Source organism: Onychostoma macrolepis, chromosome 06 (genome assembly GCF_012432095.1).
Source record: "Onychostoma macrolepis isolate SWU-2019 chromosome 06, ASM1243209v1, whole genome shotgun sequence".
Lineage (NCBI taxonomy): Eukaryota > Metazoa > Chordata > Actinopteri > Cypriniformes > Cyprinidae > Onychostoma > Onychostoma macrolepis.
In genome coordinates, this window is record NC_081160.1 from 24,226,767 (window position 1) to 24,361,382 (window position 134,616).

The window sequence follows — 134,616 nt, forward strand, 5'->3', positions numbered from 1 at the left end:
AGCTCATAATTGTGATGATGACTAGTAAAAATATAGTTGAAAATAAATCATACGTCTAATTTGAAATATGGTGATGTAATACGGCAAGTCCCTGCCCTGTAAGTGAAGCCCAGAGGTCAAATGAAATAACAGCACATTCTCGGTGTCAACTACCCTCACAATTTTTGCGACCGAAATGACCCGCTCTCTCATCCAGCACCGCGGACAGCGCCTGCGTCTCACGCGAGACTCAGCAGGAAGTGGCCATCATTCGCTCTTTTCATTGCGCGCGCCCCTCCCATCCCCGTTCCTCCCGAATCCCTCGCAATGACTGGCGAACGGAGGCACAGCACGGAACACGTATGCAGCAGCAGCAGCAGCATCTTTGCTCTGGCCGTGTGAAGAGATTGCAGTGACTGCTTCAGCACCCGAAGTGTTTCAGGAGATTAAAAATTCACCGCCAGTCGACCAGCCCTCTGAATGCCGAACGCTAGGTCAACAAACTGATACGTTTCCACGCCGTAAACATCCCATCGTGCGTTTAATTCGCTTGTACGGTTAGGCGAGCGCCGTCCGAGAGCAAACATGTTGGATCCATCCTCCAGCGAAGAGGAATCGGACGGGATAGTGGAGGAGGAAAGCCGAGAGGTGATGGCTCCTCAGTCCGGATCCTCTCGCATCTCCCCCAGCAGGACCAGCGAGAGCACCGATAGGCTCCAGCCCGCCAGCCGAGGCTCCAGTGCGCGACCATCCAGCCCGAGCCCGTCGGCCGCCAGCGAGCAGGAAAAGGAGGACGTGGAGAAACTGCAGCGGGAAGAAGAGGAACGAAAGAAGAAGCTGCAGCTCTATGTCTTTGTGATGCGATGCGTCGCCTATCCTTTCAACGCCAAGCAGCCGACCGACATGGCAAGGCGACAGCTGAAGGTAAGAGCGCGAGGTGTCCGGATCTCACCTTGAGAAAAACGTTATGCATCATAATGCACCTTTTATGTCATGCAATCACCTGCAAACATTGCACTGAAACCCCATGCGTATGTCAGGTGATATTACTCTTAAAGTGAGGGAGCATCTCTAAAATCACCATATCCTGCATGGGACACCTATAAAATCACAGCCTTTATTTTAGGCTGCTTTTAAGCTCGAGAGCTCCTGTTGCGAGAGCCCAAACCCGAAGGAATTCGTACACGTTCGGTCAAAATCGGCCACACGAGACGAGCTCTAATTATAGATATTCTTCAAGAGTCTGATGGACCAAAATAAAGCGGTGTCATTGCCGTAGTACGGTCATGTGACTCGTTCGCATTGGAAGTCAGTGGTTGTGTGCAGTCTTGCGGCCATAGGATATTCAGTTCCATTTGCGCCATCTCTCGCGCCACTCATTCATCTTCCAAGGTGACTTTTGGTGTAACAGATGCGAACGCGGGATGCACTGTTCAGAAGGTCGAAAAAGCACAACGAACGTATTTATCATGTCACCTGATTGTGGAAATAGCCTACTTCATCTTATTTTATCATAGTAAATTCAAACGCGATTAAGTAAAAACGACTTCATCGTAGTTCACCATCTTTTGGTTTCGTTGCGCTCTTTTATTATGTTGATAAACAAGTCTAAGTGAAATGCAACAAATCTGACTCCTGTTCAGAAATAGGCTACCTTGAGAGTTTTAATTGCATACAATTAACTTAAGACTGGAAGAAACAAAAGAAACCTGTTATAGCCATCCTACCATAAAAATGTTTCCTTGTTCAGAAAGGTATCTTTCAGAGGTCCCATCCAATTTCCCTCAGTTATTGATCCAAGCTGATCCCTGACTATTTACAACATGCTCTGTTAACAGCTAGAGTTACTGCTATAGTAAGTGACAAAAGGAAAAAAACATCTGTTCTTTTGTCCATTTTTATTCTGATAATCACATTTGCTATTGCATGCTTTTAAATAAATAAGAAAAAGCTTAAAGCTTTAGAAAATCAAACAAAGATTGTTGTCTGTATGGATTTGACCTTATTAGTGTTATTTTCACAGTACACAAGAAAAGAGAGAAAAAAATATAGTGAACATGCATTTTGGGACATGCATGATGTGTTAAATAAAAGCCATCTGACATTGTCAATGTAGCAGCATATAGTCCAAGATTTGGTTATGCAATATGGCTTAGTCAGATGTGAACACAATAGACCTCATTTAAAAACTGAATGCATTTGTCGCACAGTATTGTTATTCAATGCTAGGCAGCCTCGCGTGAGGTCAAACAGGCCATTATACATGTAAAAGCTTTGATCAATAACATTGCATTGGAGTACCTGCTGTTTGCTCTGATCTTCAGAATGCATGCTGGGTGAGTCAGGGCTGGTGGAATTTGGGTCATTACAACGGATCTCAGAGTTGAGTCACTGTTCAGGTCTTTTAGGTTCAAAAGAGTCATTGCAGTCAATCATTTCAGTGACTCAGAATTAGTCTTGTGATTCATCGACATGAAGGACATCTATAAAGAGCAGGGTCGAAGGAAGGGTGTAATTCTGTTTTTGTTGACTGAATTTAAGACGGCACTATCATCTTTGAGAGGTGTGGTGAATGGTAAAAGACTGAATTACTAGAGGCTTTAAAAAAGGCTACTCTACTACATAGATTCATGCATCACGTTGTGCTATAATATGAACTTTTCCAATGTAATTCATACAGTAAGTTAATAAGATTCATTTATTTCTATATGACAGCATGACACTTTTCTGTTTACTCACTGAATATAAATTTGAACATAAAATCATTGCATATAGGCCTATATAGATAATGGATGGAAAATGAACCCACATATGTACACATTAGTGCTCATTTTATACAAAATAACATACTAATGTTGAAAACAATAATTTAAAACAATCAAAAAGACTAAAAATGGCTGTTTTTCTGGAGTGTTAGGTGAAAAAGATAATTTAATAAAAAATAAAAAAAAAAAAAAAATTGGATTCTCACAAATTAATTTTGGGTTATCATCACTAAGATTCATTAAATGTTTTTTTTTTTTTTAAATCTCTTCGGGTTGTGCTACTTTATTTGCAGAAAGATTGACTACTAGTTTTATTGGTACTTATTCAGCTAATGATAGTTTTTCTATCATGAAGAAAATCAAATCTCCTTCATGCATTATTTCTAATGTGTATGGAGTAGCTTTCAGTCTCTGCTGTATGACTGTGAAAGCAGGGACATAGTATATGTCCTTTATTAGGTTCATGTACAAATGTTAATTATAATGTTATCCAAAACATTATGCAAGGTCATTCTGAATGTCCTTAAAGGCTAACCAAAGCCATATCAATGGACATAATAATCTATTGTATTAATATAATGCATTCTGTCTCAGCAGAATTCCACATTTTTCTCCTTCACTCATAAATCAAAACCATACGTTGGGTATATTATTATTAAATTTGCTGTCAATTTTACATCTGTTTCTATTCCTGGGTTTCACTGAGATATTTATAAAAACTTATTAAATTTTTGTTTATTCACAAAATACCTTAAAGCGTCCAAGTATGCAGTGTTTATAGCAGCAAGCATTCAAATCCAGAAAGTCTTTGCTCTTCTAAAAGGCTACCTTCCTAGTTTTTCATCTAAGTTTGGTGCATCTAAAGGACTTATCGTGGCGCACCTCTTCAGCAAACTGCTCGTTACTCAGCGTTCCAATGCTCAGCCAGTTCATTATAAAATTCAATAATGTTAAATGACAGCCTCAATGTTTCTATATGAATCATATTTCATTTTCTTTCCTAGTTTAAGTCCAGAAGGTCACTTGTACAGTGTGTGTTTTGCCTTGGACTAATTTGTATGCTGTCAGCAGCGTCTCCTGTACTCACCCTGTATCTGCTCTCACGAGCCTCTGGTCTGGGCCGGGAGCCCTTGCTTGAACCCCAGATGATACAGGCACATGATAGAGATCTCTCAGCAGTTTTGTTCACAGGCCTTGGGGGAGGATAGAATTTCAATTATCTGTATCCTTCCCGTGTTTGATTTCATCACTGATAAATGGTAGATGTCCCCCCATTTCAGCGGATAAGGTGGTCTCGTAACAAGGGCACATCAGAGGCCCTTACACACTCCAGACCTTCTAGCTTTATGATGAACTTTATAAACTGAAGTGTTAGGATTTTCATTAGATCAGTACATACTTCCCTGTGTGTACATCGTGCTGAGAGATCACACCTCCTAGAATAATACCGGCAGTGACAGCTTTCATGGGCTCATTGTCTTTTACTTAGCTGGCTAAGCAAATCTTTGTGTCATTTCAGCTGAACTTATCTGCAGATGAGGTTTCCTTTTGTACCCTTTTCTCCTTGATCTTTATTTTGATCTTTCTCTTTTTCTGTGTATTAACTAATTACCTGGCATTTTGGGTCACAATTAGGATCTGCTTTCAAAAAGGACTTACGTATATAAATGTACAAACAAATATTATAATTAATTGATAAATATATATATTCTAAATATACAACAGTTAGTTCTGGCCCTTGTATTTCATAATTTTTATCAGCAGCTGCAAGTTGCATTGTTACACCAATACAACAGTGTTTGTTTTTATGAGTCATTTGAATCATTCATTCAAATGATCCCTTAAAACATGCTGATTTATTTAGGAACCAACCAATAATGAGTGAGTCATGCAGCTGTTCACACAATCATTTTAACAAAACGGATTCATTCAGAAAAAAACATCTCTACTGTGTTTTGCTTGGAGACTCACAATGGTATTCTGCTGTATATACGCATAACTGTTTTCATCGGTGAAGAAAAAATTGACTAAATAACTGCCTATATTGTGTCTAAAATGCAAGTTGAAATGGAATGTTACTGCTTCTGAATCTTGTTTATTAAACAGTTATTATAAAGCACAATGCAGCAAAGGTGGAAAAAAATGTCTTTGTATTTTGCAGAATAAAAAAATATATTCACATTGATATTTTTTCTTTTAGCAGATGCTTTATCCATATATATATAATTTTAATTGAATATATATAAATATTTGCATTAAAATATTGTAAATTTCAGATCTCGTTATAGCTGTTTTATTGTTTTTTTACCATCCCTAAATGAAGTCAGGATAAAGATTCTATGCTGAGATAAAGATGCACACATCAGAATTGAGGTTGCACATCTGCATTGTTGTTTGCTTATGTGTGCATTTGCGTGTTATATCACATGTTGACAGGCTTCGCTTGACTATTGTTTGTGTTGCACAGTCACACCTTGTAAAGGCTGTTGACCTTGTGAAAAATGGCACAAAGGGACTGCAGTGCTATACTGTCACTCACAGCTAGGTCTTTTATTTATGTACAAGCCTTTAGTGGATGCGTATTTGAAATCTAAAACCCATGCTGTTTTGATATGCAGTATGAGGAAATATACTGTATGTGCATACAGTAAATGTGCGGATTGTGTCACACACAAAGGGTTATGAATGAATAAAATGGAAATATACTGAACTGCTGGTCTTGATTGAGATGCATCACCTAGAGACTTTTATTAATGCAATGTCTAGTGTTCACGTATTAAAATGAGGGTCTGTTTATAGCATCTATCTAGGAGAAATAATGCCTGTCCCACATAAAAGGCTTTACAAACCAGTTAAATGTCTGCATTGCTGTAGGGCTTGCAAATGTAGATACCGACAGATTTTTCCATTTATTACAGGAGGCAAGTGCAAGAAAGATGGGTGAATGAGGAATGAACTCAATCAAACCTTGTGTTTCAGAGTGTTTAGCACAATCAAACCCAACGAGAATGACCCAACAGGGCTCCTCTATGGTCTGAGAGCCCCACTGGGTTGGCCTGCTGGCCACATGATTTCATTCTTGTTCAGACAGGAAGGAAAATCAGAGCAGCTTTGTGTGATGGATGAAGTTACCATGCCTGTATCGAGTTGCCAGGCTCACAAATTCAGTTTCATTCTCCACTGATTTCCAATTGAGGTATTTTACGGAGCGACACTGCCAGCATGCATTGTGTGCGTGCGTGTGTGTGTGTGTGTGTGTGTATGAAACCTCTGCCGCAATCCCACATGCACATGTTCAAAGGCAGGTCAGCAAAAGGAGAGCTTCTGGTCAGTGTGAAATATGAAACGAAGAGACGAGACAGAAAAGAGGAAAAAAAAAAAACGTTTTTGAGGCTAGGCAGCTATACCAAAAGGCCAAATAGTAATAAAACAAATTGCTTGATCCATTTCCATTAGAATTTCCTGAGGATTTTCATAGCAACAACATATTTAAGAAAATCACTGAATAATGCAAAATATGAAGTAACCAGCTTTCATAAATCAACCATAAATCTAATTTATAGAGCAGTGAAAACTAAAAAATATATGAGGGAAGAAAAACATAAAAATCCATCAAGAAAAATAGTCTCTTTTGGTCTTGTCTGTGATGGGCTTTGATATGAAAAACAAGATGTAAAACCGAATTTGCATTAATAAGCTCAAATACATGTTACTGGAAATTTATATTCAAGTGATGCTTTGTTTTCTAGCAAAAAAAAAGAAGAAAAAGTTGCACATATGAAATACAGTCAGTAACATCAGTAATACAGTGCGGGTTGTGATTTTATGAGTGATTTCTTTTAAAACAGGTCAGTGAGGATGAGATAAATGAATCCACATTATATTTGCTATTTTGGTTTCTGTGTACGTCAAATTACTGACAAATGACTTTTAGAGAACAGTTATGTAAGCAAATGCTGCAGTTTTTCACAATGCATGAAACCAGGAATTTGCTGTTAAACAAAACCAATAGTTTGCACACTCTCAGAAATAAAGGTACAAAAGCTGTCAGTGGGGCGGTACCTTTTCAAAAGGTACACTTTTGTACCTATTAGGTTCAAATATGTACACTTTAAGTACTAATATGTACCTTTAAGGTACCAAAATGGACCCTTTAGGTACAAACATGTACCTTTTGAAAAGGTACCGCCCCAGTGACAGCTTTTTTACCTTTATTTCTGAGAGTGCAGTATGAACAGACATGCCCCCATTGTTCCAAAACCCCACGCTCAAAGATTAATTAAAGATAGAGCAGGACAGCAGTAGCAAATCTCAAGTGTTGTCAAAAACAACAGAAGGAAAATAGCATTCCTGCATGACAGACTAACAACTGACAGTGAATGTAAAAATGCCATTTAACAAGAATGTTTCAGCTACACTGTCAGATTCCTACTTCCCATATATGGGTGGCATAAACGCCCAAAATGATTGACAGGCAGAAAGCACATCAAAGTCTTCAGACTGGCTCAGCAAAGAATTCTGACCTATTTGGCCAATGCAGAGACATAAATATGAGAATTGTCCATTAAAAATCTATTAAAAATCACTTAAGAGGCACCATGTAAGAAACTGGACCAAGTGATGTTACAAAATATTACAAAAATATGGTCTGCTGGTTGTATATGGAGATTTCAATACTTAAGGAAAAATATATATGTTTTCTTTAAAATAATAATTAAAAAAAAAATATTTTTTTAAATTACACTGTAATTATAATTATAATATAAGCGTAGAGGAGAGACATAAGGGTCTGTAGTGAAGGGAACAGGTTGAGGACACAGCAATGACAGCGACAATAATAGAAAGAGAGTGGAGGTCAGACAGGAGATTAGGAGAGCCTGAGAGACGGCAGCGGTTACGGCAGCTGGATGGAGCAGGAGTTAGTTAGGAGAGGATCCCGTGGAGATAAGAGGATGTTTGATTGAAAGGCCAGAGCTGGATCTCCTCAGAAGAGATTTGGAGATTCTGAAATTACCTTATTAATATAACAGGGTGAGAGGGATGAAATTTATCGGTTCATTAAGCACATTGAGAGAAAAGGACAGGTAAGGAGAGGAAGAGAGCGTGAAAGACTGGCAGATTCATTTTGTCAGAAGTAATAAACATCCAGCTGGAAGGTCCTTAAACCTCCTTTATATAGCAGGTCATTCACATTTGAGTTTGAATTATTAAATAGTGGAATAAATGGTGGCTATTTTTAGTGCTGCTTTAATTAACTTATGACCCAGATCTGGAGTAAATTTAGCCTAGCCCTTTTTTTATGTATTTTAAATTTAAAATGATAAATTTAGATTTATGAATGATATTGATATATCAATACATATTGTAGATGAATAGACAAAAATATGAATATAAATGTACAAGTTTTATGATTTTATATTGTCTGACTATAATAAATGTAATATAGAAATAAATATAATTTATTAATATAATACTGTTAGAGGTCATTTCAATGTAATTTAAATGTGGACAACAGAAAATGTTTTGCATCCATATTCATTAATCAACGCTCATTTTGAAAGCTGTGTTTGAACTTTTGGAACAGTATATTTACATTTATAAAGAGCCAGAGCAGTGTGTGTTTGAAAATGTTTGCTTTTGCTGAAAAAGTGTTGATTTTTGTTCATATTTTTAGGGGCATTGCAGTATGTGTGGAAGTCTGTATTTGTATGAGTTTGTACATGTGTGATTTTTCATGGCTATTTAAATAAGTGTTGCTCCGAGAGAAGTCTGAGGAAGACGGCGAGATGAGGGACATCTGCTCGAGCAATGGGAGCACTTTTCTGTAAATATTAATACTGAATAAGAGACCCAAGGATACCATAAAGTGCATTTACATAACAGAGATGAGATGGGATAAAAGGTGATGTTTTTTGCTCTCACATATGCATTTGTCTTTGTTTTGGTGTAATTAAGATGATACCTAATCATAAATGTGGATTCACACTTATTTCAGGAACTATGGATAACTTACTTTGTCCCTAATAAAGCTCCTAATGAGACTTCTAATATTCATGGTAATAAAGTGTCCTGCCCATGATCAATTAGAGGCAAAACTTATGTTTAATTTATGTTGCTATTCAGCACTAATTGGCTTCTCATATTTGTGCACTTTGAAGATAGACGGCTCAATTAGGGGTGAGAAAAATAATAACAAGCCTCTAGTTTTTACAGTGTGGAAGCAAACCAAAACTAACTTTGATTTGGCGTACAAAGGAATATGTTGAATTTTTGTGGTTTTAATGTACAACCAAAGCTAAAAGTTTTATCCAGAGCTGAAAAACAGGACATTACGAAATAAGAAGGACACTTCACCATAATGCTGTGTTCACCATAATGCATTTAATGAAAATTATTTAATTCTAAACTAAATTCTTACATGTTAATATGTTAAATTTCACTTGGCACACAAAGGAGTATGTTTCATTTGTGTGTTTTTAATATGCTTTAATGTGCAGCTAATGCTTTTTTGATCCAGAGCTGAAAAACAGAACATTACAAAGTAAAAAAGGTAAAAGACTAGCTGTTGTGTTCACCGCATTGTATAGTGTTTAAAGAAATTAGTTCATTATAAATTGTTGGATGTTTACATGCAAATTATACTTTAAATAAAGTTACATTACGATATTTTCTCAAAATTCACTAAAATATTTAAAATAATTCAAATGTTTATTATTAATTTTTAAGGCTGTTTGTAGATTTTGGACACAACTGACACAAGGAAGAGTTAATTAGTCAAGTGGGAGCAGTTATTGGCTGTCTGATGCTGATAATCTCAAAACAAGTAAACCAGTCTGGCCAATATATAAATACGTAGGTCTATCAGACATCTAGCCTTGGGCCAGAACAGTAGTTTAGATAAGTCTGCAGGTTTTTTCGCCTAGAGGCATGGAGAGTAGGATGAAAGGAAGTAGTATTAGCCGGAGTGGAGGAGGAGGATGGTGTCACAGTCTAGTGTGATGAACAGCAGTAGCTACTAGTTGTTGTAGCACTACAGCCGTGTCTCTCTAGGAGAGCTGCCTGCATGGGCCCTTATTCTAAAGCATGTGACAGAATTTTCTCATGCCATCACCGCCACTCACACCCACTTTTCCCCTTGTAAACCAGAACACACACACTCTTTCTCTCCCTTCCTCCCTCCCATCCAGCTTTTTCCATATCCTATTAATCCATTAAGCGGCACTAGCACTCCTTCCTTTCACTCCCTGTCTCTCCGTATTCCTTTATTTCCTGGCAGGCCGATATGACCTTCTGTTTTTCTCAAGGTCTCTATTTCGACAGTGAACATGTGAAGAGAGCATCCATTACATTTTAGCATGAAAGCTCCCTCTAACCCCTTTTATCCTTTTATTTTTAAGGGGAAAATAGATGCAGTCTTGGCCCATTTTGTGGCCTAGATGATGTAAGATATGGCTAAAGGAGAAAAATACCCTTTTCACAACTTAGTAGTTGATGTAGTGTTTTTTTTTTGTTGTTTTTTTTTTTTACATCAGGTGTACCGTCTAGGCATGCATTTTTGTATTTGGGCATGTGATGAAACGTACAATGAAACAATATGAACTTACTGACAGCATCTGAAAAAAAAAAAAACTAATAAAAGCACGTGTACACAACTTTAGGAAAGTACAAATTATTTATACTATATCAATATTATAGTTATATTTGTAAGGCACATTTTATTATTAAATAGATATTTTTGATTGCGTTTGATTGATTAACTTTACCCCTACATCTAAACATAACCATTTCTTGGAAAAACAAAACAAAAACTAACAGGCAGTTATATAATATCAGATTAGGTAAATTTGGTGTCACCAAACATGTTTAATTATTACATTTATTAAATGCAATAAAATCAACCTATTCATTTATTTAATTCAAAATTTGGAAACATTTGTATGTCTCTAAAGTTGTTCATATTTAAGCTGCATTCGTTTAACCTTTACATTTACATTTACATTTATGCATTTAGCAGACGCTTTTATCCAAAGCGACTTACATTGCATTCAAGCTACAGTTTTACATTTGATCAGCTCTTGCTTTCCCTGGGAATCATATTAACATATTAATAATTAAATGATGTGCATTTCATCATCTATATAAACATATAATGTGTGTTCAGTAATAAATACATTTACATTTCTTAACAAATATTTTAAAAATTCTAATTATAGAGATATTTTTGATTCTGTAACCCAACCTAACCATTTCTTAATTTTAAACACACTTAATTTTAGTTTTTTATTAGATATGTTTGAAACTGCATTTTAAGTTGCATTCAGAAGTCATCTGACTGAGGAGGCACATGCATGTTGCTTTTGTCATAGTCTGTCTGCACTGACTGCATTTTTTCTGTCAAAGTAGCATTAATTCTTCACGGGAGAAAGCCATCTTACAGACTCTGTGTGTCACATGGCACAAATTCTTATTTTTAGCTGGATTAGTGGAGTTTCAGGCAAGTGCTTTCACCCACACACACGTTAGTTTTCTCTGAGACAGACACACACACCCCTTAACTCTAATACTGAGCATGCTGTAGCTTTTTTCTGTCATACACACTGTCTCATACTTAGATACCTCTCAGCTCACATAGAAGCACCAAAACCTTCTAAAGGCACTCTCTCTGTCTTTCCATCACATGAGACTTTTAACTTTTCCCATCATTTCCCCCACTTTACTCCCTTACTCACACTGAACATGTCTTTTTCTTGCCTAGCACACTTCTGTCAAAGAAAAGGCTGGCTGTGGGCTCTGTTTTTTGGAAGTGTGATTAAAATGCTACGCCTTCACAATCCGTTGAAGCGCTATACTCTGTTCTGCCGATAGATACTTCACCCGCACCCAAATCCTACATCACAGTCTTATTGTGCTGTCAATACGCCGATAGAGTGTTAGAGAGACAATGTTTGCACACAAAGAGACACATACACACATACCAGATGAGGTCCAGGGGTTGAATTGAACATATTTGAAAAGGCGCTGTGGTGTGTTGTGAAGTTTTGTGAATCCATTTGCATTTCCTCTAACACTACTGCTCTAAGACGAGCTTCTGTTGCTTTAGGGTTTATGTTTCTGCTAAAGTTCTGTATGTGCTTAGGGTTGTTACAAAGGAATATTTTATTACAGTGCTTGCGAGGCAGCAAAAGAGCTGTAGTATTGAATGTCAGTGCGGCTGTTACTAAGAGTCATTTTTGCTTTTGTACAACACTGCAAAAACTTTTCTTGCTTAGATTTTTTGTCTTGTTTCCAGCCAAAATATCTACAAATTCTTAAATCAAGAAGGATTTTCTAGACAAGTAAAAATTATTGTCTTGTTTTCAGCAAAAACAATTCAAAATTAAGTGAGTTTTTGCTCGAAACAAGCAAAATAATCTTGTTTTCTGTTTGAAATAAGATTATTTTGCTTACTCCATTGGCAGATTATTTTGCTTGCTTCGAGCAAAAACTCACTTAATGTAAAAAAATGTCAAAGTTTTTTCGTTAGCACATTTTACAGCTTTTCCAAGTTCGATATGATCCTTGCTGAAAAGTATAGGCTAAATGCAATTGTTTCTTTTTTCTTCATGTTTACTTTAATCATAATTTATACTAAATTCACTCAATAGCTGTAACGGGGCGAACAAGACGTGAGGCGTGCAGATCCATTTGCAAGCTTTATTCCAAGACGTGGTCAAAAATACAGGCAGGGTCAAAACATCAGTAAACAGATATGTTGAGGGCAAGACAAAGAGTAATCCTAGGGCAAGCGTCGGTCTGTGATTGGCGAACAATAACCAGAGGGCTTGAGAAGGGCAAGCGTCGGTCTGTGATTGGCGAACAATATCCAGAGGGCTTGAGAAGAGGGGTAGTCCAATAACATGAGCAATAATCCAAACGAGGTACAAACAGAGTCTGAACATCAAGACAAGGTTTAATCCAAGACACACAGGCAGGAATAAGGGAACAGGAAACAAGGCAACACGAAATGACCAGACTAACTAGAACAGGAGACTAGACTCAGTAAAGCAGCTATCACTTGGTGAGTGATAAAAGCAGAACAATACTGGAGATTAAACAGAAACACAGAGTGGTTCGGTAAGGCAGCTATAGGGGAGTGTTAAACACTAGAACAATACTCGGCAATCTGACTGAGGAAGTCCATGGCTTAAGTAAAGGGTGTGATGGGAATCAGCTGTGTGATCAGTGCAATTAGCTGTGCGTGTGTCGTCAGTGCAATGAATGATGGGAATTGTAGTCTGAGGGTGACGTGCAATAGTTAGTGTAGTGCAAGAGTCAATGTGGTGAGTGAGTGATCTCTGGTGGTGAGTGAACGTAAGTTCATAAACCAGATTCGTGACAATAGCAGTAGCAATTTAATCAAATAATATTCCTTATGATAAGACATGTCATAAACAAACAAACTGTGTTAGTTGTGGGTATTTTTCAGTGACTCTTCCTGTATGTTACATGCATACGTTAGTAGGTGGTGACAAGTGACTAGGTGTGTCCCAAATTGCGTACTTATGTGCTATTCTATGATGTTTTGTAGTATGAATAGTGCAAGTAGTGCGTTCACACTGAAAATTCCAAAAAGAAAAGGTGCACTTTAAATACCCGGATGATGCATTTAAATAAAGTGTGGAATGTTGAACACTTTGTGAACTCAACTGTCGCAGATTTAATTATGTTGTGAAGGGGGTGGGGGAGGGGCTATCAGACTCTGATTATTAATGGCAAAATAACCTTATAAAATTCATACACTACATTGTTGAGTACATAGCAGGGGTGTGGACTCGAGTCACATGACTTGAGACTTGACTCGGACTCGAGTCCCAAATTTGATGACTTGTGACTCGGCTCGACATAATTAAAGACGACTTGAGACTCGACTTAGACTTTGACAGCAATGACTCGAGACTTGACTTGGACTTGAGCCCTGTGACTCGGAAAGACTTTATGATCAGATCAGGGTCGTTATCACTCTAGACGGGTGCAGCATGCTTGCACTTGACTGGCAGTAAGCCAGAGAGTGCGTTCAGGGAGCGCCTTGATATACAGTATTATGCTAGTATAAATTAATGTAGTAATAGCATAACTTACGACAAAAGAACCGAGATAAGAAAAAAAACGACATGATTCGTCTAGTAGTTATCTCCACTCGTGAAAAGTGCTGCCCTGCCTGTTTGACACACGGAGCGAGAGGCGCTGCCGCGATCACTGGTGCTGGCCTTATCATCACCGTGACCGCTGCTGTGAAATACTAAACATATTCCTCACTTCTTTTGTTTGTCCGACAACGAAGTGCTCCATGAGTGATGGATCTGCATCCCGGCCATCCCGCCATGACCCTCGCACTCTGCCAACTTGATGTGCTTTAATTTTAATTTTTTTTTTGTCAGATCTCCACTGTTTGTGTTCAGTCAGTTACATATTTTAATTGCATGTGCATTTTATTTTATTTAAACCTCCATTAAATTTAAAGTTAATCCACAATCGAGATTTAAATCTGAGTTTAAAGTTTAAAGTTCATCTTAAATATTACTTAAATCCAGGATCAAAATGATGGGTTAAAATGTAAATGTTACGTTGTCTGGTTTGTAAAGTAACGCGCACGACGAAGGAGTACAATCAAGAGTTCTTTTTAATATTTCACAGACTGGGAAGGGCACAACCAAACAGAAATCCAAAACGATAGCAGACAAAGTAGGAATGATAAACAGACTATATATACTGAACGCAATCAGTGAGGAACAGAAAACAGGTGTGGAACTAATTAAATCAAAAACCATGGAAACAACTAGGCAGGCAGACGGAGACATAGAAAACTAAACTAAAACAGGTCATACATGTAACATTTCACCCCCTCCCGGAATGGCGCATCCTCGCGCCGACAAAGCAGTCCAACAGGGGAAGGAGGGAGGGAGTTCAGGAGGCGGGCGTGGAGCGGGTGAGTGGCAGGTAACAGGAAAGGGGCAAAAACAAAAGGAGTCCAAAAAGTCAGTCCAAGGGGGAGTGGAGGGTGGGAGGAGCCAGGGAGGAGCCAGGTGGAAATCCAGAGGCCAGCCAGGATAGCGGCCCATGGTGGAGTCAACGGCGGGAGGAGCCATGGTGGAGTTCGGGCAGGCAACACCATGGGGCCGACTGACGGAGATGATGCCGGTGGAGTAGGAGCCCAGGATGGAGCCGAGCAGACACAGAGCCAGGGTGACATCGAGGATCCGGAGGGCCTAGGCGGAGCCAGCGACTGAGGCGAAGGTGGGGATCCGGAATGCCACAGCGAAGCCGGAGTGACAGAGGACGAAGGTGGAGCTGGAGGGAGGGAGGAGCCCGACGAAGCCAGAGGGACGGTGGGATGAGGCGGAGCTGGAAGGGGTGGAGTCCCGAGGAGTAGGCAGGGGGACGACTGACCAAGGCGGAGCCAGAGGGACGAGGGAGCCCAGTGGAGCTGGTGGAATGATGGGCCATGGTGGAGACGAGGGAGCCAGGAGCCAAGGTGGAGCCGATGGGTCGGAGGGCCGAGGTGGAGTCCGGGTCTCGAAGGCTGGAGGCGGAGATTGGGGATCCTCCAACCCCGAGGTAGCTGGTGACAGGAAGTCCCGAAGCACATCCGACCCACCGGACATGACGTGCTGAGGGTGAGCTGAGGGGCTTTCCTGAGGCAGCAGAGATAGGGCTGATGGACTGGCTGGCTGATTCGGAGGAGGAGGGAGTGGGAGGCTGGGTGGGAACCTCCTTGAGATTTTCGTCGAGGAGCTGGCCGAGGAAGGAGTGCTGGGCGGAACCAGCAGGGGCACTGGAGAGCTGGATGGAACCAGCAGAGACGAAGGAGGGCTGGACGGGACCAGCGCAGACGAAGGAGGGCTGGATGGGACCAGCGGGAAAGGGAGAAGCCAGAAATCCTCTTCATTCAAACAGTTAAATAGTTCAGAGTCCAGTGACAGCTCACCCTCAGTGGTGGGAGCGTGGGCGGGGTTTTCCTCCATTTCCTCGATCTCCACAATTATGATGCACGATGTTGCCGGCTCACACACCTGATCAGTCACATTCTTAAGCCCTGGCTCCGGGGCGATGAGAGGCCCTGTCCCTTTAAATGTTGCTGGCTCTTTAATCGCGGCTCTCTCTGGCTCTGTGGCTGCGGTGGGCTCTGGCGAACACTCCGTGTAGCGTGATGGTGAGGGCTGGCTGGGCTCTGGATCGGGAGTGGGGCTGGAGTCGTCCTCGGCAGGGCAGACGGAGAAAAACAGTCCATTATTCTCCAGGACCCACTCCACACAAGCGGTGAAATTCTCCTTGGGACCGTCCGCTGGCAGGCATGCCTTACACCTCGCTCAAGCTGGAGATGTAGAAAACACAGAGCGAGCAGTCCGGGAAGTGGGTAAGGCACGCCAGATCGAGAAAGTCCCTGGTATGGTCCTCCAGCGAACGGTCCATCTGCTCCAGGCACAGGAGTTGGACGGCTGACAAGGCCATTCAGGGAGAGGAACGAAAAAAATTAAAATAAACAAAGAAAAAAAAACGCTGCTAATCTTACTCACTTGAGGGTCTGCTATTCTGTTACGTTGTCTGGTTTGTAAAGTAAAGCGCATGACAAAGGAGTACAATCAAGAGTTCTTTTTAATATTTCACAGACTGGGAAGGGCACAACCAAACATAAATCCAAAACGATAGCAGACAAAGTAGGAATGATAAACACAGACTATATATACTGAACGCAATCAGGGAGGAACAGAAAACAGGTGTGGAACTAATTAAATCAAAAACCATGGAAACAAACTAGGCAGGCAGACGGAGACATAGAAAACTAAACTAAAACAGGTCATACACGTAACAGTAAACCTGCTTATTTTTAAAGATTTAAAGTTTGGTGCAGCAGAATTATTAGATAAAGTTGATTAAATCTAGATTTAAAATGAATAATTGCAAACAATTTAGCTATAATTTGAAAGAAAAAAAGCGGCAATAGGCCTAATGATCATTTAAAATATAATTTGAAGAAGTGTTTCTTTCACAAAATGAGCATTGTATATATAACTATAAAATATACTAAATGTGTCTCCCTCTTCACCAGGCACTCATTTCACTTTTATTTCTTTTGGGATAAATAACTGAATTCACATGTTGTAAATCAGTCTTCCAAATAATGGCTCATTGGCTTAGATAACACCTAGAAGCATATATTCTTCTTATGAACACATGCAAAGTATTGCAGCTGTTATTTCTATGAAATTCTGTCGTCTTTGCTATTGTTACTAATAAAATAGTTTTTCACTGCTTGTATTTTGGCACAATCCCTAAATTGAACTTGAGAAGCTTTACTAAGGGCATCCATCTCACATGAAATTAAACTAGCCTATGTAAAACATATTCTACCCGACATCCTGATATAAATTACTATAAATTTGATGTGGTAATTAATACTGAGACACTAATTTGGGCAAAGAGCACTAATGACTTGTTTAAGACTCGAAACTAAAAGTTGAGGACTTGCAACTTGACTTGGACTTGCCTATCTTGACTCGGGACTTGACTCGAGACTTGAATGCAAAGACTCGAGACTTACTTGTGACTTGCAAAACAATGACTTGGTCCCACCTCTGGTACATAGTGCGTCATTTGGGATGCAGTTACTGTCTTTATGAATGATTCATTGATTCATTGATTCATTCCTTCAACCGATTTGTTCAAAATGCTGATTCATTCAGGGACGAAACAAACGACTGTTGTTACGAATGAGCCATTGACTCATTCACTCAACTGATTTGTTCAAAAGCACTGATTCAGCCAGGAACAACATACTTCTGCGTGTTGCCCAGAGATGCCTTGTTGTGACTGGACTGTGGTTGGAAATATGTTCCCCTGCCGGAGTAAAACCAAACAAAGTAACTTGAAATATCATGTCTTAAATGTAAGTTGTTCAAAATTATTCCACTGCCATACAAAGGCATTGTCACACTTGCAGCCAAGCTATTTTTACGAATATCAGCTGTTTGGGGTTTACCTTTTCCTCATCCTTCTATTTAATAGTTTTTTTTTACTCGACTTACCATAATCATCTTAAGTATGGTTGATGAAGTGGAGTTTAGTGCTGAAGGATTCAAATTCGAATTAAATCCAAAATGGAGCCCTTCAAATAGCACGTATGAAATGCTAAATGCTGGTTCGCATGATTATTAAAATTGGATGTATTGTGCTTGCGGGGACTGCACAGTAGAGGGCCGGTCTCTCTGCCTTGTGGCTCAGATACACCAAAACTAACCAGCTGATATCTTCAGCACTGGCTTTGTGGGTTCATAGCCCCTCTGCGCTCTGAGCATCACGCTAAACATAGAAAATGCCATGGAGGGACGCAGGGAGGGGAGAGGAGGAAAAGAGTTTCGGGCTGCAGGACAATGCAGAACACGCTGTTCCCCTTTGGCAGATCAGTTCCAGGGAGTCCTGTGAAGCTGGGGAATGATTCGTTAGGGCTGTGATGCTAATATTCCTAAGCTAAATCAGCTTCGATGATTGAGCCCTGTATTCAGAGGGTTCATATTACTTGACAGCATTTGCTCAGTGTTTGTGCATGTATTTGTAACTGCAGTGCTACTGGTATTGTTTTCGTTCATTTATTCATTTATATAAGGATTTTGTGTGTCTGTGTATGTGGATGGTTTCTATGTGCTTGTTTGCTTATTGTTCTGATTATTAATTGCATCCACTGTACAGCAAGCATTAAAAATGTTCTGCTAGAAAGTGCATGACCTCTTTTGTATTTGATATGTTGATATTCTCATTGGCACACCATACTAATAGCATCATCAGTACAACAGAATGAGTTTGTGCAGAATCACACTATTTGTATCGCTTAACCACACAATCTCATTCTTTCAGATTTCCCTCATATATAATAGATATGTGATTGTATAAGATAAAGTATGTCTTATGTCATCAATTTTAAATATTCTTTTTATTTAATATTATGTTAAAAGGATTTTTCAATTTATTGGCAGAGTGAATATGACTGGTAATTAGTATATATTTTGCAATACACCAATGTCCGCTTCCCAAAGCAACAGAAATAACTGACTGTTAGGTAGAACTTAATATAATATAATTAATATAATATAATATAATATAATATAATATAATATAATATAATATAATATAATATAATATAATATAATATAATATAATATAATATAATATAATATAATATAATAATGCATTATTTTTTCAATAGTTTGTCTCTCTAACAGGAAACTAAACATGGAAATTGCATGTTATCTTTCCAGACGCTGAAAGTACTGAAGAATATTATTCAAAAGTTTGGGGTCCGTAGGATTTTTTTCAAAATAAATGTATTATTGTATTTAGCAATAGTGCCTGAAATTGATCAAATGACTTCTACATTGTTACAAAAATGTAGAATTTAAAAAAATAAATAAATGCTGTTACTTTGAACTTATTGTTTATCATGGGAAAATGAAAAAATGTATCACAGCTTCCACAAAAATATTAAGCTGCACAACCGTTTTCAACACTGATAATGATAAGACATGTTTTTATAGCACTGGAGTTACCTTTTAAAATATATTAAAATAGAAAACCATTTTAAATTGTATTTTTTAAAATTAAATGCAGCATTGGTGCACATAAGAGACTAATTTAAAAAATATCTTTAAAAAATAAATGTTGCCAATTAATTTCTTATCTTTTTTCTTTCAAAAAGCCTTATCAAAATGCATTAATATAATTTAAATACTTTGTCTAAGATAAACTCTGAAAGCAAGAGGGAAGATCCATTTAAGTTGTACATAATGTACTTACAAAATGATTACAATGAGAGTGCTATATTGAATTTGACTTTGTGTGTTCCATTTAAATTCAGCCTCTTGTTCCATTTCATTTAGTTGTCCGGGCCTAAATTTGGCAAACACCTCCATTTTCTCTCTCCCATTCAGTTATGTAACTTGCTTTCCCCCCCTATCTACCCCTTTCTTTGGTGCCAAGCTTCTATGTAGGAAATCCAAAAATAAATTTACATTGAGATAACTTTAAATGAAATTTGGTTTAATTGGACTTTCTTTTCTTTTATGAAAATAATTAAGATGTTAACGATTGAATGCAAACGTGAGACTACCCCCTTTGTGGAGTAACATTATAATCACTCATCCATATTTCCTATCTCTCTCTCTCACTCTCTCTCTCATGCATCATCTCTGGCCCACAGCAAAAGCTGCTGCACTCATGCAATTATCATAATTACTAACGACTCTGCAGTCTGCTGCTGTGCACACACACACACACACACACACTGAAAGAGTGCCTCATTTTCTTCTGCTGTTTCTTCATTCACACAAAAGAAAATTTACATTTTTGTTTTTCACACGAACGAAATGGAAATGACGCTATAAAGATACGGCTGCTGAAATGATAATGTTATAGCAGGAAAATGGATTCATCAGGTGAGGTTGAAGTAAAAAGTATTACGATAGTATTTCCAAAGAAACAGTGTCTCGAGTCTGATTAGCTGAAGCTGAAAAAGACAATAAGGCAACAATGTTCAAGCCCAGATGAACCGTCTTTTATTTCTGTCTTGTTAGGTGATTCTACCGAATTGCTCATTGGAGAAATTACTTTTTTTCCATTCTGTGTTGACATATTTCCTATTGAAACATGATGTTACAATGGGCCTAGATATATTGGTTCTTGCTAGTTGGTTGCAGAGGAGGAAAATTCTTATGCTACCTTTTAATTAGACAGAAATTGGTGTAGTCCAATATAGGGCTGCACATTTCTTTCTTTCTTTCTGACAAAAAATCAGATTGTCAATTAAAATGCTTTTTTTTAAAGAGCACCATGTGCTTGTTGGTAGGGAAGCATTTACTTATTTAAAATGAACTTGGATTCTCCCCTGGTAGTGACGTATGGAGGTTGAATTATGTGTTTGACTGCTCCAGAGTATGTACAAATGAATCAGGCTGTTACCGGGCAATCATGATAAGAGGGATCCAGAGGGAATCAATGGGAAATCTTGGATGGGGGTGGAGGTACCATTAAAATGCTGATGGATATTGGTCACGCCTGCATCTAGGGGCTCAGTAGAGAGAAATATAGGGGTGCTTTACAGCCTAATGTAATTATTCAAAAAAATGGTGATGTTCTATATTGTGTTACACCTGTGAAACACAAAAATGCATGAAGCCTTTTTTTTTTGCAGTATTTATATACTATTAAGCCTCGTTCACACCAAGAATGATAACTAAAGATAACTATAAAGATAAAGATATTAGCGTCCACACCAGCAGACGATATCGTCTGTTTATTCTAGCGCATGCTCGTCTGCCGCTTTAAATTCTCGAGCTTGTTACAGCAGGATGGATTCTGATTGGGTGTCAATGTTTGTATCATTCATCTGGAAAAAAAATCGTTCTGAAAGTGATTCCAACGATATCTTTTCTCTGTGCCTTTATCGTTGTAGTTGTGGTATGGACTATATCATTATCTTTTGAACTATATCTTTATCGTTATCTTCCTTTGTGTGAACGGGCCTTTACAGTGTTTTTAATATTTCAAATGAGCATTTATTTTTATATTTTCAGTTTTCATTTAAATTTAATTTTGATTTTTAATAATTTTGCTAAGTGTGTATGCCATTTGTATTTTTTATATTTCTACATCACTTTACTTTTAATTTCATGTTTAGTTTTAAGTAGCATATACTTCAACAGAAACTTATTCTTTTAATTTATTTGCCAAGGCAGTATTTCTGATTTTTGTTTAAGTTCTTAAGTTTAAGCTTTTCATCTAATATTTAGATTTTGTTTTCAGTTTATTTCAGTAACGGAATACAATTATTTAAGATTATATAATTATATTATATATAAGAAAATAATTATTTAGACACTGAGGTTAAAGTTGTGGGATAGTAAATATAAAGGTAATGGGCAGGTTCATCATTATCATTTCAATGTGTTCCTTTTCTAGCTTTCTTTCTTTTTCTTTTCTTCCTTGAACATTAAAGGTGCTGCAAATCAAGAGGTTTTTAGTCCATGTCTGTTAGTTTTAAGGCCATAGATAGCTAATGTACTTCAAAACATTGACAAAATAAACTTCTAACAGACCTGATGCATTTAAAATTTATAATCTTTCTCTTCATAGACAGTGTGCCCTCCCTTTGATGTGTACCTTATTTTCAGCTTCCTCTTCCAGAATGAAATATGTCAACGCAGGAAAGAATATGGGGCTTTTAAACACCTGCATTTGAATGTCTTCATTATATATACATGGATGTTATATTCACATCATATGGAGCGTGCAGGCGCACACACACACACACACACACACACACACACACACTCACTCACTCACTCCAGAGCTATCAAGTTAGAGTGTTAACATACATCACCTCCTGTGTGCCTGTACCTGGCCTTCATAAAAACTATTCTGGAAATAACAAAGAGAAAAGCATACTCTGAAATATTGAGGGCTGCAAGTTGTTCTTCAGGGTTATAGTATTCTTTGTACAGACAGTTCAGAAGGCAGATAAAGTCAACTGTTCTATGTGTGTGTGAAGGAGAGAGGACAGTAGCAGGAAGATGAACACACAGATGGTGCTGTGATGCCTCACAGGCACATGCTACTTTGTACTTTTCCACCTTCCTCCTACACACTTGCACACAGAAAACCCTGTTTCCTTTAGATTTTGTCACACTGGTGGTTTCAAGACGAACGGCAACATGACATCTTGTTAACTTTGTGTTTTTTTGCTATGCTTAGCAAGCCACCATATGCATGAAAGAGCAATAGAGCACATTTAAAGGTTTTGAATGTTTTAGTGAGATGATAAAAAACAGTGACTTAAACTAGAAAAAAAGGAATATATTCATGCACATCATTGGCCTTTTATCACATAAACATAAATAATGCATACATACTTTACAATATGGATAAGAATACGGTATGTCAGGGGCAACGTAAAGTCAGGCGGTCATTTTTGCTAAATGTATTCTGACTGATTAGAAGAGGAGGGGGTTTATATTTTGTGATAATTACTGTCTCACTGTAAACTCTTCTGCTTATTGCACTGGTACTTACCAAATGAATAAATAAAAACCTATAAAATATTGATTTGAGTTTTTTATTACGTGAGAAGAAAGAGTCGAGGGATACGCAAGACATTAAACTAGCACTGCTATGTTGGAAATCGTGAGAATGTGCTCCTATACACAGTTCAAAGGTCATTATGCGAAATGATTGACCATAGAATGCCATGATGGACCAATCAGGATCAAGTATTCCAGAGAGCCATGTGGTACTAATGTATACTATGCTATACAATAAAAAACAGTGGCTTTACTTGTGAACCTCTTTTGAGGATGCAAATAAATAATAATGGTGTGATGGAAATGTTACGCCCCTTACCATATTCGGAAACAAACAGCATCTCCACGACATGGTGGCGGCGACAATACTACAGCGAGAATAAAGGTTACACCTTCTTTCTTTGCGTATACATTTGTGCGGTGTTATTCATATCTTCCCACACAGTGACGTAGATTTGTGAGGGCGTGTTTGAATGAGGCGTTTAGGAAGGCGTGGTTGAGTCTTTAACTTTTAGAAAGAATATCTCTTTGGGTTTAAGACTTTAATCTTTTGACTTAACGGATCTTATCTATGCACGAACAGCTTGTAACACTCTAAAGACAAAGTAAAACATGAAATAGTGTCATATGACCCCTTTAAAATTAGGAAAAAATACATAAATATGTTTTTTTGTTTTTTTTGTAGATGTCAAATTTAGTGTGGACAAATGAAAAGAAAACACAAACCAGGCTGCATTAAATACTGGTTCAAATTGGATGGTTTGTGCTGGCCACAATGTGTTTTGTGCTTTGAGTTATTGCCTTTGTTGGTAATTGCACTGAAATCCCATTGATATGTTTATGCACTTAATGGTTGCACACTTCTCGTATTCAGCAGCTTAATACAATATTTGGCCCAGTGTTTGCTCCATGTGTTAGGCTGATAAATCACACACTGCTGTTTATGCATTTACAGAATTGACAATTTTCCTATTCAACCTGTTGTGTCGTAATTTTGCGTATTGTTGTGCAGTTATAGTAATGTTAAAGGGATAGTTCATAAAAAAATCACCCTTATATTGTTCCAAACACATTTGCTTTTATTTATTTTTTTTTATATTTGCTTTTTGCTTTTTTTCAGTGGAACATGAAATTAAAACCATAAATAAAAATCATAAATAAAAATCTTAACACAACTCTTTTGATGTAAGTGATAATATAATATAACTAATAATATTAGTTTAATATCAGTTCATTGTGAATTTTCAAGCTCCTCCCAACATTAAAAAATACAATTTTAAAATATATAAAGTTATATATATAATAATAAATATATCTACGTAAATAAAAAACATGACATTCATTTCATTTTTGACTGAGTGATCTTTTTTTTGTGGCTTTTTATTTATATGATAAACAATTCATCGTGTTGGGGTGCAACATTATGTCCACTGTAAAATCTGGGCCCTGATGCAAAACCAGTTGATATCCTCTGACATAAAACACAGTGGCACTGTAACTGTCAGTGCTTCGCTCTTTTGCTTTATGTGCGGAGGAGGAGGATACTGTTTGGTCTGCTCTTTTTCTCCTTCACAACACTTCTCTCTTTCTGTTGCTTACTCGTTCGTCACTCTGTCATCTTGTGCCCTGATGACATTCAGGGAGAGTGATGAATCACATTAGGAGAGAGAGAGAGAGAGAGTGAGAGAGTGAGAAGGAAGTAGAAGTGTTGTAGGCTTGCGGTGAAATAAGATGTATTATGCATGAAAAATCAACATAGATAAAAAATATGAAGGATTTAGGTACACAGTTTCTCTAAGTTAAAATTAGAGCGTGCAAGTGAGAGAATGAGTGTGAGAGAAATGTAGCTAGAGATATCTGGCTGTGAGAATAGAGAGAATGTGTGTGATTGAGTTAGAAGGTGGGTGTTTCTTTTTTTTAGCTTAAAGCAAAAAAGCGTATTTTTAAGTGTAGACTTGAAGAGACTATGTTCTTGTGGGAGTGTTTTGGGAAAAACAAGGATGTATTAAATGTCTCCTGATAAAAAAAGAAACCCACTTTGCTTCGTCATTTGTTTCTGAAAAATCTCTAACCATTTTGTGGTAACAGCATTTACTTTAATCCTGAACCGTAATAGAATTGGATCCATATCTGAGTGTGCAAAATCTGATAACAGATTCAACTGAGACCATTTTAGATTGAGTCACTGATTAAAAAGCTAACAATTTTTATATTGCATTATCTGTAATAACTACAAACGAATGCACTGGTCTTATGAAATATTGTTGAGGTTTTTTCACAAACCACGAATCTGAATTTTGACATTGTTTTATTTTTTCATTTCTCCTTGTAGATCACCAAGCAGCAGCTGCAGACCACTAAGGACCGCTTCGAGTCTTTTCTCAAAGGAGACACACAGATTGTGGCAGATGAAGCCTTCATCAATGCAGTTCAGAGCTATTTTGAGGTGAAGTATCATTGCAACAGTAGAATGAATGGCGGAAATTGACCCTTGTATTGCTCAAGTAATCACTTCATGGCATTATTGGTAGTTCAGCCTTTTTTTTATCATCTACCCTTAAACTTTTTAGGAATCAGACTTATCAGCCTATTTTGATTTGATATTTGACCAAAGATAAAATAATGTAGTGGTTTCCTTATTAGTCAAAGAGGAATGTTGTTAAACTGTAAAATGTACATTTTATGTTTATTGTTATGCTACTGATATTATAATTGTTTGTGCACTACCATTAAAAAGTGAATGGGCAGTAATTTAACTAGGATACATTAAACTGATAAAAGGTGACAGTAAAGACATTAAAAATTATATTCTTTTTAACTTTGTTCATTAAAGAAACCTGAAAAAAAGTTATTGGTTCCAATAACATTGCTGAGCAGCACACCTGTTTTCAACATTGATAATCCTATTTTTTTTTTTTATCACCAAATCTATTATATTAGAATTATTTCTGAAGGATTAGGTGACACTAAAGACTGGAGTAGTGGCTTAAATTACATTTTAAAATATATTAAAATAGAAAGCAGTTATTTTAACTAATAATATTTCATAATATTACTGTTTTTACTGCATTTTTAATCAAATAAATACAGCCTTGGTGAGCATAAGAAACAGAAACATTACAAAAATCTTACTGACCCCAAACATTTGAATAGTAGTTTATTAAAATATTCAAATTACACAATATGAGAGCATGTATAATTGTCTAGTTTTCCGATTGGCTAAAAAAGTACAGGCCACATTGCCCTCTAAAGAATAGTGCGCTGAATTAATTAAAATGAGTTTGGTGTCTCTGTCCGTGTAAGGTTGTGACATGTTAACCTCTCCTTCAGGCAATTAGCTCTGGCTAATGATGGAAAAAAAACAACAGTGACCCGTTGATTATTGTACCATGTGGGTTGAAATGTTACGTAGCCAGTTGTAGTTACCGCACTGCAGATTAGACAAAATATTTAGAGGATGACACGACTTTGTAAGTGAATTATCATAGAGATGAGAGTGTCTAAATAGCCCTTCAGGGACGGCTCTCCTTAGCTAAAACACAAGTGTTTACACATGCTCTGTGAAGAGATTGCTATTCTAATGGGTTCAAATATTGTGGTAAGGTCACAACATTATTTCCTGTTGCTGTGGTTTGGGCCTCTGTGCATGCTAATTTACTTGTGCAATATGGCTGAAAGTGGTTATTAAAATACTTTAGGCTGCCTCACATATGAAATCATTAATACATGTGCATTGTGTTTAATTGCCAAAGATGTAAGTAATGATTTCTTGTAGCTAGTAGCAATTACAAGATTCTCATGAGTGTTGTATACAGTACGAGTGCTAGTAGGTAGGCATATGCAAGAATTAATAGCTAAGCATATACAGTACAGTAAATGAAAATGTATGTCTTGCCTACAACTTGCAGATATAACAGGCAATTAGTTATGAAATGGGCAAATTGTGAACTGCTACACTTCATAAAATCTGTAGAAAAACAGAAATGACTGCTAATCTTAAATCAGGACATTTCCTTTAACCCCAAAACACAATATGTGTAACACAGGTAAACCACCTGTGAAAATCAATATGGAAAATTCATATTAACACAGTACATTGTGCCCTATTTTTACAAACCTTTTTTAGACTGTAGAAATACTTCTCTGAAACATGCTACATTTTTTCCCCCCCTCAGGTTTCCATAATGATCCAACTAGAAAAGCCATTGCAGGGCTTGTTTGTGGAACTGTAAATTTCCAAATCAGTTTGTCATAGCAGGCCACAGAAAGAGAAGCTCATAGTAAACTGAAGTCTGGATTGAGACCAGACAGCAATTTAAAGCTCTATTTGTCTTCTTGAACGGAGAACGATAGAAGGGCTTTTAAATGGAACAAAGAAAAGCAGCTGCCAAGCACTCCAATTGTTGAGAAAAACATAAATCATGTTTTACTCGCACCTCTATAAAACCAGATTTGAAACATTGCGAATAGGAAAAGAGTTGGAACTCAATAGTCATTTCAGTCGGACTAAAGAATAATATCACGAATGTTCTCTCCCGTTATTCCGGTTTGAATTAGGAAATATCTTCTGAATAATTCAGAGCGAGAGCCCATAGGACTGCAACATTTTTGCCCACACTGATCCCATCATTTCAAAGCTGTGAAATTTTACAGTTACCATTGCTTTCCATGGCTTTAATGGCGTTGGTTATATTACTGCAGTATATCACTGTAGATGATGTTGTATCTATCACAGCATAGAATATTAAAGGAGCACTGAGGCATAATTTCCTCTAGCAGATTGGAGTGATTGAAAACACAGCAAATGTTCTGAAGTCACCCAAGTGATACTTTTTGAAGGGCACAACTGTTTTCCTGGTTTTCACCACCTCACCTTTAAAGGCCCAATGAAATGACTTGGCAAGTGCAGTTTTATGTCTTATGTTAATTATAGTCCTATAGAAACAGAAAGATTGAACGGGACATATCACTTTTTAACAAAAATTGCCAGTAGCCTTTAATTATTCAGTTAGATTAATATAGTATTATATTCAAAGAATAATATTGGTCCCACTTTATATTAGGTGGCCTAAACTACTAAATCACTACATCAAAAATAAGTACAATGTAGTTATTGTGTTCATGTTGAATTACAAAACACTTTTGCTGCTACTGAGGTGGGACATGGGTAAGGTTAGGGACAAGTTTGGTTATATGGGTAGGTATAAGGGTGGGTTAAGGTGTAAGAGATGGGTCAACAGTGTAATTATAAATGTAATTAAAGAAATTAATTACAGATGTAATTATATGCAGGTATTTAAAAAAATATATAAGTACACATATATAAGTGTATTGTACCAAAAGATTAATTTAAATGTAAATACTTAGTAGTTAAGGCCACCCCATATAAAGTGGGACCATAATATTAAATAAATATATTTACATTTGTATATTTAAAGGTCAGTAAAACCATTGTTTAGCTAGCATATAGCACATGTCCTTGAGTAAAAGCCACAAAACTCTCATTTTAAATATGTCTTGAATTATTTTTTGCCTTCCCCTTGTCTGTGTGAACTGCAGGTTTTTCTGAAGAGCGATCGTGTTGCTAAGATGGTCCAAACAGGAGGTTTATCCGCTCTGGACTGTCGCGAGGTTTTCAAGCGCCATATCGAGAAACGTGTCCGGAGCCTGCCAGAGATCGATGGTCTGAGCAAGGAGACTGTGCTGAGCTCCTGGATGGCCAAGTTTGACACCATCTACCGTGGTGACGAGGACCCACGCAAGGCACAGCAGCGCATGACAGCCAGCGCCGCTTCTGAGCTCATCCTGAGCAAAGAACAGCTCTACGAGATGTTCCAGCAGATCCTGGGGATCAAGAAGTTTGAGCACCAGCTGTTGTACCAGGCTTGCCAGGTAGGTGGAAACTTCCACGGGGGAGGAGCTGTTTGACTGAGTAGATACAGCATTTTGGTTATATAAAATATTTTGGGTGAACAGACATTAGGGATTGTATTTGATTAGTTTTGCCTAATTCAAGAGTAATTCAAGCAGGTTGTGATCTAGCATTCCTCTTCTGCTGTTGTTTAATTGTTGGTTGATGCGTCAGAAGGATGTCTTGGCTGTTTGCGATGCTCCTCATTGTGCATATCAAGCCGTTGCGCTCGATCTACTTTGAATGCAAATACACACGTCATGTTAACATCCCCTTAGTGTTCGCAGTGTAATGTTATGGTAAGATCCCCATTGTAACGAGATCTAAGTAAGGCAAAGATCCCTCGTGACTACTTCAAACGACATAATATTTTTAGATCTAAAATCATTTGTTCTTCTCAAGTGAAGGACGTGCTTTGGTTTTATTGTCCTTGAGTTTATGATAAATCAAATTCCCCTGCCTTACAGAAACGTCAGTGCTGGCACAGTTATGATGTTTGTCTAGAAGTACAGAAATTACTGTCATTTGGGGATGAAGAGAGTAATCAAGAAAAATTTGCATGTGTCCCTGTATTCACACGCAAAGTGAAATCAATGGCTTGTTCTGAAGTTTCCACAGCATTTTTACGAGAATGCTTTTAACATTGAATAAAATACACACATCACCTTAGGACAGCAACTTTAAAAGGTATTAAGCCAAAAGGTACATCCGTTTGAAAAGCACTGGGCTTAAAAAATTGCAGACGCTTATAGTCTTCATATTTTAGCTCTTTTTCCTCAGCTATATTGAGAGAGCGAGATCTCATCTGAGCCTCCGCCATTAAATCTCAGTCTTTCAAATGTGCTTTGAAGATGGCTAACCCACTTTTCCTTTTCCACTTTCCTGCTAGCTCAGACTTCAGGGTGGGGAATTAGCATACTGTCTCCCAATGTTTGTCACTCAGAAAGCCAAAAAAACACAGCTAAAGTGACAGAAAATCTGTGTTAGTCCATTTTGTTCTTAATGGATCTTATATTGCTCAGATGGGATGCTACAGAGCATTTACTTGGAGACTATAAGTTTATTTTCTTATCCTAATTAAACATCCTCAGTTTGTAAATATGGCCAAATTGGCATTCGCTGAAAGCACTTAAGGGATCTATAACACACTGAAAAATGCCTTCAGGGAAACGTGACGGTAAGAAATCGTTAATATATCAACTGGTAAGCGTGTCTTTTCGATGGATGGACAAACAGCAAGCGAGGGGAGCGGAACAAGTAGGAGGGAATTCAGCATAAAATCTCCTCAGTCCTGGCAGCGTTCATGTCAGTGCAGTCAAAACATCACAGTGCTGGCAGGGGCAAAATTGCTGCATCTGCCGACAAATAAGCCCACAACCAGCATTTTTCACCATTTCTGTGTGACAAGTATACCTGCAAGCACTGTTTCCGTGACAAACAAACAATGTTTTGCCTCTGATTTTCCTCCAGTTTCATAGGCACTTTTTTATATCGTCGAATGCAGATGGTACATACACTTACAGAAATAGCTGAAAGTTCTGTCATCGTTTATTCAGACTCGTGCGTTTTCAAACCCGTGTGATTTTCTTTCTTCTGGGGAATGAAAAGGAGAAGTTTATGCTGCTGTTTTCCGTATAATGAAAGTCAATAATGACCAGAGGCTGTCAAGCTACTGCTGGCATTTTGATGACAGTACATTTGGGACAAATATATATTCTTCAAAAGTTTGGGTTCGGTTAGATTTATTTATATATTTATTTTTTGGAGAAAGAAATGAATGCTTTATTAAGCAAGGATGCATTAAGTTGATTATAAGTGACAGTAAGCACTTCTACATCATTACAAAAAAATTTTATTTCAAATAATTGCTGTTGAACTTTCTATTCATCAAAGTTCAAAAATATTAAGCAGGATGACAGTTTTCAACATTTATAATATGATTTCTGAAAAGATCATGCGATACTAAAGACTACTGCTGAAAATTCAGCTTTGCTGTCACAGGAATAAATTACATTTAAAAATATCAAAATAGGAAACAGTTATATAATATTTCACAGTGTTACTGTTTTAATGACTTTTTAAATCAAATAAATGCAGCTTTGGCAAGCATTAGAGACTTCTTTCAAAAACATTAAAAACTGACCCCAAACTTTTGGACCTTTTTTAATGATTTCACAATTCATTGTTAGGCTTAATGGATACAAAAAGGAAGGGTCATAAAACTATAGCGTCAAGATTTTGGCTTATAAAAGATTAGTTTAGAGAAGCCTTCAAGATATAAGCTTTCTGGAGTAGATGGAGAACTCATGACACAGCTAAAAGAGCTATTTTAAACCCACTTTGAATAGATCACAGCCGCACATTTGGGATGACTCAGAGGCTAGGATGTCATATCATCCTGTTGGCAAGATCAGTGCTTTTTATGATCAAAAAGCCCTTGTAATTGCTTTGGAAGATCATCAATTAGCTGGTCAATCAGCATCGATTTATACTAGCTTTGAAAAACTAATTTGGTGAAAGGTTACTTATGTTTTTTGATGATTTCAGAAATGTTACAACTTTCACAGCAGGCGATTGGTTGGATTTCCGAGTCAGTATCAAAAACGTGTTTACCATGAGTTTATTTACACAGTAAACAAGAATCGATCAGGCTGCTCCACATCAAACCAAGCATATTTTGGTTTTGTAGAGTAACGAAAAACCTCTCTCTAGCTCTTTCCCTTTATCCTCAGGAAGGGCTCTGTTGTGTGGGTCGCAAGGCCATGTGTAGGAGGCGTTTTCTCTTGGCTGCCAAAAGATGCTTCATACACCACCTGCAGTGTATTTAATGAAAGCACAATCACACATAATTGGCAAAAATTGTCTGGCGCTCTGTGGATTCAGCTGGAGCAACTGCGCTGTTGACTGCCCTGCACATACACATACCCATCATCACAAATAAAAACAAACGATCCATTGTGTTACCTTCACGGCCAACCTTTCCTCTGGCTTTGTTTTACATTTTTCAGAGCTGAAGCCATGCATACAGCAAGCCCAAAAAGTATTTGGACTTTTAAAATATAATTACGTTAACAATAGAACATCAAATCAAATGACATCTGCAAACAAATTATGCTAGACCTGATGCTAGTTGGGCCACTATATGTATTCACTGCTTATTTCAGCAGCAAAAATTCCAGGCCATTTGAATGTCGAGGTACTGAACCATCTCAAAGAGTGTGTTATTATCAGCCATTTGTGCATTAATAAACAGAAACCTTTTACAGGAAACCTGTCAAATAAGGATGGATGAGAATGAGTGTAGGATTGCTTTCTGATTATTTCGCCACAAATCATAGTGGGCAGTTATGGCGGGAGTGTTTCGGCAAATATTGTTTGCAAACAAAGCAACGGAGATGGCGTATTTAGTGTTTGCTGGTGCCATAGCGACTGAAAGCAGTCAACACATCCTACTCTAACGCAGCATTTCTAATAGTCATACGGATAACATAAAACTGCTTTTCAGGGGTAACGTTGGATTACTTTTCAATATTATTGCTTGAATCGCTTCTAAGTCAAGTTAAATCTCTTCGAGATAATAGGAAACAGTGAATGTGCTGTGTGCTGTAGTTAGTGCTAGCTCATAAACTGGTCCATTCGCGCTCATCTCCCTCCAGTCACAAATAGATTCTCTCTGTGATGCACACCTCTGGTGCTCTCAAGAGCCTCCTCATTGAATTACTGAATAGATTCATTCAGCCTTTCCTGTTTCTTCTCTCTCATTGTTGTCTGTTCTTTGTTGTTTAGGGGACATGTGTAGCTTTGAATGCTGGCTTCTCTGACAGTTTAAAAAAATGTATGTAAAGAATTGTCTGAGGATGTTTACAGTCTAAATAGATAGATAGATACTCTAGGTAGTAGGACTGGGTGATATTGAAAAAAACTGACTTTTTAATTAGGAATGTTCACTAAAATAGCTATTGAATTTTTTAGGGAGAGTGCATCTTTCTCTCAAGACATCTGAAAGTGAACAATCCTTTTAGGGTTGGACAATTTGGGAAAAAATTGGGTGTTCACATTAATGTTATAGTGCTAACAGTTTAGTATAGGGACCAATTCTCACTATTAACTAGTTGCTTATTAGCATGCCTATTTATAACATTTTGGCTGTTTATTAGTACTTATAAAGCACATATTCTGCATGACCATATTATTTAAAGGTATAGTTAATGGTTTTTTAATAGCGAGAATTGGACCTTAAAATAAAGTGTGACCATTATAGCCTTAAAACCAACTCAAACCTCTTTCAGTAACCATAAATTGAACAGAGAACAAAATCTCTCTCCATTTTTTTCATAGACAACATTGCCATTGCTATAGGATTGCAATAGGATTTTTGTAAGTATTATTTAATACAAATATTAAATATGTTATATTGCAATAATACTCTTATTGTAAAATAAAACAGAACAGCTTGATTGAGCCAATGTGAGATGATGAAACACTGGCAGCACATATAAAAAACCCTAACATAAGTTTCTACAATAGCAGTATGTTGTCTTTGCCAAGCCTACATACAGTAATTATTGTGTGCATATGAAAACTGGCAGTGATATTGTGCTTTGTCAGACAACCTCTATCTCTCTCTTTCTCCCTCTCTCTCTTTAAAAGCTCCTTTAATTTGTCAGCTCCATTGCTTTGCATTTAAAGCTCCTGTTCATCTCCTCAGGAGTAATTGGAAAAGTTGATACAACCCATATCAGTCCAGCTGACCCAACAACAAAAGCTGTTTCTTAATGTATGCTGGTAACAGTAACACAGAAATAGAGAAAGAGAGAAAAGGTTGGTTCATTGCTGCCGGTGACAGGAGCTGATTATGTGCTCCACTAATCAACAGCTCAGAATGAACCAGCAGGGTTACAGCACACACACACACACACACTGCAAATGATCATTCACATTTTTATGCTATCATGCACTGAAACAAAGCATTTGTTCTATATAATAATGTGCATAATTGGTTGTCTTTTTCCCTAACAGCCTTTCAAAAGAATGTGGCTGCTTCTGCCCTTTTTAAAAGAACAGTTCTGCCATTTCATTATTTCATAGTACATGACGGACTCTGGCATATTTGACTCTTAACTAGTAAAATGGAAACCATCAGTCATTTAAGAGCATACCTCTGTCTACCTGTCTCTTTATTTTTCTGTCTCTCACTTGCTACTTCTCTTTCTGTCTTAAGGGCATTTTATACAGTGCATGGTAGGCAGTACAATTATTTTTATATGTATTTTTAAGGTTTCTTGTTTTCAATGCATGTGAGAGGTGATGTTAAAAATAAAATGATGCTCACTACTGCTCATTGCTAGCAAACAAAAGCATGGTGCATTTACGAACGAGGCACTTTGCAACTAAATCGCTCTCATTAGAATGAAGCGAAATACACATTTTTTGTATAAATTCTAAAAAAATAAATAAATTGGAAAAGTAGCATATATTTGAATGGATTCAAATACATAGTTTTTTGCATTATTTTGTTACATGAATTAAAACAAAGTCAGCTTGTGATCATCTTAATAATCCTCATAAATATTTTTAGTCTAGCATTGTGTTTGTGCAGTAGCTGATTGCTTTGTGTTAGTGACCATTAAAGTGTCCATAAAATATGTTATGTTTACCATAAAATAGGCCAAGCGCAAATAAAAATCAGCCTAAATAACAGTGATTGGCGAGAGGACTGGATATGAATTGTTTTTTTAGGATTTATATAGGAAAATCAGCAAAAGCATTTTTTGACAACAAAAAGGTTTTATTGTGAATAAAAGCAATGGAAAGATATATTGAACCTATAAATGTCTTATTTTTTAATCTTTCCACATGCACAACGAATCAGGATTTTTGAGCACAAGCACAGCAACCAGTGTTGCTTTCAGTGCCGCCTCCGTTCTGCCGCCTCTGTCCCATTGAAAATGAACTGAAGACCCTTTGTAATAGTGTACTGTGTAAAATGGCCTTACAAATCCTTCCTTTTCGTTTTTGGTGTGTCTTAATACCCTGCTTTTGCTGACCATTGCAACATGTTTTCTAATCTAACCCCACCCATGCACACACACACTCAAAGACACACACACAAAACCTCTGTCACTTCCTATCTCCCAGATTGGCCAGTAGATCAATAATAGAGTAGCCAAGATGTTCAGACTTTCGAATATATCAGTGGACAGCCGAAGGTCATGCTGTTGGGTTTAGTCACATGACTCGATCTTGTGCTGTCTGCCCTATTACTTCACACAATGTCACAGATGTCACTCTCCCGCACGCAGCAGAGGAGCCTTGAAGGGAAGAGAGAGAATCAAGACAGGTGGAGAGGTGGTTGAGAGAGATGCTGTGAAGGAGTGTGGTGACAGTAGAAAACGGCGAGAAAGAGAGAGGAGGAAGAAACGAGCAAGGTTGAGAACACAGTCTGCCATCAGCAAATCTAAATGCGTGAATGCATTATTGATGCTGTGAGTCTCTGAGTTTCACTCGCTCCGTCTCGGTGAGGACTGAGGAATCGGGGCAACAGCTGTCGGGAGCTCCCTCTGCTGAGATGCCATCTAACTCCATCAGATCACGGCACTGAAGCGAACATTACCATTCGAACCCTGTGCCTGCTACGCTGGATTCTGTACGTAAAGCCAACAGGGATTCATAGTGTCTTTTGAATTAACGGGTCCAAACTAAACAAACAGCAGTCAAATGCTGAAGATCCTTTGAATTATATTTCAGTGTCTGGAGTTGGTGATTATACCAGGCCTGGAATTTTCTGTTTACTGCTTGCAACAGAGAATAACAAGAGCAAAGAGAGCTTTCTAATTAATTACAGTGCCTTCAGAAAGTATTTACCTCTTTCTGCTAAACCTCCCATAAAACATCCCTTCCATAAACAATCCATAAATTTTCATGTAATCCTTAAGTGAAAGGTAAACATATTTGGCTTACTGTCCATAAGGGAGGATTTAAGCACAAGACTCAACTCAAGCTATAAGTAACCCCCTTTTTTTTAAGGAAACTATGTTTGAATTTATTTATTTTTTTTGTTTATTTTTATTTTTATTTTATTGAATTTGAATTGGTTCGAGAGACAACTGCATTATTTGCATTATTTGTGATTTACTACTATATTAACTGTTTTCCCACATATATTTCCATATCCCCATATTAATTTATTAAACACTGATGCATTTTATTCTGCTTTTTGTATAAAAGTAGTAATCCACTTGAGTCTGTGCATTCCAGTGTTTTTAGCAAGGTTAAGGATGACTGCTTTAACAACACCCTTTTATTAGTGTAAAATCAATATAATGCATGACTTCCCATGGCTTGTTGCTTTAATACGCTTTGATGTGAAATGTCACACACCATATGAGTTAATGTTAAACACATGCCAATAACATGGCCTTTACACCAGAGTTACAGCTGCTAAATTAAGAACTAAGGTAAATAAACTAATGATGAACCTACACCCAACCTCCATGTTGTGTTTGCCATCTATTATTAAGACTAGGCTTTTGATGAAAGAGAACAGAACAGAAGCGTGCCGAATAAAGGAGGAAATTGAGCTTTACCACCTTGTTTGTACTTGGATCTACCAGGCGATTCCTGACCAGCATTTCAGTCGTGTTTACGGATGTCTCCTGTAAATTATTTACAATGGCTTATTTGTTAGCGACGTGCATGAAATGCTCAAGAACCACAGAGAGATGCCCATTTTGCATAAACCGAGAGCAGAGGTTGCCTGTTTCCAAAAAATTATGGCACGCCCTTCCGCAACTACTCTCCCCCGAGCCAGCCTGGAGAACAATGCGATCATGAAACAGGTCATTAGGTCATTGCAGTCCTCCCAATGTGCCATCAAAGTTCACACTGGCATTTTTAGCTTCAGAGAAACCTATATGCAGACTTTTGAAGACCAAAAGGGTTATGATCAATAATTTAAGCAAAAGCTTTTAGTCTAACACAATGCGGCGGAGAATTCTGCTCCAAATACGCACTTCTTCTATTTCAGGGGCCGCTCTAGCACAAATGTGCACACAGAGGGTTCCTGTATTTGCTGAGCCATGCTTAATTAGAACACAGCCTCTGGAGAGCAGGGCAGAAGATAGACAGGGCTCTGGGGACGAGGACTCAACTCTGCCCCTTGTGACAGGGTTTCCCACTCCAGACTGACTGTCGCCATGGCAAGGGTTGCCTTGGTGCTGTCGCCCATGGATTCTGTGAGGACAGGAGCAGGAGAGTGACATAGACAGGAAGTGATGGCTTTGGATGGGGAGGCTTCAGATGTCATAACACACAAACAGACAGTGACACACTCGCACACGCCCACACACGTGCAACAGAGTTATCAGGGGTGAAGAGATTATTTCCTATTCCAGCACATCAGATTTTTCCTCTCCATAGGGGGTTTCCATCTTGCCCAGGGCCCTTGTGGGTGTGATATAGTTTATGCTTTAGAACAGGATTTATAGCCATGTATTTATGTATGAGGGGCTGTATATTTGAGCAGTGCAAAAATTGGTTACAGATGGAATATATTAGATTTTTTTATTGATGCTGTGTGTGGTCACAGAATTCTGTGGGATTTGAGGGCATACATCAGTTGGTAAAAGTGAAAAGTATGAATTAAAAGTTCTTTGTAACAGATATTAAATTAACTTTTCCTTTAATCACTTAGTGAATGTTTTAGTTATAGTAAGTTTAATACTTCAACTTATTTCAGTTAGTTGTCAAAGCAACATTTTTACTCTCTAATCTAATGTAAAATTGATATTTTATTTTATTGCAGCTTTATTTCGGGGAATGAAAAATAGTTTTAATAGTTTTAATCACTTAATGAAAAGGTAAGTGGTCACTCGCATCTTGAAAGGAGAAATGCAGCTGTTCATTATTAAATTTTTATTTCACAAATGAGCAAAGGATCAGTGTTATTTTAGTATTGAAAATATTAATAGTAAAATATATACTAATATTTAGTATGTATTAATATTGTATAGCTTTTAATTTTAATATCTCCAGTTTTCATTTTCAAGTTTTATTAATTTTATGTTTTTTTTTTTTTTTGTCATTAAGGTTTGTTTTTTTTTTATTTGAATTTTAGTTTTAATAATTTTGATACATCATAAAATTATTTTAGTCAGTTCCCAAGGCAATATATCTCATTATTGTTTATAAATATTAAGTTGTAATAAAATGCAATATTCATATTTTATTATGTCAGCTTAATTCAAATGAATGAAAGTGACTTTTATCAGTTTTAATCACTTAGAGTAATAAGGAACAGTTGTATCTCTGCTTTCAGGATGTGTGTGGCCATTTACCTTTTTAATCTGACCCCTGGTGACCCCAATTATGTCACATATGTGGTGCAGGAAAGCTGTAAAAGGGGTCAGACTTGATTAGCTGCCTTCTGGAGATGTATAGGTTGGTATTAGTGTGTGGAGGTTTGAGGGATGATGGTTACCAGTATTACTTTGTGTGTGCGTGTGTGGTTGCAGTTGGATAATCTGGACGAGCAAGCAGCTCAGATCAGGAGAGAACTGGATGGGCGTCTGCAGATGGCTGATCAGATTGCCCGGGTAAGTCTCATCATTTGATCACTTACACGTGGACAGAGATGCTCCGGACGTTCTGTAAACAGAACTGGCATCCATTCCATTGCAACTCAGCCAATTCAGTTTATGCACCCACATTCACTTTATAATTCAAACCGACTAGAGTTTTGCCAAGTAGGACTTGTTCCATAATGAATATCTTTTGGGTCAAATTGACATTTTGAATTAAGTTCAGTTAAGCCTTCTTCCAAACAAGCAGACAAAATACTAGTTTTTAACAATGTTAACATCAGTGATATTTTTTAATTGTTAACCGGAATAATTAAAAATATTCAAATTTTCTTCTTTGCTATTTCTTAAAAAAATTCAGGCTGGCAAATTCCCCAAGTTTGTGTCGAAGGAGATGGAGGCTATGTATATCGAGGAGCTGAAGAGCTCAGTCAACCAGCTGATGGCTAACCTGGAGAGCATGCCGGTTTCAAAGGGAGGAGAGTTCAAACTGCAGAAGCTAAAGAGGGGACACAACACCTCCATCATTGATATGGGACAGGAAGATGAAAACCAGCTGTCCAAGTCTGATGTTGTGCTGTCTTTCACACTTGAGGTAAGAACTGTTCTAGCCTTCAGGCAGTGTAGTTTAGTTTTGTGGCCAAGGCCAGGGTTCACATAGTATGCCTTCTTATCAGGCCCAGGGGAGAGAGGGTGATTTTTAGTTGTGGCCCTGCTCAAGGCTTCCATGCATTTGACTTTCTTCGGTGAAGGTCTGTGACATCTCTGTCTTACTGTGACATTCTTGATGTTTTGCACACAATTAACTATTAAGTGTTAATAACCAAACTTGAGAGAAAATGTCAGCTGCAGAAAGAGTGGTAGGAGGAACATTTGCTGAAAATTGACTCACCCTCAAGCCATTTAATCGGAACAGATTTTGAGAAATTTAGCATTATATCACTTGCTCACCAATGAATCATCTGCAGTGAATGGGTGCCGTCAGATTGAGAGTCCAAACAGCTGATTTTCATTTTTGGATGAGCTATTCCTTTAAGCATTTTTGGTGCTAGTTCCATTAAAAAATGACAGACTTTGCCAAGTATTTTTAGGTTTTAGTTGTAGTTGTATCCTTTGAACTGTTACAATGTGCTGATTTGAACAAAACTTTGCAAAAAATTGTCTGTAGCATGTTACATAGTTGAAAAAAGTGCAACAGTCTCAAATAGCGCTTACTGCCACACTTGTAAATATCTTTCGGGAGTCTAAGGGTTTGCCTCTCATCATTTCGAAGTAATAGACAGTCCTTAGTTTTGATATAGAATTTAAATGAGGAGTAATGATAAATTTAGCAACATTAGCAGCTGCAGTGTTAGTTTAACATATGCGTCTATGAGATTTTAATCTTTACTAAGTTTCCAGCCCTTGCTATCGCATAAATTATAGATACACTGCAGACAGAAAAGGCTGCAGCATATTAAAAAAAGGTTATACTGCATTTTTGATAAATGATTCCAGAGAATATCGAATGCCTCTGAGAAATCTCCCCTCTCAAGTCTCAGGTTTTGCTATAATTATACTATCTTGAGCTAGCTCGTTTTCAGGGCAGTTGATTATAACGTGGCATGGCTTTAGTAGTCACAGAGGCTGACAGAGCAGTGTTTTATGGATATGATAGCCTGGCTTCTGTCTTTGGAGTCTATTTTGTTTTGGGGAGCTACGAGCTGCCGGATTTTATAGGTGCTCTGGGTGTGTGGATTGATTTTCACTCCAGACGTAAACAGTGCTTATTCAATGAGTGTCAAGAACAGGAAAGTTGAATACTAATAAATGTTGATAGTGTGGTCAAGAAGTTGAGTGGATCCTGATTGGCTGCTAATGAAATAAGAGCTTTTAAAACAGCCTACAAGGGAATGTTTAATTGCTTATGTGAGCATTACAAAACATACTATACCTGCATATAAAATACAACCAAATGCTTCTTTTGTGTAGGTGGTGATTATGGAAGTTCAGGGGTTGAAGTCGCTGGCTCCCAACCGCATTGTGTACTGCACAATGGAGGTGGAAGGTGGAGAGAAGCTACAGACGGACCAGGCTGAGGCCTCCAAACCAACGTAGGCCACTTTCTTTATTTTCTCTTGCTTTTTATTTTTTTAACTGTAAATATCTTTTAAAAATGTATAATTTTAAGATTCAAATGATTTTGATCAGTACCATTCAAAGGTTTGGAGTTGGTAAGATTTTTGTCCCTTATGCTCACCGAGGCCGCATTTATGTAATCAAAAATATAGTAAAAACAGTAATATTGTTAAAAGTATTACACATTAAATTTAAATTTACAAATGAATTCTATTGTAATATATTTTAAAACATAATTTATAAATGTGATGGCACAGCTACATTTTCAGCAGCCAGAAAGTTCACAAGAATAGCATTTATTTGAAACTGAAATATTTTGTAATATTAATGTCTGAACTGTCACTTTTGATTAATTTATTGCACCCTTACTGAACAAAAGTTTTAATTTCTTTAAAAAAATCTTAGCGATTCCAAACTTTGAACATTCATGTGTTAAAATGCTTTAAAATATGTGTCAATTTATGTAGATATGGGTATTTCAGTGGATAATGCTGACATCTGGAGAGCAATGTGAAAGGTGTCTGATGTAACGTCAAAATGTATACAAATACTTATTTTATCAAATGTTTACCCTATTAATAAAATCATTCCATTGCTAATAATAAGCTAAATTTTAGTTATAAGATTTCCTATGGATTGGTAGATTTTCCCTAAAATTAGACAAAGATCAGGCCCTTTCTGACAGAGCATGCTGCACAACTTCTTGTCCAGGCCCTTGTCATTTCTAGGCTGGACTACTGCAATGCTCTTCTGGCTGGACTTCCATCAAACACAGTCAAACTTCTACAAATGATTCAGAATGTGGCGGCACGACTGGTCTTCAAGGAACCCAAAAGAGCCCATGTTACACCTCTCTTTATCTCATTGCATTGGCTACCAATCGCAGCTCGCATCAAGTTCAAGACACTGATGCTTGCTCATAGAACAACCACAGGCTCAGCACCCGCCTACATGCACTCACTATTAAGAATCTACATCCCCTCCAGAAATCTGAGATCTGCTAGTGAGCGACGCCTCGTGGTACCATCACAAAGAGGCTCAAAATCACTCTCCAGAACATTCTCGTTCACCATTCCTGGCTGGTGGAATGATCTTCCCACCCATATTCGGAGTGCTGGATCCCTGTCAATCTTCAAGCAACAGCTGAAAACTCATCTCTTTCGACACTACTTGACTTCACCCTACACATAAAAAAAAAAAAAAAACTATTTATTCCTTCCCTTGCTAGCTTGTACTTATTTAAACAATGCCTGAGACTTGGTGTTACAAGCACTTCGTTTGTCGGATTGCCTCTTCAAGATGAATCGCTTTATGTATTCCCCAAATTGTAAGTCGCTTTGGATAAAAGCGTCTGCAAAATGACTAAAATGTAAATGTAAATGTTACGATGATATACAATATACAATCTTTCACATTCTCAGCATGCATTACATTCATAATATAGGATATTTTTCTAACGGCAGTGCAGTTTCAGGTGCTGTGTCCTCCAACTAGAACTCTCTCATTTGGCCAGAGGCAGTTACTCAAGGGATGAGCACATGACATGGTGCTATTTTTGGGCCCTACGTTCCATCATTGGATCAGATGCCAATTTATAACGAGCTAAAGAGCGAGAGGGAGTATGGTAGAGCAAGAGAGCGAAAAAGAATCAGAGAATATGAGACACAGCCTCCATGTCCCCTCAGAAAAGTAATCAGCTGTGGAGAAACTGATTAGGAGTGCGTATCCCAGCGGAGGGGGGAGAAGGGAAGGAGAGAGAGGGACAGAGAGCCTCCAGCACTCCCGAAGAATAATGACGTCACGTGAGAATTAGCATTTAGATTCTATCGTCTCACACACACCAACCTTCACATGTGTGTGTGTGTGTATGTGCAAGAATGTGCACATACACACTATGTAGCATGCCTTTGATGGGAGTAAAATCTGCTTCATATACAAGGTCACCTTCTTGCTCCACAAATGAGGAAAACCTACAGTGAAGCATGGTCTTCAAGGACATTTTCTTCCCCCTGTTTTATACTTTTCTCCTTTCTATGCTTTCCTTCAAGGGCTGGGCAGACTAGCAAAAAAATCAATATAAAGCCAAAAAAAAAAATATTTTTTTTAAAGAATAAGTAAATCAAATCTCAACACAAGAAAGAGTTATTTATTTTGCACCAGTGCCTATAAATTATAATAGATAAAATAGATACCTTTTTAACACTTTTTTTAGTTACAGTTTTGAAAAATTCCATGCAAAAATACCATTTTAAATGCTGATGAGTTGAGTTGATGTTTTAAAATAAACCTGAAACTTGAAAGTGAATCAAACTTACCAGCCATTTGTTGCTACTGAAATTCAAATCAAAGCTATTGAAACATTCAAGTCAGGTCACCTTTATTTTTTATAATGCTTTATGCAATAGACATTGTTTCAAAAAACATTACAATATTAAACTAGAAAATAACAGAATCAATTATGCAAATCCAAATTGTGCTACAAAGCAGCTGAAGCAAGACGATAGTGTCATTATTCAACTCCAGTCATTTCAGTGTTGCTTCAGTTCAGTTCAATAACTGTGCAAAGTTTATTCTTTGTGAAACAAGTTCGATTCAGTTATAAGCATCACAATCATTTTTTATCTTGAGTCAGTTCAGTGTTGATTCAAGTTCAATTCAGTTCAATTTAATAACAATGTCGATGTTGCAATCAACACATCACACATTCACAATATTGTTTCTTTTTACATCACCAGCAAAATTGTACATTTATTGTGAATATTCAGTATATCGCCCAGCTTTACTTCCTTTTCCATATCAAAGCTCCCCTGCTCCTCTTTATTCTCTATCCATGATTCTGTTCCATTCTTTTCCTCTTTTTGTGACTTAAATTTTGCTTCCCGCTCTCTCTCTTTTCTTCTTTCAACTGTAAAGCACTTAGCTCTTATAAAAGCCTTATGATTATGAGTCATAGAACTCAGTCTATATTCATGTATTCATGCTGTCACTGGCGGTTGGAAACAGAGAGAATTGGCTCATTTTGGCAAAGCATAACAGCGCTAATGGACACACAAGAATGTGTCACATCAAACAGACATGCTGAAGGAGAGAGATTAAGAGGAGGCCGAGACAGCAGAATCAACGAGAAAAGGAAATTTGACATTCAGATGTACTTAGAAAATGTTATTCAGTCAAGCTCAAGAATAAACATATCTTGGACTGTCCCAAAGGCGCCTTCACACATACACACACAGTTCAGCCATGCATGGCCTTTTGCAGTGTCAGCAACCTCACTGACACTCGCCGTTAGCACTGTTAGAATGCTAACCCATTCATATACATGGAAACCATACATACACTCACCAGAAACGAAACATCTTTCGTTCATTAACATAAGACTTTGCTATTATTTACAAGTTATCAATGCAAAAACCTGATTCTTATTCACTAACCACCAGTCAACCAGAAGCTAAATTCAGAATAGCGCTCCATTGTATTTAAATTAAGTCTTTGTAATGTCTCTTTTCTTTATACAGCAAATTAACTATATTGATTGCGCCACATTCACAATTGAACTGTTACTGTATGCAGAAAGTAAAATTGCATAAGCATAGATTTTTTAAATGTATTTGCGTCATTACCTACTGTAATTTCCATAGTTCTTTTAGTGCATCTTTTGCTACAGCAACACAGACAGTATGTGAAAATCATCAGAGGGTGCAATTCATTCCTCGTGATATAAAATATTTATTATCCCTTGTAGGCTCTTAGAAAAATATAGCGGCAAACATTTGGCCAGCAAATTTTCCTCAAGCTCATTTTCACATGCAAATTGCCACATATTAATCACACGTTTGTTGCAAATAAAAGAGTTTTTGCTATTAGACTCAATCCGTTCTCAATCGCCCAGCCGTTATGATATGTTTATCGCCCCCTGGTGTTTGACAAACAAATTGACGATTGTGTTCACCCTTTGCTCAATCTGCATTTGTCACTTCTCCAAGTGATAAATCACACTTCCCACCACACACATAGCAGATTTTTTCCTTCTTGCGCTAACTTTCTCTTTTTGCCCTCTTTTCCGTTCCATCTCTTTTCGCTCTCCTCTCCCCCTTTTTCTTTCTGTCTTATTTGACTGCTGCCTCTGAAACGTGCAGCCTGTTTCCACGGCAGCAGATCATGTCACGTGTTTCGGTTTTACTAGGCCAACTCTACCCCTCACCCTGTGTGAGTGTGCAGGAGAGAGTATATCTGCGTTTTCCTAGGTGTACGTTTCTATATTGTTGCATCATATTGTTCTGAGCTTTTGTGCATTTATTATTTATAATATCAATACTGATTGCTTAAAGCACGTCTGTGAGTTCTAGTCTTTTCTCACTCTCGCTGAGACCCGCTAAAGTGTGATCTCCTATACACAAGTTGAAGATAGCAGAGCTGCACAGTTATTATATTTCTCCCTTTATGAAGGCTTTACACAACATACATATGGATTAGTGGCCATAAAGAGGAGGAAAGCATAGTGGGACTGTAACAGCGGCATTTTCTTTAAGGACTTAAAGGATGCAGTGCTTCCACAGAAAAATTGGGATGAAAAAATAATAGTACATAAAGCTTAAAAAAAATTATAATTGACACTAGCAGATAACGTTTATACTGAGGTTCCTTTTGCTTCATTGACATGCTAAAGAGTAGCATGAATTTGACTGTAAATTGGGGAAATCTGGGAAAATTGTATGAAGTTAAGCTAAAAGTAAAAAAAGCTCATTTTTCCTTAGTAAATTTAATATGGAATAAATAACAAGTTAGTTAATATGCTCCAGAATGTTTGCTAATGTTACTTAAAAGAATAGTTCTCCCAAATAAAAATTTAAAAAATGCTGAAAACGTATTCACCCTCGGGCTATCCAATATGTTGGTGAGTTTCTTTATTCATCAGAACAGATTTGGAGAAATTTAACATTGCATCACTTTCTCACCAGTGGATCCTCTGCGGTGAATGGGTGCCGTCAGAATGAGAGCCCAAACAGTTGATAAAAACATTACAATAATCCACAAGTAATTCAGTCCATCAGTTAATGTTTTGTGTAGTGAAAATCTCTTTGTTTGTAAGAAACAATTCCATCATTACGGCGTTTTAGACAAAAAAACAAAAGCATTTTTGCTCAGGTCTGCTACACGACACTGGACTGTAATAATGCATGGGTACAGAAACAGTAAATAATGGTGAACTGTGAATGTGCGCTTTCGAAATCTTCTTTAGGTTATTTATTTATTTATTTATTTTCCAAATGTCAGACTTGTCCGTTGTGTCAGAGAATCTCGTACCAGTAATCACCAGAGAATATCCTCGACTGAAAGCGTTTATGTACAAAAACATCAGACGATACACTTCACCCACTGGTCTGTCTCTCATGCACTTGACATTCAGTATGAGATTTTTACGACCTTATCGAATGATTTGTTAGCGAACGATTTCATCAGCCCTGCCATGTAGCCGAATAGGACTGCGGAGATTGTTTTCCTCACTGATCAAAGTAATACAATGAAAACAAGGGTTGCGAGATGTCCCTGTGCGCAGCGGTTACGCAGTGATAAAGTAATAAAGAGCGGCCGAGTGTCAAGGAGATCTATGATACCTGGAGAAAGCCATATGTTAGCATTCCTATACATCTTAAAGGGGGTTGTTCAGCAGGCGCAAGAGCCCTTGAAGTAACACCTTGGTGGCTGTAATGTTTGTGTGTGAGAATGAAGAAAATGAGTGTAGAAAGTAAATAGAAGCCTAAAATCAAGGACATCAATTGAGTTTATGTGTATGTGTGTTCTCAGTTGGGGAACCCAAGGAGACTTCACCACCACACACCCTCTGCCAGCGGTCAAAGTGAAGCTCTTCACAGAGAGCACAGGGGTCTTGGCCCTGGAGGACAAGGAGCTGGGCCGGGTAACTCTCGATCCTTCTTTTCTTTATTGTGGCTTTGGACATCAGTCGTTATTTGAGGTTGTTATGGTGTTGAAGTGATGTCTTACTTTATAATTCTCCTTTTGCCTCATTCTCCTGCTGATTGATGCCTGTGGCTAAAAAAGAATCTCCAGTCTTGAAAATCCCTGTAAAGACACAAGAAGCATGACAAGAAGCAGATCGAATCCCTGTTCTGTTTCTACAGTGAATATTTCTTTTTCATTTAAAGGTTATATTCCCAAAGAACAAAACAGGCTTTCTTTTAACGAGTTAGAATTTGAATCGAATTGACCACGCCCCTCTGGATTTTGATTTATTGTATTTTTGTAATTATGCTTGATTGTTAACTAGGCTATGATAAGTACAGTGCTGTTAAACACAGGCATCACAAATGCCTATATTTGTCAGATAATTTTATACAAAATGAGCAATATAAAATTTGAATCTAATTGTGATGTGCCATATTGAGTAAATTATAGTGTACTCAGTTATAGCGTAGGAAATGCTCTTCTACCATGATTCATAGAATTAATAATAAAAAAAAAGAGACAATACAGTTCAAAAGGTTGGGGTCAACAGGATTTAAAAAAATAATAATAATACTGATATTCAGCAAGTATGCATTAAATTGATCAAATGTGATAGTAAATACATGTATTTCTGTTTCAAATAAAGGATGTTCTTTTAAACATTCTATTCATAATAGAATCTTGTATCATTGTTTCCACCAAAATATTAAGTAGCATTAATATTAAGTTCATAATTATAAGAATGTTTCAGCAGCATATTAGAATGATTTCTCATGAATCATGTGACACTGAAGACCAGGGTAATAGCTTAATCTTTGATCAAATAAATGCAGCCCTGGTGATCATTAGAGAATTCTTTCCGACCATAAACTTTTGAACAGTAGTGTGTGTGTGTGTGTATATATTATTTTTAAAACCTAAAGCAATGTCATTTCTTTTTTTGGTAACACTTTACAATAAGGTTCGTTAGTTAACATTAGTTAACAACATTAGTAAACATGAACTAAGAATGAACAATACTTCTACAGCATTTATTAATCTTAGTTAATGTTAATTTCAGCATTTACTAATGCATTATTAAAATCATAAGTTGTGTTTGTTAACATTAGTTAATGCACTGTGAACTAACATGAATAATCAATGAACAACTGTATTTTCATTAACTAACATCAACAAAGATTAATAAATAGTGTAATACATGCATTGTTCATTGTTTGTTCATGTTAGTTAATACATTAACTAATGTTAACAAATGACACCTTATTGTAAAGTGTTACCCTTTTTTTTAATCCAAATTCAAATTGCAATTCTCCATCTTGTTTGCAACCTTAATTAGAATTCATGAATTGGAATCTAAAAAAACATTCTACATTCAAGGACTCTGAGGTCCTCTAATTATGACATTGCTAACATGTTTTTTGACCTTGACGGATGCTGGATTGATACAGGGTTTAAAAAATGTGTCTCCATCAAGACTAAAGTAGACAGGCATCTCTAAGCCTTTAACTCTAGCTAAGAAATAGATTATGCCAACTTATCAGAGAGAGAAAAGAGAGGCTAAAAAGCACAGGAGAGAATACGAGAGAAACTGGCTCTTCTCTGATAAGGTGCCAAGAGAAGAGCTGTACAGTCTAACTCTCAGTACACAGCCACATTTAATTGAATGTTGAGAATTTCTCTGAAAACGCTGACTGGCAAAGTAATATGTCATTATCAGCTCACACCCAGACTCAGGGATATTTTCCCACACCCACACAACCTGTTTGTCTGTTTACTGAATGCTTCGTGTGTGAAAATGTCTTAAGAGTTTCTAGGGCAGACATTAGCTATAGGATTACATGTTAAAGGGATAGCTCACCAAAATGGAAGTTGTGTCCTGAAAGAAGGTCATACGGGTTTGGAACAACATTTGAGAGAGTAATTAATTACAGAAGTTTAATTTTGGATGTGCTGTTCTTATTAATGGTGATAGCTTTGTTTTTCACTCTGTGGTTGCTCTGTCTGGTGTTAGGAATTGTGATCAGATGGACTAATAATCAACATTCTCTCATGTTGAATGATTAGGTGGTTCTTCACCCAACTCCAAACAGCCCAAAGCAGGCGGAGCTCCACAAGATGACCGTGACCAAGGCCTGCCCTGATCAAGATCTGAAGATCAAACTTGCCGTGCGCATGGACAAACCTCAAAACATGAAGGCTTGTGGGTAAGCGATTTTGTGAATTTTGTATGCTCAAATACAGGCTGTATTTGTTTTATGAAAAATACAGTAAAAACTCTAATAATGTGAAATTTTATTACAATTTAAAAATAACTGTTTTCTGTGTAAATCCATTTAAAAATGTAATTCTTGTGGTGCAAAGCAGAATTTTCAGCATCATTACTCCAGTCTTCAGTTTCACATGATCCTTTATAAATTATTCTAATATGCTGATTTGGTCTGAAGAAACATTTCTTCTTATTATATATTATATAATGTCGAATTTTTTTTTCACAATTTCGTGAAAGTTCTAAATAACATCTTTTGTAACATTATAAATGTCTTTACTGTCACTTTTGATAAATTTAATGTATCCTTGCTGAATAAAAGTATTAATTTCAAAACATAAAAAAAAAAATTCATTAATAATATTAATATTAATAAAGTAAAATGCTAATGAAACCTATGATTATTCCTTTAGGTATTTATGGGCTGTTGGCAAAAATGTTTGGAAACGCTGGAAGAAGCGCTTCTTTGTCTTGGTCCAGGTATATCCTTTAATATATTTAAATTGAGTGAGTGAAAAATATGATGAATGTAACAAAGTGCCTTTCGGTCATCAGGGCCTTAATGAACCATTTACAATTTTAAGCAGTGCATATGACACGTATTTAACCCAGAGAATCTAATGGGCTGCATATGGCATACTATTAATACTATTTGTTTCTCTTTCTCCTACAGGTGAGTCAGTATACCTTTGCCGTGTGCAGCTATCGAGAGAAGAAGTCAGAACCACAGGAGCTGCTGCAGTTAGATGGCTATACTGTGGACTACACTGACCCACAGCCAGGTAATACTCCCACAGTCACAGATTACTCTTATGTACCAGACTTTCATGAAACTATTCTCACTTTCTGGTTGCCAGACGTTAGTGGAACATGTCCATAGTTAATGTAATAAACTACCTCTTTGTTTTTTGTTTGTAATGCAGCAAAAATGCATTTTAGGTGTATCCACCAACCTAAATTTACTTGAAGTTAACTTATTTTATTTCTGTGCGTGCAGGTCTGGATGGAGGCCGGGCTTTCTTCAATGCAGTGAAGGAGGGTGACACTGTGATCTTTGCTAGTGACGATGAGCAGGACCGCATCCTATGGGTGCAGGCCATGTATCGAGCTACTGGCCAATCACACAAACCCGTCCCGCCCACCCAGGTCCAGAAACTGAATTCTAAGAGCGGAGCTGCGGCACAGATGGATGCCCCCATCTCTCAGTTCTGTAAGTAAACATACCAGTAAAGCATTTCAACACAATGTCAGTCAGGAAAAAATTGACTGAAGCTGAGATGGCGAGTAAATTAAATACATAGCAAGGGTTGTTAATTTAATATATGCCCCACAACCACTCACATAAAGTGACAGTGTTCGCCTTGACAACATCATTTTGGTCCAAAGTACAGTAGATAGCACAGATTAATAATGAATAAATTAATTCAGGTTGTTTTCAGGTTGAATTAGTAACTCAATATGTCATAGTAATGTTACCTTGCACTCTCAGCATACTGCACAAGTAGCAGGAAAAGGTAAGATCGAGTGTGTAGAGTGGAAAAATGTGTTTATTTTAATGTCCATGTCTTTTTTTTTACTGTCCTTACGCACTCCTGATTAGCTTTAGTATCCATGTGTAAGGCTTTTCAGCTAATTTAAAGTAGCTTAAATAATTTAAAGTGGTCAACCAATACCAGCTTCTATCTATAAAGGTATAGTTAACCCAAAAATGAACATTATGACAACTTTTACTCACCCTCATGTTGTTTCAAAACCACATGACTTACTTTCTTCTGTAGAACACATACATTTTGCATTTATATGTCTTCAGAAGACTTAATGATTTTATGGAAGCTTGAACTCTGTTCATTGTTCATTCGCATGCAATGCAGTTTTCATATTGTGTCCTTTTGTGTTCCACAGAAGAAAGTAAGTTCAGGGGTTTGGAATGACACAAATCTTTTATGTTCATTTTTGAGTGAACTGTTGCTTTAAAACTTTTATTGACACCTTTTATTAAAATAAGATTCTGCTAAACATTCTCACCAACAATTTAAACACCTGTTAAAGTTTAAAAAATAGTACTTCACACTAATATCAAATCACTTTGAAGCATCAAAATAATAATAGATCCTGCTATTCAGAACCTTGTCTTTTGGTGTGCATCTACTTCAGCATCTGTCCATAGCAATGTCTTATATCACAAAATGTGTCTTAAGGGAATTGATACACTGTTCAAACAAGATCAATTAAATATAGTTCACGTTTTAACCACATGTACAAAATCTAAAGGTAGAGGTTCTGTGTTGTTTTTCCATTGATTTATTTGTCCTGTTTGTGAATGTTTCTTGTGGTCAGATGATTCCCTCACAAGTTCAGATGCCATTCAATTTTCTCACTATAAGACAGACCCTCTCCCTTCTGAAACATTATTACACTGTGTAAATGTTTCACCCTCCACCTTAACACACCCCGGGTGGTCTTGAATGGCACAGAGTAGTGGAATATAAACCATGCAATACACACACCCACGAGCAAATATCTATTTGCTGCAGAAGGTTTTTGCAGATTCTAGAATACTATGAAGGTTCTGATAACAGCATATTATATATTAAATATACATTATTTACTCTGATTGATCACAAAGTATGATAATAACATACAATGATTAAGTTAATATTTAAAGGGCAGTGCAATCCTTGAGTATTTTTGATTTGGTAACACTTTACTATATGGTTCACTTGGAAACATTAGTTTTCATGGTTATTAGGATATTGTTAATATATAAATACATGTTAATATATGAATAATTAATGTTCATTCATAATACATTACTAATGTTAACTGTTAAAATGTATTTGTATATGTAGACATTAACCTATACATAAATAAACTGAAAATGTTATTTCATGTTAGCTATTTTAAACATATAGAACTTTATTGCAAAGTGTTACCAATGTTTTTGTACTTTGAAAGCTGTGATATTCCTATAGGCTGACAGCCTGAATTATTTTTATAGCTTACATTTTGAACTTTAAATGGTAACTGGATTTATTCTCTGAATTGTTTATTGGATGCAGTACCTTCATAGAATCAATTTAGAAGCTGATACTGGCATCAAATACACATTTGACCAGCATTCAAATATATGTCTGAAGGTAAGTGTATTTGCCAGTACAGTGTTAGTAAATGTTCTAGTAATTTAGATTGTATCAGTGTTTGGCAGTCCAGTGCACCTGTGAGAATCCTGTCAAAATCAGCTGCAGCAGAGCACAACGTAATACACCAAAATATAGTCTTTTCTTTCTTTCTTTCTTTCTTTCTTTCACTACTCAATCTGACCACCCACCAGTTCAAACTGCACTATCATGTTGAATACAGGTCGTTGTATTTTACGTTGTGTTTTTTCTTCGTTCATGCTTTGCTTGTACCCTTCTTTAGTCCTGCAGCTGTAGTGGAGTCAGGGTTTTCGTGTCTGCTTTTTCCTTCAGCCTTGTTGCTAGTCTTTATGTTATTCTGGTTTGTCCCTTCTTACCCTGCTGTCTTCTAGCTGGACTCAAGGGTAAGTGCTAACCTGTTAGCTAGCACCAGTCAGATAATCCTAAAACCATTATCTGACCAATGCAACGTGCTCTCTTTATCCTTTTTCTCTCGTTCTTTTTCTCCTCCTTTCAAATCTCACTCCTCATGCCTTAGACCAAAGTAGATTATTTTACTTTTCCGTTGAACTTTTTTGATGATGGTTAAAACTACAAACTTTCATTATTCTTGCCAGTTTAGGTTGCATGTAAATTAGTGCGTTTGTACTTATCATTTAGCTAAGTTAATATGGTTTATGATTTATTTGCATAATTGCCTTCTCTACATAAACATCATTGGCATCACAAGACCCCTCAGAGTAAAGTGGAAGAGGGTTTGTCTCGTTCTATCGGTTATCGACTATTTGGTGGCATTTCATTTAAAAAATAATCCAAAAATGTGATTGCTAATCTTTTGAGTCAATTCTGAGAATTGTAGAGTTTATTTTGCCACCTTAACTGACAGTCAGTTTTTGCATTCACGATAAATAACTAAGCCAAATTTTGACAATCAGTAACTGCTACAGTTGAAGCATTGTACATTTTTGACTACTTGGACTTTACTCTTGAGGGTTCACTTGCCTTTCAACTAATTTCTTTATTTTTGAACTTGAGCTTCATAAGAGTTGGCAAATATGTAAGTGGAGTATTCTGAATGCCAATGTGAAGGAGCAGGCACTGCCATCCCTCCTCACCGAGAAATACTCCTAATTATCTTTCGTCCGGTGGAAATGGGCCTCTTTGAAGTAGTCCCTAAACCCAATGTAGACCTTAGCAAAGATATAGTTCATTATTTGCACCTGTGTTTGCCCTTATACTGCTTGAGTAGGTGAGCATTTTGATGTCATGTTATCCATTCAGATGCTGATGGAAAGACAAGTTCATTTTCTTCCTTTTTTAATTATCTTCCATTCTTTACAGAGAATGAATTAATTACTTTGTAGCCTCTGTTGGCTTCCTGCTAAAGCCGTGTATCTGCACTAGAATCGTAATGCCAGCCTGTTAGCACGCCACTGAAGTGGCTTGCTTGTCAGTGTGCTCAGCAACCCTTATGAACACACTGAAAATTTCTCCAGTATTGTCAACTTGCAAATGCTAAGAGAAAAATACGGAATGCTAATGGATAGGCAAGCGGAAAATCTTACTGCAATTTTTTTCTTCCTCTTTCCTTTTCTTGCATGACATTGGAAAGCACAGTGGAGTGTCTCACTGTGTTCCTGCATGTAAAAGACATCCATTTTCAATGAAATATCACATACAACCATTTAGAAAATATTTTTATAGTAGTAAAATAATATTAATAATGGTTCCTAGCTTATTAGCATCCCCATAGGTCCTAACCTTATTTGAATGCAGCACAACGGTTTGTGCATAAGCCGATTCAAAACTGTGTGGAATGAAGAAGTACATTATTTTAATTAATGTATAATTATGAAATGTAAAAATGCAAATGAATAAGGCTAATAAATCCTTAAATCCCATAGGTTTACCCTGTAATTAGGACGTCTTTTCTTATTTCTTCCCTACCGTTCCATGATTCATATAACTCATATAGTCTGTTATATATTTTTACCCTTCCTTTTTCTCATTTCTTTATCATCCTGCTTGGTTATAGAGCTTCTTTGCCATTCTTTCTGATGTTTATCTTTTCTCAGCCCATTCAGTTTGTCCGTTGTCTATCCTCTATCTAGCTCATTTCCTCAGTGAGTTCTTCATTCCTTCAATCTCGTGTCTTTTCCTGTGCCTCTATTCTTTCTTTTTTGTCTTCTCTTTTAGTTTAGTCTACGTCTTTATAATTGTAGCAATGCTTTACTCAGCCAAAGGATAACATAACTTGATCCAAGTTCCTCTAATTAAGCAGATCTGGATAGTATTTATTTGTCCTCCACTAGATTAAGCATTTTATTTTTAGCCATATGTCTTCACAAAAAAAGGTGTGAGATCATTGTTGTTATCTAGACACACGCCCTAATCATTGGTGTAACACGATGCACATTCTTTCTTCACATTTTCTCTCATTAGAGCACGCTCATCACTGCACAGATTTAGATTCTATCATTCTGTTGCTAACAAAGTAATTCATCAAGGGGCCAGTTTTTTAGGAACAACTTTTCTTGTACTACTTTCTCCAACAAATATACCCGCATAGGACTTTAGAAAATTGCATAGACTATTTAGTTGATTTTGATTCCATTTAGCATATAACACTGAGCATATTAAAAAGCCCGTGAAATTGTTTCGTGGCTTTTATGTCATGTCTATTAGCGTCTACACTACTGTTCAAAAGTTTGGGGTCAGTAGTTGTTGTTTTTTTTATACTTTTGATGCATTAAATTGATCAGAAATGATAGTAACTGCATTTTAACACTACAGAAGATTCCTATTTTTAATAAATTCTGTTGTTTTTAACTTTCTATTCATCAAAGAAACCCTGAAAAAACGTATCACAGTTTCTCCAAAAATATTAAGCAACATCTGTTTCTTGAGCAGCAAATCAGTATATCAGATGTGACACTGAAGACTGGAGTAATGATGCTGAAAATTCAGCTTTGCCATGACAGGAATAAATTACATTTAAAATATATTAAAATTGAAAATGGTATTTTCTCAATATTGCTGTTTTTATAGCAGCTTTGATAAAATAAATGTAGTTTAAGAAACTTCTTCCAAAATATTAACTTACCCCAAACTTTTAAATGGTAGTCTGCTAGTAAATGTAAAAAAAAAAAAAATCACTTGTTTTAATTAATTAATTTTGTTATTATTTTAATGGAAAACAGACCAAAAATATGCTGTATTTAATCAAATCTTTAAAATGAAAAAGAAAACTGTGCTTGCCAAGCCATTTCATGGGTCTTTCAGTATCATCTTAAAGATAACTTTTGAGTATACTTAGTCGTTGCAGATGCGCTATTAAATTGTAGTAGTAGAAAATTCCATGTTTGTTAATTAAAACAAAAATGGCTAACATATCGCCCCTGATTCTTTTTTTTTTTTTGCCATTAGTATTTTTACGAGCACACAATCCATCTTCTCTCTCAAAATGAGGGACATTAACCAATTGCGAATGGCAGAATCTATTGTATTCATAAGAAAGACAATACATGAAAATTCATCATTTGGAATTGCGCCACTTCCTCAAAGCCATCGGTGGCTTTTACGATGAAAAGCTTTTGATTGAGAGAACAGGAAGAGACCACGCCCAGATCAGCTCATGCATGCACGTCCAGACTGAATGTGAGCTGAGGGTTATCACTCAGTTCCACATTTGCTAGGTCCGATTGAACTCTGCTTGACTTTTGCTGCAAGTTGACAATGTGAAAGCTCAATGTCCTTGATTTGCCATAGAATACTCATTCTAGGTGTTTAGTTTTGTGGTGGGAGGAGAACAAATCATTCTCCTTGCTGTTTGCTAATTTCCTCTTCCTTGAACCCACCCCCTCTCCCTTCCTCTTCCATGAATGGCTGGAATAGATGCTGACAGGGCACAGAAGCACGGCATGGATGAGTTTATCTCAGCTAACCCATGTAGCTTTGATCATGCCTCATTGTTCGAGATGGTGCAGAGGCTCACGTTGGACCACAGGCTAAATGACAACTTTGCATGTCTGGTAAGTGTTTGTTTTTGTTTTTTTCTGCTGATTTCAAAGCAACTATATGCAACATTTCCAAACTGTCTACCCATTTGTTGGAATTGTAGGGCTGGTTTAGCCCGGGTCAGGTGTTTGTTCTGGATGAATATTGCGCTCGGAACGGGGTGAGAGGATGCCACAGACATCTGTGTTATCTTGGTGACCTTCTGGAGAGGGCAGATGCCGGGCTCATGATCGACCCGACGCTGCTACACTACAGCTTCGCGTTTTGTGCCTCCCATGTTCACGGCAACAGGTACAGGCCTGCATACGGATGCACCGTATTACTTGGATGTTAGATGTTGGGAGAGATATGGATCATGGAAGCAGGAACGAGGGTGGAGAACCAAGGGCTCTTTGCAAGTCATCAGCATATTTTTGCACTTTTTCTTTAGCGTTTATTATATTTTTCCCTGTGAATGTTCTTTATAATTTTGCCAAATTTTGTTTGATTTGTTGTGTCTTTTGTTCTCAATCATTTTTCATTTCTTTTCCACTTTCCAAACCTCAGCAGTATTCTTTCAGCCACTACACTTTCCATTCTCCTTTTTTTGTTATTTTGCTTTCCAAATCTCATTGTGTTGCTCATTCATTACATGTTCCTGATAGTCAGAGGGGGTCTGAGTTACAGGGGGCTGGCTCAAAGTCAGGAGGGAAAAAGGAGTCTAAAAAAAAGAGGAAATGTAAAACACAGCTGGCCCCTGAAAGCACAAGGTAAGAGGGTATGTTCATATCAACAGCATCATATTCTACACTGTACAGTAGCAGAGTGAAATGGGTTAAACAGCTTAGCTTGTCTAATTGTCTATTTTATTCACCCAAAAAAGAAAAAGTCAAGAAGTCAAATGACAAGGCTTTTTTTTTTTTTTTTTTTACATATCCACCCTTTTCCTACACCCCATGATGCTTTGCACAAACTATAGGAGTAACATTCCTTAAACTATGACCAATCAGTCAAATGTTTGCTCTATGACCACAATAATAAGCATTTTCAAAAACTGGGTACAGTGAAGTTACATTATTCTACTCACCCTTCAGCCAATAAACATAAAATGTAAATTTAAAAGTGTAAAAACATTAATGCATTTCTTTCAGCAAGCTGTGAATAACCCAAAAAGCTTGAATATTTCCACAGCAATATTACAGACAGATTCATTGCATTAATCAAAAATGTTCATTAACTGGAACATATAATTAATAATATTTCAAAGTGATTTCCGTCATTTTGACAGATAACAAACATTGTATTTACCTGCTTTAAAAAAATTTCAACTTAAAATAGCTTATAGGAATTAAAAGTGAAAAGGAAAGACAATTACATTTTAAAGCATCTGTGTGAAAAGAATAATACGTGGAAAGCTGACAGTATATGTTGTCTTTTTTCAATCTGTTACAGTAGAATAGAAAGGAAAAAGGAAAATAGTTAGGAAGAAAAAAATGCAGTGGACTGAAGGGAGCTCTTGCCATAGATATTCTTGTTATATCAAGTCACATTAAAATACCAAGCATTGCATTATTCTTCTGACGTTTGAAAATAGAACATAAAGAAAAATGAATCAATCAGTCAAACTGAGAGATAAGGATTATTTGTAGCACAACCTTATGATTTGAAATGATTTATTTGAGTCTTTTTAAGTGGAACCTTCCAAACAGGAAGTGCCTCCCATAATTGAAAATGCAGTAGGCTCGTTAGGAGAAAGGTGTATAAACTCCAACAAAAACAAGAACTATAAATCTCTTATGTTTTTGGGTGAACTAGTCCTTTAAAGTCAGCATGATGCTGCATGATATATTTCCTCTCACAATAAGACCAAGATCCTGTAAGAAAATAAGTAGGATCATTTTTAAATTCATTGAATTCAAGCCTGTATGCACTTGTACAGCATGTTAAGTTTAGGTTTCTCTTCCCACTGACTTGTTGAAAGTATATTTATTATTGTGATGCAGCTGAGTGTGTATTAAATATATTTTAATGCAATATGATGCCCAAGTGGAGTATTGTAACATCGATAGCTGTAAATAAAAAAATGGGTTGGAAACAATGTGCCCCAAGAGTATCACAACAGGGTCCCATCTGCTGGATACAAATACATTTATAGCCAGTGTATTAGATTTAAGAAAGCCAGACATTGCTTCTGGTTAGATGTTCTTTCTGGAATCAGTGTGCCAGGCCCGTGTTTTATTGTTACAAGTGTGATATACTGCATACTGAAATGTTAATGTGGTTTGATTAGCTTTCACTGAAAATATACAGGACTTTAAAAAGCAATTATGTAGTATCATAATTAGTTGTTATAATAATAAATACACCAGTTCAATAGTTTCTTTTGATTTGTATCACTTTCCTCTTGACTCAAAATTGATCTTTCTTCCTAATCAATTTGCAAATAATGGCATGTTTTGCTTGTAAAACAGGCCTGATGGTCTTGGAACAGTAACGGTGGAGGAAAAAGAACGCTTTGAGGAAATCAAAGAGCGATTGCGTGTCCTTCTGGAGAATGAGATCACAAACTTTAGGTGGGTAAATGGAAGACTTTTATTAAACATTTCACAAGCAGAAAGACTATGTACATCAGCAGTTCTTTTGATTTTATATTGGACATTGAGTGCCAATCCAACACCTCATTAAAATTTTTAGTCTACAGAACTAGACAAAAATATCCGTTAGAATCATACAGTAAAATATATATCACCATGGACTACATAGGCCCAACAATGTGCAAATTATTAGGCCGAGTAGGGAAACCGACAGTTTTGTAAATGCATAAACAACAGCAGAGGTAATTTATCAGCTTAATGCATGGAACAAATGCTGAGCCAAATATTATATTAGGCTGAATATGAGGAGTGCACAGCCATTATGCGCATAAACATATCAATGTGATTTCACCAACAGAGCTCAAATTATAGCCTGTGCAAATCAAACAAGACACTTGGATGTGTTTTTATTTTGCTCAGTGCGTCTTTTACCTTGTGCGGTTTTGTTTGTGGTTTCATTTGGAGAAGAATACTGAAGATTTTGAATTTACTGGCGTCAGTCATAAAAGATCTGAGAAGCATTTTCTCTTTTCTTTAAAAGGGTTGCGTTTTACTAACATTGTATTATTCACTTTTAGCATTATGTTTTTTTTCCTTCCTAAATGTCCAGAACCCATTTTTGGGTCTCGACCCACCAGTTGAGAACCGCTGATGTGCTCCTTTCTGTTGTTTTCTGAACATTACATGCAAAAATATAATTGTATAGGATTTTCTACAATCACTACGTAATTTTTTGTTGTTGTAGGTATTGCTTTCCATTCGGTCGCCCAGAGGGAGCATTGAAAGCCACTCTGTCTTTGCTGGAGAGGGTAATGACAACATTGCTTATATTGATTCAGAGTAGCAGCAATAGAAGGAAAAGAGAAGCAATTGATGGTATTTTGTTCAGTACCGCTTGTCTCTGTTTACTTGCTATGCCATGCATCATTATTTCACATAAAAAATAAAAAAAAGTTAAAAAAAGTATGACTCATTCATACCAGGGCAACAAAATTTATGTCACTAGAATTTGGATTTGTGCTGTTTCATAGGTGCTTATGAAGGACATTGTGACCCCAGTCCCGCAAGAGGAAGTCAAGGCTGTCATTCGTAAATGCTTAGAGCAAGCAGCTCAAATTAACTACCAGCGCATCACTGACTACGCCAGAGTGGAAGGTGACTTGCATTGCCCTCTTCTTTCACAGCATTATGATTTTAAAGCACTTAACCATGCTATGATTTGAACCAGAAGGGAACTTTTGTACTTAACTTTTTTTTTTTTTTTTTACTCTGCTTCCATCCATTTGAATCAATTTAATGCATAAACTGTGGTCTATATTTGAATAATGTGCTTTGAGTAAATAATCTGTTCTTCTGCTTTCAGTTTGTGAGAGGAAAATAAATTTAGGTTTGGGTAACTAAAGCTTTTGATTAAACTGAAAATGTATTTTGGTTGAAGTAAATATATACATGGGCTTTTTGTTTTATTTTATTTTATTTTTATTTTACCACCAGGCTACATTCTTGAATTGCACAGCATCTGTCTTTGGAATAATATACTTGTTTATTCTAAGGCGATTACTGCTTTTGTTTCTTTTCAAGAAAAGTTTAAATGTATTCTTGTCCATTCTCCTTTTGTGGACTTGTGTGTAAAAATGCATTCAAATCCACACAAAGAAGAGCTTCTTACCATTTCCTATCTGCTGCGATAACATAGACTATAGGACATTTTTCAGATGCTCTCCACACATTCTCTTTTCTATTATTATGGCTCAGATCAGGATGATAAATGACATCAGGGTATAGAAATGGTTACGGAGGAGGAAAAGGAACAAGGAAAATGAGTCAGAGAGGGATGCAGGAATGGGGACGGATCTTGCGGTGAAATAAATTAAGTATGTGGGAAGGAGCGGTAGAAGGGAGGAAGAGCCCATTAGAGGAAAACGGGTTGAGGGAAAGAGGAGTGAGATGAAGAGGGAAGCATTCATGAAACAATGCCAGGTTGGGCAACAAGCGTGAAAGAGGATTACTAAGAAGCAAAAGATGGGCAATAAGGAGAGGTGTCTGTTTGAAGAGGGAGTAGAAGGCATTGTGGGCTGGTTTTGAGGAGGATGTTTGAAATCATCTCTGAATGAATACTCCTTTCATCATCAAATCCTTGGTTCTGTTGCTTATTTCGAACAGAGTGACAAAGCATAAATGGCTGACAATCTTTTAGAACACAGTATCAGGCTCTTGACTGCTTGTTCCCTCATGAAATAGTCTTGAAACAACAGCTCACCCAAATATGATTCTGTCATCAGTAACTCAGATTTGTTGTTTGAAATGCATATTGTTTTCTTTTCTATAGTGGAACACAAAAGAAGATATTTTGCTGACTGTCTAAGCAGCTCTTTTCCATACAACAAAATTGTCTGGCTGCTCTGAAAAGGTTTGAAAAGTTCAAAAACACAGTAAAAGTAGCATACAAATCAGTCAATTTAATGTCAATTAAATCCATAGAAGAAAGAAAATTACTGTATGTGTTTCAAATAACAGAATTTTCATTTTTGGGTGAACAATACACTACTTTTCAGAACTCTGGGGTTGGGATGATTTCACTTTTTTATCTTTTTTTTAGGTCTCTTATCAAGGCTGAATTTATTTGATTAAAATACAGGAGAAACAGTAATATTGTGAAATGCTAGTATAACTCTATTTTAATATATTTTAAAATGTATTTATTCAGTAATAATTAAATACAATTTATTTAGTCATTTATTCCTGTAATGGTAAAGCTGACCTCTGTGTCACATGAGCCTCAATATTTTTGTAGAGGTTCGAAAGAACAATTTATTTTGAAAAAAAAAGAGACACTTTTGATCAATTTAATGCTAAATAAAAGCATTCATTTCTAAAAAAACAAACAAAAAAAAAACTTACCAGCCCCAAACGTTTGAACAGTAGTGCACCTTTAAAAGTTTTCCACTTCCACTATGTTCCTCATTTTTACTGTCTCAAAGTGAGAATTTAAGGGTGATTGTGGTTTAAGGGTTTTAACCATCAAATCATGTATTATCCATACTTTTCCAAAAACTGATTTCTTGATGAGAACTTCCCTTAACACAAGACATCCCTTCACCATATTCAACCCTTGACCCCCTTTCCTCTGACCCCAAACTCTTGCATGCCGGAATCCTCTTTTTCTTTAGGAAAAAAGAGGGAAATGTATGATCATCCTGTCTACTCCTTGGCTACACAAGTGATGGATTTAACCATCCGTGAGTAACAACTCCTCACCCCTCATGCTTTACCTCTCTTTCATCAACTCAATCCTCCATGTCACATCCTTTTCAGAACGTTTCTGTTTTGCCATGTTCACACAGACGACAGACACTGAGTAGAGAACAATACGTAACGTTCCGATTCCAAATCCTTTTGGCAGAGATTTCCATCTGTTTGTAATACGACATGACTGATGCATCCGTTCAGCTTCCTCTTGTTCGTTTTTGGTTGAAGCTCATGTTTGTGACTTGAATGCATTTTTACTTTGCTCGCTATTTTACTTTGTCTGAGTGTATATCGTTACTGTGGTGTGGTAGGTGGTTTCACTGGGGGGTTCCAGACACATCAACAGGTGCCTGAGCTTCCGGGAGAGCAGGAGTTAGCACACGTGTACGAGCTATGACTTATGTGTTTCAACATCACAAGTTTGTCTTGTTCGTGATTACTACAACTGTGTTCGATTTGTCATGCGACCGAACAATGGCTATTGTCTCTTATGTCGTTCAGTATGTCGTTCAGTTGCTACTTTGCTATGTGTTTTTGTTCTTGTCGTTCCAGGTAAATATCTACATGTGTGTTTGTTTGCCATTGTTTTTTTTTTATTATTATTATTCTAAATCAAATATATAATAATTCTCTGAAGAGCGACCAAGAGTGAAATTACCAGGGATGCTGCACCAACTTTGGGCTAAAACGTGCCACCTTGAGGAATAATTCTTTTTCCTCCCCCAATTCTCCCTTCTCTTTCTCCCTCTCCTTATATTGCTCTGACTCTCTTTTTCTTTTTCTCTCTCTCTCTCTCTCTCTCTCTCTCTCAAGTTGAGAAAACTCTAAAGGATCAGAAGGATCCAGGTGAAGCTATGTTTGACGTCATCCCTGTCCCCTTCAACACATCCTGGCACATGCACATGACACAATTACAAGGAAAATTTCTTTAGTCTGAAAGTCCTGTACACACCACGACACAAGGATCTCCCTTGTGCGATACTTTTTTTTGTGAAGATAGTATTCTTCTATAAAAATATACACAAAATTTGGGTAAAAACTTATTTTGTGTTATATTACGACTTTAGAAATAGAAACGGAACATCTTGGCACTGAACAGTCTGCCTAATGGTGCTACATTATGCAGACTTACAAGAAGTAATACTATCTTTCACAAATATTTCAGTGGCAGTCTTTTCAATGTGTTAAAATGTGAGGGTAGAATGATTGCAAATGTTTCTCGCTGAAGTACTGGGAATAAGGTTGTAACTGAAGAATATCTGAATCCTGGCATCCATAGATTTTCTAAACATGTAGTTATCAACTGGTTTTGCTGCAAACCTGCAAACTGTTTTTTTTTGTCACAACCCACCAGTTGAGAACCACTTCTCTAAATCTTCATTAGTTTAAGAGATGTTTTGCTTCTTTAATTCCCAGTCCTGGTCTTAGAAACTTGGCATGACCAGAACATTTTAGACACATTGAAAATAGATAAAGTATGAAATTTGGATAATGATAATCTTAGATTATCATTAAATCCATTGTCATTACTTTATCATGTTGTGTTGATGACATCATGGCCTTAGGAAGAGTTAGAATGAGTTTCTATCAGATATTAATGGTTCACAGTGTAGTAAATTTCAGTACAGTGCCCCACAACCCCATTAATAACCCATGAATTTAACAGACCGATAAACTAATGGCATAAAAGTGAACATTTCACACTCTAGACACCAAGATTAAAGAGTCAGACTAAATGATAAATAAGTAATGTCCTTCATGACTGAAGTAGCATTTCAGCCAATAAATTAAAGCTTTTCTTTTCTCCTTTAGCATTGCTGAGTTGGTCGGTATTTTATTTGATTTCTTTAGCTGTTTTTTTTTTGTTTGTTTTTTTGTTTTGTTTTGTTTTCTGTCTTACTCATTTCATCGTGTTCAGACAAAAGTTGATTACTTGTTAAACCAGAACACTATTGTGTGTCCGGATGTCCACATTTCATCAAAGTGTTGCATATGTCTGACAATCTGGTCTGCTGTTTCTCTCATGTGTTGGCCTTAAATTCTAGACAGCATTGAGAAGTTCTACAATGGATTAGTAATTTACCTACATAAATAAAAATGCAGTATTAGTATAAAGGTTTTTACAGTGGCGTCCAAAAGTCTGTGTCCACATTAAACATCTAGAATTCAAACCTGGAGTTGAAATGTTAGGCTTTAGGAAAAGTTATGATGTAAATATGTCATTGTAAAGATTCTGCATTTCTTCTTCTTAGCATACATTGATGCACAAGGTACTCTTTGAAACATTCTCAAATCATGCTGGAGAACATGATTATGAGGATTTATACAAGTAGTCATGCAGCTCAAGAGCTGCTGGGGGAAAAAAAAAGAGACAAACCAAAATACTAGTTTTGTTATTACTAAATACTATTATGCTGCTAATATAGTTTGTAATCACAAAATACATTTCAATTATGAAAAAAGCAAAATAGAACCACTTGTGGTCTCAGACTTTTGAACCCCAATTTAGTTGCAAGCTTGCCAAACAATTTGTTTTTGCCTCAGAGATTGCCAAAAAAAGGTCCATTATTTTTTCTGACATCAGTTAGGCATCTTTTCTTGAAGTGTTATGAGTGTCATCAACAGTGTTGTCATTTCTGCATGCTCAGTTAGGTATTTATAACCTTAGCTTCTTCAGACTGCATTGTAGTACTCATGACATAAGAGATTCATAGAATAAATATATTAATCAACCACTGTAATATTAACCGTCCCTCTTCTCCCCACCATTCTGCTCCAGAGAATGTAGCCAACCTAGCTACGCCTGCTAAAAAACTGGAGCATGTCATCCGTCTGGCAGAGTTAGTCATTGAGGTTCTACATCAGAACCAGGACCATCACGCCGAGGTGAGTCTGGACTCTTTCTCTCTCTTTCCCCCACGTTCACTCTCTTTTTTCTTTAGTTCAAAATAGGGCTGATTTAAATGGCCAGTGGCTCCTCTCTAATAATAAAAAGGCAGCTTTGCAGTTTGCACAATGCAATTTGTATTAGTGGAAATTAGAGAAACAGCAAGAGTTCACTCTTCCGTGAGATCCAGGTCTCTAAACCACTTTCCCTGGATCTATACCCTAAAGAAAGCCTCAGAATACAGATTGTTTCTGTGTTCTGAATGTTAGACAGATTCCTTTGGAATGGCTAATACTAAACAGAACTGAAGATGCATTATGAATAGAGAGCCAAGCATGGGTTTCAGCTGTAATTATGATAACTGGCATGTTTCAGCATTTACTACTCCAAGAACAAATGCATAATTGGCTTTATTCCAAGATGCAATTTGAAGTATTAGGTAATCCATGGTCTTCCTGAGATTTATAGATTTACTGTATCTTTCTGAATATGCTTAACAGGCTGCGGTCACAAGTACAGGAGACCAGTCGGTACAGTATCATGTTTCTTTTTTTCCTAAGTTGTCATCACATAGTGTACCTTTTCCCTCAAGCATGTCGATTCACGCAGTTAAGGGCTTTTCTGTTATGTCTGGGTGGAATGGGGCAAGACGATGCTTAAAGAACATGATGAAATTGAGATAAAGAGTTGGCCTCTTAGATTTCTGGGAAATTCTTAAATATTTCCCTTCTCACACACTGATTCACAAATGAGCAAAATATTTTAGTTTTGGCACCGAGACATTATGGTAGAACCATCTGTAGATCATACTGTTAAATTTTACTTTGTAAAACCACAATGCTTCACTGCCCAACTGGTGGCATCATACGTTATAATATGGAAAGCCATTTCAACCAAATGTAATTGCAACTTTATATCTTCCATTTTAAATAAATCTCGTAGTACTGGAGTATTGTTACTTTTTATCCAAATGTTTTGGGAAAAATTGTTTAGAATCAACATTTTGTGCACACATTAACACTTTGCACCTACATCACTCTCTACGTGTTCATGTTTTTCCTCACCATTCACTCCATGGTGATGTTGCAGGGAAAAGAGGTATGTGGTTAAAATGAATGCAGTGAAAAAGCCCCTTACTGGCTTGTGCATGAGCTATGAAGGGTTCCCTTCCCCTGTAATGTCCCGTTCCTCACAATGTGAGGGAATGTTTTGCCGCATCTGACATGGGTTCGTCTTAATTCCTCAGCATTGTGCCTGTCAAGTCTCCCTTCAAACTTGTAAGGCTTGTGTCCCTGACTGGCAAGGTCAATGCTCAATGATTCCTTTGCTTCCAGGGGAATGTTCACATTTACCCACCCGCCACGCTAGTTGTCACCCTAACTTTTCCCAATTAGATGTGTTCCCTTCTGCTAGTGTACTTGGACTTCACAATTCCTTAAAATGACCAAACCAATGTCATAACATTGCCCTCTTCCCAGGGCCGCTCTTGCTGATTTTAATTTACAGTATGATTTTTGTATTCAAGAAGGGTGTTAATGTTAACACCTACCCAGCGCTCATAGATTAGCAAGAAGGGCCTTGGGGAAGGATTCATGGGTTGCTTGGATTTGGCGTCTCTTATCGCTCTCTACCCCACTTTCTACTTGTCTGTCTGGTTAAGCTCAGCCATATGCATTGCCCTGCTACACTGGCAAACGCTATATTTGTTGGTCCCAACGTTATGACCAATGTAGGTTTTCAAGTATTAATTATGAAGCCTGCAGGTAAGTTCTATGGTAAGTCTGGTCTTAGAGCTTGCTATCCCTATGTTGCAGAACGGATTTGGGGGAAATATTTTGGGGCTCTTTGAAGCTGTGGGTTTAGAGGGGTAAAAAAGGACAGAGCATGCAATCAAAGGGAAGGATTAAGCCTCTTAAAAAGGCTGATCAGTTCCCTGAATGGGTTTATCACTGGTCGGTTGTTTTAATTAGAAGAAAAGTGTTTTATGCCAAGACTGCAAGCAAGCCTGATTGATCTAAGAAACTCCTGCTCAATACCCCACTACAGGCCCAAAATTTATGGTCACTTTGAGAGATTAAAGAAGAAATATTCAGGCAAACCATATGCATTGCCAAGTAAAGAAGTCTGCTGCTTGCTTGCTGTCTTTGGCGTATCAGGGGCGGCAGTGTTGCATGATCACAAGACACATCCCCATCCCGAGGGTAGGGATGCAGTGATGTGAACGGTTGAACTACATCTTCCATTTGGAGGGCAAAAGCATGCAGGGATTTCTACCTCACTTGCATGAGAACTGCACCTCCTCTGGCATCTTGACTCCACTGGGAATTAACCTGATATAGGAAAAATGACCCCTGGTCACAAATATGCACACATTTGCAACACAAGACTTAAGGTGTATTATTTTTTTAGACTTGAATGTCAGGCCCTCTTATTAAAGGAGTTTTAGTTTTTTCTCTTATTTGGATTAACATGTTTCTTTTGAGGGCCTCGGAATTCTTAAGATATGCAACCTTTTATAGAAGATTCATAAATTTCTTCTTATGGTGAAATGTTTTTCACAATATTTAGACTTTGTTTTGCAAGATATATATATATATATATATATAGTAGAATTTTCTGTGTTGCAAATTTATAAATGGTCTAATGTAAGTTTTAAAGTCCATAATGGTAAACTGATCACCATAACCCTTGTAAACTGGTTACTTGAAAGTCTTTCATCTATTTAGTTAATTAACATAATGACCCCTAACGCTGAAGCAAAATATGAACCATTCAGACCAAAAACTCTTACTTCTCTTCATTTGAATTCTTACTGATCAAATGAAGAGCCATTACTTTAGAAGCAGATTTACAAAGTGAATTTGTGAAATACCATATGGCAGACACTTAACCAGTTTACAGTCTTTTTCTTGCCTGAGATTACCCAATACACTTGTGATTTTGTAACTCTCTGCTTCTTTTTTCATTCTTTCTTCCTTTACCGGACTATCAAGGCCTTTGCATGGTGGTCAGACCTGATGGTGGAGCACGCTGAGAACTTCCTGTCGCTCTATGGAGTTGATATGGATGCTGCTCTTGAGATCCAGTCTCCCGAGAGCTGGGACAGTTTCCCGCTCTTTCAGCTTCTAAACGATTTCCTCCGTGCCGACTGTAAGCACTTCTTGTAACATTTGGTTAACAGTTCTGGTAGTATTGTTTCTCAAAAATGACTGAAATGTGTTATCACTTAATTAGAATGATTATAATTGAAAAGTTGGGCATGCTACTTTCAAAATTGTCATAACCTACTATTTTTTTTTCTGTTTTTGCAGATCACCTGTGTAATGGAAAGTTCCACAAACATCTGCAGGACCTGTACGCCCCTCTTGTGGTGCGATATGTGGATCTTATGGAATCCTCCATCGCTCAGTCCATTCACAGGGGATTTGAGCGGGAGTCATGGGAGCCTGTAAAGTAAGACACCACTTCCTCAACAATGTGTGCGGTGACCGGGAGCCAGGGCCTTTGAGGACAAAAACATCACAAAAAATATCTAAAAAACAACTCGTGTATATATATAGTATATGTGAGACTGCAGGGACAGGCATATCCTCTGCAAAACTATACAGCTAATCAAATGAAACTGTTTAGCATCCAGTTAGATTTCTCAGGTAAAGTCTGAAACAAGTTTGTTTACGCCATTGCGAAAAATGTAATTCTTTTAAGTAGAGTGACCTCTTTAACCATGCCTTACGTGAGAAAGCTGCCAAACATCAGAGGAACACAATCTATCAGGATAGACTTCAGTCAGTGTCTTGCAGGTTTCCATCTTTTTTTTGTGAACTAACCCTCATATTGTGCGCTTTAAACAGAATGCTTTTTATGTCCTAATCAATCGTTCTGCCATGCTTGATTTTGGTTTGCATGTTGATTTTAATGATTTCAAACCAGTTCCCAGCGAACAGATAACAATATTTAGATAACCTGCTATCTTTAGAAAAGATACCGCCTACCCAAATATTCCCAGCCTAACAGAATACTCTTCTGTCAATTAAGCGTATGCCCCTTGAGAATTATATGTCAGTATGGTTTTCCTCATTTGTTTGTTGTCTGTTTGTATGTCTAAAACCCCACCACCGTCCTCCGATCTTTGGAGCTGCTATTTGTTCTTGCTGTGGAAAAATTCTGCTTTCACTTCCTTTTTATATAAGTGTGCTGTTGTCGATATTATTGACCACAAGTTTCTTTCTACTCAGGTCTTCTGTTTAAATGTGCTGTAGATTCCCTCCCTACATTTAATGACCAGTTTTTATGTGTCTGCTCTTTATGTGTGAAGATGGTCTTCTCCATTTCTCAGTTTCTCTTTTTTGTACTGTATGTCTTACATTGCTCATTTGCAGCATTCCACACTGCCACTGTTATGGATTTTTTGTTTCTTTTTTTGTCTGTTTCTGCAGGAGTTTAACAAGTAATCTGCCCAATGTGAATCTACCAAATGTGAACCTCCAAATTCCCAAAGTACCAAATCTTCCCGTGCCAGTAGCAGGACTATCTGTTAACCTTCCACAAATGCCTAGCTTTTCCACTCCGTCCTGGATGGCTGCTATATATGACTCTGAGTGTGTATTCAATGCATTTACCTGAGATCTGATGCATTCAAAAGTCTTCTTGGCATGAAAATGTTGGGGGTTAGTTAACTTACCATTAAGTATCATTGAATTGCAAGATGTTTGCTAAACTTGTCAATAGTTAAAAGACATTTAAATGATGGCTATAGCAGACTTTCCGTGTTCTTGTATTGGATATACAATACCTACAGGGCAAGATGACTTGCCTCTAGAATCATTCTCATGTCAAGTAGCCTGCAAAGGGTTCCAGACAGGCTCATGTGTTCTGTTATTTGAAATGAGAACTGAAAAGCTCTTCATTTTCCTCAATGTGCATGCCATTGAGGTTAGACTGAGGTGGTGAGATCTGGATTGCAACCCAAACCTACAGCCAAGCCAATGCTTTGTATTCAAATACAATTCTGTCATACAAACTAACAAGTAGATGGCCTTAAAGTTAACACACATTGCAAATGTAAACTGTTTTTCTCAGTATTTAATCATTTCAAAAAGTTCCTTTTAGTGTTTGTATCCTGAGCAATTCTGTTGTAGTCAATATTTAGCTAATATTTTAAATTCCTTTTGCAAGTGCTTTCTATAAGTGCCTGCATGAATTATGCTTGGACATTAGGGTTTGTTGATATTAAAAAGAGCTGGTATAAGCATCAGAATATCAATGGTAAGAAAAATGATTCTGAAGGATAGCTGAGACAAAAAGGTGGTCTAAACATGAAGGGACATTGGGTTTGTTTTGTGTGGAAGTTACCAGTGGGTGTGGGTTGGTGCAACTCCCTGCCTGGTCGTAGCTCTGTCATTGCGTTGGTAGCTGATGCTCTGAAGTAGATATATTACTTCAGTGTAGCTGGCATCCAAGGCAGTAGAAACTAACACCCAAAGAGTTCAAACATCAGAGTGGGCTTCTTTTTCAACAAATAGAGTAGAACAACATCACATTTACGGTATAAGGTCACCAAATCATATCCATTTCAATAAGAAATTTCAAGCAGTTCTACTTGGTTTTGAACCTAACCAATTCCAAGATTGCAGCAGTCCCCGTAAAACATAATTCACTCTTATGTTTTAACTCTTTAACCCTGGACCTTATGACACATCTTTCTACTCAGGATGGCAGCGTCCTCAGAGTCGACTGCATGGTGTGTTTTGACCTCGGGAGCTCCTTTAGTCTCAGTGGGAATGGGTGATGAGAGAGAGCTTGATCTTTCCTCCATTTTTGTCACTGGACCTTGCCCTTTACCGACTTTAATATTTTGGTTTAAACATACAGTTCACCCAAAGGTGTAAAATCATTTATTTATTGTTAAATCATGTCATTCCAAATCTTCAGTGGAACAAAAGAAAAAAAAAGTTTTTTGAAAAACCTCTCCAAACATTTTTTGTCCATACAATGAAAGTCATTGTTTTGGACCCCATTGACTTTAATTTTATGGACAAAAGTATTCTTCGAAATATCTGTGTGTGTTCCAAGGAAGAAAGAAGGAAGTCAGGTTTTGAGTGATATAAGGGTGAGTTACAGAATTTGAGATTTAGATACAGAATTTGCATTTATACTGAACTATATCCCTTTAAGAATCACATTGCATGTAGAGTCGTCTTTAACATTAAACAATAACTCTAAGAAATTATTGGTTCTCCAACTAGGTAACAGATGTCATTAAGAGCATTGGCTTTATATTAAAGCGCCATCTTGCTTAGCATCTGTTAGTTTGCAACTGTATCTGCAAGCCTTCTCTCACCATGACATTCCCAGACCCTTTTCCTTTAAAGCAAATTGACAGAGCAAAGTGTGCATGAATTTAGGTCAGTCCTATAAGGTTTAATAACCAAGCAACAATGCGAGGTTATTGATGTGTTTTGCAAACACACCTGTCTTTTATTTTGCCATGCACTGATTGTGTAGTTACCTTTAAATAAAACATTCCAGTTCTGAGGGTCAAATTTTTGGAGTGCCAGTTGGTGTATGGTTAAAATAAAGCAATCTTAAAGTCTTAGGTACTCTGCATCTTCCTTAATTCCTGAATATCTGGGACTTTTGACCTCTAATATCTTACTATACCTGGCAGCAATGGCTCGGGAACATCAGAAGATCTGTTCTGGAAGTTGGATGCCCTACAGACCTTCATCAGGGACCTACATTGGCCAGAAGAAGAGTTTGCCAAACATCTGGATAACCGTATGAAGCTCATGTCAAGTGACATGATTGAGACAAGCGTTAAACGGTAAAATAGTATCTCTAGTAACAAAACAATTGATGGTATACATGAAAATTTTAAAGTATGTCTTTGAAGTATGAATGAAATTTCATGCAAGATGACTCATTTACTTCACACCCTTTGCTGGTCAACAGCACCAGGGCAGCGTTTGAATCTAAGCTGACCAAAAGCAGCCGTTCCACAGATTTCCGCATCCCACTGTCCTTATGCACCATGTTCAATGTGATGGTGGATGCCAAGGACCAGTCTGCTAAACTATGTGCCATGGAATTGGGCCAGGAGGTAATTGGCAAAACTTCTGACTGTTGTGATAGACAAAAGCTTGATCTATACTGATACTTTCACATCATCCACAGGAGTCCCAGAAACTTAATACATTTGGGATTTAATAACATTATGCGAATGTTTGTGAGAATACTTTCACAGAAATATATGTTAATACATCAAGAAAATTATGAGAAAAATAATAACGTCCCCATTAAGTACAATTTCAAAGACATTATTTTATTTTATTTTTCAAGGCTGCATGTTTTAATGGATAAATCAGTGTATTTTAATGGCATACAAGCACAAATTTGGTTGTATAGGCAACTGCAACTTTGTTCAATGTGAATTTGGCCATGCTTTCTATTTCTGTATGGATTTATCTTTGGTTTAAACAGCTACGGCTGAGTTCTCTGTCTTTATATATCCACTGTATAAGTTTGTCTGAGTATTTAAATCTGTCTTTACCTTTTAGAAACAGTACCACTCTCAAATCGATGAGCTCATTGAAGAGAGTGTAAAAGACATGATTTCCCTTTTGGTGGCAAAGGTACGTTTTGAGGAAATGGTTGACATCAAGGAAGTACTGTATTGGTATTGTAACTCTTGTAGAATTATTTGTAATTGAGTTATTGGTTTTGTGCCACATGAACAGTTTGTGGTCATTCTGGAGAGCGTACTTGCCAAGATCTCCAGGTATGATGAGGGAACTCTCTTCTCCTCCTTCCTCTCCTTCACGGTAAGAATTATCTCCCATTTCCAATTCTAGTGTGAAACCATGCTGGATTTGTAAAGGTGCACATTTTTTATGTAATTTGCACTTAATCTTTTTACTGTGCATTGAAAATTACTTTAGGTGTTAAACACATATTTTAAATATTTAAAACGAGAATGATTTTACCCAGAAGAGCTTGATTCAAACTTTTTATTCATTTCAGGTGAAAGCAGCATCAAAATATGTGGATGTCCCTGTGAGTATTAAATATTCAACATGCTTTCCCTAATATTCCTTCTTTATTCAAATCTATTTCATACAAAACTAACATTTTCTGTTTTTGGTTTCCCTCTTCCACAGAAACCAGGGATGGACGTTGCGGATGGCTATGTGACCTTTGTCCGTCACTCTCAGGACATTCTGAGAGATAAGGTCAATGAGGAGGTGTATATAGAGAGATTATTTGATGTAAGTAAGATGCCGTAACCTCCGTGCCTAACAAAGGAGGGCCCATCCAAAATGTGGCAAAACAATGGGGCATACGAGGGATAAGTCACATTTTGAGTGCCGAACCTGGAGACCTTACATCCAGACACATAAGGCCAATCATGACCTGAAGCATTCAGTCAGCTCCCTAATGTCTCATTGCTGTGACTTCCTGTTCCAGCTCTGTGCTCTGGTGTTTCATTAGCCACGATGCATTGGACCTTTGTGCTCTGGTGTTGTGTTAGCTAACGTGCGTTGGACTTTATGCTCACAGCAGATTCTTGTTTAAGAGGCAAAGTGTCACCAAGTGGATTATTTATAAGACAGTGCTCTCAAAAGAGTCGATTTTATTTTGACCTGAAAAGTGTGACGTAACAATCTTTTTAAAAAAATACTACCAAATCCCTGACACCAAATCAGCACAGAGAAATTAGAGGACCGATTTTACTAAATACATTATAAAAAAAGAAAATCTTCAAACCATCAAAGTAATTTAAGCTTATAGAATCGGTTTTATATTTTTTGCAACTTTAAAAATCAACACCTCACCGCTTTTCATAAAATGACACTTTATTCCACTATTGTATATTGATATTAATATTGATATGCATGTAATTTGATTAAAATTTGTAAGCGATTGACAGCCCTAATTTTTAAATACCAACTGATATAGGGTATAAGAGAGCACTGTTCGATTTAGAAAAATAATCCTTTGTGATTGTGTGAACATGTGTCTTCGTTACACAATGGCATACATGTGTGTTTATATATTTTAATAAGAATGTAACAGATGTGTGGACCAGTGGTTGTTTTGGATACAAGTGTGTGTGCGTGTGTGTGTGTGTGTGTGTGTGTGTGTGTGAGGGTTTGTCAGCATTTTTATTATTATTTAATGTTCTGTATTTTGTTTCCTGTATAAATATGAGTGTGTGTGAATATTTAGTTGTGTGTCATACCATACTGTAATGACTTGTATGTATCAGAATATTGTGGAAAATAATTGTGTGTGTGTGTGAGTGTCTGTTTGACTGTTAGGAAGTCTATTCCGTAACTTTTTGCTGCTTTACTTGCTTGTGTTTAGAACATTTGTGACACACACATCTTATGCATGGATCTGCCTTTATTATTTTATTTAAAATTCAGTGCTTGTTATGTGCATTATGTTTTTTCTCCACACTTAGTTTGTAATAATGCATTTAATGTCCAACCTCAAAGACCCACAATGAATCTGGCATGACTCCTGTTTTTGCTCTATAGTTTCAGTCTGTCCCTATTAAAATGTCTTCTCAAGAATTCTGTCCAAACTAATCACCATCAGTGAAAGGCTCAGAGGCATGAATGCAAAAGCAATTATTAAAATTGTAAAATTTTGGGTGGAAGCTGCCATATAATGACTGTTGACTGGCAAATTAAAGAATAGCTGATTGTAATGATTCACTGTTTGTTTAACTGAATTCTTGCTTGGACAGTTGTCAAACAGACTAAAATTGTGGAAATTTGTAAGGTTCAGTCAGTGTGGTCTTATGAGGTCAGGTGTCAAGAGGCATATTCAGCTGAGGGCTGTACGTCAAAAACAATTAACGCGACTGATTAGTCACTTTTACTTGCCAATTCACGATTAGATATTTGAACAAACCACTAACTGAAAGTTTTAAATCTCGTCTCACTGCGTCTTGTTGAGGAAAGTTATTACTTTTGTAAATGCATAAAATAGGCAAAAAAAAAAAAATCCCATATCTCGGGACCATATCAATGGGATCTGAAGCTCTACATTTTCCAAGCTGAATATCTCTCTTCCAGCATCATGTAGTGTCTGAACGGGTAACCGTGGTGATATTGTTGTGTTATGCAACTTGTGTCACAGATTTTGGTTGCATGCGACTACATTTCTGTACGTCTGTTGTCATTTTCATTACATTCTCCCTCTCTAAACACTTTGTACTCACGTTATCCTAACCCAAAGACAGCATCCCGACTCATTCTGCATTCCTACTAGGACAAAGTGGAACTTATCTCTAAATGTCCTGCTGTTTGATCACATTCTGTCGAGTGGCATGAGTTCTAATCAAATAATCTTCCTGTGTACATCTTCTAGCATGACCCACCTCCTAAAAATCCCACCTCATGCACACACACACAGCTCTCTGCCCTGTACACTCACCTGCACTCTCTGCATGCACTGCACGCTCTAAACGGCCACCTCTTTGAAGTGGACAGATGTAAAGAGAAATCCCCGATCGAACCATCAGATGACCCTAATACAACAAGAAATCTTATTTAATTCACATAATCACATATAAAAGGATTGGCTAAATGGTAAAGGCTATTTGTACCTCTTGAGAACTGATAATAGCCCACTTCAAAACTCTTCAGATTGATTTGTGCACATAGGATACAGCACTTCCTCTTCTAGACGATAGTTTACATCATTCATTGAACCACACATGTGCTGTTCTCTTTGAACTACAAGCATTTAGGTGATTCTGAATATGCATGAATATGAGATTTTCATAATGTAGATATGGTTTAAGATAACAGTACAACACTCTTTTGCCTGCTGTATTCTTACGTTTTATGAGTTTGTTTCTGAGAATTCTGATTGTGACTGCACTAATTTTGTTTGCATCTTGGGTTCTTTAGAGTATGCTTTTGGGTTCAGTGGTGCTTTTTAAACCTTCAAGTTCACAGTCATTCATGCACAAGTGCTGTTTTATAACATTCAGCATGATTAATGGTGAAGGGGCAGGGGGAAGCATTGCATTTAATCTGTTCAGTTTTTCAAAAGCTAAAGACTTTTGATTAGAATAGGGCTTTGTTCAAGCTTATTTCAGATAACCAGATTTGTATTAAGTCGTTTGAACCTTAGGTTACAGGCTAAGCTGTAAATGTAGGGCATATTAAGTATTTGTTTTATTAATTATGCAATTTCCTAATGCATGATTTGTTTTTTTCAGATGGTCATACTTCTGGCTCTTGAATTAATTTTTGTCTGACTAACCTTGGTTTTAAGTGAGGGTGTGACTGTATAAATGTTGGTATCAGTTGTGTGTGTGTGTGTGTGTGTGTGTGTATGAATATGTGTGTTGTGGGTTTAGTTGCGTGTGGCTGTTACTGTATGTCTTTATGTATGTCTACACATGCTGGTCTCTTGCATTTGTTTGTTTGTCTGTCTGTGTTTTGCTGGAGAATGCTGTGTTTTTGTGCTTTGCAGCAATGGTACACAGCCACTATGAATCTGCTGGCGACCTGGCTGACTGACCGCATGGACCAACAGCTTCATGTCTATCAACTCAAAATCCTCATCAGGATTGTAAAGGTATTTCTTTCTCACTTACATGGAAGTGCTTATGCTCTGAAGCTGTAGTGGTATGATTGTAGTCTGGGTAAAACCACACTGTCTTGTTCTAGATTTCAGTCTATGATTTAGACCTTTAATTCATCTGTATTGGTCTGTTGGGTATTTGCTGTTATATATATTAGATATTAAAGTATGCATGTTCATTTGCCTTATTCTTATATGTAGATTATATTTAATTTATATATATGTCATCTAACACTCGCTCTAAGTTAGTAATAATTTAATAACACTGCAAATCTCAACATGAAAATACGTTTCATACTGTACATTATTGTTGTGCTTCCTAAATTCTCTTGCAATATTTAAAGTGAAATTACACTGGTGGTCAAAAATAATAGTTTGTTTTGTTTTTGAAAAAAAGTCTCTTATGCTGCATTACAGCATAGAGTAAAATTTGAAATAACTGTTTTCTATTTAAAGATATTTTGAAATGTAATTTATTCCTGTGATAGCAAAGCAGCCATTAATATGCTGATTTGGTGCTCAAGAAACATTTATTTTGATCAATGTTGATACCAGTTTTGCTCCTTAATATTTTTATGGAAACCGTGTTAAGTGTATAAGAAAAGAAAGGCATTTATAATGTTACAAAAAAAAAATCTATTTCAAATAAATGCTGTTCATGAACTTTGTTCATCAAAGAACCCTGAAACAAATGTATCACCGTTTCCACAAAAAAAATATTAAGCAGCAAAAACTGATCTCAACATTAATAATTATAAGAACCATTATGAATCATTTGAGCACTAAATAAGCATTTTAGAACAATTTCCGAAGGATTATGTAACACTAAAGACTGAACTAATGGCTGCTGAAAATTCAGCTTTGCCATCACAAGAATTACATTTTAAAATCTATTCAAATAAAATACAGTTATTTGAAATTTCTCAATATTACTGTTTTTACATAATCAAATAAATGCAGCCTTGGTGAGCATAAGAGACATCTCTCAAAAACATTGAAAAATCTTAATTATTCCAAACTTTTGCTGCCAGTGTAATTAATTGGACAAAATAGTACTGAATTTTAATATCAGCTATATATATATATATATATATATATATATATATATTAGTACTGTCCAGAATTTTAATAGCTTGCATCTCTAGTCTTGCTATTCTTTCTGACCTTGTTTGAGGGGGCCATTCAGGGGCAAATAAGTCTGATAGTGTGTATAATGCCTGCTGATATCTCCCATTCTTGTAGAAGAAATACCGAGATTTTAGGCTGCAAGGCGTTCTTGACTCTACACTGAACAGCAAGGGGTATGATACGGTACGGAACCGGCTGACCCTGGAGGAAGCCACTGCCTCTGTCAGAGAGGGGGGCATGCAGGGCATCTCGATGAAGGACAGCGATGAGGAAGACGAGGAGGACGATTAGAGCATCGAGCCATCCGGTGCCACCCACCACCCTGAACCCGACCCGTCTATCCAACCCTACCCTACCCCAACACTTTAAACTTAGCCTGATAACGTAAGATGCATGTATCAACTCTGATTACCCAGTTAGCCACACTAGGATCTCCCCCCATCAGCTCGAATTGCCCACAAACTAAGCTAAAAAAAAAAAAACAATAAAAATCAAAGAATTGTACTAAAGAGTAAAAAGAACGTTGCAAAGACCATGATTGGCAATTTTAGCTGTATCATAACATCATAAAGAACAACAAACTAGCACCAATTTTTCAACTCATTTATTTGAGGAATTTGTTTCTGTGTTCCTAAGCAATATGGAGTACCATTTGTTTGATAATGTCGAGTGAGATTATTAGGTGTGTCCCTGTCCAATGCGATAACATATATGGCGCTTCTTTGACGTACTCTTACATACATTAATGGTACATTGTTGTGAAGATGAGTGTATGGACCCTTTTCTTTGTCTTGTCTGTTTTTAAAGTGGATGCCAACTGCTTCAAAACTAAAAATGAACCTCTGTATTTAAGTTCAAAACTGTTAACTGTAAATGTCTTCTGTGTCTGCACACTTCCATTGTACTTTTTTCCTTATTTGTGTCGAGGCTCTGTGGCCCTATGTCGCAAATATCCAACTAGGCATTGTCTCACAGGCATCTTAAAATGAAAATGAATTGGTATTCTAGAAATGCAATATCGCCATACCTCCATTTTGATATCTCATTGGAGACGTCTTTTAATTAGATGTCAGAAATGACAACAAAAATGGCTATATTTTTTTGGTTCAGTTTCACTTTTACAGAGGATCTCTCTATCTCTCTTTTTTAAGTTTGTATGTCCAATTAAAGTCATTCTCTTTGTGTTAGTAGATCTGTTGAAACTGCTATGTGCCATTTTTGGGGTCTCACTATTGTTTTTGTATATATGATGCTGTACATTGCATTCTGAGCCATTGCTGCATGCCTGTGGGATCCACCTTCTCCAAAAGCTTTTTTTGTTTTTCTGTGTCAATTAGCTGGTGGATTCATTCTTGCGTTTGCCTTATCAAAGCCAACAGTTGTAATATGCAAGAGCTGTGGCCTCTCAATAAAGACAACATGATGTACTAATATAGGCTACCTGTAGATTTTGTTTCTTTGTCGTTATTCAGAATGTGGATTCATCATTTTTTTTTAAAAAATAATATATATATATATATATATATATTTTTTACTAGTTTCATTGAGTTGAATAATTTTAGACCTTTCGTAATGGACTTTTATTTTGACGTATTTTATCATGACGTTTAACCTGTTTGGCTTCACGTTCGCGCAGATGAAGTAACTTCATATCACGTAATAAAAAGCACAACAGTCTCTTAATTTATCCGATTTCGCTAAATTAAAATGTCTGTCTCACCTGGATCCATAATCGTGTCGGATTGGCATCGCTGTCCAGACAGCAGGGAGTTTTTCAGCAGGATACTGCACAAGAAGAGACGGCGAAAGTTTGGTAAGGATGATCACCATGGATACAGCAGTTAGGCGGGCATCATGTTTCTTACCTTACTGGTCAGGTATTTCTTGTTTTGTTTAATAAAAGAACTGCAAAAATAAGTATTTGCTACAGACAACATATAAAATGCTAAGTGATTTTTATATAACTAAGTGGTTTTTTATATAACTTACTGTGAAGGGCTCTTGGAAGCGCCAATGATGCCTCCTCAAATGAATGTGGATATCGTTCGCTACAAGGTCTTCATCTCAGGGAAAACTGGGGTCGGGAAAAGCGCTCTTGCTGCCCGTCTCGCTGGCCTTGATCTCCCCAAAATGCACTATGAGACCACAGGTAAACAAACCATAGTACATTTTTATTGTAAAAAGATTTTCTCCTGTAGACATTTTATAGTACTTTTAATGAATACGTTTGAAAAACATTGGAGAGATGAAGACTCCAGTCATGTCAATGACCAATAAAAATAAGCGATTCTATTCAACATGGGGCGGGTCGCCCTCTCATGGCGGCCTTGAGAAAGCATGAGCAGTCACATAACACTATTATAACACACATTTAGAATGTAGAATAAATTAATAATGGATGAAGACAAATATATTACTAATATGTTATTTGAATGTATGCAATAGCATTAGTAACAGCTTTGAAGTTTGCTTCATTACATCCACACCGATAGGTGTCAGTATACGCGTCATTCACGATATGTCACTGTATTAATTTAATACAATCAATAATAATAATAAAAAAACATCAGTGGTCATTTCTTCATAGAGCTGTGATTCTTGTAGGCATAGAGACAACAGTGGTCTTCTGGCCTGTAAGACTAAAGGAGAGTGGACGTGTGTTGTTTTTCCGCTTTGAGCTTTGGGATTGTGGGGAAAGTGCAATACGAAGATTTGACCACATGTTACCGGTGAGCATCTCCATCATATTACAGAGAACATAATTTACACACCCTCGTGTTGTCCCAAACCTGTATGAATTCCTTTCATCTGTGGAACATAAAATAAGATATTTTGAAGAAAGTTGGTAGCTGGTCCCCATTGACTTCCATAGTATGGAACAAAAGTAGTATTGAAGTCAAAGGGACTAGCAGCACTTTGGATACCATCATTCTTTAAAATTTCTTCTTTTGTCATTTATTTTCTTTCACAGGATAAAGAAATTCAGACAGGTTTGGAACTACTTGAGAATGAGTACATTTTCATTTTTGTGTGAACTGTCCCTTTAACCCACAAATTCTGTTTCACTGTATCATTTTAAAGTATGATATTTAATGGTGTCATTTTTCTCTCTTTAGTCCTGTAAGGAACAGGTGGATGCCATCCTTTTCCTTTTCTCCTTCACTGATCGTGGCTCCTTTGATGATCTTTCAAATCAGATATCACGGATCACAGAACCTTCGGATCGAGTGGTTAAATTGGTCGTTGGCACCAAGTATCCTTTACCAGTTGAGCATTTATTTGACAATTACATTCAAACGTATGTGTTATTATGTGTTACTTGAAATCAAATAAATATGAACTGAAATAAAATATCAAAATCTTAAACTTATTTTACTTAGTTTAAATAAAACTGAAACTGAAATAAAAATATATGAAAACTATACAGATAGGCTTATATTTAAAAACAAAAAAATAATAGAACTGGCAAAAATGAAAATGGAAAATATAAAATGAAAAACTTACACTGATGTAACAGCATAATGTTGTATTGCCATGTGACATTGTCATGGCCCTTAACAGTGCAGATTTGACTTATTTATGCACACAGATGTGACAGAGAGCGACGTAACACATTTTCAAGAGGTTTGGGGTCTTCCAGTCTTCCGAGTGGGAGGTGATGTGAGTGAGGGGCTTGGTGAAGTAGCACCCCTCCTAAATGGCCTTGCAGAAAACCTGTGGCACCAAGACTGTATGGCTGCTTCATCTGTGTCCATCTCCACACAGGCTGCTCTCAGAGAAACAGACTCAGAGATCATTGTATAGCTTCAATCTCACATGGATTGGTCATTCATGGATGGAATATTCTGCTATGGAAACACTCTAAATACCACTTACTATTTTTCGGTTTCTAAATGCTTATAATTTTATTAGTCATTTCAGTCAGTGACAAATATCTGTGAGTCAAGAAATGGTGAACAAAAATATCAAAATGTCACGAAATGAGTTTTCTTGTAGTTTCAAGACAGTTGCAACAACAACAAAAAAAACATTGGTATGTGCATATATTCATGAACCTCAGATTTAAGTCAAAATGTAAAAAAACAAATGAAAATGTTAACAATTGTTTTTGTTTAATAACCCAATTGATTTAATACTATAATTTAAAGAAGGAAACAGATTAAAGTTTCTAAAATGCTCAAAAATACATCCAAGCATTAGGTTTTCACTTTGAATGAATCCATGATTGGCAAGTGTTTTGCTGTGTGCTTTTGGGCTTTAATGCTCAACAAACCACCTTTCTCTAGAGAAGATGCGACTGACATTGGATCCACATCAGCCGGGAACTGACACTTATGACAAACGGTGTCCACAATTGTGCCATCTGATGCCAACTGATTCATCAATGAGGGAAAATGGAAATTAAATAAAAGAGAACTTCAGAACCAAAGAATACAACAATGAGTAAGATACTATGTAAAAATAAAAAATATGATATTAAATGCCCTTCATTTTTTAAAAGAAAATGTATTTGAGAGAAAACTTGCTGTTAGAGTTTATTTTGCTTACCTTTTCTGCACAGACTTGTATTGAATTATTGGTGGAGGTTACTATAACTTCTTCTGGTGCAAACTCGCTTACATTCACTGTGAATATATACATATCTCCAACAGTCCACATTTCCCCCTTTGAAAAACAGATTTTCATTGTTAGTTCCTTATTGAGTTCATAGCAATCATATGTTCATTGTGTTAGAACAAATTAAAAGTCTACAACATAGTACAGAACTCACCTTTGAATCAATGCTTGACATTGTAGATTTGTTTGGTTGGAAAGAAAACAAAGATAAGTGCACTTAATCCAGCTCTTTAATTCACTGAAAAAGATTTTGTCTGCTTTGTAATTGGTGAGTTTTGATGCTCATTTACGCAGTGTAATTGTTTAGACCAGTGCAATGCTTACTTTTATACCAGTGGCTGCTTCTGGGGTTTTGGGTGAGGCTCGTATGATGTCAATGTGCAGAATGTATCATATGAGAGAGAACAGATTCATCTTGTTGGATGTTAATAACTAAAATTAAATGTACTATTGATTGATTTCAAATATAGGATTTGATCATAGTTGAAAATATGAGACTCAACCTAGCAACAAATACAGATTAACACAACAGCAGCTAGAGAGCTGATGTGAAATTCCTGATCCTCATTACAGCTGTCAAATCAAAACTTAATTTAGTGTACGTCATGGAAGATTAATATTAAGCGTGTACAATAAATAAGACCCTTAACCCTCTAGCCCTCTGGTCATTTTTGACCGAAAAATTTGATATTTTGAAATCTTTTGTCACGTTAGCAATATGAACACACACACAAAAAAATCTTGGACATGAACACATATATATACACAGAAATGAACTGGTAAGACTGCAACAGAGCAAATTTTGAAAAAATTCACTGTAATTGAATAAAATATCAATTAATTACAAAATGTTTGTATAAAGTGTTTTGAATTATCACCATCTATTCCTTATTTTGTTGTTAATTATCAAATACTGAGTAACAAAAATGCTTTCTGTGTGTTCCCTTTCTAACAGGATTTTAATGTTTGACTGTAATCATCATGTAAAACCTGATACTTATCTAACCAAAAATATCTAAACCTTGACAAAAAGTAGTCTTTTAGAATGTCTATATATATATATATATATCTAATAGCAAAACCTAAAAAAATTAAGAAATTATGTCTAAAAAACAACGGGAATCCAAAAGCCTCTGTATATATCTATATAGGGTGCTAATACAAGAGGTTACGTAACATTACACAAGTTTTTATTTTTTAATGCCTCCAGATGGCCCAATTCTCACTTCAAAAAAATGGATTTTAAATGCATTCAGTCTATTTTAATGTGAAATATTGCATTTATTAAAAAATAGTAAATAATAATAAATAATATATATATTAATTCTAGTGGAGAAAATAGCTCATTAAAATTGTATAAATATTGCATAGTATCATAAAATTCCCTCAAAATCATAAATAATAATCAAAAAATATTATTGAACAAAAATATATTACATTGATTTTCCTGAAAAAAATAAAAGTTACATTTCAAGGCTTCGGTCATTTTTGACCGCGAAGGAGGCAAGTGTGACTCCTAAACGAAGAGGGCCATAGGATTAAATTTTCCTCTCGCTTTGACTTTCAGCTCAAGTCGACATGCGACTTTTATTCTGAAACGTCCGCAGGTGTGGTGGCCATTTTGTTTCCGCTTTACTACCTCTAGCTTCATCTCGTCTTTCGTAATCCGGTTCATTGACTAATTTTGTCGGCGGGCTTTTTTAACGTGACCGAAATGTACATCTAAAACTATTTTCACGTTAAAAAATATTACAAAACATTCGCAACACACAGCACTGATAAATCAGATTCCGATCTACGCGCTGTTTTTAACTAAACGTTCCCCAGCGCCTGGCCAGGCAGAAAGGCCACAATGAAGCTCACAGACAATGTGCTGCGGAGTTTCAGGGTTGCAAAGGTTTTCCGAGAGAATTCGGACAAAATCAACTGCTTTGACTTCAGTTCAAATGGCGAAACTGTAATATCGAGTAGCGATGACGATTCTATTGTCTTGTACGACTGCCAGGAGGGAAAGTAAGTCGCTAATAAATTCCTCATGATTTTTCCTACAACTGGCTGGTGTTCCGTGTTGATTTGGTCTTAATGGGCTTTAAAACACTGATCTTTGTTACAGGAGCATTACTGTGAGAGATGTGAAAGGTTAAGGTTACCCCAGTAATAAGAAAAGAGATTTATGAGTTTTACTGTCCATAGAGAGTTTGAACATGTTTATGTACAGTAGCGATTTCCGAATATGAAATCGTTTGAGTTGAATCTTTTCAGTGAATCAGTTGAGCCGGTTCACTGACTCACTAAACCCAGTGTTAATGTTTTATGCGCTGGCTCATGGCGGCAATTAAATAAACTGTAACATATTAATTTTTTAATAAACACCGTTTAATAACCGGTATGGCTTTATAGTAATATGCCTCGTTGGGATGTCAAGGACCACGAAATGACGTAAAAACAACCGCTGAATCGTTTACTGGAACTTTGAAACGAATATTTCGAAGGAACCGATTCGCGGAAATGAGTCGAATGTACAAGCCGAATGAGAGGTAGCGTGCTAACCGTTAGCATCCACGCCTCCTTCTGAGCCCGCCTTGTGACTATACTGTAAAGCCTAGTATTTTATTTTTAATGTTTAGTGTTTCATAATACACACACACACAATTGCATGTATCTAAATAAGCGATCAAATTAACTGTATTTCCGATTCTGTCCTTTATATCAGACCCAAACGGACGCTTTACAGTAAGAAGTATGGTGTGGATCTCATCAGGTACACCCATGCCGCCAACACTGTCGTCTACAGCTCCAACAAGATTGATGGTAGGACTCTTTATAAAATCGTATGATTGTGTTGTACTGCAGTTCCTATACCGTTCGGTTTTGCCATACTATAGATAAAATGTTAATTGTACCTTTTTAGTTATGTTTTTTTTCTTGTCAGTAAACCGTCAATGACAGTATTTTGCTGTAGTGTGATATGCTTTAGTTTACCTAAAAGTAGACAATTTTTTGTAACATTTTCTAATTATGTGCAATGTTATGACTTTATATGAAATTAGATTAAATGCATATTTGTTATTCTTATTTATTTAGGTGTGTATTACTTATAATCACTTGTTTTGTTTATTTTTCTGTTGTTTAAGTGATTTTCTCAAAGCTTTACTGCTGACGTCCGTGTCTGCCTGTGCCTGCTCTGGGTTGAGGTAGTTGTTTGTACAGTTTTTAGGGTCTGTTATTCTGCCCTGTTAAGGAGCTAACTGTACAGGCTACTGCCTTGCCCAGGGTTGAGCCTGTTCATCTGACACAGTATACAGTACATTTTATCGATTCACGTGTAAAGTGTTGTAGCTTTCCTTTGAGATGATATTGATATTTTCTTCTCACTACCAATGTGGTACTACAGATACTATTCGATACCTGTCCCTACATGACAATAAGTACATTCGATACTTTCCTGGACACAATAAGAGGTGAGGGTTTGTGACATTAAATTTTCTTTTCTTGTTTATTGGTGTTTTTTTAGTTATAGTGCCTGTGTTTGTGTATTTTATCCTGTTTCAGGGTTGTTGCTCTGTCTATGTCTCCTGTTGATGACACATTCATCTCTGGCTCACTTGATAAAACTATTCGTCTGTGGGACCTTCGCTCACCTAACTGTCAAGTAAGCAGTTTTTTATTTTGGGTTAGTGTGTTTTTCTTGTTAGTCTGTACTAGATTTTAATCTTGGTTGTGTTCACAGGGCCTCATGCACCTGCAAGGGAAGCCTGTGTGTTCATTTGATCCGGAGGGGTTGATTTTTGCTGCGGGAGTGAATTCTGAAATGGTCAAACTTTACGATTTGCGCTCCTTTGATAAGGTAATTGTATTAATCTGCATCCTAGAAGCAGTCTTTTAAATGGTAAAAATGTAAACATTTGTATCACCTCCTGCCTCAGGGTCCATTCGCCACGTTTAAACTACAATATGAGCGAACATGTGAGTGGACGGGTCTCAAGTTCAGCAACGACGGAAAGCTCATTCTGGTCTCCACCAATGGTGGAACACTCAGAGTGCTGGATGCTTTCAAAGGAGCAGTGCTCCACTCATTTGGGGTGAGAAATTAGTGTCATTTTGAGTAGGCTTTTGTCAAAGTTTGGGTTTAAGATTAAGAGTGTGTCTCATGGGGTCTGTCTTCTTCACTGCAGGGCTATAACAACAGTAAAGGTGTCATTTTGGAGGCCTCTTTCACACCAGACTCTCAGTTCATCATGATCGGTAAGTCTTCACCAATAGATTCAGAAAGGACTAGAGATGAGTTCACAGAGAGTGATGCCTGTCTCAACATTTTGCTTTCCAGGATCAGAAGATGGAAAGATCCATGTATGGAATGCTGAGAGTGGAATGAAAGTAGCACTTCTTGATGGGAAGCACACTGGTCCGGTCACCTGTCTACAGTTTAACCCCAAATTCATGACCTTTGCCAGTGCCTGTTCTAACATGGTAAGAGTTAACCATAAAGTAGAAATAAATCTGATATATTTGTTATAGCTCAGTCCAGATGGAATATGTGCGCTCCAAACACCCTTCCAGCACTGATCACTGGTGAAACACATAATACACTTACATTTTTGTAGTTTTTATTTATTGTTTGGATTTATGGAGATTTGCTAAAAATGTACTCAAGTACATCTTGAATGACCTGAGGGTGTTTCTTCATCAGAACGGATTTGGAGAAATTTAACATCACTGCTCACCAGTTGATCTTCTGCAGTGAATGGGTGCTGTCAGAATGTGCATTTAAACAGCTGATATAAACATCAAAATAATCTAAAAGTAATGATTCTAGTCTATTGATTAATGTCTTGTAAAGTGAAAAACTGCTCGTTTGTAAGAGACAAACCAATAAAGGCATATTCGCTCTAACCTTCTAGTTATAATAAGTCTATAATCCATAATAATGCTTCCTCCAGTGAAAAAGTCCATCCACTTTTGTCCTTTCACATCACAATACACCAACACATTTGCACCCATTCACTGTAGAGGATCCAGCGGTGAGCTAATGATATAATGTTATCTGTTCTGAAGAAGAAACAAACTCATCTACAACTTGGATGGCCTAAAGTTGAGTAAAATTTCATTTTTGGGTGAACTATTCCTTAAGAGGAGGAATGGGTGCTCGGAACAATTAAGAACTGTGCCATATTGCCCTGCAGACCAGATTATGGTTGTATAAATACTAGGGCTGCACGATTAATCGAAATTAAATCGCAATTGTGATTTGGCAGAAGCTGCGATTGTCATGCGTATCTTTCAGTGCAGCACGGTTTTGTGTTCAGTAGTAAATCTCCATCTGAAGGCCAGAGGGCGCTCTCGCACTGAAACTCCAAATATGCCCCGCAGAAGAAAGGTAATTCATGTCCTTCCAGGAAACAGAAGATTGAACTGCTTTCATTGATTCAGCGTGACTAATAAACACTGGACTACCACAATATATGAACTGAGTTCTTCTTATTATAATTTTCATTATAATAAAATATATTTATAATGCAATGCTAAGTGAGTTTGGAATAAAAACATGTTATTAAATGTGGTATTTTGTGAGACAAGAGGTTCACAAATGTTTCTCATGTTTGGAAAGATGTTTGACGCATGTTGCTTTTTCAAATGCACGTTATAAATGACTCCCAACTCGCTGGGTAAAGGCTCGATGGTGTACACAAGCAGGTTCAGATGGAGCAGCATTTACTACACAGAGCTATAGTTCATTGACAAGCTATGCAAACTGCTTTCATAATCCCAGAACAATTTAAGTGCAATCTGCGATTATGAAAGAAGTTTTGCGTAGCTTGTCAGTGAACTATGGCTTCATTGTTAGTTTCTGGTTGCAGCGGTATCCCTTCTAGCCTCTAGCCTCAACCCTGGAACAATGTTCATTACCTTTCCTCTGCGGGGCATATTTCGAGTTGCAGCATGAGAGCGCCCTCTGGCCTTCGGATGGAGATTTACTTCTGATCACAGAACCGTGCTGCACTGAAAGATACGCATGACAATCGTATTCGATTAATCGTGCAGCCCTACTGCATAAGTCATTGTGCACCAGTTGACAACCACTTAATATGTATGCTAAAATTTCACCTCCACAGGCATTCTGGTTACCTACTATTGATGACTGATGGGCTGCTGTCAGATGTCAGCCTCTGTGACGTGTTCTTCCAGCAGGTGGCATCATTCACATTTGTCTTGGAGTTTCACACATGGAGTTGCTCACCATAGAACTTTTGAACTGTAAATAGATTGGCCTTGATGCCAAGTTGTATTTCTTTGTTCATTTTTATATCTGTATCATTAAAACTTTTTTGTAAAACATTGTAAAGTAATCTGTTAACATTTTCTGTTTTGTTTATAAGGTTGTAACAAGGTGCTCAATCAAACTGACTTGTACGGGAGGTGAAGTAAAACATTTCTGCAGATGTGATCTTAGCTAATCAGATTGTACCAGAACTCAGCACCTGTAGGTTTAGCATCTTGTGAGTCTGAAGAAATGTCAATGGAACAATTTTTAAATTAAACATGTTTATACAACTGTCCTAAGATGTGGTTTTGAAGCCTTTCAGACATGCTCATAGCTGATGTGTGTAGCTCAACACCTGCGAATTGCTTTTATGCCGTTCTTTTACTGGGTTTTGTTTTCTTGTTTTTTTGTACTTTGCTTTTGCCATACTGGCGTATTTTTAATCGCTTATAAAAACAAATCTCATACCAATATATACACTGACCACCCCTCTCTTGAGTTTCATTTTGTTCAAGTTACATTGCACTTGTTGAGGAAACGGTTGCGTTTATGCTGATTTTGAGTGAACAGGGGGGAATGTTAATTCAGTGCCTCAAATGAAGATTGTGCCATTGTAGCTGTTTTCTCTTTAATTCATCAAGTCTTTCAAGAGGCTACTTTGCATCCAAATGGGTGTTTTCATTTGTTTTCTTGGGTTAGTTGTCAGAAGGTTTAATGACCACCAAAGGATCCTTTAAGTCATTGAATTTAATTTTATTAGGATGCAATTTTATCTTTATATTTATATGAAATCCATCGTAATATAATTTTAAAATGTTATATATATTTGTGTCATTTCCACCAGCTTTAAATGTGCCAAATTGTCCAAAAAGTGGAAATATTATATAATTTGTGTGCATTTAGGAAGCATACTATGAATTCAGCTTTTCAATACGATAGTTTGGCTATGTTATTATTAAAGATAATAATACAACTTGTTGAACGCCTTACTCTGAAAGCCTTACTATCACGCTTTGTGGCTAATACATCGGATGCGATCTAAATTCTGTTCCTTTACAGAAATATGTTGAACAAGACACCCAAAGCACCGGTTAGTTAATTTCCCATCAAAGATGAATTTACTATCCATTTTAGTTGAGCCTACGTTAGGGTGACCATTTTTTCGGAGACAATCTCGGTTTTTGGTGTCTTGAACCTGACTGTACCGAAATGTGCCTGTTCAAAACAGCCCTCAACTTCAAGTACAAATTTAAAAGGCCTACTTGGGATCACCAGAGGAATCGTGTAGTGATCATTTTTACCAACAGAGGGGGCTGCGAGCTACACTGATCGGGTAACAGGGTGCGAGATTATTCAGCAAAAATTCCTCCGTCAAAATGAAGTAGGCTAATATTACACACATCTTAACACTTCCAAGTGGTTAAAGGTACGCTTCGATATATCTATATATTTATAAACACTTGCAACAATTACATTTACAGAAAACACACACTCTGAGCTCAAAATGTAAAACTAAACTAAAATGCAATACAATGTGTCTAATTAAGGGTAGTTTCCTATAGTCGTTTCCAAAAGCACAAACATAAAATGACATTTGAAAAGTTAAAGTTGTAGGCCTTAAGGGCTGCCAACTCTCACTCACCTCTAAACGCCCATATATATATATACCTAGATGCCTCATTAGCGACTGTTTCTATGGGCCGTCCGCCATATAGTAGTGGTCAACTTGACGTCATTCACCATAGTAATCACCAAAGTCTCTTTAAGACAAGTCATGTCACTCGGTGGCCATCTTTGAAACGCCTCTCGGGCATGCAAGTGCAGCTCTTATCTCTTTACATCAAATTCTAAACATCAAATTCTCCAAAACTGTTTAAGTTTACAATTAAATTTCAAATTTGAAATCACCAAAGAAATCTGACAATAACTGTATCATTAATGTTGTTTCTTTTGCTCAAATAGCGTTATAAAAAGCTTATTTCTCAAGCTAGGGTATTCTAGTCTTTGGTAATCACTGAATATTCGAAAGATGCCACAATCCTGCACAGCCGATGGTCTGCGACATAGATATATATACGGATATACTGCTAATCCCACTGCTAATCGCTATGGAAAGGTACATTACAAGATACCCCCAGGGTCGAGTGAGAGCGGGGGAGGATGATCGGCCTATAGGACAGACTATTGATATGACCACTTATGATGAACAATCGACTATGGAACAGCCAAGCGACTTATCTCGGTTCTGCGGATGTGGGAGGATATGTAAAAATGAGAGGGGTCTAAAGATTCATCAGTCAAAGATGAAGTGCTTGCAACCTGAACATAATGTACAATGCACAGGGAAACCTGGTGAGACGGAGGAGAGGCCGGGGCAGGAGGCAAACCACAGTCCCCAGAATCTCCAGGCACAAGATGAAGACGGGAGCAGGAATAGCATCATTGGTGTCAGAGGACATGGACATGAGCATAGGTGATGATCGCTTTGGAATGAAAGAGCCGAAGGTTAAAACATATGCCCAGCCAAAGGAAAACAGATGGGTGAAAGAGATAGCAAGCCTTAGAGGGGATTTGCGGAGGCTGTGGAAGGCATTTTGTGAAGCAACAGTGGAGGAGAGACCAGCACTCACGGAAATTCGTGATAACTTGAGGGAGCGCATTAAAACTTTACGAAGAGCTGAATGTCATCGCAGGGACAGGAAGTGACGAATGAAGGAGAGGACAGATTTCACCAAGAATCCTTTCAAATATCTGTTGAAACTTCTGGGTGATGTAAGACCAGGGCAGCTGAAAGCAATGAAGGAAGAGGTGGATGAGCACCTTAGGCAGGTCCATAGCGACCCAAGAAGGGAGGACAGTCTGGAGGAGATGGAGAAACTCATAAGACCAACAAAACCAGCTATCCCCTTCAGAGCTGAGGAACTGAGCTGGCAGGAGATGAACACTTTTCTCAGGAAAGCCAGATTCCGTACAAGGTATATAAATATTGCGAAAGGCTCAGGGGACGACTTTGGAAGCTACTGAGAGTGGCATGGAAGAAGGATTTTCTCGACAGTTGGCTGGTCGGCGAGAGATGCTTCATCCCTAAGGAGGAAAATTCTACAGGGATCAAGCAATTCCGTACCATCTCTCTCCTCAACGTCGAAGGCAAGATTTTTCTTGGGATTCTGGCAAAGAGGCTGACCTCCTTTATGATAGACAACAGGTACATGGACACGTCCGTCCAAAAGGGGGGAGTTCCAGGGGAAGCGGGCTGTCTTGAGCACACTAGCATAATCACTAAGATCATCGAAGATGCAAAGAAGAACCGTGGTGACCTGGCAGTTCTGTGGCTGGATTTAACAAATGCATATGGGACAATACCCCATAATTTGGTGGATTTGACATTGAAGATCTACCATGTCCCAGAGTGTTTCCAGAAGCTTTTGCAGTGCTACTATGACAACTTCAACATGCACTTCACCTGTGGAGATTTTACCACCAAATGGCAGAGGTTAGAGGTGGGCATTGTCACTGGCTGCACGATTTCAGTGATCTTGTTTTCAGCAGCAATGAACCTTCTCGTAAAGTCAGCAGAGAAGTTGCGGCGGATTGCAGTGTTGACCAGTGGCATCCAGCAGGTACCTATAAGAGCATTTATGGATGACCTCACCATCACGCCAAAATCAGTACCCGAAGGGAGATGGATCTTGGAGGATCTGGTTGAGCTCACCGATTGGGCAAGGATGGAGTTTAAACCTGAAAAGTCCAGAAGCCTGGTATTGAGGAAGGGGCGCATTCAGGACCAGTTCCGTTTCAGGATAAAAGATACTATCATCCCAACGGTCCAAGAGAGACCAGTGAAGAGCTTGGGGAAGTGGTATAGGGCAGACCTCAATGATAAGCAGAGTGTGAGGGAGATGATTATCCAAGCAGACACCTGGATGACATCCTTAGAGAAGAGTGGCCTACCCGGCAAATATAAGGCCTGGGGGTACCAACATGGGGTACTTCCTAGCCCGCTCTGGCCTCTGCTTGTTTATGAGGTACCTGTCTCGACTGTAGAGAGACTGGAGAGAAAGATTAACACCTATTTAAGGAGGTGGGTGGGTGTCCCAAGAAGTTTTTGCTTCATTGGCCTGTACAGCACAGGCAGCAAGCTACAGCTGCCGGTGGCATCAGTGCTCGAGGAGTTAAAGGCAGCAAAGACATGCCAGGCTATGATGCTGCGAGACAGCAAGGACGAAAGAGTACGCCAGGCAGGCATTGTAGTCAGGACAGGCCGTAAATGGTCAGCCAGCAGAGCATTGAGAATCGGCTGCAGCAGGCTGACATTGTTGGGACAGTAGCTCAGGGCAGGCTTGGACTGGGTTGTTTCACCAGAACGAGTTGAAACAAAGCTGACCCAAAGGAACGCCGCAGCATGGTACAGAGGGAGGTCCGCAAGGCAGAGGAGGAAATCCGGCATGTCAAGGCTGTTGCCATGAAAAAACAGGGCAGCTGGACAAGGTGGGAGGGCATGTGAGAAAGGGCCCTGACGTGGCAGGACATTTGGATCATGTAAGAACGTCAGATAAAGTTCTTGATGTGTTCTGTCTACGATGTGCTGCCTACTCCATCAAACCTCCATATTTGGGGGATGGCAGAGAGTCCCAGCTGCACATTGTGTGGAAAGCAAGCCAACCTTGAGCATGTCCTCTCAGTATGTCAGTCAAGTCTGGCAGATGGGAAATTCCGGTGGCATCATGATAAGATCCTGTCTCAGTTGGCAGATGCTGTGGAACAGGCAAGGAAGAAGGCTAAACTTTCCAGCGGGTACCACTTGATTCAGTTCGTCAGGACAGGAGAGAGCACTGCAGCAGGACGGAGGAGTAGAGGGGTCTTGGCCTCAGCAAATGACTGGGAGATGCGGACAGACCTGAAGAAGCGGCTAAAATTCCCAGAGGAGATAGCACACACCAGCCTCAGACCGGATATTGTCCTCTGGTCTAGAGGCACTAAGCAGGTGGTGCTTATAGAGTTAACAGTACCCTGGGAAGAAAGGATGGAGGAGGCTCATGAGCGTAAGCGCAAGAAATATCAAGACCTTATCCTTGAGAGTCAGCAAAATGGATGGAAGGCCTGGAATTTACCAGTAGAGGTCGGCTGCAGAGGTTTTGCTGGGCAGTCACTATGGAGAACCCTTGGGCTGCTGGGTATTGAAGGGATGGCCAGGAAACAGCTGGTAGGCAAGGTTACTGAACAGGCTGAAACAGCATCTCATTGGATCTGGATGCAGCAGGAGGTGCAGTGACAGAGCCAACCTATTGAAGGGCGAACACGAACAACGCCATAGAGTTGGTGGTGGCCAGCAGGGGTAGATCCAGGACGCTGGATCTGCTGTCAAGCCTTCCCGAGGTGTCATGGGCTTAAATCGGTGAAACACCAATGAAGCGGGGTGCCCATCTGACGACCAGCTGTAACTACCAACTCTTGTACAGTTGAGAGATGTATTCAAGCCTTGACCTGGTGCTTGAAAGGAAGAGAGAAGGAGAGGAGAAACGATGCCACTGGCTCACAGTTGGTGCAGGGCTAAGTACCTGTAAAGGTGGGCCAGTTGCAATGGTCTCATCGTATTTTGCATATGCATATATAGGATATATATATATATATATATATGTCTATTATGTAAACGTCAGATTTTTTTCCCTGCACATTTCCCTGCGAATCCTCTCACTGTAAATAAGAGGTTCATTGATTACAAAGGAACTTTGTGAGATGGCGATGAACTGAAGTAAGTGACACCTTTTTAGTGATTATAAAGGAAGGGCTATTTGCGCACTTCTAGGCTACATACTGTATAATCCATTCAGAATTTGAATAAAAGTTTTGTTTTTCATCCTGCTAACGGCCATATACCCTGTACAAGCAGCAAAGTTTCGGGAGTGACATATAAATCCCTCATGAATGAAGGATTAAATACAAAATGCAGTTTTTAAATGATGATTTCATTTATTAAGGGAAAAAAGCTGTCCAAACCTACCTGGCCCTACGTGAAAAATTAATTGCCCCCTCCTATTAAATCATGAAAGAACTGTGATTAACCACATTATTTTAGAAAGCCGAGTTAAATTTCACTAGCCAAACCCAGGCCTGATTACTGCCAGACCGGTTGAATCAAGAAATCACTTAAATAGAACCTGTCTGACAAAGTGAAGCATTTTTAAAGAGCAACACGTCATTCCGCGATCTTAAGAAATTCATAAACAGATGAGAAACAAAATAGTTTACATGTATCAGTCTTGAAAAGGTTATAAAGCCATTTCTAAGGCTTTGGGACTCCAGCAAACCATGGTCAGAGCCATTATCCACAAATGGAGAAAACTTGGATCAGTGGTGAACCTTCCCAGGAGTGGCAGGCCTACCAAAATTACTCCAAGAGCACAAAGATGACATATCCAGGAGGTCATAAAAGAACCCAGAACAACATCTAAAGAACTGCAGGCCTCACTTGCCTCAATTAAGGTCAGTGTTCATGATTCAACAATAAGAAAGACACTGGGCAAAAAACAGCATCCATGGGAGGGTTCCAAGGCAAAAGCCATTGCTGACCAAAAAGAACACAAAGGCTCGTCTCACATTTGCCAAAAAATATCTTGATTATCCCCAAGACTTTTGGGCAAATATTCTCTGGACTGATGCAACAAAAGTTGAACTTTTTGGAAGGTGTGTGTCCCGTTAAATCTGGCGTAAAACCAACACAGCATTTCATAAAAAGAACATAATACCAGCAGTCAAACGTGGTGGTAGTGTGATGGTCTGAGGCTGCTTTGCAGCTTCAGAACCTGGATGACTTGCCATAATTGATGGAACCATGAATTCTGCACTCTATCAGAAAATCCTGAAGGAGAATGTCCAGCCATCAGTTTGTGACCTCAAGCTCAAGTGCACTTGGGTTATGCAGCAGGACAATGATTCCAAACACAGCAGCAAGTCCACCTCTGAATGTCTCAAGAAAAACAAAATTAAGGTTTTGGAGTGGCCAAATCAAAGTCTGGACTTAAATCCAATTGAAATGCTGTGGCATGACCTTAAACAGTCCATTCATGCTCGAAAACCCTACAATGTGGCTGAATTAAAACAATTCTGCAAAGAAGAGTGCGCCAAAATTCCTCAACAGCGATGTGAAAGACTCATTGCCAGTTATCGCAAACGCTTGATTGCAGTTGTTGCTGCTAAGGGTGGCCCAACCAGTTATTAGGTTTAGGGGGCAAGCACTTTTTCACACAGGGCTATGTGGGTTTGGATTTTGTTTTCCCTTCATAATAAAAAACCTCACTTAAAAACTGCATGTTGTGTTTACTTGTGTTATCTTTGATTAATATTTAAATTTGTTTGATGATCTGAAACATTAAAGTGTGACAAACATGCAAAAAAACACTTTTTCACATCACTGTATTTATAAAAGTAGCTAATGACTAGTAAATCTTACAATTCTCTTCACTGTACATTTATTTATAATAAGACACGTTTGCAAACCTGTTTTCAAGAAGCTGGAGTTTTCCACTAAAATAAAAGCTCATAGGTTTATCTTTGCAAGCATGGACTAAATTTGACAGACGCACACAAACCAAATACAGGCAGAGCAAGTTCATTGTTTATTTGAAGAAAAATGTAAATATTGGGGTGGGGGTTTATATGAATGTATTTCTGAAGGGAACTGACTTCAGAGAAGTTTCGATGGCATTTTCCCTCTTATTACTGCTGTTCCATAAACGCCACCTGCTGTCAGAGAGAGAAATTCAGCCTGTCTGGTGGTTTTGTTTTATGCAAGTTTTAGCATAATTTCATAATAGCATAATTTAAAGTCAGACCATTCTGTTTTTGCTTCAAATGTTGATGATAAAATCAAATTTGAATTAAAAAACTGCTCATGCTACATGTGTAGCATCTTTGTTTGTATCGTGATTAAAATGCAGTGCTTGGTTCTAATTATCTTTTTCTTTTATTATTATTATTATTATTAAATATGTTTAGTTGTTGTTGTAGTAGCAGCAACAGTGAAAACAGTTTCATGGCCAGGAAAAAGTATTTATGGCCGGTAAATTTTCTCAGATCACCAGAAAAAGTGTATCATGACCAGATCATTTGTATCATGATTAAAACAGCAGATTTAGCAAAAAGTTTTAGGCCCTGCTTGGAAGTGTAGAAATTAGGACAAAAGTATTGTAATTTCCCTACTGTAGAATAAGGTAAAATAATATACCTGTGAAATACTCATTTTCATTTATTTTACAGAATTGTTTTCCAATATTACTGTCATAGGAATAATAATATAAAATTATTATTATTATTGTTATCATTATATAATTTGTTTGGCTTCCAAATTCACCAGAGAGAGTGTGAATCCATCTCCTAAATCTCTCACATGCTGGCGGGCTAAACCACGTGGAGGGGGTGGTGTTCACACTGCACCACTAGGCGGATGAGCTGCTTCAGGCAGCAAAGGCTAAAAGGCGGAGGAGATCCTGGACTGATCAAACGGCCGAGTGTGGGGGAGTAAACCCCCCAAATCAGGAGTGGAGCCCCGAAGGCAGACAGATGCCTGTATTCACGCACTGCTTCGGCAGCTCCTGCAGCCAAGCTGGTACCAAACGTACTGCTCTGCATTCCTTTGGACTACATTAGTGAGGCCGAGAGGGGGATCTCGACGACTGGGCATCCCAGGATCTCCATACACTCTGCCGAGGCTTGCGCCCTGGAGAGGTCACTCCAGTGCCGCTTTTCCAGTGACACAACACAACACGGGAGACGGAAGTTACGAGTTATAAGACCAGAGCGGATTGGCGTAAGCTCCGGCGCTACGGGTTGTCTCCGACAGTGGGAGTGATCATTGTCTCTCACTGGTCAGACTGACCCGCCACAGTCTGTCTGCTTCAACGGGTGCTTGGAGCTTAGGGAAACGACCGAAAAGCTGACTTTAAAACTTGCACCAGGTAAAATAATAATAAGAAAAAATAAACAGCCAGCCCTGCGACTGGCAAGCTGGAATGTAAGAGCCATGTGCCCTGGCCACTCTGACGAACTACAACAAGTTGACGATGCCAGGAAGACAGCCATCATCAACCGTGAGCTGAGACTACTGGACATCGACATTGCTGCTCTACAGGAGACCAGACTCCCTTCCAACGGCAGCCTCAGAGAACAGGACTACACGTTCTACTGGCAGGGAAAGGAGCGTGAGGAGCCTCGAATACACAGCGTTGGATTTGCAGTGAGGAACTCCATGCTGTCCTCAGTTGAGCCACCTTCTGGAGGTACGCCCAGAATCCTCTCTCTTCACCTCTCTACCTCTTCAGACCCAGTCAACATCCTGAGCATCTATGCTCCTACACTCTGAGTCAAAGGACAAATTTTATGAAGAGCTTGAGACCACCATCAAAGAGATCCCTACCACAGAACACCTGTTCCTACTCGGGGACTTCAACGCCCAGATCGGAGCCAACCACAAATCCTGGCCCCCGTTGTATCGGCCATTTTGGCATTGGCAAGCTTAATGAAAATGGACACAGACGGTTAGAGCTTTGTTTGTACCATGACCTGTGCATCTCAAACACATTCTTCTCAACCAAACCCTGTCATCGAGTGTCCTGGCGACACCCCAGATCCTGTCACTGACACCAGCTGGATCTTGTCATTACCAGAAGATCCCTGCTGAACTGCGTTCTTACTACCCGCAGCTGCCACAGCGCCGACTGTGACACTGACCACACACTGGTTGGGAGCAAGGTATGCCTTCATCCCAAGCGGATCCACAACTCCAAGCATAAAGGACGACCACGTATTAACACAGCCCTGACATCAGTCCCAGAAGTTTGCACACGCTTTGCCAGTGCCATTGAAGTGGCCCACAAGGACTGACCAGACAACAGTGCTGAAGCTGAGCCACATCCGTGACGCCATCTACAACTCGGCCGTGGCAACCTTCGGCAAGAGGGAGAAGAAAAACCCAGACTGGTTTGAAGCAGGAATAACCGAACTTGAGCCAGCCATCACAGCCAAACGTACAGCTCTGCTAGACTACAAGCGTGAGCCTTCAGAGAAGGCATTAGCTGCACTCCGGATGGCCAGAAACGATGCCCAGCGGATTGCCAGGAAATGCACTGACTATTGGCTGAACCTCTGTCAGAGCATCCAGCTCTCTGCAGACTGTGGGAACATCCATGCCATGTATGAGGGCATGAAGAAAGCATTTGGCCCAAGCACCATCAAGATCGCTCCCCCGAAGTCCGCTACAGGCAGCGTCATCACGGACCGCGGTAAGCAGATGGAGAGATGGGTGGAGCACTAGCAGCAGCTATACTCGAGGGAGAACGTCGTCACTGACACTGCAATGGAGAGCACCACCCCCTTGCCCGAGATGGAGGAACTTGATGCTCTGCCCATTGTAGACGAGCTCAGCAAGGCCATTGACTCTTTAGCATGTGGCAAAGCTCCAGGCAGTGACGGCATTCCCCCAGAGGTCATCAAGGTTGGCATAAAGAGTGTCCTCCTCGACCACCTCCATGGACTCTTACTTCAGTGTTGGGAGGAGGTGTTGTGTTGTTCTCTACAAGAACAAAGGTGACTGAAACAACTACCTTGGCATCTCCTTGCTGAGCATGGTGGGGAAGGTCTTCACCCGAGTGGTGCTGAACAGACTCCAAGTGCTGGCTGAATGCGTCTACCCAGAGGCGCAGTGCGGCTTCAGATCCCAGAGATCAACGATCGACATGATCTTCTCACTGAGACAGCTACAGGAGAAGTGCCAGGAGCAGAAACAGCCACTCTACATCGCCTTTATCGACCTGACCAAGGCCTTCAACTTGGTCAGCAGGAAAGGCCTCTTCACCCTACTGCACAGGTTCGGATGTCCCCCCAAGCTTCTGAAGATGGTCACGTCCTTTCACGATGAAATGAAAGGTACCGTCCAGTATGATGGCTCATCTTCAGAACCTTTCCCGATCCGAAGCGGCGTGAATCAAGGCTGTGTCCTCACTCCGACACTCTTCGGCATCTTCTTCTCCCTGCTGCTGCGCCACGCCTTCAGTCAGTCAGAAGATGGTGTCTTCATTCACACTAGGAGCGATGGCAAACCTTTTCAACCTTGCACGTCTGCGGGCAAAGACCAAGGTGCGCAGGGTCCTGATTAGGGAGATGCTGTTTGCTGATGATGCCGCCCTGACTGCCCATACCAAGGAAGCACTACAGCGTCTCATCAGCAGCTATGCTCGCGCCTCTGATGAGTTTGGGCTGACCATCAGCCTAAAGAAAACAAATGTCATGGGCCAGGATGTCAGCAGCACTCCCTGCATGGAGTCCAGTGGAGGACTTTACATATCTCGGCTCCACCATCTCCAGCAACCTCTCTTTGGACAACGAGCTGAACACCAGAATCGGCAAGGCATCAATGGCAATGGCCCGTCTGACCAAGAGAGTGTGGAAAAATAGCATGCTCACCACCAACACCAAGATGAAAGTGTACCAGGCCAATGTCCTCAGTACTCTTCTATACAGCAGTGAGACGTGGACTATGTACACCTGGCAAGAATGCAGACTTAACTCTTTCCATCTGTGCTGCCTGAGGAGGATCCTGGGCATCACCTGGCAGGACCATGTCCCAAACACTGAAGTTCTGGCCCAGGCAAAAACATTCAGCATGCACACACTCCTTTCACAAAGACACCTACGCTGGCTCGGCCATGTCTGCCAAATGCAGGATGGCCTGATTCCTAAGAACATCATGTATGGTGAGCTCGCCTCCGGCACCAGACCAACAGGCAGACCAGTGCTCTGGTACAAAGACATCTGCAAGCGTGACCTGAAAGCCGGAAGCCTGGATCCTGCAGACTTGGAAGCTGCTACCGCAGACTGTGTCGGCTGGCGGCTCGCCATAAGGACCAGCACAAAGCTGAGTGAGGGAAAGAGAGAGGACCAATGGGAGGAGAAGAGGCAGTGCAGACGGCAGTGAGCTGAGTCAGTGCCCACAGAAGCAGTCACAGGTTTCACCTGTAGTAACTGTAACAGACTCTGCCGCTCTCGTATTGGCCTGTTTAGCCACAGCAGGCACTGCAATTTCACAATAGACTGACCCGGGCGCAGATACTCCATTGTCTCTCGAGACAGAAGGATGCCAACAACAAAACTACCTCATTCAGTAATGCAGTTCCTCACCTGCCCAAAAGAGGGTGGTAAGAGTTTTGAGTCTATTTGTGGTTTAGGGGTATGAATTGAATCCTAAATACAATATTTTCAAATCCATATATAAAAAGATTTATACAACTGGCCCAGGGGCTGTGCTGGGGGATGGTCAGGCTGTTACCCGAGGCCAGACAGTGTGCCTGCTAAATTTGGGGCAAGAGGGATCGGGTTTCTTCTGCAAGCACACACGATCCCGACCTAGTTACAGGAGCCTGCTCTCACATGCCCTCTCGCTTGGATAGCACTCAGTCTCTCAAACACCAAACTCTCACTTCATGCTGCTGCCTTTATATCGTTTCTGATATAACACACAGCTCTGGCACTGATTGAAGATCATTTGTAAAAAGAAGATCGTCCAGGTGACCCAACTTCAGAAGGTCCCTTGGCGGGTAGGAAGGCACCACACTGACCCGCCATGTTTCTGGTTCTGGTGATTACAGAGGAGCTGAGGGAGTTTCTGGCCCGGGCACGGAGTGGAACTGGCCGCCTCATCCAGGTGTTGATCAGAGACGGTGAGTGAGCAGAGGGTCTGAGGGGTTCGTTCATTTCACAGAGAATTTAATGTGTCAGAAAAGGCATTAAGGTATCAACTTGTTAGCGAAAAATGCTAATGCACATATTGACCAATAAACCAAGTTCACTTCAAGACTGAAATGAAACATCCTGCTTGTAGATCAACTCTCATTTAATCTTAACTATCCTAATCCTGTAATGAAGGCTAGAAAATATTAGTGTTTAATGGGATTAAACTTTCCAATAATATTACGACTCCTTCAGTATGACACTTAAATTATGTACCATGGTACAATGAGTGTGTCAAATGGCAATACAATGGTACAACGATTACCATATTCATGTACCACGGCATTTACTTAGAACTCCAAGGTCAACTTTAAATAATATTACACTATATGTTGTCTAAAAAACATAGTATGGACATGGTGACATAGTACTTTTTGGTGCCTTTTATTAGTGGAAGATCAATGTTCACTCACTTAATTGCCTTGATTTCCACTTTCTAAATGGTTAAGAGATCATTTGAGCTCAAATGGTTAAAGCTCCATTGGTCATAAATCAAATATGTACCATAATATTTTTTCGCAGATGTGAGATCCAACTACAATCTGTTCTGAAGTAAGAACTAAGATGTCAAAACAGAAAAACACTTGGGCAAAATTAGACATAATGTACTGTTAATTTATACTATGATTTTATATATTGTCAAATTATCCACTTAACACTTTATTATCTAATTTTGCAATGTTGCGATTTTATTGTTTTTATTGTTTGTTCTTAGCTGGGATTTTTTATTTGTTGTTATACCGTCCAGGTGTCACCTGACATGATGAAATAGTAACAAAACACATTTCCCAATGTGTTTTGGTTCTGTGTTCACATGCTGCTGTAGGTCAGATGACACATCATTTGACGTGGAAACTGAATGGTTCATGAGGGATTGCAGAGGTCACAGGAACGATAGACTGTTCTCTGTTGCAATAAAAGTGTGTGTGTGTGTGTATGTGCAAGTGTGCATTTGCGTACAAGGCCGAGTGTCAGGTACTGTTGAAATGTTAGCTCACTATCAGATGACAAGATCCAGTTGCTGGGAAGGAAAGGGCAAAATGCTATCAAATTTGAGTGAAGTCATTCTGTCATTACCTAACCTGACTTTGTGATGTGTGCAGTGACCGTGCATGTATTCTCACATGACTCCAGTCAAATTAAACAGAATAAAATGTGATTTTTTACCATTCAAAAGACTGGGGTCAATAAATTATTTTTTTTCTGAAAGTAAGTAGTACTTTTTTCCAGCAAGGATGCATAAAATTGATCAAAAATGACAATGAAGACATTTATAATGTTAGAAAACATTTAAATTTCAAATTAATCCTGGTATATTAAATGTTTAATTCATCAAAGAATACAATGAAATTTATTTTCCACAAAATATTCCAATATCATTGGAATAATAAATGTTTCTTGAGCACCAAATCAGCGTATTAGAATGATTTCTGAAGGATCTTGTGATGCTGAAGACTGCTGAAAATATATTCAAATAGAAAAGAGTTATTTTAAATTGTAATAATATTTCACAATATTACTATTTAGCTATACTGTATTTTTGATCAAATAAATAATAGCCTTGGTAGCCTTTTCTTTCAAAAACATTAAAAAATTTCAAACGGTATTGTACATTTCTAGAAGCAAATTAGCTGTCAGTTTTACCTTCTAGTTTGCTTTAGTGTCAAACTATTAGTGGTTTAATAAACATATGTTGCATTTCACATGAAACTACGCAATGCTGGACAATTTTGTCCAGGCTACATGATGGTTGTATATGATTTCTTGAGACTGTTCTGTCCATTTTGGACAGCTCCAGTTGTTCTAACACCCAGCGGCCTAATGTAGCCACAGATGTATAAACGTCAGGCTGGTTGTTGCTATATGGCTCGTCTACTGTCTGTTTGACGCCTGGAGTGTATGAAGACGTCTGGGTCTGAATAGACTGGGTTGTTTTGGGTTCATAGGGTGCCTTTGAGTCTCACAGAGATGATATTTCAGGAAAGATAAAACAGGTCAAGACAGTTTTGGATCTTTCTGGTGACTGAGTCACATGTGTATCCCAACCCTCATTGGTGGGTAGCACAGACCACATGGTCAGGGCCTGTCTGTGCTCATGGTGATAGGAAAAGGTCTGAGCTGTAGTCTTGTAGGCAGTGAGGTGCGGACACTCAGTTATGCAGATTGTGTTTATGTGTGATATTCTTTACAATGAATGTATTTGTATGACAGAACTCGGGGAGCTAGGATGAAGGCAGATATATGTTTGTCTTTTTGAATTGCCACATATGTGCAAACAGCTTTCTGTACGTGTGTCGTTAAGGGGTGAGTAAAAGGCTGATGGAAAGTATGTGTCTGTGCTGATAGCTGGAATGTGTGCAACCTCAGAATAGCAGCTGCTGCAAAAGACCATCAGGAAATCCCCCTCCAAGGTCATTTGGACTGGTAACGTGTAAGTGGGTGGATGATGTTTGCGCTAGATCTGGTTATTGACGTGCTATCTGTTTTTCACAGTGTGCTCGTTAAAGGTTTATTTCAGTTAGGTGCAAAATCTTTCAATCACTCTGCACAACCTTTAGATGCCTTAATCCACAGGCCTTGGCCATTACTGCACTTGATTATCAAGTTATAAAAGGAGTGTTGTTTCATTTAGTCTTATGTAGCAGTGCAACCAACAACCTTGTCCATGTTGAAAAACACACCAAGCAATTGAATTTGAAGTCATAGATTGAAATGCATAGATTGGTTGAATGAATGAATAAATTCAAGCCTGTTGTAGGACCATTCAGATTTTTAAGAAATAATTTAAGATAAGCACATCCCATGCAGAAAATGTTGTTTTATATAATGTTTAAAAACATTATTTTTATATAATGTAAAAAAACAGTAATATTGTGAAATAATATATCAATTCAGAATAACTGTTTTCTATTTTTATATATTTTACAATGTAATCTATTCCTGTAATTGCAAAGATGAATTTTCAGCATTTTTCCAGTCTTCAGTGTCACACAATCAGCAATCATTCAGAAATCATTCTAATATGTTCACTGAAAAAATGGTTCATTGAATTTACTAAATTGTTTTTTAAGGTAAGTGGTTGCAACCAATTTATTTTAGCTACATTTAAAATTTAGTTAAATTTTTTTCAGTGTTGATCTGGCGTTAAAGAAACATTCGTTATCATTATCATCAATTTTTAATACTGCTGTGCTACTTAATATTTTCATATTCAATTTTTACACACACACACACACACACAAATAATTATCATTCTAACATTTCACAATCTGAGAACTGCACCATTGACAATAATGGGAAATATTATTATATGAACTTATATATGGATGCAGTGCAGTAATTGTCATGAAAAACCTAATAAATGGTCCTAAAATATACTTTTCTTTATTTTCTTAATTTTCTTTATGCAAAATGTAATTTCATATTTTTTGTCTTTGATTTTGGGATGAACTGTTTACATAACATTCACCCAAATATATTTTATATCTATATATAAATATATATATATATATATATATATATATATATATATATATATATATTATGTCCAACAGAATTCAAAACCCTTTTTTAACTGTTTTAAATTCAAAATAAAAATATACTTTCGTTTAAAATGTGAATATTCTCAATGCTTTTAATTAAAATCAGCAGCAACCAATAGATTAGCACTTATACGTCTTTGTGTACGAAGAAAAGCTGAGGACAGCAGGAGGGAAGTGGGCAGATTTACTGGTAAGTAGATTATTGATGTGATAAGAGATGAATACTGAGAATCATAGCTGTTAATCTGAGTGTTGATGCCTGAAAGCAGAGGGTGGGGCTCTGGAGGACGTGCACCAACACAGCACACTGTTCACAAGGAATGGAAAGTGGTTGGGAAGAATGATGACCCATTAGAAAAGATGAAGCCTTCCAGTGCTTCATTGCAGCGGTTACAGAGGGTTTGTATGTTTCGGGAAGCAAATTACATGCGCTTGAGTGTGATGTGAAGTTTGTAAACTGAGACAACAGACCAAGGACATGAAGAACCAGTAGGATCAGGTGTGACATCTGTAACGTTAAATGTGCTTACATCAGTGATATATGCTGTCCTGTTTTTCATGCATTCTTGGGTTGATTAACTATCTGACGAGTAAATACAGTCAAGAGAAAATTGAAAATGATAGAAAGATCTAATCATCACAGTGGTCTGCATTAAATAGTACACTGTCACTGTACCAATAATTTATAAAGCCCAGTCTCATAAATATGAACACTGCTTTTCATACAAGCATGAATTGCTTCTTAGAACTGTTGTGATGAGTACTTTATGATGGCAATTTACATTTTTATAGCGAAAGGCCCTTAAAACCCACATCTGATTGTTAGTGTTCTGAATGGAACTCTAATGCTTTTGTAACTTTGTTATGTCTTTAATACTTTTATGATATATTCACACACATTGCAATGAAAATTGTGTTCAAAATACTATCATACTGTGTATGCAGTAAGAACTATTTTTTCTACCCTCATATTTCTATCACAAAAGATGTCAAAGCAAAGGTTCTGAAATATTATTTTTCAAAACAATCGCTTATGTGAACTTTCAGAGATGTAGCAAGTTGTCAGTCCAACCTGATCTCACAGAATTCCGTGTAATGACCACGGATTTAATTAACCCCGAATCTGTGGTGGCATCACGGAATCGCCGAAAATTCCGTGCTGGGCTCACAGAAGGCATCAGCCGTGGTCCATGCACGGATTCACTGGTTCAACACCAGCGCTGCATCGGACCACGTAAAAAGAGTGACTCCGATGCAGTTATATTTTGTATACAAATTTATACTTTCACTGGAGTAGCCTACCTGACCTCACCCCTACCCAGACCCGGCGCCAGACACAAATTCACGGACGGGCATTTCATTTTTTCAGGGGGGCACAAATGAGATCAACCTCACTGCAATGCATAATATCATTAATTATGAATTAAATGGACAAAAAACGAGGAAGAATTGACGTACCACTCCACTGACGCAATACAACAGACAGAGGAGTGTAAAGATTGGACCTGAAGCAGTCTAAACACACATCGCAGGGCTCGACATCAACACTTGTCCGCTTATCCGGGACAAGTGGATTTTTTAAAAGGCCAACTGAAAGAGAATTTTACTTGCCCGACCGGACAAGTAGCCTGATTAAAACACCAATAACAATCACCAAAGCGCGATAATGATTCTTCATCATTTAGTCTAAATCGATATGCATAATGTAATGACGCTAACAAGGCTGCGCTGCCTCTCTAGAGGAGAAATAGAAACAAATGAGGTCATATCTGTAATGGTAAAGTTATTATATTTCGTTTCGTTTTTTATAAAGCTAATACAAAAACGTTTGGAGCACTTTTTGTTCGTTAAATGTAAGTTCGTTAAATGTTTTTTTTTTTTAAGTAACGGCCAAGCGGCCAGCGGCAGACTTCTCTAAGCACCACGACTTGCCTAAAATAAAATATATAGAAACAGTTCAAGAATCACAATGTTTGAACTATATAAATGTGCGCTAGGTGTAGGCTATATCTAATGGTTTGTGTGCAGAGTGGAAGCTGAAGCGCGCTTTGCAGGACATGGAGGCGCCAGAGCGGTCACGCATTTTTTCTTGATAGTGGAAACAACTTAAAATATGCCGTAATTTTTGCTTATAAAGGTAAGAGTAATACATCATTCGGAACTGTAAACGGTCTACTTTTATTTGTGTGCATTCACAATATCAACAAAACGTTGTGCTTTTATTAAAATAAATAGGAGAACTGAGGATGCCTTGCCATCTGGTCTTGAATAGGAGCACTTCACAATGATGAACCGAAACTCAACGAACTGAGTCACAAATATGATAAATATATCTATAGAAAGCTTTAAATTACTACTTTAAAACGAAATAATTCAAATCGAAAACAAAAACTCTTTCATTATGTAATCCGTAAAGATGCATTTCTGTCTAAAGGCACGTCCAATGAGGAGATGGCAAGTCATTTTTCATCACCATCTAAAATATAAAAATAAGGAAAAGCCTAAAACAGGCCCGATTATATTTTTTCTGACTTTTATGTTGCTCTGCTCTGAATTCCTTAAGATTTAAAGGATTTTCTGGAACGCAGTTTTGTCTGATGTGTGAATTATTTATTAGCCTATTTTTAATCCATGCAGCAAAACAGCTTTTAAAATTACTTTATTGCATTCCAGATGATTTTAAAGAACTTTTCACTATACATTTTACGGGTAGCTTGAATGTAAAACATTGTCATGAATTCGTTGTATTCCCATTTGTAAAATAGACTACAAATTAATTGTTGTAGTCTAACCCGATCTCATGAACGTGGGTGTAGCACGATTTTCTCTTTCTATTTGACGCAATGTTTATAAGCAGAAATTCACTTTGGCATGCAAAAGACTGATACATTCATTATTAATGGCATGGCTGGTTCAGTCGACAGAAATACGGGACACGGGCCTATAATTTACTGCTGAAATGAAATTTACAGGCGCCACTGCAGTTAAGCAACATCACACGAGCAAGAGTGCTGAATACCATCACGACTGAAAATGTGACGCTGGCCTCTTGCCATACAGCCCAGTCAGGTGTGCCGTGAAAAATTATCCATACTTCATAATCTCTATTATAATTCGTCATTATTATTTTAAATCAGAGGGTTTTAAAATGTTTAACCAATGCCGATCATTAAAAAGAGCTTGTAAGTAAAACTTCGTAATGCCATTGGATCCTCAAGCTCTCAGCGAAAGCTCGTAACTTCACCCGCCTCCTTTCAGATTGACGCGCCGCGCACAGCCTGGAGGAGACAGATATCCGCTTTTTCGCAATGCAAGGGTAAATAAATAATAACTGATGTTTGAATAGTACAGCGTTTTCTTTACTCAGCAGGCTCGTCCAGGGCGGGCACTAGTGACTCACAGGGCGGGCCAGGCCCCCCATTGCCCGCCCATGGCGCCGGGACTGCCCCTACCCTAAACCTACCCAGTTCTGAACAATAATGATGTCGATAAATTTCCCAGTATCGCGTCGGCATATTGATGCTAAGTGTTTCCTATTTAAAGTGTTGAACCAGTGGATCCGTGCATGGTTCACGGCTGATGCCTGTCACTGACTTACATTGGTATCACTTCTGTGAGCCCATCACGGAATGGTCGGCGATTCCGTGATGCCACCACAGATTCGGGGGTTAATTAAGTCCGTGAACATTACACGGAATTCTGTGAGATCATGTTGGTCAGTCATAGTTTTGTATACTACATTGTGGTTGCATAATCTATATTGCTGCATATACTATAATTGTTCTATAAGGTATTCTATTCTATTCTAATTATAATATTAGCCATATCAAAGTGACCAATTTTCCATTGATCAATTTTATTAAAAGCAAAGCGTATGTTTGCATATGTAAGATACACTAAATATGTTTCAGGCCATTAAAGAGGAGGTGATTATCAGTTCATTACTGACAATAATATATTGTGTTATCAGACATCCCTCAGTACTGGCTTGTTTAATATGTAAATAACTGAAGGTTGAAATTATGTGTATTATTGCATACGTGTCTCTAGGTGAACTAAGCAGCTTGTGCTATATTGGGTGTGAGATACAAGATTTGTCATGCTCTTTTTATAGCAGGATGTAGATAATGGATAATATTTCACTTATTTGTTATCAGCAGCAGGCCATTACCCAAGCCTAGCCTTGTAAACACATTTAAATTGATATATGTGATGCAATATAAAATTATGCAACTGATTTTTGGGATTGTTGTGTGTGACGTTGCTTGCACCAGGTTTGTAATGAGAGAGCTTTTTTATGTGTGTTTTAGAGCAGCTGGTGCTGGGGGCATACAGAGAGCCACGTCAGAGCTGGGACAAAGACTATGACCACTTCCTGCTCCCCCTGCTGGACCCTCACGAGCCCTGTTACATTCTATACCGGTTGGACACCAAGAACGCTCAAGGCTATGAGTGGCTCTTCATATCCTGGTCACCTGACCAGTCTCCTGTAAGTTTTAACATCCAGGCATGACGATGCGAAGCATGATTAGCAGAAACAGCTTATTCAGTTTTTCAAATAAACATGCACTCTTAAGATTCCAGATAAAACAAAAACAGATTTACAGCTTTAAGAAGATTTTGGTGAACCGAAGAATAAAAACCACTCAAGAACCTTTATTATATTTAAATAGAACAATCTTATTTGCATGCTCGTCAAAACAGGGTTCTTTGGACTTTGAGCAACCTCCAAGCAACCAATCAGAACACACTAGCAACTTCATCTGTATGTATTAAAACACTCAGTACATCTTAAAAATCGCAGTACAATGCCCTGGCCTTTTGTTTTTTCTCAGAAAATGTAATTTTTGTAATTAACGTAATCATGTGATAATTGTGGAAAACTGTAACACACCATTGTGGTTAGAGCTGTGAGTTTTTATTTTATTAGTTTATTTATTTAATAAAGTGATAACATGTCTTTTGCTACAGGTCCGGCAAAAGATGCTGTACGCTGCCACTCGTGCCACAGTTAAGAAAGAGTTTGGTGGTGGACACGTCAAAGATGAAATGTTCGGCACAGCTGAGGTACTAGCTGAAGATTATTTTATGGTATAGTAAAATTGGTCAGTAGTTTTGTCTGTACTTTTTACATTTGCTTTATCTATCATTTTAAATATTAGATTACATCTTTACATTTTCGCCTCTGTGAAGGACTAATGAAGTTATAATGAGAGACGTGCTGATGAATGGACTCGGTCCACCTGTCATCTGTCTTCAGCTGTCAGTCAAATACCCTGAAGCTGGATTATTTACAGTTGAAAAAGTTTACAGAGTGGACCACCATGTTTCTTAATTTAGTAACTTGACACTTGGGGCTGTTGGCAGTGTTCTTGGAAATGATTACCAGTCATGGTCAACACAGAAAGGGCTAAATATATACAGTACATACACATAAAATATTGAACAAACGCATTTGTAGTTTTATGGGAGGAAGTTGTATATTTAGTTAAGAGTGTATTTATAATTTTTACATTTCGAAAGGACTATTTCAGGTTGTTTGGAAAGTGGAGATAAATCTATAATTCAATAATTAACTTAAATATCAGTTTTGCTTGATTATTAATTAATCACATTGGTTAAAACAAATATTAGAGAAATAAAAAAATATATATATATAAAAAAAGTTTTATTTCTGACTAACTGAAATAATTGCCAAATTGACATCAAAAGTGCACATAAAATCAAACTCTTTGTCTTTTTTTACCATCACCAGGAGGACGTTTGTCTTCAGGGTTACCTGCGACATGTGACTTCACGTTCTGCACCAGCACCCCTGACAGCAGCTGAACAAGAGCTACAGCGAATCAAAATCACAGAGGTCAGAAAAGACTGTAGACATCCATTTAAAAAAGCATAATTATATGAATTAATTCAGCTCTTTGTTTTAATACAATCTATGTTCAATCTTTGCGGTTGCAGGGCAGAGTTAAACAGGTGAGTGCTGTTGTTAGTTTAAGTATAAAACATAGTATTGTGTGTATGTGTGCTATTTTTTTCTTTCTCATGTATACATACATCTATGGTTTTGGAGTCAATTATGGAGTGGACATGCTCTTAATAGGTTTCAAGTGATCCACCCATATGGCCCTGGTTATCTACACACATCCAGCATATTAACACTTTGCTTTTCCTTCCACTCTTATCCACCATCTCTCACCTGCATAAACAGATTTTTCCAAGCAACAGAACTGGCATATAACAAATCTTCCATGACCAGGGTAGCTTATTGGAATTGTTTGGGAAAATGTTTAGAATGACAGGAACTGTTTTTTGGTCATAACGTACAGTGGTGGAATTGGTGATGGACTGGCTGTCTCTGTCTGCAGGTGACAACTGAGATCAGTGTGGACCCCAAGCATCAGACGCTACAGGGTCTTGCCTTCCCGTTACAGGCCGAGGCTAAACGTGCTCTACAGCAGCTCGCAGAGAGACGCATCAACTACATTCAACTAGTACGACACAGACATACACATTTATATGTTCTTACCAGATACTTTCTTGACAAAAAGACTAGAAATGTTACATTTTTGTTTTCTATATATAGAAGCTAGATACAGAGAAGGAAACAATTGAACTCGTGCACACCAGCCCAACAGAAATCCGTGATCTACCCTGTCGGATCCCCCTTGATACACCCAGATACCACTTCTTCCTCTACAAACATTCACATGAAGGAGACTACCTCGAGTCTGTGGGTTAGTCACTCCATTCCTTACACATAACTCATTGATTAAAGTTATGTATTACAGTTATGCAAACTATACATGTCCTCCTCTATCACTCTCCATAGTGTTCATATACTCCATGCCAGGATACAGCTGCAGCATCAAGGAAAGGATGCTGTATTCCAGCTGTAAGAGTCGACTTTTGGAAGATGTAGAGAGGGACTTCCACCTAGAAGTGGCTAAAAAGGTAAAAACAAATTTAGTGGCTTGTTTTTCTGCCAGCGTGAGAGTTACAAGCCCAGAACTTCATTCAAAGTCAGCATGAAATTAAACTCATCCCTATTTACTCCAACCAAGATCTATGGAGAAATTGATCATTACATCACTTGCTCAGCAATGGATCCTCTGCAGTGAATGGGTGCCGTCAGAATGAGAGTTCAAACAGCTGATAAAAACATCACAATAATAGTCGGTTAATGTCTTGTGAAGTGAGAAGCTGCTTTTTTTTTTAAAGAAACAAATGAATCAGCAAGTTTTTAACTTAAACCTTTGCTTCTGGCCAAACTATGAGTCTATTATCTATATAGTAATGCTTTTCAAATGAAAAAGTCCTTCTTTTTTGTTCCTCACATCAAAATCCACTGACATCCATTTAGAACTGTTTTGGACTGCTTTCCAAACAGCTGATCTGTGCATATTTCGCTCCTGATCCATAGAAAGCAAATAATGAATAGAGGACTCATATTTTATCCAGAAACAGTGGTTTAAAGATAAAAACATCTTAATGATGGATTTGTTTATTATAAGCACGCAGCTTTTCACTTCGCAAGACATTAATTGATGGACTGGAGTCTTGTGGATTATTGTGATGTTTTTATCAACTGTTTTGGCTATCATTCTGATGGCACCCATTCACTGCAAAAGATTTTTATTGTATTCATTGCATTTATATGCATTGTTTTTACTCAATTTCTTGTTCTATTCAGTAATATGTTACAATATGGAATGAAATGTGCTGTAAATGTCTTCTCATGTTGACTTTAATGAATGGGAGACACTTTATATGCAGTTAAATACTTATATATTCTATGCAATACAAAGATAACCAAACAGATTTTTCTAAATCTTTGTGTTTGTAAATGTGTCCTTGTTCATTTTAGTTGGAGATAGATAGTGGAGAGGAGCTGACAGAGGAGTATCTGTATGATGAGGTCCATCCTAAGCAGCATGCCCACAAGCAAGCATTCGCTAAACCTCGTGGCCCTGCTGGGAAGAGAGGAAACAAACGTCTAATCAAAGGAGGTGGAGAGAACGGAGGCAACAGCTAGGAAGGACAGAAAGCAAGAAGAAGAGAGAAATGAACTTCACTTGTACCCTAAATGTTCTACAGTTCCCTTTTTATGCCTGTTTGCAGGGTAAATTGTTCATCCTGCAGAAAGTGTGAAGGAAAAATCAGAATACCGTGCTCAGTTGTTGTTAATTCAAATTTTGTTTTTACTTGCTTTGGCTTGTATTTCTTTTTACTTAATGTTATTAGGTGTTTTTTTTTTTTTTCATTTGGTGTGTTAATGTGCACATATTTAAGAGAAAAACTCAGGAATTAATTTTATCTGTACATTTTCTGAGCATATTTTTGTTACACCATCTCATAAATACATACGCACTCAAAACTCAATATCATTTTAAGCATGATTGTAAAAGATGATAGATTGCTCATATTTTAAATGTGTTTTTTAAAAACAGAAAATAAGTTTTATCCAAGAAGCTTTTTTTAAAAACTGAAGCAGTCACAAGTCCTACAGAGCCTACAGAGATACACTCATACATATACATTCACACCGGAGCCAAATGTGACACGCAGGCAGAATGTTATACTTGGCTATGTGAGAGCTAGTCAGTTGGTTAAGTAACAGGTATGTAGCAAGAATCGGATATGTTAAAAGGTTCAGATTTAGACGTGTGATTCAGATTCATTTCAGGATTCATATTTTTAAAAATATAATATGATCATTTTTATGTTTTATAGTAACACTTGGGTTTCTCAATTTTTTCTCTCATATCTTCAGTCATTTACTTACATACATCATGGTCCACAGTATTCACTGTCAAACACAGTTTTGTGTACAAGCTTCTGTTATTAATCAGAGCAATTCCAAATAAAACAGTTTTGTATGTCAAATATATCAACATTTTTCCAGCACTGAGAATATGAGTGTCCAATTGAGTGAGTAATTCAGCAACTAACAAGTGAAGTATTTGAAATAATTAATTGTCAGCAGAAATAATGCAAAGTTGTATCAAAACAAAATCATATTTTACTTGGTTTCACGTATTTCATTTATGGGTATTATGTTCCAACTGACTACATTGACATGGGTCTTTCTTTTTGTTTTTGTGTTTGTTGGTTGGTCAGTGACTAGATTGAAAGGTCATTCACAGGATGATCTTAATTCATCAAAAATAAACTGTAATTATTAGTACATTAAAATCAACAGCCCTCTCTTGTATTGTTTATGAACATACTGTTGCATAAATAAAACAACATTCACTGAGTGTTTGGTGATCATTGTTATTTGGTGAATCAAGATCTGTTCATAAAGTCTAAGGTAAAATCACAACAGCAAAAGGGGCATTCCTGCAAATCTGTAAATGGGATACACCTTATAGCCTCTAGATGGCAGTAAAAACACGCGTTTAGAATAAACTCCGTCAGAAACACTAAATAAAATGCATAAGCATGATTAAATCGTTAAAATGTATATAATGTGCACAAAATATCACCATCTTTCAATGTAAGAGCCTAATCGTCAATTGTTTAAATTTAGTATTTACGAGAAATCTTTTTCTGGGTCCCAAGAGGATTTGTCTTTATTCAGAAACCGATTTCAGCAGTAAACAAATGGTTAATTCGATGACAGCTAGAGGGAGGCGGGGCCTCGACGAAGGGGAGGGACCTGATTGGCTTAACGCAGGGCAGGCGCTCAGGTTTCCTGGAAAGTTCTTGGAACGCTAGACGTGCGGTTTCACGAGAAACGCCGTTCTCATCCTTAAGCGTCAATCGCAAACATCAGGAAGCAATTACCGACCATCACCATAATAAAACTCCCAAATGAGTCATTCAAAGGCCAAATTCCAGTGCTAGTTCAATACTCACGAGACTGCTGTATGCTTGAATGACACAGAAGAGGGGATTGATTCTGTGGGTTTCACAGAGCTGCGCTGCCGATGGCGTCAGAGGCGCTAAACACGGGGGGATTCTCAGAAAACCAATTCTGGGAAGTCAGACCAAGTGAACAAGCCAAACCCTGCAGTGTTCCGCTTCTTGTTCAGTTTTAGGACACAAGCTGAACAGAAACATCGCTCGTTTTCGAGAACCATGTCCGTGTTATCTGCTGGCGTAGTTTGTTAAACAAACCCGTAGAGTCCCAAGTCGCGCACTTATATGACAGTCGGCGACAGATCCTGACGCTGTTCGACAACCTTCATATGTTTGAGAAATATCTCTGAACTGTTTGCCATCGCTCAATGAAGACCAGATTATTTTTGGAAGTCCGAGTAAAATCCTCAGGAACAAAGAAGCTTTAAGGAATCCGGCAGATATCAAAACAGACATCTTCACAATGATCCTGTGCGTTCAAGGGTGAGTTTTAGCGACCCGTATTTATTAAATTATCACAACAAAATACAGCGATAACAACATTACTAATAGCGGTAATAGTTCATTAACGAAATACCACACATTCTTGTTGATGACGCTAAGCATTGTGTGAAAGACAAATGGACTTATAATAATAATAATAATATTTTTTTAAAGTAAATATAAACATGTAGTTTGTTTATTGTTAACACTTTTTTTATTTTTTTTGGAACAGTGAAACATCAGGCAGGTTATAATCTTTTCGCAATAATTCAACCTAATGATAGATCTTGATTTTCTTTATATTAAATGTATTAAAATATAATATTATGTGGCATTAATAACATAACAGGAAAAAACAACTCTTTCTTTTTGGGTCTCTTTCACAAACAGTTAGTCATTATGCCTCTGTGAACTGGTTAAGATTAAGTTTAACTAAATGAAAAAGCTGAATAAGCAATTAATTCTAAACGAGTATTTCTGTGCATATTTGAACAGATAGTGTTTGGTGCTAAGACAAAAAAAAAAAAAGTCACATGCCATCATGTTTGAAAATGTTTTCATTTTAAGATGATTGCAACCTTTTAAATGCTTAAAATTGTTTCATTATTTTTTCCCCCCAGGCCAGCTCATTTGCAAGATACGGCCGATCCAATGGTCAGGTTTCCGGTGGTGACTTTATCCTCTTCTCACTGCATCCATGCAACCGTTACCTTATGGGACCCCAGCAAAGATTTCAGATCTATCTCCAGTAATTTCTCCTATCTGGATGCCTCAGGTAGAATACAAATTTAAAATGTTTCAACTATAATAATAATAACAATAACTTCAACAACTACTATTATTATCATTATTATTATTATTATTATTAGAACAAAATGGCAGTTCATTGCATTCCTTCATAAATCTGCAAAATCATAAATCAAGGGTCATTCTATAAAACGTGCCTTTTCCATTATGGTTTTTAAATAAAGTGTTTAATCATGTGTTAAATTAAAAAGTAAGGTACTTTTTAGCTTAATTTTCTTTTTTTTAAACTAAAATACATATATAGCAATGAGAATTTGGAAACCGGGGTGGGGACATGCTAAAAAAATGAATTATTTTTAAAGGCCTCTAAAGGCACCTGTTTTGTAGAATGACCTCTTGTGATTTTTAAACTACAATTTTCATCCTTTTTTCCACCATATAAAGTCTCCAATAACAACTCATATTAATAATCCCTCCCATTTTTTTGCAGGTTGGTACTGGGGTGCCATCTCTGCCAGTGAGGCCCACTCTGTCCTACAGGGGGCCTCGGAGGGTACTTTCCTGATACGGGACAGCAGCCACCCTCTCTATATGTTGACACTGTCTGTTAAAACTGGTCGCGGGCCCACAAATGTTCGTATCGAGTACAGTCTCGGACGTTTCCGTCTGGACTCCAGTTCCCCAGCCAGATCTCGCCTGCAGTCCTTCCCAGACGTCCCCAGCCTCGTGCAGCACTACGTGGGCTCCAGGAACAAAGGGGAGGAGGAAAAGGCCGAGGAGTCGGATCACATAACTTCGCCGGCTCCCAAGGAATGTGCGGTGTTGCTAAAACTCAAACGGCCGATGCATCGTCCTCAAGCCTTTCCTTCTTTGCAACATCTCACTCGCTTGGTAATCAACAAACACACCACTTGCACAGAGAGCCTACCTCTACCGAGACCGTTACTGCAGTATCTTCGGGATTACCCTTTCCAGCTCTGACATTGCCATGGAAATGCACACCACGGTCAATCACGAGCTGGATGCTGATGTTTTGAAGGCGGCAAGTTAAATGCACAGCCCCAATCAGAGGTTTGGGTCAAAAAGCAGTGTTAACCACTTGAAGAGTGACTCTTGTTTCTGGAGTAAGTTTTTGCTGGTCCGCAAGTATATCTTCATAGATGGATAGATATACCCAAGTGGGACTGAGTCAAGCCATGTCCAGAAATTGACTCATGAAGAATCAAGTGACTCAACCGTTGCCATACTGTTAAAAGTGTGAGAGGTTAAACCACAGGCTTGGGGTCTGAGATGAATTTAATGTTCATGAAATTTTTGTACAGGTCACGTGACCCCTTTAGGAACGGTTCGAAATGAGAACACGCAGCTTGTCTGAAACTCCGAGCTCACGAGAAGCACATACGTAGCTTGGTCTTCAGCACTCTATAAAGGCGAGCTTAGTCACTGCGCTGCCTTGACTGGAATTGTTTCTTTCCTTGAAAGTGAAATGCAGTTTTTTTTCTTTGTGACTATTTTAATCAAGATTTACATATTTCTTTTCTATGCCCACAATGTGGAGTTTGTATGTATTTATGGATGAACAATCCTTCATTTTGTAATAAAAGTGACAATCAAATTTACTTGAAGTCATAATGTTTAATGCAGTATTTTATCATTAAATTGGTGTCTTTTGCCACTTCTGAGAATAATTCTAAGAATTATTTATAGAAGAGTGTAATTGTCAAATGCATGGCATGGGGGAAAAAAAAGAAAAAAATGATGCCGAGTAAATAGAAAAAGAAAACCTTTTTTCGCAGAATGAAACACCCAGAATGCAGAAGTGTTACAGAGAATCAAACAATCAGATTCAGATCTCTAAGTACTGGCCTTCCAGTAAGACTATCAAACAAGGTCATTCAAAATTGTAATCTCAGAATAATAGGATTATTAGATGAACAAATGTGCATGAAATTGCTTTGCAATTTAGTTAATCATATCAGGACAAAATGTGTTATACAAGATTATTCTGAGCAAGGGCCATAATTGTTTTACAGCTGATCACAGTTAATTTAAAAGGGATATTTTATACATTAAATGGAAAATATTTTTGAAATCCCATTTTGTTATTAAGTGTATATAAGAATTGCTAAATTATTTCAAAATGTTGTAGCACTTTTTGAGGTTTTGCATATAATTTGCATATAATCTTTGGTGTTTTAATTTATAGATTTAACAAGGGATTTTTAAAAATATTTTCCATTTGCATTTTAGAAATATAAACAATTAAAAAATATTTTAATCAATATATTGTACCATCAAGCTTTAGCAGAGGCATTTAGAAATGCCTCCTTTTTTAGGTGTGCTGAAATGAATGTTTTGAAAAGAAAGCTGTGGGATGAACAAGCACAACAGAATATTAATAATGAAAAATGAAAGATGTATACAGGAACATATAAACAGTGTTTCTTCATCCTATTTTCCTCAGTGAATCATTCTTACTGTGCACCGTGATTAGAATTTCCCAGAAACCGAGGCAGAGCTTTTTCTGAAACTCGATCTCAGTGCTGTGCAAGCTTACATAAATTTGCTGGTGTCGTAAATATGTAAATAACTTTTATATGCAAAAAATGTGTGTGAAAACAGTATTAAAAGGTAATCAATGAGATCTATTTTAACAGTTGCTCTGGAAAAGGTTCTTATTTGATTATCTAATCAATAAGATTCCAGTCTAAACTGTTGCTATAGATGCAAATATGAATTTAGAAGCATAAAACAAAGGTATTAAAAATTATTTTTATTATAGCATTGCATGCCTACAAGAACTATAAATAAATACATTTTATTTATTTAATTTTTTAGACTCCGTTCTAATACACATTACAGAATCAGAGAAAAGAGGCAGTGTGTGTCAAATTCTGTTTCACTCATTAGCAGACTAGAACAGACAGAATTTGTGTATACTTGTACACATTGCGGTAACGGAGCATGTCGGGTTGTCTGTCTGTCTTTGTGGGCTAGCTGAGCAAGCGAGCTAGCGGCAATGGGCCAGCTGTTTCGCAGAATGAGCGCATTACTTCCAGGGAGAGACTAGCGCAGGACTGGGAGGGGGAGTTCTTAGAAAAGGCCTCAATAATTACCTTCAGCCTACTGCACCCTGACACTTGCACACTGAGCACATACTCACAATCAATGCAATCTCACCACAACAAACCACAGCCACACACACATATACACACGCTCACCAATTAAAAGGAAAGCGAACATAGAAACTATAACAACAGTAGGTTACAACACAAAACAAATAGAAACCTGAGGTCGCCAGCTTTCAGGAAGGAGCTTCTCGGTAGGATTGGCAGGTTTGTAAGTCAGTGCATGCTGGGAACTGGCAGGATGGCAAGGAGACTGGCAGTGTGCCATATGCAGTTTGGCTGAAGGCATTTTTTAATGGCCAACTGCTAATGGTGAAGTCTCTAGCTCTACCTAGTGTGGTGTTATACCAAATGATCGTCTTCATGCCTGTATTTCCTCTGTCCTTTGGCTCAGTCATCCTCTCCTTTCTTCTGTAAAATGCAAAATCGTGGCCTATAAAATAAAAAGAATAACAGTGTGTTTACCAGTATACTATAAACATGTAATACTGCTGACTTGGTACTTAATACTGCTTACTAGATTTGCCTACTAAGGTTGCATCAGTTTCATTTACAGGATTTTTTTTTTTTTTGTATGAAATAAGGAAAATTACAACAAATAATGGAGTGATGATCCAGCATGACTTGGACAAAAGCTCACACATTATATATATATATATATATTTTTTTTTTTTTTTTTTTGAAATCAGAATCTTAGCATGCCAATTTATATGAAACTTAATTATTATTATTATTAGTTAAAACATTCCATGAAAGACAAAGCCTAAGTACATATTTGCTATTGAGCAATAAATTCCACATTACTCATGAAATCACACTGTAACATGGACTGTCTAGGAACAAACATTCATGGAATGAAAATGTATTACTTCCAAATATTTTCCCACACGTTTGTCAGACACTTGCTAACTGAAATTAAGTAAATAACAAAATGAATATTTTCATTCACACAAAATAAATTTAAACATAACACACACACACATTAAAATATTCATTTATATGTACATATTATTTATATATATATATATATATATATATATATATATATATATATATATATATATATATATATATACACACACACACACATATACATACATACACACACTGAACAAAATTATAAATAATGTTTTTGCCCCCATTTTTCATGAGCTGAACTCAAAGATCTAAGACTTTTTCTATGTACACAAAGGGCCTATTTCTCTCAAATATTGTTCACAAATGTGTTACTGTGTTAATGAGCACTTTCTCCTTTGCCGAGATACTCCATCCACCTCACAGGTGTGGCATATCAAGGGGGGGGGTCTGAAAACCAGACAGTATCTGGTGTGACCACCATTTGCCTCACGCAGTGCAACACATCTCCTTCACATAGAGTTGATCGTGGCCTGTGGAATGTTGGTCCACTCTTCTTCAATGGTTGTGCGAAGTTTCTGGATATTGGCAGGAACTGGAACACGCTGTTGTATACGCCGATCCAGAGCATCCCAAACATGCTCAATGGGTGACATGTCCGGTGAGTATGCTGGCCATGCAAGAACTGGGATGTTTTCAGCTTCTAGGAATTGTGTACAGACCCTTGCAACATGGGGCCGTGCATTATCATGCTGCAACATGAGGTGATGGTCGTGGATGAATGGCACAACAATGGGCCTCGGGATCTCGTCACGGTATCTCTGTGCATTCAAAATGCCATCAATAAAACGCACCTGTGTTCGTTGTCCATAACATACGCCTGCCCATACCATAACCCCACCGCCACCATGGGCCACTCGATCCACAACATTGACATCAGCAAACCGCTCACCCACACAACGCCATACACGCTGTCTGCCATCCAGGTGCAGTTCTAGACCACAGTAACTGGGGGAGGGGCCAGACAGGGGCCACTTGAGCTTTTAGGGGGCACAATTTAAAAATTCATCCTAAACCTACTTTAAGTATTATTAATTCAGTCATTTTTCACCATGGCATGTATCATTGCAATCTCTAGAAGTAATCTATAACAATTTCAACTAAAATGAATATTTCATCATGTTTCATTTATTTTGACAAATAATTTTGTATGTCAGGGGCATCATTTTTGAGGGGCACGAGTGAGGGGGGTCTCTCATGCTTGTCATATGACACACAGCAGCCACAATACCAGTGTATAACTGATATAGGCTTATGTATTTTTTTTATTTTTTTATTCAAAATATTCCCAAAATATATCATGAAATATCTCGATTCTCAAATATGTGTAAGTAAATGCATTTTGCACCTTTATAGATTGTTAGTTGATCTATAATGGGCAAAGTAGCCTAATAGTGTAATATTAACTTTGCATAAACTTTGCTTTTTACTTAAGTACCAGATGTCATGCCATAAAATGAGTGTCATACCATAAACATAATACGACTGACTTTGTATTTTATGTGGATTTAATTAAAATATTGTAAGTTACTAATTAGCCCATAACACTTTCATTGTACAAAAAGAGCAAAGAACGTTTACATTAGCAAAGAACATTTTCACTTCAGTCCAGCAAGTTCAAGCACTCTCAAAAACTCCCATAATAATCTCTAAAGCCGTTTACACCGTGAAATGAATATCTTACTTACATTTGTACATCTTCACTTTGTTGTTTCTGAGGAGAGAATTCAGTCAGCGCGATGACGAAATACTGGTATACTGAAATACATCGCTTCTGTGATGACTCATCTGAACGCTTCTGATTGGTCCTTGCATTCATAAGCTCAACAGAATCGTATGTGATTCGTTATAATGCGTAGTACTTTAAAAACGTGTGTGTCTCTGGCTCTGTGCCAGCCAGCGAATGCAGATTTGAATTTAACAGCTGTTTTTCTTTTTATATAGTTTACAGGACAAACTGCGCATTTCACCCAAAATTATTTGGTGATGGTATATGATTCCAAATTTAGGGGCCAAAGGGGGCAAGCTTGTTGACAGGGGGGCTCATGAAAAATGGGGGCAAAAACAAAAGTGTTGCGTTTATAATTTTGTTCAGTGTATATTAAAAATATGTACTGTATTTGCATTATATATAAAATATAATTTTTTATTATGAAATAATATAATTAGTATTATACATATTAAAATTGTATTAAACAATTATAATAACTTTTTTTTACATGTAATAAAAATTATATATTTTTTCATATACATTTATTTTATAATTATTATTATTCTTTTTACTTATGTACGACTAAACATTTATTCACTACAGAAATGTATGTGATTGTTTACGATTTTTAATTCTTTTAAGATTTTCCGTGCTTTGAAGTCACAATTTTAATATGCACTGAATTTTCCAGGGTTTTTTTCCCCCTCTTATTTGCTATTGAGCAAGTAATTCCATATTACTCATACTCACACTGTAACATGGACTCTGTCTAGGAACAAACATTCATAGAATGAAAATGTATTACTCCCAAATATTTTTTCCCCAACATTTGACAGGCATTTGTAGCAAAACTTCACTGAAATGAAGAAAACATCAACAAAAAGGGCAGGTCACGTTAACAGAAGAACCTAACCTGTTGGTGAGGTCACAACGGGTTTCCAGATAAAGCAACCCTGGCCACATCTCCTCTATCAGCTGCTGAATGACTGGAGGATGGCATGGGGCAACCTCGAGGTAAACGCGCCTGGACAGACAAAGGCATTTAAAAGCATAAGAGAGGAAAAGATTGGGTGGACATTTTACGAAGTAAAAAAAATCTCGTAAGCCATTAGTCATGAAGAATAGTACATCTGAGACGGAAAATCTGAAAGCTAATGCTAGGATATAAACCTATTCAATAGAGGTTCTCGGTATCTATAAAAGGACAGCATGTGTCATTTCTACGAAAGAAACAAGTCTTGACTGGACACATAATAAGACACCCAAGGAAATCTGAAACCCTATTTAGACCACTTGACATTCACTGACTAGAAAAACGACACGTCCAATGCTCTCAGGCAATTACAAGTTTATCACTCATCTTTTCAGTGAAATGCTTATTAAATTTGTCATTTTACGGGCATGGAATATGATCACCTTACACAAGACAGGTTTTGCAACTCTCATCACCAAAGGCTAATTGTGTTATTTGTTATTGTGTATGCATGCGTGTATGTTTATGTCTTGTATGTACGGTCCCTGGAATACTGTTATCTACTGAACTACAGAGAACTGTGTAGCACTCGATTCCCTGAAGCATTTAAGATATGCTGGGAAAGCTTCTAAGTGCTAGCGCGATTATACCATACTATTTATACTGCATTCAGCTAAAAGGCCACTCAAATAAGAATATTCAAAGAGAACCAGTCGCTCTGCCAGACCACATATGATGGTTTTAGACAAACACACACTTCTTACCCTTGCTGAGTTAAGAGCTTCGAGCTCAGAGCCAGAATCGGGCGAATCACAGATAGCCCGTCCAAACCCCCGTCCAATGCACTGCGGTCTTCAAACCTTCAAGGGAAGAGGTGGGGATGGTTAAAAGGTTACATGAGACGTTCTCAAACATGCACGTCAAAGGTTAAAGCACATTTTGAGCGCGTCCGCATGTTGGCCTAACCTGAGTATCTCTGTTTGTAAAGTCTCCATGTCCTGACTGAGCAAGTAGGGAGGATTGCTGACTAGAAAGTCAACGGGGTCGCATTTGCTCAGTATCGCATCTGCGTCTGGGAATACAAAACACATTTAGTTCTCTCGCTGTCATATGCAATTATATATATATATATATATATATATATTAGTGGTGTCAAAATTAGTGCTTTAACGCAGGCGATTAATTTTCAGTTTAACGCGTTAAAACTATTTAAAGAAATTAACACAGGGGCGGGGCCTAGGGTTGGCCACCCCACTCACAACTGCTAAAGAATTGCATTTATTCAGATGCAGAACCTCTTTACGAACACATCAAACGGGAGACCTTTCAGACACGCACTCTAACTTCACTTCAGCGCCAATGAGCGCGGAAACGGTACAGGAGACGAGGAGCTTCAGTAGAACATCATTGAACTGCGCTCAGATGAGATGTTGGCAGGCCATATGTCAATATAAACCAATCTTCCTCTCCTGTCAGCCGTTATACAGGCCGGCGCGCGCTCTATTAGGCTATATTAAAGCCCGAATTAAACTACGAGTATGCAATTACAGTTATGTCATCAATTAAGCCAGTGGTTCTCAATTCCAGTCCTGGGGGCCCCCTGCTCTGCACATTTTGCATGTCTCCCTTTCTTAACACACCTGATTGAGATCATCAGCTCGTTAGTTCAGTTCATGGCTGTTAAATATGGGAGAGATGCAAAATGTGCAGAGCATGGGGCCCCCAGGACTAGAAGTGAGAACCACTAATTATTAAGCCATGAAGTTACAAAAAAGATGATTAAAGCTGCCTTAAAACTGTGCATATAAGTATTTATTATTTATGAGTCCCATTTAAAGCAGGATCAGATCCGTGCAGTATCAGTCAAGTTCAGCAGCGACAGTTTTTAAAGTAGCGGCCAAAATATCCTAGGCTAATAACCAGCTGCTGTGATGTAAATAAAAAAAAATCAATAAATAAAAATCAATAAATCAATCAGGAAATCAATAACTTATGTAGTTTTAAGCTTTATCTCAGTTTAATTTAGAATTTAGCGTTTGATGACTTTATTAAATTAGACTTTATTTTCCTGCTGAAGGGCTCAGGCTTCAGTTTTGCCATCACAGAAATAAATTACATTTTTTAAATTTATTCAATGAAAAGCTATTTTAAATTGTAAAAATATTTCACAATATTACTGTTTTTACTATATTTTTGATAAAATAAATGCATCCCTGGTGCGCATAACAGATTCTTAAAACTACTACTCAAATTTTGAACAGTAGTGTAAATATTATATATATAGTTTAAACTGTATCAGGTGCTATTTATATGTACATACAGTAGTAAGACAGTATTTGATTTTCTCATGCATGTATACTGTACTCACACGTACAGTATATGACGTATACAAATGGCTGTCAAAACACATATTAGTGTCAATGATCCATGAATCTCCTGAAAAGCCTCCATTTATGCCTACTAGCTCAATAAACAACTCGTTACCCAAAACAACACTTACTTTTTAACTAACATTTCTGCAGAAGTACCTGCATTTACATGGTCAGTGAAGTGCAGCGTTTAAAAAGCAAACAAGTTCATCTCAGAATCTAATAATAGTAATGTGGGTAGGCCACAGAGAGTTAAAAATCTGATATATAGCATTCAGGCTGGCTGTTTTTAATGCCATCTAGTGGGAAGAGAGGCACAAGCTTTAACAGGAAAAGCCTGATAAATCCCTGGAATTAGCAGAACATTTCCATGTCACTACCTTAGAGGACCTTCTAGGATTTGGGCTGAACCGTCTCGATTATCTACCAGCGCTCAAGTCACGCTAATGCTAAATCAATTATGAATGTTATGATAAGGCCCACAATGAATCTCTGAACTCTTTTTAGTTTCTTCACGGATTGTGGGTGGAAATTTTGTGGCATGTATTGGAATATGGACAACGGAGCTTATTACTGGCATCTGAAAGCATGATGAAATTTAGCCACAGTATTTAGTAAATAAACATACAAGGAGCGTGGGATGTGTTTTGAATGACTGACATTCAAGTTTTACAGAATCCGTGGAGCTTACTGTGGAATTCAGAGCTGTGGATTACGTGCAGGTCTGCTTGTGACTAATGCGCTTTTCACTTCGGCCAGTCATAACAAACAGAGAGAAAATCAAGGAAATGGGACAATCAAAGATGCCAGTCACTCCCTCATACTGCAGTTCCTCTCTATATACTAAACAGAAACCAGCAAAGAATCAAAATTACACATGCAACACACATTTAGTCTTGACCTGGCTTTAATCTCCCTATGGCATTTCTTAAAGAGAAAGAGAGAGAAAAAGACACTTTCCCTAAGAAATATTTCCATTCTGTCAGCTTTTGTCAAATGAACCTTAACCTTCATTTATTCAAATCTGTCAGGCAAGATTCAAGATCAAGACGAACACACAAACAGCGCGTTCTACTTAGAAAGGCTACCTGAATCCAGATGATTGAACAGTTTAGCGATACACTTTGGGGTTTGTGTTCCATCTAAATTCATTATCATTTGGATCTTAAAAATTACATTTCATGGTTCTCCTCATAAAAATTCAATTTCATGACGATTACGTAGGTAATAGATCTCGATAGCTTATTCCTGAGAACCATTTTATAACCATTATTAAAGGAAATACTCAATCTGGTGACCAAAATATCATGTTATTTTCAGTTTAGAGCCACAACCGTCCATGTGAAAGCAAAATATGAGCCTGAGGCCTCGGTTTTTATATTTACACATTATTATCATGCGAATAATCACAACTGAATTATATACATATGTATGTGTGTTTTATTATTTGTTAATATATAATGTTGTGTTACAAATTTAAATACATAGTTATATTCATATTATGTATCTGCGTTATGTTACTGATAAGTTTGCAATAAAATGTTCTTGGGACATTTGTATGTTAAAAGCTGTTAAAAATTAATCACCAGATAACAGTCAGTGACGTAAAATAGGCAAGTTGACCAGAAATGACGTTTGTTGTGTGCTACGGTGCCCGTGAGGTGACATGGTCGGTTCACTTAGTTTTGTCGTGGCCACGAGATCATTTTGTCGAGGTAACGACATCCTTACATCGTGGCCTCGAGATGCTATGTTAAGGGAACAACATCCATTTCTCGTGGCCACGACTTCTTATGCTGAGGGAACGACATATTTTTATTGTGGCCACGAGTTCAATGCGTAAACAAACCTGCGTGATCATAGCAACACGGGATTATCAGATATTATCATAAAACATTTTTATTAACATTAGACATTTAATATTTGTATAGGCTATTATTATTACTATTATTATTACATTAACTTATAGGGTTATATTTTTATATTTGTTATACATGCTTATTTCCCCTTTCAATTTGTGTATCGCTTTACCTAGTTAACGTTTTGTGTAATTATGCTATATTTGCTAGCCTACCATATATTTTGCAAATACTGTGAACGTTTGACAAGTATGCCAATAAAGTTTTAACATTATGATTGTATTTATGCCCGTGTGTGAGATAAATGAGCATTTGTGTTTTCATTTACAAATGAAATTACGTGAATGATTAATTCTTCAATGAAACACTATATAGAATTTATGGTCTATTACTTAGCAGAAATAAAATTAAATAAAGCTTATGTTAAATTTAAACTGCATTCCAGAATAAATTCTGTTATGATGTCATGGACATGACAAAACTAAGTGAACGATCATGTCACCTCGCAGGCACCGTAGTGTGCTGACCAAAAATTGCCACTTTCGCAGGAAGTCAGTCTCACAATAATAATTAACTGTTATGTCTAGTCATTGCTGAGTGGGATTTTATCTGTCATTTGAGTCACTCTTACCCTTAATCACATCTAAATGGAGAACATCTAGTCTGTCCTGCAGACCCAGTCTGGAACAAACAAAAGAGGATAATGACACATATGGAAGAGTCAAAATAATAAATCATCAAGTAATAAAGATCCAAATATAGAAGCTTTATATAGTCAAAGGTGCTGGTGGTCACCTGTTTGCATTTTCCGTTGTAAGACATACTGCTGTCTGGCTTTGATCCAAAGCAAATACCCTGAGCTTAAAGAATCATGGGTACAGATGTTACAGATGACATGCTACATTACTCGGAAGAGCAAGATAAATAATTAGAAAAAAAAGACAAAGTGCAAACCTGTGGAATGCTGCGTAGTAAACTAAGAGAGATGGCTCCAGATCCACAGCCCACCTCCAAACATCGTAAATCAGTCATGTGTGATTCCTCCCGTATCAACCGGAGGTCCTCGAGAACCAGACTAACCAGCTCCTACACAAACCAGCAGGTCCAAATGGAAATAAATGTTTTCAAACACACAGTCAGTGTTTATCCAAAAAGTCACGTCCATTTGAAGTCCACTCTCAGTTTGTTGCAAAATTCAGACACGTGCTAACTAGGTCACTGAAGTTTTTCACCTCTGTTTCAGGACGAGGTATGAACACAGGAGGCTTCATCTTCAGGGTCAGGTCTCTGAAGTCCCATTCCTCAATCACATACTGTACAGGCATCCTAAAAGCAAAACACATCGACAAAGGTCAATAAGCAATCTATCTTCTGGTGTTTCTGGTCTTTTTCATGAATCAGCTACAGTACTTTTAACTACATTATATCAGTCCCAAATATAGAGTGAGATAGCAAACATTTTATTTTGTTTTGTGAATTTTAGGAAATATTGTATTAAATGTGTTAATTTATTTGTTCAATTTTGTTTACATCTCATCGTTTCTTAATTTAATTTATACAATCTTTGTGGTAACAATCTTGTATTTGCTAACATTAGTTAACTAGATCAGTTAAAATGAACTAAAAATGAAAAAAAAAAAAAAACTTTAGGTAATGTTAATTTCAATATGTAATAACGCATTATTAAAATCAAGATGTATCTGTTAATATTATTTAAGCTAACATGAACTAACCAACAGCTGTATTTTTAAAGACTGTATCTAAAGTATTGTTTATTGCTATTTCACACAGAAACTAACCTTAAATAATGTGGCCTTATTGTAAACTGTTACCAATTTTGTTCGCATTTCTTTTTTCATTTTATTATTTGCATACATACCGGTTGAAAACTAGTTTTGTCCTTCAGTAGACATAAATACGACATGATCAGTGGGTGGAAGTTAAAAGTCCTCGGAAATGGTTTAGTGATAATCTAAAGAGAGTAAATGAATAACAAATAACATTTTAAACTAAATTCAAAATAACTTAAATGAAGTTCTGTGAAGGCCTTCACATGTGTGCACAGGGTCTTAATCATTAAAAACTCAGTAAAGTTGTAGTGAAATGTAGTACCTTGTGAGGCGTTTGGAGCATAATTCCCACACTCTTTCTCTCTCCCGGTCAGTCAGGGTGTCTCTCAGCCTTTTCCTCTGCACACATTCCAGCTTTCAACAAAGACAAGGACACAGTGTCATGGAAAGGGAAATAGATATTCCTTTGATTTTGTAAAGAGGAGGGAATGGGAGTGAATTTAAAGCTAATTTCTTAAAGTACTTAACTTTTTATTTTTTATTTTTTTTATTATAATAAATTATTATTTTACACACACTAAACGCCTGCATTAGTTGTACAATAGATTTTTAGTTGTATTGGTATCAAAACAAAATAAAATTATCATATGTATCTCTCTCTATATATATACATAAATGTCTTATGGAACTTTTACATTATATCAAAACTTGACGAGCCAGAAACTCACAGTTTTTTCGCCTAGTACATGAGATATGATGTACTGGCTTGAGAGAACAGGCTCTGAAATGCCGTGCAGTGTGAAGTGTTGAGCCCACAGTCTGATCGCCTGCTCTGCTGTGATACCGCAGTCTGCTGGAGGAGCAACAGCGCCCTCTGCTGCACTTGACCACAGCCTCACAACACTCTGAAATACAACCAACAACAGCGCATCAAAAAAACAAAACAAAAATTAAAACACGCACATTGTCAGTGCCGTAGTCATACAAATGTATATCTCACAGTTTTTGCTTATTTGATTAGAGTGACTAATTTAAATGCATAAGAGATTAGGCACTTACTCTGTGTTTTGACGCTACACTGAGTCTGTGCATTAATCGATTGAGAAACCAAATCGTCTTGAACATTATCGTTCTGTACTATAAGCTAATCAGGCTAATAATAAACGTTGAACTGCTATAACATTCGTGGAATAACTGTCTGAAGAAATTATGTAACTTGCATCATGTTTTAGCCTTTTGATCCAAGTAACATGAGATGCCATGTGCACCGAATGTCCGAATCCATCTTATGAGTCGGATCATTTGAATCAGTTCAACGAGTTGACAAAATGATCGTTTTGAATGATTCATTTACAAACCAAAGCGGCCTTGTTTCACTCATTAATTAAATTGATGCTTTTCAGTTTACATACTCTTTCATCCCGTGACCTGGAAACCGGTTATCACTACAGACGCCAATTCTTAACGACGAGACAAAAGACGAAGAGGAAAATATAGGCTTTTAGAAGAGTTAGGATCGACAATAAACAGGTGCTTTTTTGGTCGACACATTTGAAGCACGCATAAATCTCTTTCCCTTCACATCCAGTACAGCAATGTTAAGTCACGTTTTATATTATAATATACCATAACTTCCACATATTTCAACAGGAAATCTTGCTTTATTACGATTAATTTTTAATAGACAAATGAAACTTGCATGCTAATTTATGAAATAAGGCACACTGACTAATTCACTATCCCGAGAACGCTCAGACCTGTCCGTTTCGTAGTGAGCTGATAGTAAGTGCATTTGAAGCACCGACTACCAATATTTGTTTGATGGGGCGAAAAAATACTTTAATGAACAACATTATGTCGCTAAAAACGACTTGATTGTAATGGATGTCAGGTTCTACTGCAATGACGTAAAAGTATACACGAATCATTTCTTGACATGAACTGTTCAAATGAACCGATTCGTGTACATGAAGCGGACTTCCTGTCACTAGTGCGCATCGATGCTTTTACAGATTTCAAAATAAAAGCCATAATACAATAATGCGGCAACCAAACGAAAGGGACAAACCTTTTCAATGAAAACGCTGTGTTTTGCCTATTATGTTTATGCTACACTCTGTAATTAAATGTGTTGAACTGAATATAATTTTACGCTTTACCCCCAACTGTGTGATCTGAAATGACCACTAGAGAGCGCAAGTGCATTAATTCACTTTTAAAGGTGCTAAATATTAGGTTTTAATTACATATCATATAATAAACTTAATTTAACTCAAACTGAAAACCACTTAAAGTCCATGAATTCTTGCTTGGGGTACAACAGGTCTAAACCCCCAACCCACCCCATTTTTTTGCGTAATATGACAAAAAATAAAAATATTGATGGAATAACATGTTTTTTGAACTACTAGAAACTTTGTGACACATCTATGCCCCAAATGTGCCTCTTTTCCTGATACATAACACCTATGTTATTGGTCAATTGTTTATGTACATCTTAGAGCTCAAATTTTAGTTCATGCATATTGTCCAGTATTGTGACAACACAAACTTCAAAGACAGAAGTTTTGAAAGGACTTGTTGTCTGCAGTCTGAGTTCGAGAAGAGAGAGCTGCAGAGATCACGTGAGGAGAGATTGGGGGATGGAGGACTGGTGCTGTCAGCCAGATGGGACTGATTGTTATTGTGTGCTGCAGGGGTTGCAGTGAGTGTAGCCTCAGTCTATTTGTGAGCAGCACTACACATGATTTAAACTGTAAGTCCTGTGTTTCCCCCGAAACATTGTTTCATTGTCTCAGGCATGAGTCAATAAAAATGAGACTGAGAGAAGTGTAGAAGTGAATTAAAGAGGACAGAAGAACATAAAGGGGGTTAAAGTACAATATCAAAGGAATGAAAATGTTTCAAAGTATTCAAAAAAAAAGAAATAGCGAGAAAAAAACAGAAACATGTAGCTTTTTAGACACTTTTTTTATTTATTTTTTTGTCCTTGAAGCAAATCTGTGATAATAGCTCACAGCGTCTGTGTAATTAAGGGAAACTGGTAATGCCTGCCAGGAAAAGTAAGAATGCACTGGTTTCATGGCCTGTGATACTCTACAGTTAAACTCAGACAGTTAACCATTTAAAGAAACTACCACAAATGCTACTGTTTGTCAGACCTAAGTGATCATGATGAAGTTAATCATAACCTTAACCACTATGGAGAGTGCAAAGTATTTTAAAGCAGGTTTTTTTTTTTTTTTTTTTTTTAAGATTTTTGATGCCAAGGGTCCCGAAGTGTGATGATTTTCTTGCAAGAGACCCCCTTTCTAAAATATAAAGGTAGTTATTTATTTTTATGCATTAAAGACCCATTTATACTGTGAGAAAAAGCATGGTATTATAAAGATATGTTGTTTGCAAAAATTAAATAATTGTTTTTATTTGTATATTGTTACTGTACTGAAGCCAAGGCAACCTATTAAATATTATGCAAATAAAAATACTGATTTTGTTTTTTTCAACCCATGTTACAGTAATGTAAATGTAATTTAATAAATCCAATTCAGTGTAAATTTATTGGCAATGTATTGTTCCAGAGCTGTTGGCAGCTGTTAACTTTGACAATCCAAAAAATACATTTTCGTGTTTAAACATTTTGTAAAATCTTGTAAACATACTGTGTTAATTGTGACATATCAGTTCGAATATATGCCATATCTGATACTGTGGGCATCACCAACCGCCTCCAACACATCTCTCATTCTATCTATCAATCTTCCTCTTGTGCTGTTTTTCTTTCTCATTTTTCTTCTATCTGTCACACGATCTACGCTAGACCAGCTACATCTAGATAAAATGCACAGTGCAGTATCCTGATAGGGTCTTGTGAGTAGAAAGTGTTTCACATGTAAACACAATATTGCTTTTTGTTTATATTTTAAAAAACATGAATATAAAAATGGTATTATATTTAAAACAAATGACCTAACCCATTCTTTTATTATTCTTGTTTGTTCTAGAGCTTTGAAAGGAAGAGTTGGAGTTTGAAAAATGACAGTCTGAAATTGGCCAAAGACATTTCCAGATGCCATTTCCCCATCCTTTAAACTGTCTCCTCCTAATAAAACAAGTGGCAAAACACCAAAAGGAAAAGATAATGTTAGTTCTTTTACATCGTTATTTACATTAATGTTAATGCCAGAATGTTGAACTGATTTTAAACTGCATAATATTTTTCTCTATTGCAAATATGACAGAAATAATCTAAACTGGATTTATTTCACAATGACAGGGAATAGCCCACTGCAGCTGAGTGCCAGATGTGGATGATAAAAGAATGGGAAGTATATGCAGGACATATTTAGGATTTCTAACCTGCTCTTGGTATTATACTTTGGTTGTAGCTGTGATTATATATAGCAATATTTCTGAAGGATTTTGTCTTGTTTCACTGAGTATGTGTTGTACTGATTATAAGCAGCTGAAGGTAAGATTTCATCTTAATCCTCTAATTTCCGTAATATAAATATGTAGCATCAGATACTGGTCATATAATCGAAAGAAAACATAAAACTGTACATACAAATGTTTTTCCAGCTTCTCAACTTGTCCAAATTTCATTCATCTTCAGTGGTCTAATACCCTGGCAGCGGTCCAGACAGCGTCCTCTATGGCACATATATTCTCAGCAGTGACTCATTCTGGTGTTTTGAGCCTCCCGGAGGAAGCTCTCTTTCTCTCTCTGTAATTCTTCAAGCTGAAATACTGAGAAGAACCTCACAATGCTGCTTTGTCCCTCAAAAACACTGAAGTCATAGTTTCCCAGGCTGCTGCCCCCTGAGATGCCTAGAAGTGAAGAAGCAAGAGGAGGGGCGCAGAGCTTGGTAAATTGCTTGCAAATTTTTTGGCATGAAAAAAACAACAACAAAAAATGGTACAATACATTCTTGTGCCCCTGTAGGCATCTTCATTGCCCCAATATAGCCGATGATGTTCTATAAAAGAGAACAGCCTCCTTCACTTTGCTAAATGAATGAAATTCAGAATTTAAGAATTGCTTTCCTTTGAATTCATGAGAATGAATCTGAATTGAATTGGCACCAACCTGTTTGTCTCTATCTATCTATCTATCTATTAGGGGTGGCACGGTACACAGGTGTCACGGTTCGGTACCTACCTCGGTGCGGGTGTCACGGTTCGATACGATTCCGGTACAACAGGGGAAAAAAAAAATCTACTATGCTCAGTTTCTTTTCATTTATTTTGAACAGACAGTAATGCAAATTAAAATAAATTTACATGTTATATAAAATCTGTTTTGTTTTCATTGTGATTGTACACAAATAAAAGCAGACCTTTATACAGCGATTATTAATAAGACAATAACTGTTTATAGTTGATTCTGCTGTTATAAGGAAACAGTTGAAGTGATCGCGCTGGAGCGTACACACACACACACACACACATCAGTTCCAGCATTTCTAACTTGACAGCGCAGTTGGTACTTTATCAAAATAAAATACAGTGAGTCAAACATCAGCGCACCTGCCTCTGTGTCACCGTTGGAACGCGACTGAAGTACATTTACATAATAAATAATAGTTTAGCATTCAGATACATTACATCGCAAATATGGAAATATTATGGAATATTTGGATTCGTGCCGAAGGAGAGAGGTAGGATACATGAGCACAAACCTCCATTTCGCAAACAGTTGACTGCGCAAGCCTTTAAATTATACTCCTTTGTCAGTCTATGTGAGAGATGCATTCAGAATCAGCACATGGTCACTGTCTAGTACGGGGCTTTGTTTTCAAGTGCGCAACTCATGGCATTCGCTGTTCTTCTGCTGGCGGTTATCAAACAGCGTTGCGTTACTGCGGGCGCCCCCTTCTGAATTGAGGGTGAATTGCCTGTATTCGTCGTAAGGCTTCATGCACCGAACCGAGATGTCAGTACCGTGACGGTTCGGTACGAATACATGTACCGTGCCACCCCTACTATCTATCTATCTATCTATCTATCTATCTATCTATCTATCTATCTATCTATCTATCTATCGGTCTATCGGTCTATCGGTCTATCGGTCTATCGTTCTGTACTTCATTCAGTCGATCTATCTATCTATCTATCTATCTATCTATCTATCTATCTATCTATCTATCTATCTATCTATCTATCTATCTATCTATCTATCTATCGTTCTATCGTTCTATCGTTCATTCTATCTATCTATCGTTCTATCTATCGTTCTGTACTTCATTCAGTCTGTCTGTCTATCTATCTATCTATCTATCTATCTATCTATCTATCT

General features: G+C 37.6%; 6 protein-coding genes, 1 long non-coding RNA gene and 1 pseudogene across 18 annotated transcripts; 7 read left to right on the plus strand and 1 right to left on the minus strand.

Annotated features, from left to right (window-relative positions):
* Positions 1–279: 279 nt before the first annotated feature.
* On the plus strand, positions 280–78,727 carry cadpsb (Ca2+-dependent activator protein for secretion b). Of its 4 annotated transcripts, XM_058778870.1 has the most exons (30): positions 281–903; positions 25,179–25,292; positions 28,406–28,738; positions 38,270–38,350; positions 38,697–38,930; positions 40,307–40,428; positions 46,259–46,370; positions 48,482–48,621; positions 49,097–49,163; positions 49,357–49,465; positions 49,681–49,893; positions 55,715–55,851; positions 55,941–56,128; positions 58,288–58,389; positions 59,156–59,219; positions 59,442–59,565; positions 62,473–62,505; positions 64,439–64,545; positions 65,047–65,076; positions 67,540–67,696; positions 67,858–67,999; positions 68,983–69,144; positions 71,214–71,369; positions 71,498–71,645; positions 72,103–72,177; positions 72,283–72,366; positions 72,566–72,598; positions 72,703–72,810; positions 76,040–76,144; positions 77,393–78,727. In XM_058778870.1, exons 1-30 carry the CDS (start codon positions 565–567, stop codon positions 77,567–77,569), a joined length of 3,996 nt encoding a protein of 1,331 aa, XP_058634853.1. In that variant the 5' UTR covers positions 281–564; the 3' UTR covers positions 77,570–78,727. The 4 variants fall into 4 exon arrangements, with proteins under 4 accessions (XP_058634854.1, XP_058634855.1, XP_058634856.1 ...); XM_058778871.1 differs by lacking the exon at positions 65,047–65,076 and having other exon boundaries at positions 280–903; XM_058778872.1 differs by lacking the exon at positions 62,473–62,505 and having other exon boundaries at positions 280–903.
* A 149-nt stretch (positions 78,728–78,876) lies between these two features.
* On the plus strand, positions 78,877–82,773 carry cplane2 (ciliogenesis and planar polarity effector 2). 2 transcript variants are annotated; one of them, XM_058778045.1, is made up of 5 exons: positions 78,877–79,091; positions 79,275–79,427; positions 79,883–80,007; positions 80,395–80,531; positions 80,845–82,773. In XM_058778045.1, the coding sequence occupies exons 1-5, from the start codon at positions 78,986–78,988 to the stop codon at positions 81,080–81,082; spliced, it is 759 nt and encodes a 252-aa protein (XP_058634028.1). In that variant the 5' UTR covers positions 78,877–78,985; the 3' UTR covers positions 81,083–82,773. The 2 variants fall into 2 exon arrangements, with proteins under 2 accessions (XP_058634028.1, XP_058634029.1); XM_058778046.1 differs by having other exon boundaries at positions 79,086–79,155.
* Positions 82,774–83,511: 738 nt separating this feature from the next.
* Positions 83,512–88,641, plus strand: wdr82 (WD repeat domain 82). Its single transcript, XM_058778044.1, has 9 exons — positions 83,512–83,908; positions 84,609–84,706; positions 85,290–85,356; positions 85,448–85,547; positions 85,626–85,742; positions 85,822–85,977; positions 86,071–86,140; positions 86,223–86,365; positions 88,009–88,641. Exons 1-9 carry the CDS (start codon positions 83,748–83,750, stop codon positions 88,036–88,038), a joined length of 942 nt encoding a protein of 313 aa, XP_058634027.1. The 5' UTR covers positions 83,512–83,747; the 3' UTR covers positions 88,039–88,641.
* Positions 88,642–90,485: 1,844 nt separating this feature from the next.
* On the plus strand, positions 90,486–93,429 carry LOC131543062 (uncharacterized; annotated as a pseudogene).
* Positions 93,430–100,527: 7,098 nt separating this feature from the next.
* On the plus strand, positions 100,528–113,738 carry LOC131541952 (twinfilin-2). Of its 7 annotated transcripts, none has more exons than XM_058778042.1 (10): positions 100,528–100,867; positions 108,795–108,968; positions 109,184–109,244; positions 109,451–109,570; positions 110,235–110,339; positions 110,441–110,455; positions 110,848–110,973; positions 111,066–111,216; positions 111,312–111,433; positions 112,347–113,738. In XM_058778042.1, exons 2-10 carry the CDS (start codon positions 108,844–108,846, stop codon positions 112,512–112,514), a joined length of 993 nt encoding a protein of 330 aa, XP_058634025.1. In that variant the 5' UTR covers positions 100,528–100,867; positions 108,795–108,843; the 3' UTR covers positions 112,515–113,738. The 7 variants fall into 7 exon arrangements, with proteins under 7 accessions (XP_058634025.1, XP_058634024.1, XP_058634026.1 ...); XM_058778041.1 differs by having other exon boundaries at positions 100,529–100,867; positions 108,790–108,968; XM_058778043.1 differs by having other exon boundaries at positions 100,530–100,867; positions 108,790–108,968; positions 109,451–109,546.
* Positions 113,739–114,150: 412 nt separating this feature from the next.
* On the plus strand, positions 114,151–117,192 carry cish (cytokine inducible SH2-containing protein). The gene is made up of 3 exons (XM_058778047.1): positions 114,151–114,826; positions 115,447–115,601; positions 116,064–117,192. Exons 1-3 carry the CDS (start codon positions 114,807–114,809, stop codon positions 116,552–116,554), a joined length of 666 nt encoding a protein of 221 aa, XP_058634030.1. The 5' UTR covers positions 114,151–114,806; the 3' UTR covers positions 116,555–117,192.
* Positions 117,193–118,325: 1,133 nt separating this feature from the next.
* hemk1 (HemK methyltransferase family member 1) lies at positions 118,326–130,264 on the minus strand. Of its 2 annotated transcripts, none has more exons than XM_058778035.1 (11): positions 130,076–130,264; positions 129,047–129,223; positions 128,641–128,732; positions 127,761–127,854; positions 127,483–127,614; positions 127,324–127,388; positions 127,160–127,209; positions 123,267–123,372; positions 123,065–123,160; positions 122,241–122,351; positions 118,326–119,134 (listed from the first exon to the last, which is right to left on the minus strand). In XM_058778035.1, exons 1-11 carry the CDS (start codon positions 130,244–130,246, stop codon positions 119,092–119,094), a joined length of 1,137 nt encoding a protein of 378 aa, XP_058634018.1. In that variant the 5' UTR covers positions 130,247–130,264; the 3' UTR covers positions 118,326–119,091. The 2 variants fall into 2 exon arrangements, with proteins under 2 accessions (XP_058634018.1, XP_058634019.1); XM_058778036.1 differs by lacking the exon at positions 130,076–130,264 and adding an exon at positions 129,378–130,004.
* Positions 130,265–131,573: 1,309 nt separating this feature from the next.
* LOC131541956 (uncharacterized) lies at positions 131,574–133,462 on the plus strand. The gene is made up of 4 exons (XR_009271633.1): positions 131,574–131,642; positions 132,139–132,188; positions 132,323–132,461; positions 132,595–133,462. It is a non-coding gene; the product is annotated as an uncharacterized LOC131541956 (long non-coding RNA).
* The last annotated feature ends 1,154 nt before the right edge of the window (positions 133,463–134,616 follow it).

What these genes read in the sequence shown, in the direction of transcription:
- cadpsb (XM_058778870.1), top strand. Translation starts at nt 565, where the DNA reads ATGTTGGATCCATCCTCCAGCGAAGAGGAATCGGACGGGATAGTGGAG. An exon ending in TGCTGTCTTTCACACTTGAG is followed by an intron (nt 38,931 to 40,306) that starts GTAAGAACTGTT and finishes TCTTTTGTGTAG; the next exon opens with GTGGTGATTATGGAAGTTCA. An exon ending in ACCAGGACCATCACGCCGAG is followed by an intron (nt 64,546 to 65,046) that starts GTGAGTCTGGAC and finishes TATGCTTAACAG; the next exon opens with GCTGCGGTCACAAGTACAGG.
- cplane2 (XM_058778045.1), top strand. Translation starts at nt 78,986, where the DNA reads ATGTCTGTCTCACCTGGATCCATAATCGTGTCGGATTGGCATCGCTGT. An exon ending in AATGCACTATGAGACCACAG is followed by an intron (nt 79,428 to 79,882) that starts GTAAACAAACCA and finishes TGATTCTTGTAG; the next exon opens with GCATAGAGACAACAGTGGTC. An exon ending in AAATTGGTCGTTGGCACCAA is followed by an intron (nt 80,532 to 80,844) that starts GTATCCTTTACC and finishes TTAACAGTGCAG; the next exon opens with ATTTGACTTATTTATGCACA.
- wdr82 (XM_058778044.1), top strand. Translation starts at nt 83,748, where the DNA reads ATGAAGCTCACAGACAATGTGCTGCGGAGTTTCAGGGTTGCAAAGGTT. An exon ending in TACGACTGCCAGGAGGGAAA is followed by an intron (nt 83,909 to 84,608) that starts GTAAGTCGCTAA and finishes CCTTTATATCAG; the next exon opens with ACCCAAACGGACGCTTTACA. An exon ending in CTCTCAGTTCATCATGATCG is followed by an intron (nt 86,141 to 86,222) that starts GTAAGTCTTCAC and finishes TTTGCTTTCCAG; the next exon opens with GATCAGAAGATGGAAAGATC.
- LOC131541952 (XM_058778037.1), top strand. Translation starts at nt 100,771, where the DNA reads ATGTTTCTGGTTCTGGTGATTACAGAGGAGCTGAGGGAGTTTCTGGCC. An exon ending in CCAGGTGTTGATCAGAGACG is followed by an intron (nt 100,868 to 108,789) that starts GTGAGTGAGCAG and finishes TGTGTGTTTTAG; the next exon opens with AGCAGCTGGTGCTGGGGGCA. An exon ending in ACCTAGAAGTGGCTAAAAAG is followed by an intron (nt 111,434 to 112,346) that starts GTAAAAACAAAT and finishes TGTTCATTTTAG; the next exon opens with TTGGAGATAGATAGTGGAGA.
- cish (XM_058778047.1), top strand. Translation starts at nt 114,807, where the DNA reads ATGATCCTGTGCGTTCAAGG. An exon ending in ATGATCCTGTGCGTTCAAGG is followed by an intron (nt 114,827 to 115,446) that starts GTGAGTTTTAGC and finishes TTTTCCCCCCAG; the next exon opens with GCCAGCTCATTTGCAAGATA. An exon ending in CTCCTATCTGGATGCCTCAG is followed by an intron (nt 115,602 to 116,063) that starts GTAGAATACAAA and finishes ATTTTTTTGCAG; the next exon opens with GTTGGTACTGGGGTGCCATC.
- hemk1 (XM_058778035.1), bottom strand. Translation starts at nt 130,246, where the DNA reads ATGATTCGTGTATACTTTTACGTCATTGCAGTAGAACCTGACATCCAT. An exon ending in TACCTCGTCCTGAAACAGAG is followed by an intron (nt 127,615 to 127,760) that starts GTGAAAAACTTC and finishes TGGTTTGTGTAG; the next exon opens with GAGCTGGTTAGTCTGGTTCT. An exon ending in TTACAAACAGAGATACTCAG is followed by an intron (nt 123,161 to 123,266) that starts GTTAGGCCAACA and finishes CTTCCCTTGAAG; the next exon opens with GTTTGAAGACCGCAGTGCAT.